General features: G+C 36.8%; 3 protein-coding genes across 4 annotated transcripts in view; all 3 read left to right on the top strand.

Moving 5' to 3' along the window:
• Positions 1 to 9,300, top strand: part of pidd1 (p53-induced death domain protein 1) — a 14,951-nt gene extending 5,651 nt beyond the window's left edge. Inside the window, exons 11-17 of the mRNA XM_065277491.2 lie at positions 1,744 to 1,879; positions 1,960 to 2,110; positions 2,194 to 2,317; positions 2,398 to 2,513; positions 2,777 to 2,884; positions 5,102 to 5,280; positions 7,564 to 9,300. Coding sequence (XP_065133563.1) covers positions 1,744 to 1,879; positions 1,960 to 2,110; positions 2,194 to 2,317; positions 2,398 to 2,513; positions 2,777 to 2,884; positions 5,102 to 5,280; positions 7,564 to 7,792 — 1,043 coding nt within the window. The 3' untranslated portion in view covers positions 7,793 to 9,300. The remainder of the gene's footprint in view (positions 1 to 1,743; positions 1,880 to 1,959; positions 2,111 to 2,193; positions 2,318 to 2,397; positions 2,514 to 2,776; positions 2,885 to 5,101; positions 5,281 to 7,563) is intronic.
• An 8,471-nt stretch (positions 9,301 to 17,771) lies between these two features.
• slc25a22a (solute carrier family 25 member 22a) lies at positions 17,772 to 42,544 on the top strand. 2 transcript variants are annotated; one of them, XM_065277493.1, is made up of 12 exons: positions 17,772 to 17,901; positions 24,065 to 24,120; positions 30,821 to 30,921; positions 31,039 to 31,164; positions 32,716 to 32,771; positions 32,980 to 33,070; positions 33,732 to 33,789; positions 35,517 to 35,577; positions 37,482 to 37,629; positions 37,864 to 38,018; positions 38,777 to 38,852; positions 38,949 to 42,544. In XM_065277493.1, the coding sequence occupies exons 3-12, from the start codon at positions 30,902 to 30,904 to the stop codon at positions 39,100 to 39,102; spliced, it is 945 nt and encodes a 314-aa protein (XP_065133565.1). In that variant the 5' UTR covers positions 17,772 to 17,901; positions 24,065 to 24,120; positions 30,821 to 30,901; the 3' UTR covers positions 39,103 to 42,544. The 2 variants fall into 2 exon arrangements, with proteins under 2 accessions (XP_065133565.1, XP_065133564.1); XM_065277492.1 differs by having other exon boundaries at positions 30,818 to 30,921.
• A 15,766-nt stretch (positions 42,545 to 58,310) lies between these two features.
• LOC135768256 (synaptotagmin-7-like) lies at positions 58,311 to 133,091 on the top strand. Its single transcript, XM_065277489.1, has 4 exons — positions 58,311 to 59,175; positions 116,769 to 116,872; positions 131,222 to 131,301; positions 132,328 to 133,091. Exons 1-4 carry the CDS (start codon positions 59,139 to 59,141, stop codon positions 132,464 to 132,466), a joined length of 360 nt encoding a protein of 119 aa, XP_065133561.1. The 5' UTR covers positions 58,311 to 59,138; the 3' UTR covers positions 132,467 to 133,091.
• Positions 133,092 to 144,179: the final 11,088 nt, after the last annotated feature.

The following is a 144,179-nucleotide window of genomic DNA, read 5'->3' as shown; positions in this document are numbered from 1 at the left end:
GTTTTCTTAAAAAAAAGCGATGGAATATGCGGGATATTAATGCAATTTTATGCAATGAAATTGTGGGAACTTTCCAAAAATGCAGGAACTTGCAAAAACTGCATGAACTTGAAAAAACTGTTTGCAGCTTTTGCAGCTTTTCATTGAAGTTCACGGCGCGTAATTACATCACTTCCTTACATTCCCATGTGTGAAGTAAATGCAACATTTTTCTACTTTTTGCTAAGATATATATGACTTTTTGCTATGAAAATCCGGGGATTATGAAATCATGCAAGCCCCGCAAATTCCTTTCCATCAGGAGTTCTCAAGAACAATTTTCTCATCCTCCGCAACAATTTTCAATCATTGTTTAGGACCTCAAGGAACTAACATTTTCAAAAATAATTAGTTCGAAGAGACATAATTGACTGTGACACTCAAGATGGCTATCAGGTAAGCAGTTCTTATTTTTTCTCTCCAGATAAAAGTTGAAATTTTGTTTGTTAGAGTACCTAGACAACTTTTTAGTTATCATAACCGAAACATGAGTTTGTAAGTGCATATATTTAATGTAATGTCAGGTTGCGGTAATGATAATTTTTTTTATATATTGATAATCTAAAAAATGTAAATAATTCTATAGGAAATATTTTTTAAATCCTCTAAAAGATGGGTTTAGAAATCTGCAATTTATGCCGTGAAAGTGCGGCGTATTAAAAAAATTCGGCCCCCGCATGGTTTATTCTCACGAAATCCAGATTTAAGAGGTGTCCAGCATCAGTTTTTTTTAAAAAGCCCTTGAAGACAATTTTTTTGCACGTATAAGATTAAGGTCTGGACTTACTATAACCATTATTTTTAGAGGATTTAAAAAATATTTCCTATAGAATTATTTACATTTTTTAGATTATTATTATCAAAAATTATCATTACCGCAACATGATATTACAATAAATATATGCATTTACAAACTCATGTTTCGGTAATGAGAACTAAAAAGTTGTCTAGGCACTATGACAAACAAAATTTCAACTTTTATCTGGAGAGAAAAAATAAGAACTACTTACCTGGTAGCCATCTTGAGTGTCACAGTCAATTGTGTCCCTTCCAACAATTTTTAGTTCATTGAGGGCTTAAACAATGATTGAAAATTGTTGCGGAGATGAGAAAAATTTTCTTGGACACATTTATGTCCCTTATTATTGTCTCCACATTTACCAATGACCACCAAACACCACATGTTTCTTTACTGTAAATGTTTAAAGTATAAGATGCACTGAAGCTTTTTATTTTTTAGATTTTTTAATTATAAATATTTCCATGTCAAAGAACCCAAATCCAGTCATGGACACGTTGCGGTAATGAAAATTTCCCCCTCAAATGCGGAAAAAACAACAAAATTGCTTTGTATGATGTCATTTAAAATCATGTGCAAAATAGTACTGTTTGTAACTGTATGCTTCTTATTTTGATAGCATTTACTTTTTTTATCAAAATGTTTCATGACACCTCATAAGTCTAATTTCGCGAGAATCACCTGCATACATATGCGGACTTTGGCTCTTTATGCATTGAATCATGCAATCGCATAATCACGTTTTTCTGGAAGGACTAATGTCACACATGAAAATCTGATGAAATATTAATCAAGACCATTAGTTAACTGGAAATGCAAGTTGAACGCAATGCATTGTGGGATACAGTGTTGTACGCAGTTTGCCCAGCATTCTTAAAATCAAGCATTTATGTTTGTATGTTCAGGACACATGGTGGACATGTCCCGTCTGCACCTGATGCACGGCGACCCCGCGGCTCACACCTGGACTGACATCACCTCACAGGTGTCCCTCCACGTCACCCACATCTACGCCATCTTCTCCATCACACACTTTTCATGGTAAGAGTCTGCCCGCACACATGCACGCATACCCAAACTCAAACCTGTACAATCTGTCACGTGTGTGCGTGTGTGTTTAGGTATTGGTTGTGGTACACCACTCACCGATGCGTTAGTGGGGTCGTAAGGAAGATGTATCATCGGTTAAAACAGTTCCGGGTTCGATTCCTGGTGCAACAGAGGAAAACCGACCCAGCTCAGGTTCTGCTGCAGTGCTTACCTGCTGATAAGGTGAAGTGTGTGATGTCTGATCACCAGCATCACCAAACATAAACTTTAAAGCAGTGTTATGACTGCATTTTGTGTTTGTACAGGCTGAAAGCAGGTTGCTGTCTCTCTCTGAGCAATATGAAGGTCCTCAGCCATCTGAGTTGTGTATCCTGCTGGAGGGTGAGCAGTTTTTCGCCGGCTTTGAGAGGGGCATAGACGTCAACGCAGGTGGGCACACGCATACACCGTTACGGTCATCCTGTTGTTAAATACTGTTGTATTTACCACATTTTAATTAATGTTTCAAGATCGTCCTGACTGTAGAGATGGAAGGCTCTCGTTTACATTTTACTCTCATCTGAAGAACATTAAAGAGGTCCACGTGTCCCCGACCGCCTCACAGCAAGGCACCGTGAGAGGGCAGGTGAGATTGGTGTTTAAACTTCTTTGTACATAAACATCGCTCAACACTTTACCTAAATGTACAAAATTTTACTGTGTCATGGTCCCTAACCTGAACAGCCATGTAGTAGTCCAGTCATTTAAAAATGTCCCTTACTTTTGTCCATTTCAGCTATGAAACAGATTTTGCATTGGTCATTTATGATCATATGATATTAATACAGGTGCACACAGGTTTAAAGGTGTAACTTTATCTCTTCTATATAACGTTGTGTGTTTCTACAGGTCTCATTTTACAGGGGTGAAGTGCCCACTGACCTTCCGGAGGAAGTTGCTTGTAAGAGAAAGGGGCATGACAACCAATGGATGGCCACACTTCCTCTTCGACTTCCTGTAAGATATCCTGGAACCCATTACACGCCTGTTTGAAACCCTAGAAGCTGTTAGCTATACAGTTGGCATCATATTATGAAAGGAATCATTTCTCGTATGCTTTACGGATAATAAAATCCCAGAATGCACTGCGATTAGATGTACAGATATATGTTACATTTTTTATGCAATATTTTATTCAGAAGTATTAAAGGATTACTCCACTTTCATCAAAAAAATCCAGAAAATTTACTCACCCCCATTTTTTCTTTCTTCAGTGGGAAACAAATTAAGTTTTTGAGGAAAACATTCCAGGATTTTCCTCCATATAGTGGAAAGTTTATAGTTTCAATGCAGCTTTAAAGGTCTCTAAATGATCCCAACCCAGACATAAGGTTCTTATTTAGCGAAACATTCACCATATTAAACCACAACTTCTCCTCTTGCACTAACCATGTGATGTGCCAGCGGTACCTAAAGTATTACGTAATCAGATAAAAACGCACACTTGTGAACCATTCACACTGGAGCGGTAGTTTCGCATACGTCATGCGTGACCTTTCGACGTGATTACGTAATACGCAAGGTCATGCTAGCGTATCGCAAGGCTAGTGCTTGACGAGAAGTTGTGGTTTAAAAGTACGTTTTTTGGCATTTTATGTGGCTTTCACATAGGACGCGGTGTGGGCTGCGAGGGCGGTTTGTTGTTGCGCCGAGGAAAGCGTAGCTTGCGCTCACACCGTGGTCAAAGTTCAAAATAGTTTAACTTTTGCTCTGCGCTCTGTGACGATTACCCATGCGACCAATAGAAACGGGGCATCCAAACAAGCACCAAAATCAAAATGGATGAAAAGCTTATACTCGGAATTCCCGGAGCTTTATAGTACAAGTTTACGCTCATACAGAGACATCGGAAGGAAAGCCGTGTCATGGAAACACGTAGCAATTCAAGTTGGCATGTCAGGTGTGTTTTAAGTAAAGTAGCCAGCTTAAAAGTTACACCAAAGAGTTTTTTTTACCTTAAAATAACATTTTCAAAAATGTCGAAACTTTCACATTAGCTTTGCAGCCCTCTGTCGGCCAAAACCGCATTAAAGAAGTTTACAACCGTCGGGCCGCGGTCCTGTAGTTCGAGTGAAAACTACAAAAACGTGCTTTACGGCAAGTTTCAATCCAATCAGAGACAGCTTTGCTACAGTAGGCTAAATTATTTACGACAGTGGTAATGGACAATTCCGCTTCCAACCTGTAGGGGGAGCTAAGAGCAAAAATGCGTTGGTGTTGCTTAAAAGAGTAACTAAACCCTAAACCAACTTTTTTTAGTTAATGATCTTTAAGAATGGGGCTTTATTAGTGCTGTTCATTGATTTTAGTCAGTTTTTTGACATTTGGATATAAAGTGTTTCCATACTACAATATATGGTGTGAAAACATCTGAGTGCTGCCCTCTTCAGGTTGAACGGTGGCTACTGCAGTTGAATTTTCCTATTGGATGTTAGGTCCAAAAAATGACTCGTGATGTAAGCAGGTTCAAGATCACTACGCCCTTGTTACGATCTCACCACACACTTAGTTCGTCCCCTCTATCTCCTTGGGATCTGCCCACTTTTCTTGCATTGTTCAAATATTGCCAGTAGGTGGAGTCAGGCTCTGACCAGGGGTTTAGTTACCCTTTAAAGTTACGTGAATTGGTGACGGGCAACATCAGCGTCTGTATTCCTAATCCCCTATTTAACCCACATATAAACACTGTAGTAATTTATTGAAAACCTGCCTACTTTGGTCTGGGCAGCAGAGCGCAAATCGCTTGGCTGCGCTGAACCCAGCGGCGAGGGCAGCGCAGACCGTGTCCTATGTGAAAGCCGCATTATGCCTCGTTGGGATCGTTTAGAGGCCTTTGAAGCTGCATTAAAAATGCAGACCGTTGAAATTTTTTTTAGAAAAATCCTGGAATGTTTTCCTCAAAAAACTTAATTTCTTCTTGATTGAACAAAGTAAGACATAAACATCTTAGATGACTTGCGGGCGAATAAATTATCAGGATTCTTTTTATGAAAGTGGAGGATTCCTTTAATAAAAATGGGAATCATTTTAACTGATTTTGGTCTTTTAATAGAAGCGTTTTAGTTTTTGGAACGGAGCCCAAGATAAAAAATACAGACTTATTAGAAAGTCAATGACAGACATCTGAGAGCTTTTTTGTATTGTATGTACACACACACACACACACACACACAGGGTTCAGACTCTGAAGGGAACATCTACGGCGAGCTGAATCTGGGTGACCCGGAGAGCGGCTATCTGACACAAACCAACCTGCTGTCCATCTCCTTACGCATCAATCAAGATTGGCAGAACATTGGCATAAATCTGGGCATCAACTACGACCAGCTGCAGAGGATACGAAACGACCACAGGTGAGCAGTAGATTAGAACCACCAACATTCACCAGCAGATGGTGCTGTTTATAAAACATGAACACTTTAGTCATGCAGGACAGGTTATAGACCTTGATATAAATCACAAAAAGCTGTAGTATTGTGAATATGGGCAAGCAACATTGGTGTGATCCTGTTTACAATCCTTTGCATTGACTTTGTATGTAATCTTGCCCAAATCATTGATCTGAGATATGATCTGAATCAGAGAGATGATACAGCAGCCCGGTTTCCATTACAGATTTTCTCAAAACTTTAGCTATATTTTCATATGTCAATAAAAAGTATTGCTAAATGATGTTGTTTCTATTAACTGATGTTTTGCACCTACAACATATATTTTTCTTGCATGATAAGTCGTTTCAAAAAATGATGGAGATGGATGTTAAATCGCAGCCACACCACTAACCATTATTTTTAATCAAAGGAGACGTAGGTGTTATCCAAGCATTCGTGGCAGGCCATGGTGGCCATGTTTGAGGTTTTTCTGGGAGGAACTTTTGATTCAGAGGTTTTGGAGGAACAGAACAACCTTTGTTGAGTTGTGCAATGTAGTAGTGCCTCTTTTAGCACCTGCTGCATCGTGCCCAAGGGAGACAAACAAACACATAGCTGTTTATAAACTGCCTACAGAGTACAGGGTAGTTGGTGAGACATTTGGGGATTTTGCATGACCACTATCCACACATTTTAAAGAATGATCTCCATTGCAGTTTTACGAAATATCCCTTAGATAAACAACATCATGCTTTCATAAAACTTTTTGCGATATATATGGGAGTGTTTGCGTAATTGGCGTGTTTTTCCATTCAGTGTATTTTTAATTTCGCACAATTTGACAGGTAAAGGAAACGCAGCTAGTAATGTTAAGAGAGACAGAATGTAACGTGATTCACGAGAATGTTGTGTGTTTGTTTTGATCTCATTCCCATCACTAAAACCATCTGTGACACACTGCAGGACGTACATACATTTGGCACACGCATTCACACACACACACACACACACACACACACACACACACACACACACACACACACACACACACACACACACACACACACACACACAAAACCTTTGTCCTTTCCAACAATCTGTTCATCTTTTTGTCTTTACATTCCAACAAATCTCTAAGATAGCTTTTTAAGCAACTAATTATCTTAATTTAGTTGAATGTGCATCATTGAAAATATAGCAGAAATAGTTTAATATATAGCATGACATAATTGAATACATCATGAAATATTGCATTTAATAAAATAGGGCTGTCAAAAGATTCCTCGCAATTAATCGCATACAAAATAAAAGTTTGTTTTGCATAATATATTTATGAGTATTTTGTGTAATTATATAAATACACACACACACACACACACGTATACATTTAAGAAAAATGTTATTTGTGTATATATTTTTTATATTTAATATAAAATATATAAAAAATACACACACACACACACACACACGCACACACACACACACACACACACTAAAAAACTGTAATTTTACAGAATTTTACTGTTTTATTTTACAGATTTTCCACATTTTTTTAAATACAGTTATCAATCGTAAAATTACTGCAAATTTACATACCCACTGTAAAACCACATGAAAAACACGTCAATGTGCATATATGTAAATGTTTCTTAAATACATACATGCATGTGTGTGTGTTTATTTATATATACAAAATAATTATTCACACAGTGCACACATATATATTATGCAAAAACAAACTGTTATTTTGTATGCGAGTAATCGTGATCAATCTTTTGACAGCCCTATAATAAAATATTTGTGAGTATTATTATAGCACAAAACGTCTTAATTTATTTCTAATGTTTATAGTTAATAGTTAACAATTATTTGTAAATTAAATTAAAATAAATGTATAAATGTATTTTTCAGTTTTACATTCATAATTATATGCCTTATTTATTTATGTCCACATTTAATACTATTTTTATTGATGGCAACACTTTTGTACACTTAATTAACTATTATAAATTTAATTATTTTATTATATTTTTCCATTTGTTTTTTTCCATTTTATCCCTACAAAATTTTTTTGCCACATTGCACAAACGATCTGTGTAAAATAAAAATATCCTAAAATTCCATTAAAAAGCAAAAATAAATGTTGATAGCAACAATATTGAAGATTCTTAGGATCGGACTTTCTTAAAAGCAAGGTTGTGTGTGTATTGTCTGAGAGGTGAAATTTTGACTTTACTCCAAAGATCTCTGTTTATTTCTTGTCAGGGACAACTTTGGTGCCCAGGTGTTGGCGATGCTGTTTCATTGGGCGAGAGGGCAACAGGGGGCGGGGCCTGGAGCAGTCCAACGGCTGATGAAGGCACTTGCGGACAGCGGTAGGCAGGACTTAGCTGACGAAGTGGACGATATAGTGACTCTGGGGAAAAGGAAGTATGAAGAATCACTTAGGAGAGTCGGACTGGAGACTGCAGTTACAGAAACTCAGTCCAGCTGACGCACACACACACACACACACACACACATTTAAACTCAATCTATGAGACCATTAGGATGATACTGCACTTCTGCTGAGATCAGCTGCCATGACTTATAACATAAAATCTCACCAGCATCAGTGGAAATGAACACAGTGACACGTAGACGTGAAGTGCCAGATCTCATAGGACATAGTTACTGTGAGTTAGAGCAGCTGTCTGTCTGAATGTTGTCTTTTTATTATATGCCTGTCTCACTTTCATACCTCTCGAGGATCTGTGGTGTCCAGCAGATGTGTTTTGTTTGTATTAAGAAAATGTAATATGTGCCAAATGAGCCATGAATATGTTAAATGTCTTTTTTGTGTTTTAAACATGAGACAATCAAAATGAATCAGTCTTTTATACTGATTTATATCTGTGAGAATCTTACGGAATCTGTCAAGTTTCACACCAAAATTTAAAAAGGAAAGGTTAAGTATAAAATATTATATATATTACAAACACAATTGAATAGAAAATAATTACATATAAATTTTACTGTGTTTATTTATACATGCAAAATGTAATGTAATGTAATTTATTATTATTGATTTTGGAGTTCATTTTTTTCAGCAGATATGGTAATGTACCACACTGTGAATCAGCAAAGTTGAATCAAAATCATTAAATTATTAAATCAGTGATGCGTAATCATCTTTATGCATAATTCACCCAAAAATAAAAAGTGCCAAATTCAAATAGTCATTATTGTTGAATCTCATTGGTTCTTGCATGTCTTGTGACAAAACATGCATAGTCACGAGACACGAAATAAGATCAAAATATTAATTTGGATGATTTTTTTTGATTGCAACACTTTTGTATACTGTATTAACTATTGTTTATTTTAATTATTTTAATATTTTTTCCATTTGTTTTTCTCCATTTTATCCCTCACACTGAAATGGCAAAACACAATTTTTTTATCCATATTGCGCAAACGACTGATCTGTATACAAAACAAATAGCCAAGAATAGGCTTATTTATAGTAACCATTGTTTTTTAACAATTGGTGTATTTTGAATTGCCCAAAATTACATAGAAAATCATTACATATTAATTTTACTGTGTTTATTTATACATGCAAAATGTAATTTTATTTTATTTTATTTATTATCTTTGATTTTGGAGTAAATAGGTTTTCGGCAGATATCGTAATGATCACCCCTGTACAACACTGTGAATCAGCAAAATTTAATCAAAATCATTAAATTATTAAATCAGTGATGCGTAATCTCTCATGACTGCTGGGTGATCGATGGCTGTGTGATCTGTGTGTGTGTGTGTTGTTTACCTGTGGTGCCGGTTCCTCGTGTGTTCACTAACTCCGCCCCCTTGTTTTGGTAATTGTTCACCGGTGGTGTCTCGTTTACCTTTTCCTTTATATTGCACGTAGTCCTGTCCTTCGTTGCGCACTCATTGTTTTATCACAGTCCTGCTGCCCTGCCTTGTCTTGTCAGTCGCTCTCTGTCTTCTCCTCTGTTACCCCAGGTTTGGTTTCGGCGTTCGGGGACTCATCTTCACCTAGTGATGGGAGAAACGAAACTTTTCGAAGCTTCGAATCAATTGAACCAATTGCTTCGAAAATTGATTCAGTTTTTCGAAGCAGTTCGAAACCCACACACGCTGGCGACCCCTGCTGGTCAAAATAGTGTATAAGCAGATGTGTCCAAACATTTTACACTTTTTTTTTACAAAATAATAGCAAGATTTTTATTAAAATATGTTTAAAAAATTATTTAACTTAATTAAGACATAGTTAAAAGTGTATTATGTGTTTTTAGTTTTATTTAGGGCAAACAAATTAATAAAACGAACTACCCTTTTAATTATGCACATTTTTGTCATTAAATCTGTCTATAAACAAAAAGTAGACAACATGGTAGTGTTATTAGTCAGAAGGATGGATGTTTTATGAACTTTCATAATAAAACTGACCCGAGTTCACCTAAACTTATTAGACACTGGTCATGTGATCAACTCCCCCTAGTGGTGAACCATCGGATTTTCGAAACGTTTCGAAACAGTTATGACGTAATGAAGCCTCGTTTGCTAAAATCACGTGACTTGGGCCAGTTTGAAACAAGCTCCGAACCACTGTTTCGAAACAAAAGATTCGTAAATGTTTCGAAGCCTCATGAAGCAGTGCTTCGAAAACGACCATCACTATCTTCACCCGGACCGCTCGCTTGTGGAGTATTGGAGTATATTGACTTTGTTTGTCTCTCGATACAGCTGGTTCGCTTCGCTTCTAGGCGGTATACCAGCTGTCTCCCTCTCCCTCCGGTTTGCTTCATCACCCGTGAGTGGAGTACACCCATTTTACCTTTGTGGATTATATTGACTCTTACATCTGTTGTTTCTCGGAACCGCTGGTTCGCTTCGTTTTTAGGCGGTGACCAGTGGTTTCCGGGTGGTCCTTTTACATCTGGATTACACAATGGATTACCCGTCTGAGAACTTGGACTTCCATCTTCCATCTCCGCCTGCCATCCACCTTCAGGGCGGCGTGTTCATCCCTCTGTTGCGTGTGGTGACGGGGCTGGCGTTCTCGATGGAGCGCGTGGGTGGCTCTCTCTGTTCCTTTGGATCTGTACTGGATTATTGTGTCAACGGGCGTACGCTGTGTGTGGATCTACCAGGGACTTTGCTCTTTTGTTCTATTTTTCTAAATAAACTATTTAACTTGCACTTGACTCTGAGTCCGTTTTCCTGACAGATGAGTGCGCCACTAATGGAGTCAGCAAGTTTAGAAAGTCTGGAGGTGCAGACCGCCCTTCACCAGCAGGGGGCGGCCATCGACCAACATTCGTCGTTATTGTCTGCTGCTGCCAGAGATTTCAGCATCCTGTCTGAGCAACTGAAAGAACTCAGCAATCGCTTGGACCAAGTGACTCCTCACCATGAAGCCCCAACCTCATCCGGAGGAGCCGTTTCGATTGAACGGGAGCCACACACGGCTACACCCCCCACCTACAATGGCGATCCCAACACCTGCAGATCCTTTTTACAGCAGTGCTCTCTCGTCTTCGCGCTCCAGCCCCGTCAATTTTCTTCATCCACTTCCAAGGTGGCCTATGTCCTGACATTACTCACTGGAGGGGCGAGAGACTGGGGTATGGCCGCCTGGGGGGCTAAAGCTCCTTTTACTTTTTCATTTGAGGCTCTCGAGGAGGAGATGTTAAAATTGTTTGACCGCTCACTCAAGGGAGACATGGCAGCGGCTGAGTTGGTGACATTACGGCAACGTAATGACTCTGTGACAGATTTTGCCATACAATTTAAGACGCTCGCTATTTGCTGCAACTGGAATGACGCGGCATTAAGAGCACAGTTCCTCGAGGGTCTCACGCCAGGTATTCAAGACGAGATTGCACTGAGGGAGCCACCCACGTCCCTGGAAGCTGCCATCGATCTGGCTCTGAGGGTCGAGTCTCGCCATCGGCAGAGAGATCTGCGTCGCTCATTTCGCCAGCTGATGTCGGAACCAGGGGAGATCGCTTCAGAGACGCCCTCCGAGGAGCCTATGCAGCTGGGCAAGTTCCGGATTTCTGCTGGAGAGAGAAATCGTTGGCTGTCTAATGGCCTCTGTTTGTATTGTGGCAAGCCGGGGCATCTGGCGGCCACCTGTTCCGGTAAAAGCTCACGCCCGCCGATGAACCTGGGAGTCTCGGTGGGCACATCGTCATTTAAATCTCCCGTAAGCAGCACCACACTACCTGTCATTATTAACTCTTTCCCGTCACAGGCGTTGCTGGATTCCGGTGCGGAGGCGTGTCTTTTGGATGCTGGGTTGGCCAAGTCCTGGGGTATTCCATTCATCCCTCTCTCCTCTCCTTTGTCTGCCTGGACATTGAAGGGCCAGCATATGGCTGTGATCACGCACCGCACACCCCCTGTGAGTTTGTTTGTTTCTGGCAATCATCGTGAGGAGATTGAATTTTACATCTTAGAGGATTCACAATCGGCAGTCATTTTAGGTCATGACTGGCTATCCAAACATAATCCTCACGTTGATTGGCAGAACAATGTTGTGTTATCTTGGAAGTCTTCGTGTTATGTTTCTTGTCTTGGTCCTGCTCCTTCTCTTGTCTCTTGTTCTGTCTCGCAGGTTCCGGCTATCGATCTCTCAGGGGTCCCGGCGGAGTACTCGGATCTGTATCAGGTTTTCAGTAAGTCCCGGGCTACTTCTCTGCCTCCTCATCGGTCGTATGATTGCGAGATCAAACTACTTCCCAACACTTCTCCGCCTAAGGGTCGTATATTTTCCCTAGCTAAACCAGAAAGAGAGGCTATGGATAAATACATTAATGACGCTCTTAAAGCCGGTCTCATTCGCCGCTCCTCGTCTCTAGCTGGTGCTGGATTTTTCTTTGTAAAGAAGAAAGACGGGTCTCTTCGTCCGTGCATTGATTATCGAGGGCTGAATGACATTACTGTTAAGAATAAGTACCCCTTGCCATTAATGTCATCAGCATTCGAGTTATTACAGGGAGCGCGCGTATTTACCAAGCTAGATCTGCGTAACGCTTATCACTTGGTACGTATTAGAGAGGGCAATGAGTGGAAGACAGCCTTTAACACACCCTCAGGACACTGGGAATACTCCGTTCTGCCGTTCGGTCTTTGTAACGCTCCAGCTGTCTTCCAGACCATGGTCAATGAAGTGCTGGGTGACATGATTAACAGATTTGTCTTTGTGTATCTCGATGACATTCTCATCTTTTCTCCCTCCATGCAGATACACACTCAGCACGTTCGCATGGTTTTACAACGGCTATTAGAGAATCAGCTATTCGTTAAGGCGGAGAAGTGCGAGTTCCACAGGAAGTCGGTTTCGTTTCTGGGTTTTGTCATTGCCGAGGGAGAAATTCGTCCCGATCCCGCTAAGGTCAAGACGGTTGCCGATTGGCCAGTACCTGACACTCGGAAGGAGCTTCAGCGATTTCTGGGGTTCGCCAATTTTTATCAGCGTTTCATCAGAAATTTTGGTCAGATCGCTAAGCCTCTTACTGCTCTCACTTCACCTAATGTATGTTTCCGTTGGAATAGAGAGGCTCAGGAGGCCTTTGTGTTAAAATCCCGGTTCATCTCTGCGCCTGTCATCTCTATTCCCGATCCGGCTAAACAATTTATAGTGGAAGTGGATGCATCTGATGTCGGGGTAGGCGCCGTTTTATCACAGCGATCGTCTATTGATGGGAAAGTACATCCGTGTGCTTTTTTCTCTCACCAGTTAAACCCAGCAGAACGTAATTACGACATAGGGAATCGGGAGCTGTTGGCGGTTAGACTCGCTTTGGGTGAATGGCGTCACTGGTTGGAGGGAACCTCGGAGCCCTTTCTGGTCTGGACGGATCATAAGAATCTTGAATATATCCGTTCGGCCAGATGACTAACATCTAGGCAGGCTCGTTGGGCACTCTTCTTTGATCGTTTCAACTTCACCCTCTCGTACCGGCCTGGCTCGAAAAATACCAAACCTGATGCTCTCTCCTGTCTGTTCGAAAAGTCCGATTCGGAGAGGACGGAGACCATTCTCCCGGAGGGGAGGGTGGTCGGCGCCCTTGTATGGGGAATCGAACAGCGGGTGAGAGAGGCCGGCCGGGAGGGGGAAGTTCCGGAGGGGTGTCCAGCGGGTCGCCTATGGGTTCCTGAGCGGTTACGTTCCGATGTCATCCGGTGGGGTCACAAATCCAAATTTGTCGGCCATCCAGGTATTCGGAGAACGTTGGCTGCCGTCCGTCAGCGTTTTTGGTGGCCTTCTATGTCCATTGACGTCAGACAGTTTGTACTAGCCTGTTCGGTTTGTGCTCGTAATAAAGCATCTAATTTACCACCCGCTGGTCTGCTTAAATCTTTGCCCGTGCCCTCCCGCCCCTGGTCTCATATAGCCCTTGATTTTGTCACTGGCTTACCGGCATCTAATGGTAACACTGTTGTTCTAACTGTGGTGGATCGTTTTTCGAAGGCGGTTCATTTCATTCCCCTGCCCAAGCTACCTTCTGCTAAAGAAATGGCTCAGGTTTTGATTAATCACGTCTTTCGATTACATGGTATTCCGACTGACGTAGTGTCAGATAGGGGTCCTCAGTTCATCTCTCGTTTTTGGCAGGAGTTTTGTAGACAAATTGGCGCCACGGCCAGCTTGTCTTCTGGTTATCACCCGCAGACCAATGGGCAATGCGAACGGGCTAATCAGGATCTCGGTAGAACGCTCCGCTGTCTGTCGTCACAATATCCGAATTCCTGGTGCGATCAGCTCCCGTGGGTTGAGTATTCTCATAATTCTCTTCCCGTTACGTCTACCAATTTATCCCCGTTTGAACTTTCCATCGGTTATCAACCCCCCCTGTTTCCATCACAGGAGCCCGAGGCAGCGGTTCCGTCTGCGTTAGCTTTCGTACGCAGGTGCAGACGCACCTGGAGGAGAGCTAAGACACTGTTATTATCTAATTCCAGACGAACCAAAGCTGCAGCTGATCGTCATCGGCGACCTCCACCCCGTTACGTTTGTGGTCAAAAGGTATGGCTTTCTACCAAGGATCTGTCTCTCCGTGAGCCTTCTCGTAAGCTGGCTCCGAGATTCATTGGGCCATACAGTATTTCTAAGGTCATTAATCCGGTGACGATAAAGCTTAAGTTACCCCTTTCTCTTGGTCGGGTTCACCCTGTTTTTCATGTATCCAAGGTTTAACCTGTGATGTTTGCTCGCTATAACCCCCCTGTCTCTGCCCCTAATCCCCCCGCCCCTCGTCTAGTGGATGGTGCCCCTGTCTACACTGTTAAGAGGTTACTAGACTCCCGCCGCAGGGGCAGAGGATTTCAGTATTTAGTGGATTGGGAAGGATACGGTCCTGATGAGAGGAGCTAGGTTACGGGTCGGGATTTGCTGGATCCTGGGCTGATCGAGGACCTCCGTCGGCGACAGGGTGAGTCTCCCGGTCCGTCTGGTGCCGGTCGTGGAGGGGGGGCTACTGTCATGACTGCTGGGTGATCGATGGCTGTGTGATCTGTGTGTGTGTGTGTGTGTGTTGTTTACCTGTGGTGCCGGTTCCTCGTGTGTTCACTAACTCCGCCCCCTTGTTTTGGTAATTGGTCACCGGTGGTGTCTCGTTTACCTTTTCCTTTATATTGCACGTAGTCCTGTCCTTCGTTGCGCACTCATTGTTTTATCACAGTCCTGCTGCCCTGCCTTGTCTTGTCAGTCGCTCTCTGTCTTCTCCTCTGTTACCCCAGGTTTGGTTTCGGCGTTCGGGGACTCATCTTCACCCGGACCGCTCGCTTGTGGAGTATTGGAGTATATTGACTTTGTTTGTCTCTCGATACAGCTGGTTCGCTTCGCTTCTAGGCGGTATACCAGCTGTCTCCCTCTCCCTCCGGTTTGCTTCATCACCCGTGAGTGGAGTACACCCATTTTACCTTTGTGGATTATATTGACTCTTACATCTGTTGTTTCTCGGAACCGCTGGTTCGCTTCGTTTTTAGGCGGTGACCAGTGGTTTCCGGGTGGTCCTTTTACATCTGGATTACACAGTGGATTACCCGTCTGAGAACTTGGACTTCCATCTTCCATCTCCGCCTGCCATCCACCTTCAGGGCGGCGTGTTCATCCCTCTGTTGCGTGTGGTGACGGGGCTGGCGTTCTCGACGGAGCGCGTGGGTGGCTCTCTCTGTTCCTTTGGATCTGTACTGGATTATTGTGTCAACGGGCGTACGCCGTGTGTGGATCTACCAGGGACTTTGCTCTTTTGTTCTATTTTTCTAAATAAACTATTTAACTTGCACTTGACTCTGAGTCCGTTTTCCTGACATAATCATCTTTATAAATAATTCATCCAAAAATAAAAAGTGCCAAATTCACATTTAGTGTCATTAATGTTGAATATCATTGGTTATTGCATGTCTTCTGTCAAAAAAATTCATAGTCAAGAGACACTTAATAAGGTCAAAATATTAATTTGGATTATTTTTATTGATTGCAACAGTTTTGTATACTTAATTTGCTATTATATAATTTAATTATTTTAATATTTTTCCATTTGCTTTCCTGCATTTTATCCTTCCAACCTGAAATGGCAAAACAAAAAATTGTATCCATATTGCACAAACAACTGATCTGTGTACACTAAAAATAGCCAAGAATAAGCATAATTATAGTAACCATTGTTTTTTAACAATTGGTGTATTTTTTAATTTACCCAAAATTACATAGAAAATAATGACATGTACATTTTACTGTTTATTTATACATGCAAAATGTAATTTTATTTATTATCTTTGATTTTGGAGTGAAATATTTTTGGCAGATATGGTAATGTTCACCCCTGTACCACACTGTGAATCAGCAAAGTTGAATCAAAATTCATCAGACTATTAAATCAGCGATGCTAAATCATCTTTATAAATAATTCATCCAAAAATAAAAACGTAAGTGTTTAATTCAAATATAGTGATTATTGTTGAATCTCATTGGTTCTTGCATGTCTTGTGACATAACATGCATAGTCACGAGACACTATAATGAGGTAAAAATATTAATTTGGATGATTTTTATTGATTGCAACACTTTTGTATACTTAATTAACTAATATATATTTTAATTATTCTATTATTTTTCCATTTGCTTTTCTCCATTTATCCCTCCACACTGAAATGACAAAACAAAAAAATGTATTCATATCGCGCAAATCTGTGATCTGTGTACAATAAAAATAGCCAAGAATAAGCATTTTTATAGTAACCTTTATTTTTTAACAATTGGTGTATTGTTGATTTACCCAAAATTACATAGAAAATAGGGCTTGGAAAAGATTAATTGCGATTAATCACATACAAAATAAAAGTGATGTTTGGCATAATATATGAGTGTGTTCTGTGTGTAATTATTATGTACATATAAATACACACACATATTCATGTATGTATTTAAGAAACATTTACATGTGTATATATATTTATTTATATTTTTATATATTCTATATTATATATAAATAAAAAATAATCTGACATGTATTTGTTTGTGGTTAAATACACAATAATTACACACAGTACACACATGCATATTATGCAAAAAATAACTTTTATTTTGTATGCGATTAATCGCGATTAATCTTTTCCCAGCCCTAAAAATAATTATATATTAATTTTACTGTTTATTTATATATGCGAAATGTCATTTAATTTACTATCTTTGATTTTAGAATTAAATGTTCTCAGCAGATATCGTAATATTCACCCCAGTACAACACTATGATTTAATGATTATATCAAATCAAAATCATTAAATCAGTGATGCTAAATCATCTTTATGCATAATTCATCCAAAAATAAAAATGTAAGTGTTAAATTTACTAATGTTTAATCTCATTGGTTCTTGCATGTCTTGTGACAAAACATGCAAATAAAAACTAGTCACGATACACTAAATAAGATTTGAATAAGAAAAATTTTGAATAAAAAAGATTTTGAATAAGAAAATGTTAATTGGGCTACTTTAATGTTGGATGTATGTGCCTTCTAATAAGCTTCACCATTGTGAGTTCCACTTACACAGAAATCTGATATATTTAACTCCCATATGGCAATATATCAAAAATGTATACATTAAAATGAATAAAATGTATACATTCCTCAAAATATCTTCCTTTGTGTTCATCATAACAAAAAAAATGTATACATGTTTTTAACACATGAGAGGGAGTAAATGATGACAGGATTTTCATTTTTGGGTGAACTACCCCTTTAAGGACAGCAAACTCCAACATCTTACAGTTTTGCATAAAATTTACCTCAGCTCAAGGACACCGTGACGTCACCGCGATGACATCAGCATGAGCTCACCTTCGTTTTGACAGTAGCGCGCAGTTACGGAAATGCGCCAGCAGGGGGCGACACAAACGCTCTCCTCCCTGCTCCTCCCGTACGTGTCGCTCCCTCCCTCCCTCCCTCCCTCCCTCTCCTCCGCAGACACACGAACGGGAGTAACACCGGCAGTTTGAACTATTGTCACGCTGTCACCGGAGGAGCAACGTCACATGAAGCCGAAATAAACCTCTATAACGGGAAAAAAATCTGCGGAGTCCGGTATGTAGTTCACGTTATGATTTATCACGCGCACCATCATCTGTAGAGATTATGCATATTCGTAGCGTCGCGTAAACGCTCCAAATAGAAAAATGATATTCGAATTGAACAGTTTCTGTATGAAACATGCGGTACGTGAGGAAAATAAGCAAAAATAATTGGACTGTATTGAATGTAATGCAGTGGATCGTTTCCCGTTATGTGGAAAGACATGATTTACCATCGCTGCGTGACGCAAGAAGGCGTCTAAAACGCAAAGGGTCACTGGGATCGTACGCGAAAGACGCGCACGCCACAAAACTTGAACGTAAAGGTTAAAATCAACCGCTTTGTGGATGCTTGTTGTAACATTTATGTTTGCTTTGTGGGTTTTGCATCGTATTGTGCGCGTGTAAAACTGGCAGCTTCATATATGCTTAAAAAAAGAGAGCGTTTGACGCGACGCGTCGCTTGCAGCGTTTATTATAGCAAGTTTGGGTCGCTAGCGTACAGTGTGTTCCTCGCTCAAACATCTGTTTTTCATTATAAAACGGCGCGCGCTTCGTTCACCGATTTGCGTATTTTTGGTGTGTTTGCATTTGACCCCCGCGGGATTAACAGATCCTTGTACGCGTATCTGCCGTGAGAGGAGGCTTTAACACCCACTGTAGGCTACTGTTTAAGTAGGTACGGATCTAGATGCGAGGATGCAGAGGACAACATCAGGTCGCAGTGGCGTGCGCGTTCTCGTTGCGTCGTGCGCGCCCTCATAGAGATTCTCATAGAATAGGATTCACTTCACACTGCAGATGAATTATGTCACGAGAGAGCATCAGGGACCTCTTGTACAGATTTCCTCACTGCTGATGTGTTTATCTGTATGTTTTGGGAGATTTTCTTCACGTGATTCAATTATTAATCTACTATGGCCTTGGATTACAGAACACCGGCCCTTACAAACAAATACTAAATGGCCTACTATTAGCTTTTATTTTGTGTGAATATTATAATATGGATTTTTTTAGTGCCAATGCCCATACCGATTTTTGTTTCATCAGCCTTAGTTGATGACCGATACAGGCTGCCGATTTTCTTAAGCCGATATTTGGAGCCGACACTGCTTTTGCTCACTCAATTTACATCATAAAAATGACACGATGATGCCAAATGTTACAAGTCTCAATTTAAAAAAGTAACATTTATTAAACTTAAAAAAAAACTATACAAATAGTAAAAACAGGTGAGGGTGCAGCCTATGGAACCATGAACTGCACTCTCCACAATGACGAGGAACTATCAGCAAAGGATATTGATTTCTAGCACTTTACTACTACAAATATATATACGGTATAGATGAGAAATAAAAACCCGCTTTGTCCAGCTATGATCAGCTGTTAGGCCGAGTTTTCGATGTTGTCATATAAAGATTGGTTGTTTTTAGTCACATGACCTGTAATCGCTTGCGGCTTCCATCACTCTGTCTGTAAATAATGCCGAAAAAAATCGGCGAACACAGCAGCCACATATCGGCTGATGCCGATACACATAAAACTATCTGCATTATGCATTATTTTTTGATAAACGCACACCTGACCTGTCAAATGTCTTAAAATAACCACCAGAGTTGGGGTAACAGTGGTATAAGCAGAATAATTGACTCCGGTCCTTTGAATTATATAAGGAAAAATTGACGATGGGCCGTTGAATTATAAGAAAATAATGCACACCCAAGGTGGTAATGCGGCACGAGGCGAAGCGGAGGTGTGCATTATTTTTTAATGATTCAAAGGACCATTTATTCTGCATATACCACGGTTACCGAAAACATTGCTCTGGTGCCTATTTTTAAGACATTTGATAAGTTAGGTGTGCAGTTAACAGAAAAATAATCAACACCCATGGAGCATTTCTCAGCCAATCAGAATAAGGCATACCAGAAATTATTTGGACGTCCGATTATCGTTGAAAATACGTCCCTCCGTCACATCCCGTCATGGTTGAAAAATAGTTCCAAAACGAAAATCCAACTGACGTCTTTGACATCATCTGACCGTGAATCACATGTCTTTTCTGCACGGTCTGTGCACGTTTAAAAATGTCCTCTTCTGGACGTTAATACATAAAACCTGTGAATAAAAATTTGAATACACGCAACCTTAGACAAATATAGACATATAAAAATGTATACAAGCGTATATAAATGCATTTTAGGACACGTTGTGCATTTGTGCCGTCCAGGCGTGACTAATTTTGGACACGGAGACGACGTTGATTTCGGACCAATTACAACATTTGTGCCGTCCTGCGGCGCCCCCTTTTGGCCAGGGAGATGACGTTGCCGTCTGACCTATGTTTGCTGGGATTCATCAGACCCGTGGTATATCTGAAAATAATGCACACTCTGCTTTACATCAAGCCGCATGACCACCTTGGGTGTGCATTATTTTCTAATAATTCACCGGCCCGTCGTCATTTATTCTTACTTAGCAGTTTTACAGATTTTACAAATAAATGAGTAAATGTTGAACTTCACATAAACTAAGATGAATAAATGCTATAGAAATATTGTTCATTGATAGTTCATGTTAGCTCATGCATTAACAAATACAACCTTATTGTAAAATGTTACTGACAAATCTTTTAAAATATGCTTTTCTTGTCTCTGGTCTTCAGACTGAGTTTAATAATTCCTAACAGGACAAAGGTGAAAGATAATGCCTGACAGATAACAGTCATCTTGTACTGTAGGTCAGTTAAATAAGACAAATCTTATACTTAAAATAATAGTTAAATTTAATATTTTACTAATACAGATATTAATCACAGGCTTGACTGGTTGGTTTTATAAGGATTTTGACCACTTTTTGCTGATCAAGCTGCTTGTGCTGGCCAGCTGTGGCTGCAAGACATTTCAACAAGGATGTTGTATGAATTTTTGAAATAATTAATTTCACTAAAGTCCTGTGAGAGTACACCGGTTAACTAATTAACCAGAACACATCAAGAGCTTGTTAAGCTGATCTTGCTGATATTTATCTTACTCGTCTCATTTAATACCGAGTAAATGTCTCTGTGCTTTACTGTAAATCTCTCAGTCATTACTGTAAACCCATTGACTGCTGAAGACTTTCTGTCTCTCCGTCTGTCTTTATGGTATCGGCCTTGGACTTTGTGAAATCCTTATTGATCAATTACTAATCTGAACCGTTTCTCTCAATGACACAGATGTGCAGCGTATACTCATTCATTTTCACGCATGTAAAGATTAAAGAGTTGAAGGGAGATTACAATTAGGATTAAATCTGGAAGTACAGATAAATTCTTTTGGGTTTGAAGCACCATACTACATCACACACCGAAACGGCAGGTTTGCAGAGAAATAAGAGACTAAAGAAGAGAAGATGAAGCAATACTGCATATGTTAAGGACCACTAGTTTAAAACTGTTGCCCAATTAAGCTGAAACCTTGTGGACCAACAACAGCTTGACTACCATGTAACAAAACCACCTTAACCACAAAAATCCAAGAAAAATACTCTCTCTGTCTCTCTCTCTCACCTTTGACCAAACCCCACCCTTCACTCTCTGACCCTGAAAACAGATCTTTGTACAGTACCAACACCACATGTGTTTAACATATGAAGATTAATGCATCTCTGTGTTGCTCTAGATCGATCAAACCATTTATGGACTAAACACTATACTGTTCAAGTGTTATCTGGTAACTCAACACAAAAATTAAAGGGTCCATATAAAACAAAATCCACCTTTAAAAAGTTGTTTGGACATAAATGTGTGTTGGCAGTGTGTGAACACAACCACCCTACAATAAAAAAATCCTTTTAAATAACCATTTAGCCAAAGCAGTCTAAAGAAATGCTGTTTTGATTCTCTTAGCAATGTGATGTCACACTGATAAAGCCCCGCCCACGGACAGTTCTGTATTACCAGTTTCTGCCCTTAGCAAGTTACGTGGTCCACTGTTTTCACAAAATCAAATCTATTTGAACTAAAAGTGCTTACTTTCTCTATTTTTAAGGGAGTGCAACTAATCTGCATTTAAAGGTACACACACGAAAAAAAGTGCGTGTTTGCTCGCACCCAAATAAGGGTGTTTTGGGCATGCTTTAATAAATTATATTTGGGGTATTTTGAGCTGAAACTTCACAGACAGATTCTGGGCACACCTGAGACTTAGTTTACATCTTGTGAAAATGGTCATATATGTGACCTTTAATGTATTAATCATATAAATGTAATGTAATGTGTTCTTAAATCAATCAGTGACTTTTATTTATATTACATTGATCTAAACTAAGAGCTGACATGGTTTTGTTTTAAAAAGTATTTCTAAATGTTTTTTTTTTTAAGTCAAAGAAGTTCATCATATACAGTCAGGCGAAGAAGAATTTCTACCTATGGCCCGGCACAAATATAGACAAACGTGTGCAGACTCTCTCCATCTCTCTCTTTCAATTCCATTTTTTAATTTAACCCATTAACTGAGCGGGACACCTGAGTTTACTTCAATATTTTGCATTTAAATTTAATCTATCACGAAAAAACTTGACGTTAGAAGGGTCTAAGAATGTGGTTTTCATATTTTAAAACATTTTTGCAGTAGTAATAATTCAGCAACAGTAATTTATTAATTTGTGACAAGAGTATACAGCAAACCATTGACACCTAGTGGACATTGTTGGTAAAACCAGTTAAGGTCTAATGCTGCATTCACACCAGCCACGGTAAAGGCGTCAAGTGCGAGTGATTTCAATGTTAAGTCAATGTGTTGACGCGTGTCTGGAGGTCTTGTGGCGCGAATGAGGTGTTTAGCGCGGCACGGTAGACGCGATTTCACCTCATTCGCGCATCTAGTTCGCGCACATGGGGCGAATTGAGCATCTGGTGTGAAAACTGTGCTTTTTGTGCATTTTCCATCTGAACTTTGGCGGATTTTCGCACCGCGTTAACCAAATTAGGAGCCTAATTTTATATCACCTTTACACCCCCCACTCAAAAAGGGACGAACCAGTTAAGGGTTTAAGGTACTTTATTGACATTATTGCTTACAATATTTCCAAAGCATTAAACAATAAACAAGACATATACAATAACACAATAACAACAACTAACGCTAAGACAGAATTAAAATAAGGTCTCTCTCTCTCTCTCTCTCTCTCTGTTCTAACCAGCTGTGTCTGTTCTCAGGTTGACTTCACCTACTTTCTCTCCTCCTCCCTCTTCATCTTTTCCTCCTCTGTGCGCCTCCTCTTCCTCACACCAGCTGTCGCTCATTAGTTCGCTCTTCCCTCTCCTTCATTCTCTTTCTCTCTCTGTTGTTAACCTTTACATTTTAATAAGTGCAATTTTTATTGGCCCCTCTTTGTAATCAGATTTGTAATCAGGTTGCTGAATATGGTAATACCATGTTTTTGGATAGTATGTCATTTTCATAATTTACATTAAACTAACATGGCATTACCATCTGAAACCATGATTGTACCGTTGTACCGCTGTGTGTTTGTATGATTAATATCTTACTATTCAGTGGGTCAGTAGTTGTGTGCATAAAGATATTAATGTTTTACATACATTAGTCATTACTGAACACATTTTCTAAGATCTTGGACAACGCTGCAGTGTGTTTTTAATATCTTCTGTAACTGATGCTGAAATATTTGGCACCCATTAAAAGGATTTTTTAATCTCGGGTCTGTTTCCATGGCAACAATCTCAGTGGTCTCTGTTGTATAGCGATATATTCTGAAAGATGAAATGCTTTGGAAGGAGTTGATACTGTATGTATAGTACGCACACTGATATGCATGGATTAAACAACAATTTTAATTACACTGAACTCTTTTTATTAGTTTTTTGCATATAAATAATAACTTGATAAATGTAGTTTCACTATCTTAACTAGTAACGCACACTAATTCATTATGGTGGTTTTGTGAATAGTTTGTCATGTTGTAGTGGTCCATAAAACTTCAAAGGTTTCAGTGAGGGTCAGAGGTCGGCAGCTATTCATTATCTGATTCAAAGTCACACACATAGCCCTGGTGCATGCTGGGTAATGGTTCAAGGTTTGCTTTAGTAAAACCGCTCATTCATTCACTGATTCTCGTCAATGGGTTTTCTGCCTTTTAACTTTAAAGCGACTCATTTGTTTTTCTCTTTCCAGGTGTGACGATCATTTAAACTGCTTGTACCTGCTGGCTGGAGAACATTTCATATCTGGTAGGATACGTTATATCTGTTTTTTATTTATTTTAGTTCCCCGTAGTCAATGATTTTATTACTTAATACTCATCTTTGATTATCATATTAGCAAATGTAAAAGTTTTTCCTGTGACAATAGTTTCTTCATGCTTTAAAAACAGTCTTAATGTAACACTGCACCCTTGCCTCATTTAGTATACGCATAGGTCTGTGAATATGCAAATTAGTCCCCGCCTCTACCCAAGAGTTCAGGGCATATTTATGAATATACAAATTAGTCCCGCCTCTACTTAATTACACAGTTCGGAAAATAGATTTGAATATGTAAATTAGTCCCCACCTCCACTCTTTCGCATGACCTTTGACCATAGATATATCTGTAAATAGATGCTACATTTAACAGTTTCTGACACATAACGGCTAAGTTCGGTTTCACATAATATATACGTGAACTGTGCTTTTGCAGCCTTACATTTCTTTTCTACAGCTGATGTTAACAGGTTAAAGCATTTATTGCAGTTCCAGTCGTTTCAGTACCAAGTCTATGAAAATACTCAGCAATTTGTCTTAAAGCATATTAAAAACACCACAAAAACTTCAGGTTTCCCGTGGGTCATGGAATATCATGGAATTTTAAAAAGTCTATTCCAGACATTGAAAGTCAGGGAATTTTATATATATATTTTTTTTTGACCAAGTCATGAAATCTCATACATTTTGTTTGTTATTAGTTGTAATCTGCTTGTTAAGTTGTGACATAAGGAATGCCGTTTCCAGGTCCAAGCCTTCACTGATTATAAGTGAAACTACAATTTAAACAGCCGTTTATTGGCAGCGTTGGGGGGTAACGCATTACAAGTAACGTGCATTACGTAATAATATAAATTTTCTGAAGTAACGAGTAAAGTAACGCATTACTTCATAAATGTACGCAGTAATATTTGAGTTACTTTTTAAAAAAAATAATGCGAGTTACTTTTCAGTTTAATTAATTCGAAAAAAATAATTAATAAAAAAAATAATGTACTGAATTCAACTGAATGTAGTCACGTTTGAGGAAAACAGAGATGACAGGCCATTTCCTCAACACTGTTTATTTGCATTGTTTATTCAATTTGCGCATTTAATTAGACATATGTCATGGAAATTCAGCTTTTTAGTAAGGGAAAAGTCTGGGAATTTGACATTCTGCTTGAAAGTACATTAAAGGTGCAGTGTGTAAATTGTAGTGGCATCTAGTGGTGAGGTTGCAAATTGCAACCATCAACTCAGTTTGCAGCTCACCCTTCGCTTTTAAAATGCATAGAGAAGCTACGGTAGCCGCCACAGGACAAACATATCACCGCTGAAGATAACTTAGTAAAAAAGTTTGCTTGTTAGGAGCTTCTGTAAAAAAACATGGCGGCACAAAATGGCGACTTCCATATAAGGGGACCCTCTGTGTATGTAGATAAAAACGTCTCATTCTAAGGTAATAAAAACATAACGGTTCATTATGAAACGTCTTAATATAGTTATGTATATTATTTTGCATTTTTGTCAAGAGATCCTTCTAAAAATTACACACTGCACCTTTAAGAGAGTTTGACAGTCAGACAGACAGATTTCTTGTCACGATACACAGCAAGATTAATTTAGAAATGCTCAGACTGCTGTGTGGTGGTCGATCACAAGTTCAACCACAAGTACCACAAACCTAATGTTCCTCTATAGACTGAAACTGAAAGAGGAATGTTTATGAGGATCTCTCACAGGAAGATTTTATTGCTCAGAAGTTGCTTACAAGACTTTAAGGAATTCTGGTTGTCTTTAATTAAAGATTCATGGTCAGATGTTTCTGTTTACAGTACAAATAGACACAAATAAGACAAGTGTTGACATGTAGTAAGAGTAATGTGGATATCATAGCTTAGATATTTAATGGCTAATGATCATGTGACCCTAGACCTGAGTCATAAGGGTCACTTTTTAAAATTAAGGTTTATACATCACATGAAAGCTGAATAAATGAGATTTTAAATTGATGTATGGTTAGAATAGGACAATTGTCATGATCCCATCTTCATGTCACAGTTTTTTAGCTTTTTGTGACAGGCCCATGTGTTTTGTGTGAAAGCATGTGGCGTTGGTTTGTGTTTAATCGGGCCATGTGCTTTCCTTGTCTCATCTCCGGACTCCGCCCCCTCGTCTCTTTGTAAATTATCCTTTTATGTTTCATTCATGTCACTTGTTACCCTCTTGGTTTGCTCCCTTATTTAATGCCCTTATGTTTGCTGTCCGGTGCTGGTTCGTATTGATGCAATCCCGTGTCTATGTGAATTCTGTGAAAAGGTTAAAGTAGTCAAGAAATGACATCACTATGTATTTATTTTCTAACTACTTCAATGAAACATTCGAACAAAGTCGTTTGTGTCAACACATAAAAACATACAAATAAAAAGTTGTTTTTGTGAAGGCATAGCTGATTTACAGTTACAAGTTAGTAATGTTTGTGGTCACAGTTTCAATCGCGGAAACTTTGTTCGGTTCTTTTTGAGTCTGACGTGCAATTTCGGCTGTGCGTCCTGCGTCCTATGCCCAAAACTAAAGTTTGATTCAGTTCGATTTGTGAACCGGCTCGACCGGTTACTTCCTGAGATTCTTCCTTGAACGATTCGTTCAAGAACCTAACATCACTAGTCTTTTGTCAAGTTTAGTGTTTTGGTTTATCTTGCCTGTCACGGTTGTTACTTTGTTTTACACCATTGTGGGTCTTTGTTTTGTATCCCTTTATCCCCCAAATAAACCTTGTTGTGTACACCTAAGCCTGCATCTGGGTCCCGTCTCTCTCTCCTTTGGAGATCATGACAACAATATTTGACCGAGATACAACTATTTGGAATTTGATGGTGCAAAAACACACCTTTAACTCATTCCCAGCCAGCGTTTAAAAAAAAAATTGCCAGCCAGTGCCAGCATTTTTTTTTTCACAAAAGTTAAATCCCTTCCAGAAAATGTTCTTCTTTAAATATATAAACATACAATATATCAAATTAAAGAAAAGACCCTCTGCTTTCAAACAAACAACAAAAAAAATGTTTCGTCCCACATTCATTTTTTCTCTTTTATCACATCTCAAATATTGGTAGGTTTCTTCAAAAGTACCTAATTTTGATCAAAAAGCTGAGATAATTCCATTTTTGTGAAGGACTTTCGATAGAGATCAAATATAGAGTGATTATCAAAACATACACAGAGTTTAAACTGTTTGAACTGAGGGGTTGCTTACGGGTTTTATAAGTTGGGTAACAGCGCCCACCTGGTGGATAATAGCGGAAATATGGATTGCTGTAAAAATCGTCATTGGCAGGGAAGCATTTTCTTTTAATATGGATTGAGTTAACTCGTCAACGGCATGGAAAAAGTTAAAGTCGTCCAGATGAAGTCTTTAGCAACATATATTACTAATGATAAATAATTTTTTGACAATTTTTTGGTAGGAAATATATCTTTATGTAACATAATGTTTACTTAATATCTTATGATTTAAAAAAAGTGCGTCATTTTGACCCATACGATGTACAGTGACTTATGACTTTTGTGGTCCAGGGTCACATATTTTAATAAATTCAGATCTTTCAATTGCAGATCAAGAAATATCATGTGTTATAAGACTTCAGCTGAAATCTCCATTTAATCTCACAGATGTCTTGGAGGATTAGTTGAGATCTAATTTCTGAAACCTTCCACAAAAAGTCATTGAGTAAATAAATAAACATGGCTTAAAGTGCATTAGATCTCTGTCTTGGAGAAAGGGTTGAGAAATTAAAGGGAGCGTCGTAATGATTTTCTGTCTTATGGGTTGGTGGGTTTACAGTTTTCTTTTATGGCTGTGGCTTGACCTCATCCGTGTCTTACAGAGATCTTTGTGTAAGACTCTTAATGGTTGTGATTTAGTGTTAACTGATAGCAGCTTCATTTTGTCAGACAAAACAGGCCTGATATTTACACAGTTCGAGAAGCAAATTGTAATGGAAAATCAGCAGGATAGAAGAGAATAACAAAAATATTAAAGCTTCATGCTGGTTTAGTTCAACTGGTGGAACACCATAACCATCTTGCTGTAGCTATTGCTGGTTGACTGAGGATGTTACTGGTTATGAAATGTCCCCCGGTGGTGTTTTAATATGCTTTAAGACAAACCATGTGCAAATTCGTCATTTAATAGCACTTTTGAGTATTTTCTCCATAAATTTAGAAACCACGATTTGAAATCGCCTCAGTTTCCTACGTCAAAACATACAACAAATCCGTCCACACTAAAAAAATGTACTGCAAACGCGCTACTATCAGCTAAGTGTCTGGAACTGCCAAATGTAGCATCTATGTACATATATATCTATGCTCCGAGCTGGTTTGTTTGTGTAGAGGCGGGGATTCATTTGCATATTCATGGTCTGCGTATACTAAATGAGGAAAGAGTGTAGAGTTACATTTAAGCTATTTTAAAGCATGAAAAAACCTTTTCATTTGCTGTTTTGATGCTAAAAGGTAAGTTTTATGCATGGTATAAAAAAAATAATCGACTAATAGGGGATTTTAAATATACTGCTGTGCAGCCCAAAACAATTGAATTAAATAAAGTTTGAGATAAGGAGGTCATCCTATAAAAATACTGAGATTAAGTTCACGACTCCAAATGTACTGGCGGTTGTAGAGTCTGTTCCTCAAGGTTACAAGGTATCTTTTTGTTATCTTGAAAATACTAGAAAAAGCAGAAGCATGTTACAAAAACGACCATAACTTAAATATATGTGTTGTTGTGTCAGCACGGAGTAATTCAAATAAGAGCATTTATGTTTTATTCATATTCTACAAACTTTTTAAGATCAAAAATGTGTGAATTGTCAAGCTCAGGTGCTTAATATCACACTCACAGGAGTCTCTTTCAGTTTACTGTGTTTTGTTGACATGGCATAAATTGTCACTTATATTATACTTTTAGCCTCGTTTAATGAACAGGAGTCCAGAGAAAGACGAAAAATACCTTTCAAAAATTTACAAACACTTACTGTGCACTTCATTATTGAATTGTTTTTATTTATTTGTAAAAAATAACATTAACCTCCTCCCCTTCTCGAAATGACTCCTCTTCCAGAAGGGCGTGAGACTCGTTTTTGCGCAGGAAAAGATCACAGTGATTAGCAATTAGCAACATGGCCCAACTTCCAACGATTCATCAACGTAACAAGTCCCACCCTAAATTTTTCCCATTTCAGAAGCCGTTCACACGGAAATACGACTCACAATACAGGAAAGAAGACAATCAGTACTTCTGTTTCTTGGTCCGTGTAAAATAATTTTAGAGAATAGTTTATAAATGTTAGAAATGTTTTGCTGAAACATGAATTATGTAATGTGAATTGTGGAGTTACACCGTTAAACAGTTGTTCCACATTTCTAAGTGGAGGATTATTTGGGCGGGGCTAAAACGGTGGCTCGATGATGCACTGGAGCCACCGAGCATTGCCCCGCCCCTTACACAATCTCAAGCATTAATTTAGGTTGTTGCGTTATTTGAGAGACATCTGCAGCTTTTCCGCAAGTGGGCGTGGTTTAAGCGCAAACAGCAGACACACTCTCAGCGTTTTCCAAGATTTTGATAACTTATTTTTTGTGGCATTTATTTTTATCATTCAAATTTGGCTAGGAGGATAATTACACATTTTCTGTGGTGTCACAAACTGAAAACACACACTACACAGACTATAAAGGGATAGTTCTGTGTGCTTTACCATCAAAATATCTTTTTTTTGTTCATCAGAAAAAAGAAATTCATACAGGTTTAAAACAACATGAGGATGAAAAAATGATGACATAAGGAAACTTTTTTAATCGTATGAAACGTTTCAGTCAAGTCAGTGTTTCTAAACGTTTGAACATGACTGTAAATGTGGAAACACAGCAGAGATTTGTAGTCAGCAGAAATCACAGGAACAGGAAACGTGTCAGTGGAGGGCTGATGGAGAGATGGGCGGGGCTAAAGCCAGAGAGAAAGAGAGAGAGCTGATTGGCTGAATGGAGGGGAGGAGAGAGAGAGAGAGAGAGAGAGACTGTTACTGTCTTCAGGTCATTTCAAATTCCACATGCGAAAAACACATACAGACAATCTGTCTCTTATTATACCCCAAAACACATTCAGACCCCCCCCTTTCTCTCTCTCTCTCTCTCTCTCTCTCTCTCTCTCTCTCTCTCTCTCTCTCTCTCTCTCTCTCTCTCTCTCTCTCTCTCTCTCTCTCTCTCTCTCTCTCTCTCTCTCTCTCTCTCTCTCTCTCTCTCTCCCCTCTCTCCTCTCTCTCTCTCTCTCTCTCTCTCTCTCTCTCTCTCTCTCTCAGTGTGTTTACAATAAAACTCAATTACTGTAGATTTGGGGCCAGTTTACCTCGTATTGAATGTCTGTTTTACTCAGAAATGCAGATAATAAAATGTATCGCGGTTAAATACAATTGACTTCAGTTCTGCAGAAGGATCTTGAGTAAATGTGTTTGTACAGTTCATGTAAATGTGCTGTATGAGGTGTGAATCAGTAGGTGTGATCCTAAGGATCTATTTTAAACCTTGAGTCAAATAAACAGATATGGGAGATCCAGCATGAAGAATTTCTAGAGACAAATATGAAGATCTCGCACCTTCTGATCCCAACTCTCTCATTCTCTTTCTGTGTATGTTTGTGTAGCAGAGGCGGGTGAAGATCCCAAATCCAAGTCTGGGAGAAATCAACACACAAGCACACACTGAAGAACTTCAGGGATTCAGATAAATGGCTGACAAACAAATCAGGTTCATTTGTTAAAATCACATTGATTTTAATTGCTTGTTGACTCGCGTTACACTATAAACTGTTATTGGCTATTTAATGTCTTAATGCTTCTCATCACCTCTCATTCTCCGATTCAGTTTGCCTGCCAAGCTAATAAACGGAGGCGTGGCGGGACTGATCGGCGTTACCTGCGTGTTTCCCATCGATCTGGCCAAGACTCGACTTCAGAACCAGCAGAATGGATCACGACTATATACCAGCATGTGAGTGTAAACACAGATCTGTTTAAATTAGGGATGCCACCGAAAATTCCTGTGCTTGATACGATACAAAATGTCTGTGCCGGTTAGGGGTTGGACAAGCAATTCAAACGACTAAAATGGTTGTGAATTGCAAAGGCGGTATTTTATAATTTTGATACAATGCAAACATTTTGTGCCGATACGCATAAAAAATTCCTGTACATATACCAATACAAAATTTCTTTGTCAAAACAGATTCTTTGCTGGTGCCCATACAGAAGTGCGCTGATACAACACAAAATGTTTGTGCCGATATGGATACAAAATTTCTGTTCATATACCAATACAAAATTTCTTTGTCAATATCAATTTCTTTGCTGGTACTGATACAAAATTGTGCTGATACGGCACTAGATATTTGTGCCGATATTGATACCAAATTCCTGTCCATATACTGCAACAAAAAAATCTTTGTCAATATTGATTTCTTTGCTGGTACTGATACAAAATTGTGCTGATACGGCACTAGATATTTGTGCCGATATCGATACCAAATTCCTGTCCATATACTGCAACAAAAAAACCTTTGTCAATATTGATTTCTTTGCTGGTACCGGCACAAAATTGTGCCGATACCGATACAAATATTTCTTTGCATTTACCGATTAAAAATTCCAGTTCATATACCGATAAAATATTTCTTTGTCGATACAGATTCTTTGCTGGTGCCAATACAGAAGTACGCTGATACAACAAAAAAAAAAATTTGCCGATATGGATACAAAATTCCTGTTCATATACCAATACAAAATTTCTTTGTCAATACCAATTTCTTTGCTGATACTGATACAAAATTGTGCTGATACGACACTAAATATTTGTGCCGATACCGATACCAAATTCCTGTCCATATACTGCAACAAAAATTCTTTGTCAATACCGATTTCTTTGCTGGTACTGTTACAAAATTGTGCCGATACGGATACAAAATTCCTGTGGATATACCGATATATCGTTTCTTTGTCGATACAGATTCTTTGCTGGTACCGCAACAAAATTTGTGCCAATACTGATACAAAAAATTCCTTTCCATATGCCGATACAAAATTCCTGTTTATATAACAATACAAAATTTCTTTGTCAATACCGATTTCTTTGCTGGTAGCGTTAAAAAATTGTGCCGATACAAAATTCCTGTGCATAATACTGATACAAAATGTATTTGTCGATACAGATTGTTTGCTGGTACCGATACAAAAGTGCAAAAATGTTGTGGATACAAAATTTCTGTTCATATACCGATACAAAATTGTCAATACCGATTTCTTTGCTGGTACGGATACAAAATTGTGCTGATACGACACAAAATTCCTGCGCAGATACCGATATAAAAGTCAATTTTTGCCCCTTTTTATTGCCAGGATTTATTCTCGCCTGAATGTCGGCTGTTTTTGAACAATCAACCAACGTGCGATAGTATTTGCCAACACCGATTATTGGCCGATATATCGTTGCATCCCAAATGTTTAAATCATATTGCAAATTAAGTTGATATGTGTTTGTGTGTCGCAGGTCAGACTGCCTTATTAAGACCATTCGGTCGGAGGGATATTTTGGAATGTACAGAGGTAAGTGCATAGATTTTAGAGAAGAAATTATTTGTAAATGACGCAAGCATGCCTCATGTACCACAACTCATTAAGCCTATGTTAGAGCACACGTTTAACAATAGGCCATTTTATTTTTTAAAAAGAAAATCTAAAGCTGCTTGCAAATTAGCATGAATACATCATAAGTTTTGTAAGTTTGATAATTCATATTTCGTTTCTTTCTCAGGTGCTGCGGTGAATTTAACCCTCGTCACTCCGGAAAAAGCCATCAAGCTGGCGGCGAATGATTTCTTCAGATTTCACCTCTCTAAGGACGGGTGAGTGACATGCAAACAGTCGTATTACGAGCATGAATCAGTATAAACATGATGAGTCATTTATTCAGGCGATGCTGACACATCATCTTGTTGGTTTCATTCCCGTTCACAGACACACACGCTTCATATTTACCACTTCTGTGTGAAATATGTCGGGTTACAGTAACATTCTGGTTAAAGGTGTAACCATTAAAATATACAGTACCATGATGTTATGGTGGCTAATATCATAATGGTAATTACATTGAAAGTACCTTAATTTAAGTAACATGGTATCAAGTATTATTTTGACAGTCCTAACATGGTATCTTAAGGATTGTACCACAAAAATATGCTATTTTTTAAGGGATATTTCAAAATGCCTTACCACGGTACAGCCACATACCTACACTGTCAATCATCTCATTCAATTCAGCACATGGTACTGTATTACATTGCGTTACACGACAGTCATTAATATTAAATAGGAGCTCGTGCACAAAGACAATACCCACAATGCCCTGCTCGGATGTCTCCAAGATTCCCCGACCACCTGCGTCTCCATGACGACCGAACCCAGTGAATTATTGACCACGGCTGCCCAGTCATAGTGTGAATTATTAACCGCCCTCAGTGTTTGTGTTTGTGATCATGAGAAACCGAGCTGTCGTTCTCTCTTTAGACAGAAACTCACTCTGCTGCGAGAGATGCTGGCCGGTTGTGGCGCGGGTACGTGTCAGGTCAGTATATACGTCAAACTTTGTATATTTTTTCCTTTGAAGGCCACAAGTGTACTTTACCCAAATACACAAGTGTAGGTGACGCACAATGACCTGCGTACCTTGACACATTTCAAAACACGACGACGCATGAAATCACTGTGATTGTGTATTTAGCGTGCACAGTACACAGTAGACTATGTATATGCGCGCACACACACACACTACTGGAATAGATCTGATATTTGAGCATCCATTATTAGCTTTTATTTATTGTCATCACTATTATTTCCTTCACTTATGCACACGCACAAATGTAGACTTGAATACACACACAGACAGATAATTGTCTTTAATGGCCTGGGAGACAAAACAGAAATGCATTAACCGTACAAACACACACAGCCATTAAACATTCACATTATACACACCTGAATACATCCGCCATAAACACATTCGGAAATGTTTTTAAAGATCAACCCGGTTGTGACTTTAAAAATACAGTTACTGAATAATTTCTGGTTTATTTCTATAACAGCTATTTTATTGTAGTGCCAAAAATAAAATAAAAAATAAAGCATTGTTTTCTTTAAATCATTTATTTTAGCAAAGCAATACAGTTTATTAACCAGCTTTATGAACTGAAATATTTCATGCAATGCAAAAAAATTATTTTCAAGAAAGTATAGTATGGTATTTTTGTCTTGTTTTCAGTAAAAATTCTTAAATGAAGATGCTTTTTCTTGATGAGCAAACGACCCAAGAAAATAAGTCTAGTTTTTAGACCAAAATATCAAATTTAAGTGGTTTTGTGCATAAAACAAGTAAAAAAAATCTGCCAATGGGGTAAACAAATTTTTTTTGAATTTAGTGTTTTTCTTGAATTTTTTTGCTTACCCCATTGGCAGATTTTTTTTGCTTGTTTTATGCCCAAAATCACTTAAATTGGATATTTTTTGTCTAAAAACTAGACTTATTTTCTTAAGTCATTTTGCTCATCAATACATCTTAATTTAAGAATTTTTAGATATTTTTACTGAAAACAAGACAAAAATACTAAGATTTTTTTTTCTTAAAAATAATTTTTTGCAGTGAATGTTATAAATGATTTACTGCACTGCAAAAAATGACTTTCTTACTTAGTATTTCTGTCTTGTTTTCAGTAAAATATCTAAAAATCTTTAAATTAAGATGTATTTTCTTGATGAGCAAAATGACCTAGAAAAAAGTCTAGTTTTTAGACAAAAAAAACCCTTTAAGTAAATTAGTGCTTAAAACAAGCAAAACAATCTACCAATGGAATAAGATTTTTTTTCTAAAAATAAGTTTACTTTTTAATTCAAGATTTTTTTTCTTATTCCATTGGCAGATTTTTTTTGCAAATTCACTTAAATTATATATTTTTTGTCTAAAAACTAGACTTATTTTCTTAGGTCATGTTGCTCATCAATCATCATCTTAATTCAAGAATTTTTAGATATTTTTACTGAAAACAAGACAAAAATACTAGGTAAGCAAGTCATTTTTTGCAGTGTACAGCTAGACGAAGGATAAAACCAGCATGTAATGATCTAAGAGGTTTTTTTTAAAACCAGTTTAACCAGTTAAAACCACAACTCAGTCAGATTGAAGTCTAACAGCAGCTGTAAGGGTCAAAACTTTGATGTATGAGTTAATCACGTGCGTGGCCCTTTAAATCTGCTTGTACGTTTCCTAAATCTTGCCCGTTTCCTTATTTTGCATTGTAGGTCATTGTTACAACGCCAATGGAGATGCTGAAGATTCAGCTGCAAGATGCTGGAAGGATTGGTAAGAATCTAGACCAGGGTTACCCCCAAACTGGTTCGCGAGGGAATTGGAGGATGTTCATTGGTTGATGAAAAACATCTAATTAATTACTAACAAATAAATCACAAGATGCAAATCAATTATTTTAAAATAAAATACTAAAAAATTATTTTAAATATTTATTTATTTATTTTAAAATAATTCTAAAAGATACATTTTATTTGTTTAATCTGCATGTCATGTGACCATTACACATCCCCAAAAATTACCAGATAAAGGTACACTGTAAGAAATAATATGCTGGATTTACTTAAAAATATAGTGCATAATTTTTGCATCCATAATTGCATAAATTGCTTAAAATTCAATGTAATATTTACTTATGCAAAAATGATGAACTATGATGCAAAAAATTAAAGGCTGGATTTACTTAAAAATATTATTTTTAAAAATATTATTTTTAAGTAAATTCAGCCTTTAATTGTAAATTCAGCCGTAAATTTTTTTTCAGTATAATAATAAAATACTACTGATATAAAAACGTAAAATGAATAAAAATAAATAAAGTTAAATATACAAATGTGCTATTAAATTATTGAAATATTTACTTAAAACCTCAGGGGGTACTTCAAGTAAATAATGTATGTAAAGGTCTGACAAAAAAGTTTGAAAACCCTGATCTAGACATTTCTGAAGAGGAAGAAAATGATAAGCGTGTCATTGTTAAACATCGCCCCCTTGTGGCCACACTGATGCTTTCACTATAATTCAGTTCAATTTATTTCTATAGCACATTTAAAAAAGGCCACAGGCCAACAAAAGGACCGCACTGATATAAAAAGCAGATAAATACACAATAAAAACATAGGAGAGTGAAGCACAAAAGTCTATTAATAATATCTTTTAAGAAAAATCAAAACAATAATAGTCAATCTAATAAAAGGCAGCTCGGAAAAGATGTGTTTTGAGACACGATTTGAACTCCAACAAGGAGGAATCCGATCTAATATAAAGTGGGAGCCTATTCCATACAGTTGGACCTCGATTTCCACCTGTTTTTAGACGGGTACAGGGAATTTTAAGGAGTTTTGATTCCAATCTGAGACTTCTGGAAGGAAAGTATGTAGGAGATCAGACAGATAGGAGTGTGCCAGGTTATTTAGAGATTTATACACCAGTGGGAGCTTTTTAAACTCAATCCTAAAAGTTATAGGAAGCCAACAAAGGGATTTAAGAAAAAAAGTGACATGGTCAAATTTCCTCTTTCCCGTCAGAAATCAAGCCGCAGCATTTTGAGCGATCTGTATACGAGCCGTTTGGGATTGTGGAATGCCGAAATATTCATTTTTATTTAAAGAGGACATTTTACACGACTTTTGTAGGATGTCAAATAAATCATTTGTGTCCCCAGAGTACATATCTGAAGTTTTAGCTCAAAATATCATATAGATGATAAATAATTATAAAATGTTAAAATTGCCACTTTGTAGTTGTGAGCAAAAACGTGCCATGTTTGGGTGTGTCATTTAACATGCAAATGAGCTGATCTCTGCACTAAGTGTCAGTGCCGTGGTTGGATAGTGCAGTTTAAGGGGCGGAATTATCCCCTTATGACATCACAAGGGGAGCCAAATTTCAATGACCTATTTTTTCACGTGCTTGCAGAGAATGGTTTACCAAACTAAGTTACTGGGTTGATCTTTTCCACATTTTCTAGGTTGATAGAAGCACTGGGGACCCAAATATAGCAGTTAAACATGAAAAAAGTCAGATTTACATGATATGTCCCCTTTAAATTATTTTTTATGTGAAAAAAGTCACAGAATGACATCACATAAAATGATTGTTTTTAAACATGAGTGAACACAAGCGATTATGTAATTCTCACAGCATTGATGTTGTTTTTGTAATGTGATTGCGTGTAGCGGCTCAGAGGAAGCTCATGCCTCAGGCTGTGACCCCTGGCGGTCCCGTCGAGTTGAAGTCCCAAACTGCTATGCAACTCACCCGAGATTTACTGAAGGAAAAAGGCATCGCCGGTCTCTACAAAGGCCTGGGAGCCACACTGCTCAGGTATGGAAACACAGTTAAAGTGATTTTGCCTGAAACCAAAATACATAAATCCTACTAATCATCTTAAATCAAAGAAAGAACAACAGGTTGATAAGATTTGTACACAAGCCTTTAAACCAAAACATTGACCCTAAACCTAATCTTACAATCTGATTGGATATTAGAAATGTTAGGACCAACAATGGTGAAATCACTGAACTTTGACTGATTAAAAGCTTGCCTCTCTTTTTTCAGGGACGTCCCGTTTTCCATGATTTATTTTCCTTTATTTGCCAATCTGAATAATTTGGGGAAAAAAGAAGTTGATGGACCCGCCCCTTTCTACGTATCTTTCATATCCGGCTGCATCGCAGGAAGCACGGCTGCGGTCGCCGTCAACCCTGTAGATGGTAAATCTGTGCATTTGCTTTTTTATTAACACACCGTTCCAAAACTCTTAATAGGCCATTTTACTCACCCTAAAGCCATCCTAGGTATATATGACTTTTTTCTTTAGCCAAACACATCTCGGATTATTTTTTAAAATATTTTGGCTCTTCCTAGCGTTATAATGGCATTGAATAGAGGCCATTGTTGGCAAATGTTAAAGGGACACTTCACTTTTTTTTAAAATAGGCTAATTTTCCAGCTCTCCTAGAGTTAAACATTTGATTTTTACCGTTTTGTAATCCATTCAGCTGATCTCCGGGTCTGGCGCTAGCACTTTTAGCATAGCTTAGCACAATCTATTGAATCTGATTAGACCATTAGAATCACGCTAAAAAAATAACCAAAGAGTTTTGATATTTTTCTTATTTAAAACTTGACTCTTCTGTAGTTACATCGTGTACTAAGACAGACAGAAAATTAAAAGTTGTGATTTTCTAGGCAGATATGGCTATGAACTATACTCTCATTCTGGCATAATAATCAGGATTTTGCTGCCGCAACATGGCTGCAGCAGGCGTAGTGATATTACGCACTGCCCGAAAATATTCCCCTGCTATTGAAAGTAACTTGATTATTACACCAGAATCTTAAAAAAAAAAAAAAGTGGAGTGTCCCTTTAACAATCCCAGAATGCACTGTGTTCCATTCCACCATGCATTTAATTTAATGATGCATTTAATACATTTTATTTAAACATATATCTGTATGTTTGTTTCAGTGATAAAGACCAGGTTACAATCACTAACTCGAGGTAGTCAAGAGGACACTTACAGCGGGGTGATGGACTGTATCAGGTGATAAGCGATGACCTCATGACTTTCACCCTAGCTTGTGTAAGATATAATAATGTATTTCTGGTTGTATTCATTCTTTTTTCCATCTGATCACAGTAAGATATTACGCAACGAAGGTCCCACCGCTTTCCTGAAGGGGGCGTACTGTCGCGCTCTCGTCATAGCTCCTCTGTTTGGCATCGCGCAGGTGGTTTACTTCTTGGGTGTGGGAGAATTGGTCCTGAGTTATCTGCCCAAACGAAACAACTAACCAATCATCTCCCCGAGACCCATCATGCATCGCAGCAGTCAGATCTTTCCCCCGCCCTTTTCCTTGCCCGTGTGTGTGACCGCAGGATCAAAACGTAACGTGGACCACTTTAAGCGATTTTAATTGTTTTATTGTTGTGGCGATGTGTATTTTTATCTGAATGTGGTGAGATTGTGTTCGCCAAGCTGCCTGTTTCGTATCCGCCGATCTCGCGCTGAGACAAAGTGACTTTGATCGTAGATATATAAAATAATTTTACGATCTTTTAATCAAACGAAAAGTCGAGCCATCGTCCGATCACTGGGGCTTTATGTCACAACGTTTAACATTTAAATGATTGACGATCATGATGAAATATCAACCTGCCGTGAAAGCGTTTTTAATTTGGTGTAACCGGAGGGCATGTCATGTTCTCTGGGAAGTTGATTAGTTTGCCCGTGTATTAGCTTGTTGTGTTTGTTATCCAACACTGAATGCCATTCCTCTGGGCTAGGAACAACCTTGAGGTGAAAGTTTCAGATATCCTATGACTAAGGTCAGAACTATGTTCATCTGTATTTCTAGGGCGAATTTCAATCGGAAGTGACCGTCCCTATGCCCTATTTCCTTCGAAGATCAAAGCTCTTGATGTTTAAACTGTGCAGGAAGTTGCGCAATTGCCGTTAAAAATACATTTGGTGAATAGAGCAATGAAAACAACGGCATTTTCTTTTTATCTGGAGCGACGGTTTATGAGGCATCCCCTTGCCGAAGTTCCCCTTCAAGGGCACAAAAATGCAGTTTGGAATTCGCCTTCTGTCTGTATGCAGTCTGGGTCGACTGTTAGTTCCCCTTCGCATGAAAGGTTAATTGGATTAATTTCATGAAAACGCAGAGCAAAATGGTGTCAGTAAATGTGAAATGTGAATTCGATTTGAAAGCATCTCTCAAACGAAATCTCCGTTCACACCAGCCGCGATAGAGGCGTCAAGCGCGAGTGATTTCAATGTTAAGTCAATGTAAAGACGCATTCAACGCATGTAAATTTCTGCACGTCTGGACGTCTCCCGAATAAAGCATTTAGCGCAGCGCGGATGAGTCGTTTAGCACGGTGCGTAGATGCAATTACGCCTCATTTGCATGTCTAGTTCGCGCGAATTAAGCGTTGCTGTGGGAAACGCTCGAGTTGAAAACTTTGAACTTTATCGTAAAAACGTGCATTTAGCGCGGTGCGATAGACGCGATTACGCCTCATTTGCACGTCTAGTTTACGCGAATTGAGCGTTGGCGCTTGGATACGCGCGAGATGAAAAATTTGAACTTTGGTGGAAAAAACGCCGCGTTAACCAGTCAGGAGCTTGCTCTAGTAGTGACGTGATTACAGGAAGGGAGCGGAGTCGCAGAAGCCCCTCCCATTATGCGAATTTCCGCATGAATGTCTCGATGACTAGAATTTCATGCGTGGCTTTCACTCGCAAATGAAGCGAGTACACTCAAAATGTTCATGTAGATGCGAATTTGACACCTCAAACGCGTCTGGTGTGAACCCACAGTAAGTGGAAAACCCTTCCAACGCGGAGCTAAAGAATAGTGTTTCGTTCACTGTTTTTGTTCAGACAGGCAGCAAAAATTTATTTATTTTTATTATTTGTCTTAATTACTTTAATGAACAGCAAAAAATGCATTAAACACGATTTCCGACTTTTACAAACGCAAAGTATAGTGAATCACATTTGTAGGTGATCAGAAATTTTTGGAAATGTGTCGAAATAATTGGATTCGAGGTCATTATTGTGCACTTAAAACGTTATGTGATGTATTTAGCAATGTTTGCTATGCGGCAAATCGCTAAGAATCACCTAATTAATATTCATAAGCAAACTCAGATCATTCCTATACCCCTCCTCTAACCCTGCCCACAGGCCATTATTTATTCCTTAAGATCTAATATTATTCTAATGTGAAAACTATTGCAATGCTTAATGCAGATATGGGATGGCTCTTAGCCCGTTATTATAAAGAATAGCTACATTATCTCAAAACAAGATTCACAAAAGCCAAAGTGAAGTGTATTGATTGTAAGGAGTTGGACATGAATATTAATGCATTGGCTGTTTTCATTATTTTACTAAGTTGTTTTTAAGCTCGAATTAAGTAATCATTCCAAATTTGCGAAAAGCTGAAAAGCACACGCTAATAAAGTGATGTCCCAGACTTTAAAGTGAAGTTATATTTATTGCTAATCCTTCTCATATAGATGTATACACACGGATATAGTATATCTCACTATATATTTGTATAGAAAGTTTTATTAGTGTCTAATCGTGCGTGTGATCATTGTTGATTACTGTAATGTACATATTCAGATTATATGTGATTATTTTGTCTGTTTTTTTTGTTTGTTTTGTATGTGATGGCTTATTTGCACACCCCACATCGTTTGCCGGCCCCGTTCCTTTTACGGTTTACATTTTTACATTTTGGTCGCCGAAAGAATGCACTACCAAATGAATCGAACAAAACCCGTTTACTTTCGTCTTTTTTTGTGGCATCATCGCACATGCGTTTGGTTCGATCCTTACATGTTTAAACAGGCCTATTGTGGGAACCCTCTTACATTATGTGCTTTCACAACAGCCCACATCGGTTACAGTGAGATAAGGTTGCCTATGTGTGTTGTAAAGAGAGCTATTGGCTCAGACTCACAAATTTGTCTCGCATTGTGAGTCTGTTTTATACTGCCGAATGCTTCCTGACCAAATCCCAACTTATAATACCTCTATACCATGAGCTTAACCTTTTCTTTCCCTACAATTCCTGGCATTAGTAAAGTAACTCAGTGTAATATTGGCCATGTTATGCACTGTATGCACTACAAAACATAGAGAGATGATGATCGCATTTATGTGTCACATTATGTTTAGCACTGGATTTGCATAATAAACCAGTTTAAAACCAGTTAAAGCAGATATGTAGTGACACCTGTATCGCCACGGAGTTCACAACAGTCAGTAGCTATATTTCCATCCAAAGTTACGTATTAAACTTATGCGCAAAATTGGAATATCGTATAAAACATTTAGCAAATAAAACATCATTTTTACTGCACTAAATATCATTAACTCTTTCCCTGCCATTCACGAGTTATCTCGTCAATTAAAAGAAAACGCTTCCCTGCCAATTATGAGTTTTTACAACAATCCATATTTCCGCTATTATCCACTAGAAGGCGCCCTTACCCAACTTATAAAACACTTAAGCATCCACTGATCAAAAAACAGTAAAACTCTGTGTATGTTTTGAGGATCGTTCTAAATCTGATCTCTAATAAAAGTCCTATAAAAAAACGCAATTATTTCAGATTTTTGTTCACAATTTGGTATTTTTTAAGAAACTTACCCATATTTGATAGGTGAATAAAAGAGAACTAATGAAGATAGGATGAATATTAATATATGTTTACTAGGGGTGTAACGGTTCGTGTATTCGAACCGGACCGTTTCGGTTCAGGGCTTTCGGCACGGTGCGCACGTGCACCGAAAGTATTTTGTGTGCGCCTGTGCGGAACATAATACGTGCGTTTCCGCACGAACATATTAAGTGGCGGAAGTCTCCGCGTTCAGCGCAAGTCTTCTGTCAAACATATAACATAATTCGGCCCGCAGAAAGATTTTTATTTACTTAGTTGTATATCCGTTTGATTATTGATGTAAACGTTTACGTGTCGTATCTAAAAGCGCATGTTAAACGCGTGTCAACGCGCTGCTTTGTTCTTTCAAAAGTGCGTGAGAGGATGCACGTCTTTCGTTGCTACGCATTCATGAGACGCGCTTTCTGTGACAGCAAGAATAAGGAATGCGTGATCAGATTTTTCATCTGCACCTCACGTCAATCATATCATTGTCACAATGCGATCAGCTGGTCGGGACAGAGAAGAGCTGTAACCCGGGCTTACTCAGCTGTTACTCAGCTGCGGAGGGGTTCGTAAGTAAAGTCACAGCTTACATTGATGACACAAGCAAAGATTAGGAGAAACGTGCAAAAGATCAAAGATGGCTATGTATGCAGCTCACTAATCTCAAAATGAGTGTATAATAAGTATATCATCATGTTGCTTGCTATGCAGTTACACATAGAGCAGTAATATTATTTTTATACAGAGATGGTACATAGCCAATTCAATTCTGTGAGTTAAACAATCCAAAATAAATCAAAACAGAAAATTTTTAGTGGCAAAAATGTAGGCTAATAGTTCATAAATGTATTCAGGAATTGAATTTGTTAGTTCAAGGTTTTAGTAGAAAAAGTTTAAGAGAAGGTTAAGATAAGAGTTACCTTCTGTTATAAAATAATGTAAAAAAGAACTTTGCAGTAGTATTTTATTTATTATTTTTTCATTTTATATATATTTTATACTTTAATAAAGTGTTTAAAAAAGTGTAAACAAATTGTAAAAAAAAGTTTAAAGTAATAAACAACCTGCAGTTTAATGTTTGCATTTCTCCCTTACTGTACCGAAAATGAACCGAACCGTGGCTTCAAAACCGGGGTTCGCACCGAACCGTGATTTTTGCGTACCGTAACACCCCTAATGTTTACAGAAGAAAATTCTGGACGGCATTAAACTTTTGCGAAAATCACAAAAAATGCTGGCGCTGACTGGCAACTTCTTTTAAAAACGCTGGCGGGAAAAGAATTAAGAAAAACATGCAAAGCCTTCTGGAAGATAATTTTACCAAACTACTTAGACAACAGACTTTGTATTTTCATTTCAAAACGTCCTAAACCGCATTTCAGATGCAATGAGATTGGTCCACTGGTTAGTCCGGTTTAGTGCCGTCAAACAAAAATTAATTGCATACAAAATAAAAGTTTGTGTAATTATAATATGTGTGTGTGTCCTGTCTGTGAGCATTATGTATATATAAATACCCACACATACATGTATACATTTAAGAAAATTTGTATTTATATATATATATTTTTATTTATATATATATAATATAAAATATATAAATAGTGCTGGGCAATGATTAATCGTGATTAATCGCATGCAAAATAAAATTAATTTTTTGCATAAGATATGAGTGTGTGCTGTGCATAATTATTATGTATATATAAATACACACACATACATGTATTTATTTAAGAAACATTTACATGTGTATATATATTTATTTATTTTATCAATTATTTATATATATATATATATATATATATATATATATATATATATATATATATATATATATATATATATAAATAAAAAAAGTTCTAAAATGGATATATGTATGTGTTTAAATATACATAATTATTACACACAGCACAGACACACATATATTATGCAAAAATTCACTTTTATTTTGTATGCGATTAATCGCGATTAATCTTTGCCCAGCACTAATACAAAAATATAAATAAATATATATAAATATATAAATAAAAAGTTCTAAAATGGATATATGTATGTGTTTAAATATACATAATTATTACACACAGCACAGACACACATATATTATGCAAAAATGCACTTTTATTTTGTATGTGATTAATCGCGATTAATCTTTGCCCAGCACTAATACAAAAATATAAATAAATATATATACACATGTAAATGTTTCTTAAATACATACACGAATACGTGTGTATTTACATAATTCTTACACACAGTACACACACATATATTATGCAAACACAAACTTTTATTTTGTATGCGATTAATTGCGATTAATCGTTTGACAGCCCTAGTCCATCCATCACAATTATTCAACACTCATTTTTCAAATTAATTTGCCTCTTTTTTAATGCGATATCTAAAAAAATGGATGGAAACATAGCTAGCGTATCTTACAAGATTTTCTTACAGGAGAAAGCCATTATAATGTGCTTTAATTCCAAACAATCAGGGTTTTCGGTATTTGCACCCCCCCTCCCCAAGGTTAAGACCGGTGCTGCGTCTTTGATTTTCTAATGTGGCTATCGTCTGCAGTTAAATATGAGAATAACTAACTAATGATCATTAACTGGAGGTTCAGAAGATTACATGGTGCTGTTTTACAAGTGAACATCTCTAGTGAAGATTCATCATGACTAAAATGCTCTTATTTATTTATGAAGGTCATACGTCGGACTTTACAAGATCGTACTTGACATAAACCGTCTGACTGCTTACCTCACATATCGATGTTTAAATGACATTTATATGAAATGTGGCGTTAGATCGGAGCTTCATGCCAAATTCGAAAGATCCAATGACTTTCCGACCCTAATGGCCTATTTTGCCTTGTTTTTATTTCATCAGCTGTTTGTGTTGATGTTTTATCCTGAACATTCCCAATGCTGAAATGTCTTGAGATAATGTTTGCATTACTGTGATGATTATTGTCTGTAATTTTTTGTGTTATGTGATGATTTAGTTTTTATTTTCAATCATGTTTTATCAGCTGTGAAGTGATGTGTTTTGTGATGGCTCATGTATTGTGCGTGCGGGGGTCAATCAACTGTATGGATTTGTGTGTTTGATGGTATTGTGCGCTTAGTTTTTTTGGTCGTTTATGTAACACAAGTTAAACTTACTCTCTCTCTTTCTTTCTTTTTCCACCATCTGTCCTTTCTTTTTCTACTTGAAGAGAGCAGGTGGTGCAAAACACCAAAAATAGACAAATACAACAAGCACAAAAGATATCTGGCACAAATGCAATATTAACACGCACCCACAAAAAACCCTTTGATATCGTACGATATACTAGCCTATATACTAAAAAACAGATATTATAAACAACGTATCAACGATTTTTTTTGACAAAGCAGAGAATGTATCTTTGAATCATTATAACCAATGTTGATTGATAAGATTTAGTATCAAATTAGATGTTAGATATTTGTGATTTCACTCTTTATATATAATAAGGGGCATATAGGTATATTTAGAAAGACCAGCGCATATTTATGCAATAATTAGAAATTATATCCAAAAATAAATGGATGAATTTAAACACTTTGAAAACACGATCATGTCACATTTTATCCTAAATGAACAGAAAACTACATTTTAGGGCAAATGATTAAATTCTAAAATTAAATTAAATTCTCACCACAATTGGTAAATTATTCGCAAAATATATATTTAATTTTTTAAGGCCCATTATGCAAATCAAATTATTTTCTTTTAGGATAAAATCTGAGCGACATGTTTCCACCTAAATTCTTCACGTGCTTTTGTTTACTGACCCATTAAGCCGAAAAGTGCAATAACACAACTTTAACTACACAATACACGAATATGTGCACAATGCAGCCCTACTGGAAGTGAATCTGTATGTCAAGGCAGCGTGAATGTGTATATGTGTGTGTTGATATACAAACATCACATGTGTGAGACTGAAATATAGCAACGGTTTTGGTCATTGTGGCAATGACACAGTGATAAAGTTGCATTTCTTGTCACAGATTGTTGTTCAATAAAATAACTTTGTTCATAATGATCTGATCTGCCTCTAATGATTTTGTTTAACCTGATGCAATTATTTTTGCAAAAAAATGTTTGGTACACGTGTCATTTTTTATTGATTGATTGAAAATAATCCATGCATGCAAATGATATGATGAAATACTCACATACAAAAACACAAAGGCAAAATCTAACTATTTTCTACTGAATATTTGCTTTATTTACATTACAAAAGCCCTTCTCAAGGTCATTATAATCTGTGCAGTAATGGGAAGCGGACACTAGATGTCACTGTGGTGCTGATATCAATAATTCACTGCCTGTAATGAAAAATAAATGATTTTATCCAGTGTGAGCATTGCTACTCCTAATACGACCCATTCTTACATTATAAAACCAACAAGAGTCAGCCAAATCTACATTTACATTTTTATTTTTTAGTTAAATATAGGTGGCTACAAATACATCTTCAAACTGTATTTTTTCTGTCAAAACCACACTGGAAATATAACCTCAGTCAGTCTGTGTGTGTATTGAAATTCAATGTAAGTTCAGGGTTAGGTTTCAAATCGACTGCGGTAAAATATGATCCATTCATCTTCAGTGTTTACTACGGTGACCTCATTCGCTACATTCACAGCCTGCAGGTCACGTTTACTATTTATTTTTGTGTGACCGCAAAATACACAAAGCTTGTGAGTCGAATGCACTGTAGATACACAAAACAGTTTAGGTACAGCTGAATGTATGAAATATTACACAAACTGAATAAAATCTCTCAAAGAAATAGATCAACTATTAATGAAAATTCCCATGTCATTTTTTTTTAGGGTGAGAGACAAATACAAAAATGTCATTTAAAGGTGAACTTTCACTTTATAAAAACAGAAACATACATCATCATTAACTAAGGTTGATCTTTGACAGCTGCAGGTCAAGAACGCACACGTCATGACCTGTTCATGATAATAATTAGTTTAAAGCGCAGCTGCATGCATGTGAGCATATATTAAACATATATTCAGGGTAAACATCCACCCTAAACTATTATTAGCTCATCCATTCAGCCAGAGAGAGAGACTTTTGACTTTTAAAACACCTTTTTATTTGACATTATAACATTAAACAAAAAAGGTGTTTAATATTAACTACATCTTTTCCATAACTACCAAGGAAAAATTAATTCTCCATCTCTCACCAAAGAAACCAAAACTGTGCTTAAGCACCACTTCATTTCAAAACTTAACATATCATCATTCATTTTATAATATTCATATTCTAATTTTATTCTAGATTTTACCAAAGCTTTAAACAAGGCTAATATATTTGCACTTCTTCCTTCATTTTCAATTTTATATGCCTTCCAAATGGATAATTTTGCTTGACCAATCAAAAAATTTGAGAGAGTACAACGTTCTCTTTGAGAACGTAAATATTTACACCCAAAAATAAACAGTGTTTTTGAAAAAGTCCAGCCAAGATTTGTTAAAATATCCTCTAAGAAACTAAAGAGAGTACACAGTCTTTGACATTCACAAAAGGTGTGAAACACTGTTTCTGGTACATTACAATACACACAAACTGGCAATATATCAGGATTACATTTAGACAAAAAAGTTTTTGTTGGCATTGCACAATGCAAAATACGCCACTGAAGGTCTCCTGACCGCTTAGGTAATGGACTTTTATAAAACAACCGCCAAGATGGTGACTGTTCGTTAGATACAGATAAGAACATTCTCCATTTTGTGTCTTTCTTCCCTATTAGTTGTTTAGAAAATATCATTTTAACGCATGCATTATACAATTGTCGTTTATTTACTTCTAAAAATGATTCATGTTCTAACTCCCGAAGGGAAAGAAGCTGTCTTTCATCTTTATCCTCTTGATAATTCTGTAAAGTGATAAACACCTCAGGAAAGAGGCATTGTTTTAACCCAATAGAGAAAAATCTTTCAATAAACTGTTTAAGCAACACTGGAAAGGATTCTTTCAGCCTATTCAAGATTTTCCCTACAATTCTCTCGGATTTTCCTCCAACTTGCCTACAAATTCCTTGCACTGAAATCCATTTTCTTTCTTCTAAATCAATTAAATCTTCCACTTTTGAAATTCCTGCTGAAATAAAATTCTTAATTTCAGTATCTGACATATTATCTTTTTGGCAAAACCAGGAATTATAAAAAAGTGGTTCGTCAAGACCAAAGTGTTCTTCTCGATCTGTTTTAAATTGATTCCAGACACTTAAAACATTCTTATAGAATCCAGTAAAGGATGCATTTTTAAACATTTCATTTGACATCAGAAATAATTGTCTATCAAGTCCTCTTCCGCCAGTATTCCGTAAAATGGCTAAAGCGAACATAATCCATGGCTGGGGGTTTTGATCATAAAGCAGTCTTTGAGCTATTTGTAATCTCATTGCTTTAACTTTTGAGATTAAATGGATAAGGCTTTGACCGCCCTCAAATACTGGCAAACTTAAAACTCCTGAATTCAGCCAGTGATATCCTCCCCAAAAGAAATCCACAAAGTGTTTCTGGAGTAGTTGTAAAAGGTCTGTTGGAGGGTCTAAAATGGACAGACGATGCCACAACTTAGAAGCGGCCAAATTATTTATTACTAATACCCTTCCTCTGTAGGACAGTTGAGGTTGAATCCACTTCCATTTCTGAAGTTTCCCCAACACCTTTTCTGCTATTCCATCCCAGTTCTTTGTCATATATTGCTCAGTACCAAAGAAAACTCCAAGAATTTTAAAACCATCTGTTTTCCACTGACACATTCGAGGAAGATGAGGTGGACTTTCTTCTTGCCATTGACCGAGAAGTAATGCATTAGTTTTATTCCAGTTAACCTGTGCAGAAGATGCTTTCTGAAACAAATCCAAACTCGTGTTCAAGTGATCAATATCTTCTTGTGATCTTATGATCACTGTGATATCATCTGCGTAAGCTGTAAGGCTTACGTTGGTTACTTCTGAGATATCAGGATTAAGAACTGAAATGCCATGTAAATTCCTCCTCAAGAATATCAACAAGGGTTCTATGGACAATGTATACAAAAGTCCAGAAAGACTGCAGCCTTGTCTAACTCCTCTGCATACTGGAAAAGTTCTTGTTAAAACTCCATTAATCTTCAACATACTGTACACATCAGTATATAGTAGCTGAATTTGAGAGATGAATTTCTCTCCAAACCCAAAAGCAGTCAAAGTTTTAAAGAGGTAGTGATGGTCGACTCTATCGAATGCCTTTTCCTGGTCAAGTGACAGAAGTCCAACATCAAGCTTGTATATCTCAGTCCACTGTATTAGATCACGCACTAGAGAAAGGTTATCAAAGATGGAGCGTTTTGGGACACAGTATGATTGATCTTCATGGACTATGGTTGCCAAGCATTCTTTAAGGCGATTCGTTAATGCCTTCGAGAGAATTTTGTAGTCTGTATTTAAAAGTGAAACTGGGCGCCAGTTCTTTAAAGAAGATAAATCGCCCTTTTTGGGTAATAGAGTTATTACAGCTCTTCTGCAGCTAAGAGGCAAAACTTTCAATTTTTCACTTTCATTAAATACAGAATATAGATCTGGTCCAATAAGTGACCAAAAAGCTTTGTAAAATTCAGATGTTAGACCATCTAATCCTGGGGATCGTCCAGCAGATTGTTGTTCACAAGCTGTGCTCAATTCTCCAAACGAAAGCGAAAGTTCTAGTTTTTCCTTTTTATCATCATTTAATTTAGGAACATCATTAAGAATGTGTTCCACAGCTTTAGGATCACAAAACTGAGCGCTATAAAGCTTTTCATAAAAAGTCAAGGCTTGTGAAATAATCTCCTTTTTATCTGTTGTTTCTCTCCCATCAGGTAGTTTAAGATGATCGATTGATTTTCTCTCTCGAAATTTCTTTTCCAAAGCAAAAAAGAATGCTGTGGAAGTGTCCATATTATGAAGTTGAGTGATTCTTGCTCGAACTATTGCTCCTTGGTCTCTTTCTTCATACAAATTTTTTAAGAGAAATTTATTATGTTCAAGTAAATCTTCACTTTTTTCATCTTTCCCACTTATGGAGCCACTCAGCTTTAAAATTTCTTCTTCCAAAAGTTGTATCTTCTTTTTAGTTTCATTTGTATTATTTTTTGTATACTGTTGGCAGAAAGTCTTAATCTGGGTTTTTCCGATGTCCCACCACTGGCTTAGGGATTTAAACTGTGACATTCTCTCTCTCCACGCTCTCCAGAAAATAGTAAAAGAGTGCTCAAAAGTGTGATCTTTTAACAGTCTATTATTAAAATGCCAGTAAGATTTATTATACGTGTTTAATGTTGTGACTGTGACAGATATATAGTGATGGTCAGATAGGGGAGTGGGACTAATACTGCTATTAAGAAAACGCTGTTTTTTAGATTTTTGAACATAAATTCTATCTAACCTAGCTCCAGATGTCATTTTTGAACCCATCTTTAACCATGAATATTGTTTTTCTTTAGGAAAGGATTCTCTCCACACATCAACAAGTGCATGATATATTAGAACATTTTTAAGCACTTCTGATGATTTTGGATGAGGCTCATCATGATTCCTGTCAACTGTGTAGTCTATAGTACAATTAAAATCACCAGCTACAACTATTACTCTATCTTGAGGAATTCCATTTATCACTTCTTGTAATTTACTAAAGTATTCAATTCTGTCAGATCCAACGTTAGGGGCATAAACATTAATGAATGAAAAAAATAAACCTTGCAATACAATATCTACTTGTTGCATTCTACCAGGTATAATATCTATCATATTTAAAAACTTTCCTTGTAGATTAGCAGATATCAGGATAGCTACACCGGCACTAACATTTGAACCGTGGCTGAGAAAAACTTGGCCTTTCCACTCACTAAGCCATTCTATCTGGTTATAGTTATCGGTGTGCGTTTCCTGCAAAAAAGTTACACCTGTCTTCTTTAAAGTTAAAAAATTAAAGAGAGCAAACCTTTTCCCTGCACTACGGCATCCGTTAACATTTAGAGATCCAATGCTTAAGGATGCCATAACTATTAAAAGGGAGATTTTAATGCTGCTGAGTAACATATTGCAAGCCTTATACATTTATCCTAACCCATTAAACTTTTTTATTGCTACGTTGAGTCATCTTTTTTACTTTAGTAATTATTTTCCTAAGACGATATCGTTTCTGTCTATTGAATTCTTCCAGGGTTGCATTTGTCATTATATATTTAGAAGAGGCAAGAAAGCTTTTCAAGTCTGGAAAAAACATTTCAATCTGGGGATTTCTGGTTCCTTTGGTTTTGTCAAGGAAAACACTTATTTGCTTTACAGAATATAATCTGGAGTTTGTATCACTCATTTCTAAAGATCCTGCTTGAGAATCAGTGTCTTCCATGTCAAAAAAACTCTCTTCACTTTCACATTCATTTTCTGAATCATTTTCTGACTGAATAGTAGCATCTGTACTTACACTTGACCACTGACTACATTTCTCTTCTTCAGTTTCATTTCCCTTTGTCACATCACTTTCATCTGTGTTTTTCTGCACTAAGCACGTATTTTCCTTACTTTTAGACTGAGAACGTGCATTTTCTGATTGACTTGCATCAGAAATGTCAGCTCTCTGTTCTGGTTGTTTATCGTTGTTTACGTTTTCCTCTCGGTTTTGTGGTTCTGCGTTTGTCTCTCTGCGCGTATTAGAGCTGCCCTCTTCTGCATTGTTAGCAGCAGATCTTGGGCACGTCTGCCTAACATGACCATGTTCACCACACACAAAACACCGCATTTGTTCCGAGCTGATAAAGATTGTATAATCTTTACCTTCAATTGATATTTTTATCGCTAGGTCAAGCAGGTCATGTTGTGCGTTCGGAATTAAATACGTGAATCGTCGGAAAGACATGATATGCTTTATGTCGGGATTTTTGAGCCCTAAAGGGATCATCCTGATCGGCGCAGTTACTTTACCGTAACGTTCAAGTATTCCTTTCAAGGTTTCATCTTTTATGAATGGCGGTACATTAGAAAGAACTACTTTTTTGGAGGGACTTGACAACGGCAGTAGTTGTAAAAACATATTGTTTACCTCAAGCCCTGTCTCGATTAATTCATCAACCATATCAACCTCAGTAAGAAAAACAACAAGTGCTTTGTTCATCCTAGCAGCTGACTTAATATTTAAACCACCAACCTTCTGACTGACGGCTACTAGTACGTCTTCAATGTTCATGTTCTCCTCTGGCATGCACTTGAATCCGTGTTTGAGAGTTAGACGCGAAAATGCGTCGTTTGACTCCATTCTTGCTCGCAACCCTGCGCTAAGCGCAGTCTGCGTGTTAATACTTTAACAGTCTTTACGTTAAATCAGTATAAACAATGAAAGTTTGAAAGAGAAAGGAAACAAAGTTTCACACGCGTGCTCCAGCAACACTCTTCCCGCTACCCACAATCCTCAGACAGAGAGAGAGAGAGAGAGAGAGAGAGTGGTAATGTGTATATAGGCCACTAAATCAATGGGAATCAAGTTTTCTTAGTGCAGAAGACAGAGATATTTATAGAGAGACAATGAGGCAGATGTGATGGACTGCCTTTAAAGATCAGTCCTAGAAACCAAACACATAAACACCATTATTACATTTACTTGTGTGTATGTATAAAACATTTATATTTTCTTAGTTTTTGGTACCCTGTCAGATGATTTTTTTCAAAAATGGTCTCAAGCTGTCACTGGGGCAGCACTCTTTAAAATGGTCCTAATATGTTTGGTATCAATATGTACCTCTGAGGAACTAATTTGTGACCCTGGACCAAAAAAACAGTCATAAGTGGCATGGGTAAACTATCTACCGCAATTACCCAACAACCGTGCTGTGCGTGTTGTGGCTTCACAAATGCTTTGCTGCATACCTCGGTTATAGCGAGTGGTTATTTCAGTCAAAGTTGCTCTTCTATCAGCTTGAATCAGTCGGCCCTTTCTCCTCTGACCTCTAGCATCAACAACGCATTTTCGCCCACAGGACTGCCGCATACTGGATGTTTTTCCATTTTCACACAATTCTTTGTAAACCCTAGAAATGGTTGTGCGTAGAAATCCCAGTAACTGAGCAGATTGTGAAATACTCAGATCAGCCCATCTTGCACAAACAACCATGATGCGCTCAAAATAGCTTAAATCACCTTTCTTTCCCATTCAGACATTCAATTTGGAGTTCAAGAGATTGTCTTGACTAGGACCACACCCCTAAATGCATTGAAGCAACTGCCATGTGATTGGTTGATTAGATAAGTGCATTAATGTGAAATTGAACAAGTGTTCCTAATAATCCTTTAGGTGAGTGTATTTAGTAATATGAGTTGATAAAGAGTTCATTTGTACAACTTTAAAGGTGATTTTCTCAAGATTTAGATTTTTTTGCATGCTCAAATTCCAGATTTTAAAATAGTTTATGGATATAATAATGTAATTGATCATTATAATCCATAAATTATAATTATAATCCATTGTAATCTCTTTTTCAAAAATTGCCCCTTTTGTGGCCCAGGGTCACAGTTATATATACTGTATGTTGATTTGCCAAACGAATGCATTTTTTATTTTTCTTATGTTTAAAATAATTCTTTGTACGAATCATTGTTGTTGAATCATTATTTGTAAATTTGTGCTGTACGCACATTTTACAAACATATTTGTGCGTATGCATGCTTAGTGAATGAGACACAATTTTTCACCATTTGTTTGACAGCATATACACCTTTTATTCATTGATAACAAGTTTGGGTATAATCTGATGACATCTTGGAGCAAATGTCACGATGTTCGTTTGAATAGTGACCTACAGATAGAGTTCACCATAATGTACTCAAACAAAGAATTGTTTTACTTTTTTAACAATATAACGTTGTTTTTAGTAATGAAACAGGTGCACTTTAATATACAGTACAGGCCAAAAGTTTGGACACACTCACTCGTTCTTTATTTATACATTATTCCATATAACATAATAATAATAAACTCATCCAAACTATGGCATAACACAAATGCAACTTTGGAAATTATGTTGGTGACTTAAAGCATCCAAAATAAACCAAAACTTTTATTTTTTGAAGTGCAGTCACCCTTTGCCTAGAAATTGTTGAACCTAGGGATGCTTAACAATTAATCGCGATTAATCGTTAGCAGGATTAAAGTTTTTGTTTACATCATATATGTGTGTGAACTGTGTATAATAACTTTGTATAAATAAAATGTACACACATGCATGTATATGTTTTAGAAATGTTTACATTTGTATATTTATGTATAATTTATATTATATATAAATACTTAATATATACATTTTTTTTTCTTAAAATTACACATGAATGTGTTCATATTTATATATATACATATTTATTATACACAGTTTACACACATATGTGATGTAAACAAAAACTTTTATTCTGCTAACGATTAATCACGATTAATTGTTTAGCGTCCCTAGTTGAACCGTATGCGTTTTTTTAAGAAGCTTCTTACATTTTTAATGAAGGATGAATTATATATATAGAAGGAGTTCATATATAATCCATGCTCTTATTGGCTGCTTTTTCTTCAATATTCAGTGTAAGTCATCTATTTCAAAAATAATATTTTAAAATAAAATTAATCTGTTACTACAAAAGTAATTTTAAGCATTTAACCATACAGCTTTAGCTTAAATGATTTTTAAGATCATAGTTAACATTTTAGTCAAGTGTGTCCAAACTTTTGGCCTGTAGCCTACAGTATGTTTAGAAATGTCATTGCAAGGTGTCTTTAAATAAAGCCGAGTCAAACATGCATTTTAATCTAGGACTAGGGCAAGCCTTGTCCGAAAAACCACCACATAGTGCGTAACTTTGGTGCAAAGGCATACAGAACAATTCAGTGATGATATGAGTGCTAAAGATCACTTTAGCGAGCACCCACACTAAACACCCACCCTAACACACTGTAGGTGTCTTTACACAGAGAAGATCCCCTCACAGCTTTCTCATGTAATTCCATAATAACCTTTGATTTATAAGATGATCATCTACAGCACAACAAAGGTACCAGACGCATTACAGCACCATGCAAAATTACCGTAATGAGTCTCGTGTATAACACCTCCAATTCCAAGTCATTAACGGCCAGACGCTTCACACGGGCATCATTATAATACATATTGCATGTAAAAACCTGCCACTTCATATTGCTTAATAACGTTACGTAAAAATATACAGACTCGACACTCACTTGATAGCATAAATGCTTTGCCTGGGGGTACAATTAAATTCCCATTGTACACAATAAACCATTAATCTTCATACTGAGTTTTTCTGACTTAGGTCTGTGTGTAAGTGTCACAGATTCCTAATGCACTTCATATAAACGCTGACTTTGGCAGGAGATAATGAATGGAGGAGAATAATGAATTGTGGGTAATTACTGGGAGGAGGCGTGGCTTCCTCCACACATACACCTGCTGAAAGATGCCGAGTTTACATTACAATACACAACAGTTACAGCACAGTACATTCATAATGTCATGTCCTTCTTTATTAAATAATATTTATTGAACAATAAAGGTGTTGATGTGTGATTTTACTTGAAACTGGATTTGTTCTTTATTGTAAATATTGTGTTTTAAATTAAATAACTACTTAAAAACAGTACAGTAATTTATCATCAAGACTATGAATGACGCACACACTTTTTCGTGTATGTGCACAAATGACAATGTCATACTAAAAGCAGCACAAAGCCATCCAGACACAGTTCATCGAGCATCAAGTCACCCTTATGGCAGTTTGTTAAAGACGTAACAGATAATGGTAAAGGTTATATAAGAGTTTATTATCTACTGTACATCCCGCTGTGTTCGGATAGTAAATCTTTCCTCGGCCTGGCCAGTACCCTATATAAATAAATCCTGTTTGCCTAAATCGAAACTCACGAACCATATGTGAGACAAATTAAATGCGTTTAATTTGACTAAACAAACCGCTGGCATCAATCTCTGACCTTTACATTGGTACCCAGAGACGTTATATATCTGAACAACCACAGGACTGCCAACTAAATGACGCCAGCTGGTGTTTGGGGACGTTTGGACGGTCATTAAGTTAAAATAATGAACAACGTAATATGTTTAGTATAAAATGAGCATCTCTATTTAATAAGTCATCATTTGATTGAACAGCATCTCTGCTGGGTGTCATTAGCTTTACATTAAAGCCCACAAGGTTACACATATCTATGACTACAACTAAATTAAGATGCACCAATATTAAACATTTACCTTTACAGTGCATTACATAAAATACAAAGGGAATGCACATGGATAGAGTCCTCGACCAATAGCAGTTTGGGCAGGTGTGCAATGCAACAGGACACCTGACTTGAAAAGTCGTACAGTTTTGTTTAATAATACAAAATAAGAATTAGTGAATACGCATTCAGAACAAAATAATGAAGATTTTTTTAAATGTCAGTATATTATGACGTCAACACAGCAAGCGTCTCCATCCTATAGATGGTTTTAGCAGTAACACCATAAAAAAATGGCTTTCGTGAAACAAATGTAACTTCTGGTAAACAACAAGTACATTACCTTAGTTCATATATCATAGCTAACGTTACTGTGTAAAATGTGTACGATATAATGTATACAATATTAACTACAAATCGGCTGCCAAACCTCCACATGGTGATTCATGATTGCCTTCTCCCCTCGAAACAAAAACATTTGTTATTTTCAACAAGGTATTTGTTACAGAGATCAGTTTAGCCACTAGTCAGACCATTAAAGGGGTCATAACGTGAAAAACCAACTTTTTTCATGTTTAAGTGCTATAATTGGGGCCCCACACTGCAAAAATAATTTTTCAAGAAAAAAATTCTTAGTATTTTTGTCTTGTTTTCAGTAAACATATCTTAAAATTCTTAAATGAAGGTGCTTTTTCTTGATGAGCAAAACGACCCAGGAAAATAAGTCTAGTTTTTAGACCAAAAATATTAAATTTAAGTTATTTTCTGCATAAAACAAGCAACAAAAAAATCTGCCAATTGGGTTAGCACATTTTTCTTGAATTTAGTGTTTAAGAAAAATGTTCAAGATTTTTTGCTTACCCCATTGGCAGATTTTTTTCGCTTCTTTTATGCACAAAATCACTTTAATTTGATATTTTTTGTCTAAAAACTAGACTTATTTTCTTGGGACATTTTGCTCATCAAGAAAAAGCATATTATTTAAGAATGTTTAGATATTTTTACTGAAAACAAGACAAAATAAGTAAGATTTTTTTTTCTTGAAAATCATTTTTTACAGTGTGGGAACACCACAGATTTATTTTACATCTTTAAAAAATCTCATTTTATGACTCTTTTAATAAACAAACAGAGACCGGAAGTTAAGTTCCTTCCACGGCCACAACGCACGTGCGTCCGATGAAACCGTCAAGAACAGGTAGGCTATGATTTTCAATACGTATCACTTTAAATTTCGTCTCTTCTTCACAAAAAGCTTTCTTACTGTACTGTAAATATAGCACACGTGTCGAATTAATACTTTTATGATCCCATTTTTCACAATCGTGAGCCCAATTTCATTGGACGTTTTACTGTACAGATAACATTATGTCAGGATAAAAAATTTACAAATAAAAAATGATATGGTTTCGGACTGACATTACGGTGAGTTAATGATGACACAACAGTAAAGTTTGGCCGTCTTTGTCTCTTAACTGCAGGTGTATTGTTGTTGTAATGGCGCAATTACACCGCTAGACGCCGCCACATTGACATGCAATTCATCAGTTTTTTAGAGGCGTGAGCGGCGTGCGCAATGAGTCCGTGGGACGGGGAGATGCTGTTTATTGTAGGTCTTCATTCGCTCTTTCTTCTCTAGTTACTTTCCTCTTCACGATACCCACCGCTACCTGTGCGTGAGAACCGGGTCGATAAGGCGGGGCAGGTGCAACCCGCTGAGAACACGGACTCCTTCCCCATCGGGATAGTGACCGACCAACCCCACCTGCGGAGTCTCATCTGCGCCACGGGTGCACAAATAGAATGTTATGCAACAAGCACACCTTCAGCTAGTGTGTCACTTACTCGAGTGGGTACCAGGTGCATCTTCAAGACTCAAAGGAGAGAAACAATCTTGTTTTAAAGGCACACATCCACGACGCTCTCTCCCAAGAGCAAATCTGTCACTGTGCAAGCCACACAAGCATGCATGGTGAATTTATAAGTTTTATTTGGCATGAATGTTTTGCATTGTCAAAGCATGTTATATGTGCATGCATACAGTATACACACCATAACAGCTCCAGTGCTTTCTATACCCCAGCCCACCCACCCCACCCGTGGGGCAATGTCTCAAAGCACGTCACCGCGCGGTTGCGCGCGCGTGTGTGTGTGTGTGGAGGGAGAGAAAGTAGATGTGCAGACAACCTGCTCGCGCGTAATTCTAGTAGGACTCTCCGCCGAGCAACGACATAATAAACACTTACGGAACCGCAAGAGTTTACCCGGCGGAGTAACAATAACCACTGAGATCACGTCAGCCTATCCAACCAGGAGAACATCATCAGTTTGCAGCCATGTATCTGAACAGGGAGGAGGGCTACTACAGCAAAGGTGAGTGATTTATTTCTTTTTACAAAAAACTTGTTGGAGTATCTTCGTATGGAGAGGTGCTGGCACGCGCTGGCTGGTCCGGCGGGGTGGCACGAGAGGGTTTTGGGATGGTGTAGTTGGCACGATCAAACAGTTGTTTGCTGTCACGGGGTCATCGCCCCCTTGCCCCCCGTGCTTTATACATAGGCACGCGCTGACTGTTTTACATTGTTACGCGCTCCTTGCATTGCCAACGGGCATTCGCGTGGCAATGCTGCGTTGTTGCACATTTGATAGGAGAAAAAAAAACTTTGATTTGAGGTCCCGTGCACTTGCATTGAAGGTCTTTGTTATTGCATAATGAAAAGCATCGCTTCAGAAGTACTTGTTGTGCCCGATGCGCGCTTCTTTGATGCATTTGTCCTTGATATACCCTGACACCGAGAGGCTTGATAAAGGACATATGACTAAATCACAAGGTCATAGCATTTCAAATCGTGGCTAGACACTGCGTCTCTTCTCAGTTACGCGCAACATCACCGCGACATTATAGCAATCCTCGCGCATCCTTATGATATTACGTGGGCGCCTTGCTGGTGGCTGTTATTTATGTTATTTCTCCCACGTGTTTCCGAAGCGTGATTCCCCGTAAATTCACGGGGCGTCCACTATAATTTTCTCCGGTGTCCCTCCCACGGTAAATGAATAGCTCCGGGGCTCCGGACGGACGGGAGGTGATTGGAATTACGAGCGCAAAAGCGTTCGGGCTGTGCCAGCAACACCTGCTGCTAAACATAAAGAAAAGACATAAAGAAAAATGCCTCAAATGTTTGAGGAGGGGTAATGGCAGTGTGGATGTAACAGGCGTGAATACGACTGTGTGGGTTTGAATAGAGAAGGCGGTCACGGATGAGTCCCCAACTATAGCCTAATACGAGACCAATTTTGGAAACCGAATCGTCTCGGAATTTTAAAGAAAGGCTTTAATATTTTCTTTGCCAAACTTTGATATGCAAAACACGAGTTTATTTATCCCAATGAATACATATTGAGCCTGTCAATCTTTGTATCAGTTAATGTGACGTTTAGCCAGAGTTTAACTATTTGCAGATGTTTAGAAAAATTTTAAGGTCGTTTTCCTGTTTACCAGGTTCACAAGTCTGGGCTTACCTTTATAGCTGTTAGTAAAGCTCTTGTAGTAGGTGTGTGTTTGCGGAGAGTTTAAGTGACGTCAAATTTCGCCGTTGAGTGGCTCTGAACTCTTCGCGCCTTTCAAGGTGGAGGCGGGAAGCGCGAGTTCGATCTTAAACTGAAGGGATTTCTCTGTAATGTTTACAGTTATTTAATCGAATGGTCGTTATTTTTACGAGTTAATTGAGGTAAATGAGGTAAGTTTCTGCTAGTACGGTCACATGGATGAACGCAACTGTGCGTTCATTAATTGTGTTTGATTAAAACCCCATAAGTGTTATATAACAGGCCATTAATGAGGGAAATAACTCATTTTGAGTCGGGAGAATCGAACAACGAACAGACTGTATACACAAGGCACAATCTGGAATCGTGTCAAAAACATATTTTGACTTCCATTCTTGTTACTCAACATTTAGTTACTTAATAAGGAGATCAAATGCAAACCACTCTATTTCTAAATGGCATGAGTCCAGGTTTAAGTGGATTTTTTAAGCAAATGTATTTGATGAACATATAATAGCCTAGGTATCATTATCTCCTTTTTGACTGATGTGGCGTTTAGCGGCTTTTACATTTGAGCTCATATGACCTCATAAAGAGATACATGTAAGGTTGATTTGATTTTCATAGAAGCTTTGAACAAAGCAGAAGTCTTGCAGGTATTAAATGTCTTCTGTTAACCCTGAGGAAAATGTTATTGCACAGTGGTTGCTCTTTCATAGCTCAGGAGATTTCTTAGATGTTCTTAGATGTGTATCAACGTTGTCTCAGATGTTTTTCCTAAAATAGCATGGAGCTGTAAAATTAAAGGATTAGTCCATTTTCTAAAAAAAAATCCAGATAATTTACTCACCACCATGTCATCCAAAATGTTGATGTCTTTCTTTGTTCAGTCTAGAAGAAATTATGTTTTTTGAGGTCGCGCTGGCGCGTCACGCGACTGGAGGAAGACGAGAGTTGTGGTTTAAAAGTGCATATTTTGAATTTTTCTTGCCAATAATGACAATCGTTTCACTAGACAAGACCCTTATGCCTCGTTTGGGATCATTTAGAGTCCTTTGAAACTGCAATTTTAAACTGAATTGAAACTGTTAAGTGTTGGGGTCCATTAAAGTCCATTAAAATTAGAAAAATCCTGGAATGTTTTCCTCAAAAAAAAAAAAAAAACATAATTTCTTCTCGACTGAACAAAGAAAGACAGCAACATTTTGGATCACATGGTAATGAGTAAATTATCTGGACTTTTTAAATGGACTAATTCTTTAATTTAAAGTTTATAATTGTTATATTGCGTAAATTTGATGAGAAATATTTAAGTTTATATTAAAATCTTTTATAATATTGACTTAGACTTGGCAAATCGTGAGCTTAGTTTATGACATTTTTGATATCTCATCTATTAAAAGTCTAGAAGAGACATTTGTGAGAATCCTGGATCTTTTTCTCAGAAGAAATATCCGAGACACCAAATATTCATTTATTTTCAATTTAATCTCATTGATGTTTAGGAGTAATAATTGAGATATTACAAAAATCTTATCTGTGACACTTCTTATAGGAATGAAGCTTCTGCTAAGCAAGCTTAAATTCATGCGTGTTTGTTTTTAGAAATGTGTCAGACTATTTATAATAACACAATTCGAGTGTACATTGCAATCTCAGCACTGTCACTATGAGCCCTAAAGGGGACATTAATGTGAACTGCTATGGCCATGTTTTTTTAGGTCATTTACTGTCATAGTGAAGCAACAGTTCAAACAAATCTGGAAGAGTATTTTATTTAAAGTCGACCTGTTTAAAGGTAGTTAAATCTTTCGCCCCCTTGAGTATTTTTTATGATTGTTTCTGCAAAAACACTTGCTTAATATCTACAATGTACTCGCTTGCCAGGCATTTACAGCAGCGGTTATGTAGGCTACTTGTGCATATATATTTATGGCTTGTGGCTTTTTGGGCCATAATTTTTTTTCTTATTTAACATTTACAGTAGCATTGTACATTGACCGCCCTCATGGATGATAGTATGCGTGTGTGTGTTTGTGTAAATATGATAAATGTGTTACAGGGGCACAAAAGGAGGGATATAATGTTTAGAAATGATTGACACTTCATGTATTATTCATGCAATCCTGTTGATCTGAAAGAGGGAGAGACACACAGGCAAAGGGAAAAAAATGACAAAATGTCACTAGCTGTACTGTACCTCCATAGACAGATCTCGCTGAATGTCTGCACTTACATGTAAAAATACTAACAAGTTACGGATCCATGCAGATTTATAACAGATAGTCAGGTTGGCCCTGGGGGGATTAGGACGAATCTAAGGGCCCATGCACTTTTGGGGCCCCCAGAGATTATTTTTAATGACTAGAGTCACTAGCTGCGTCCCAATTCGCCTACTTACTGTATACTATGCCTTAAGGAAAACACGACTGTTTTTCAATATTTTACTTTGTTCTTACCTCAACTTAGATGAATTAATACATACCTATCTTTTTTCAATGCATGCACTTAAACTTTATACAGCACTTGTTTAGCATTTAGCCTAGCCCCATTCATTACTATGGCTCCAAACAAAAGTTTTATTTTGTGCCATCATACTTACTCATGTAACATGAAAGTTTTTGGTGGCTTCTAAATTCATCGCTGTTTGGAGCCATAGGAATGAATGGGGCTAGGCTAAATGCTAACACATTCACGACGCACTGTATAAAGATTAAGTGCACGCATTGAATAAAGATAGGTATGTATTAATTTATCTAAGTTGAGGTAAGAACATAGTAAAATATTGAAAAACGGTGGTGTTTTCCTTTAATAGTATGAGATAGTCCATAGATATTAAAAATTTTAGTTTTAGGAATCTGCTCGATATGTATTTGTACAGTCTCTCTCTCGCTTTCTCTCTCTCTCTCTATTGTAGGTTACTCTGAATAATTATTCCCATTCAATTTTCAGTCTGACCTTCGAGGTTGATGCTGGAAATTAATTTGTTCATGTCAAAGATTTGTTCAAAACCCGTTCACAACTTGAAACACTACTGATAGATGGACATAATTATGTCTGTACATCATCCAGTGAACTGCTTGGCCATTATCTGCCCTGGGATTTGTTGCTTTTAGCCTTAAGAGGTATAAAACCTTCTAAAAACCTTTAAAAGGCTTGACCGAAGATGGCCGCAGAGCCCTTTGAGAGACGTCCTTTGACCCGTCGTTCCTTAGAAAATTACTCACAGTACCTGAACTCAGACAACATGGGATAGTAATTGGAAACCAGTACCCAGCTTTTATAGGAGGGATAAGTGAGAGGGTGAATTGATTTTAAGCTGTGTACGATCCAGCTCGCTGTTATAAGAAAAAGGAAATTGATTCTGAATTTGAGCCTCTTCATCTTAATAAATATTAGATAGCAAATTTGGCAGCTAATGAATACGCCCACATGTTTTCGAGTTTGAGTGCCTCCTTACGATTCTTTGGAAATTATTTTTTGCATTCCCTTCGCAGGCCAGTCTCATTCTTTGTACACGATTGGTTTTATTGGCAAATGGAAGTGTGGACATGACCTTGAATGAAGTGCAAAACAGCCTCGATGTTCATTGTCATGGTTGAATTTAACTGAAAAATGCGCCTTAACAATCATCCTCAATGGTACTCAAAACAAATTGAGTGACCTTAATATTGAAAAGGTTACGTTTAAGAATTCCAATTGTTTCTTTCCTTTGCAGTTGTCGTGATGGCAGCAACATTGGTTGTAACAGTAAAATAAGTAATAAGTATTCTGTTTTGAAGGACATTTTCTTACTTAAAGTCGCCCTGTGGTAAAAAGTCTGTGTGCTGTTTTTCAAATGCTTTAAGCAGGGTTCCCATGGGTCCTTGAAATCCTTAAAAGTTTGTGAATCTGGGGGAAATAATTCAAGGCCCTGGGAAATTTTTGAAAATAAACATACATAGATACAGGTCATTGAAAGCGCTTGAATCTTTTTTATCGAAAAAGTTTTCTGGAAAAAAAATCCATATTATTCCCTGTGTAGTGTAGGATGATATCATAAAAATTCTTATTAACAGTGCTTAACTGTTCACTTTAAATGCTTATATCTTCTGTATACAAATGTTGATTCAAACCAAAATGTTTTTTGCATAGTTGTGTTTGACACATGAAAACATCTTGGGTTACTTGTGTAACTGTTGTTTCCTGAGAAGGGAACGGGACGCTGCGTCTCCCTTGCCATACTTCCTGCGTCCCTGTAACACCGTGTTTGGGAATATTTCAGATAGCGATATACTTCCTGGCTCCCACGTCACCCTGTCTTTGTCAATAAACCTCACCATTGGTTGAATTTGATATACACATTCAGACACACTTACCCATGGAAGCGTCCCTAAAGTGTCACCGCAGTGACGCAGCGCGAGTTCCCTCGAAAGGGAACTGTAACAATGTATCTTAAAAGGTAACATAATGTAACCTTGCTCTCACTTGAAATGTGTCCCCACCATAGGCTGTAAAAAAAAGATGGACGACACGAAGTCGCCTCCCACCAATGTAATGAATTGAAGCCAAAAATGTTCGACAACGGTCGCCGCCATGTTACGTAAAAAACGTCAATTTGGAGCTGAGGCATGCGCAGAAGGAATCGTCCGTGGAGCCAGAGGCGGAGCCTTGGTATCAAATTCCGCCCAAACGCCCGCGCGACCAATTCAACCACGCCAATCATAACGCCACGCCCCATTTCTATTGCATCAAATTACAAGCTAAAATGAAACTTACCACAATAATGAAGACTTGAAAATATATCAGGGTGATAACAACTACTTGAAAGGACCAAAACCATCTTTCGGAAACTTTTATTGGAAGTGTAAATATTTTTTTTATTTAGAGCAGAGTCCCATTCGTTTGAATTGAGGGGGCGGGGTTTATGACTTGTACTGCAGCCAGCCACCAGGGGGCGATCAAAGAGCCAGAGGCTTCACTTTTCAAGGCTTATGAGGCACACCCGGTCCCCACATTTAGTCCTTGAATTTGAGAGTAATGGACCTGGAAAGTCCTTGTAAGGTCCTTGAATTTGAAGTTAACTAAGGTGTGGGAACCCTGTTTAAGAGAAACCATGTGCAATTTTTATTATTCAACAACTTTGCTTAGTATTTTCTCCATAAAATTAGAAAGATTTTCAAAGACACCAATGTAACCAGGCACATCAACACGGTTGAACGAGTGAATCAGGCATATGTGACGTGCCGTTGGGTTCATCCTACCTAAGCCGGCAAATTTAAAATGTTTTGTGTTTTTCCGTTAATAAATATTCTTTGCAAAGAAATTGTTTTTGTGGCCTTCCTCATTTGTCATGGCTTGAGCCGGTCGTGACAAATATAGGGGCTCGTCCGGTATTTGAACCCAGGACCTCGCGCAAAAAATATTTATTTTATTTATTAACGAAAAAAATTCACAAAACATTTTAAATAAGGAAAAATTCCTTAGGAAAACATAATATTGTAAAATAAAACTACATGCTTAACGCAACCACAAATTTCCAAAGTAACCATAACTGAACTAATACATACCAAGGTAAATGGGAAAACAAACGTAGAACGAAAAAAAAAACCAAGGGCCAAAAAAGGGTAACTTACAACATCACACAGATTTTAATGATGATCAACATGTGTTAAAAATTACCATAATAGTGAAGACCCATTCCACTGCCGCTAAGGTAGGATGAACCCAACGGCACGTCACACAATTCTATGGATACCAAATAGACTCGACGCTAAAACGATTGCAGCACTGCTGCTTCAGCTCTACTTCTGTGACGTGAGCACACACTGCCCATGAATGCATTGTGAATACAACCTTAGAAGTTATGTGTCTGAAACTGCCGAATGTAGCATCTATGTACATATATATCTATGATCCAAGCTGGTGTAGTTGAGTGGAGGCAAAGGCTAATTCACATATTCATGTCTATGGTCCAAGCTTGTACAACTGAGTAAAGGCGGGGACTTATTTGCATATTCACAGACTAATTTATACAAAATGAGGCAAGGGTGTAGAGTTACATGCAAGCTATTTTAAAGGTGGGTTACGTGATTTTTGAAAAACACTTGGAGTCGGGCTGACTACCAAAACACACTTGTAGCCAATCAGCAGTAAGGGGCGTGTCTACTAACCAACATCGTTGGCTTGGTTGCGTATGTGTGGGGTGGATCTATCAAAAGAAGGTCCAGATTCTATTGGGGTAGGGGTGTGTTTGTTTAGGTGATTTCAAATGTCACCATTGGCTTTCAGAGATCATGCACCCCACCTTTAAATCATGAAGAGATTACTGTCACAGAAAAAAACTTACATATGATGCTCAAAAGTGGATTTAAAAAAAAAATTATTGACTACAGGGGGACTTTAATTTTAGATTTTTTTAAACCATCAACACAAGTCTGGATTAATGAAACGATTGTTAATAACACCTCACTATCAGATCCAGCGCTCAGATGAGAGATTAGAAGGCTGTCAATCATATTGATTAATGCTAATTTCAACCTCGGGGTCAGACTGAATCAAAACAGTGGCACAATGCCTCAGTCAACAATGACAATTTTTTTCCAGATGAACTGTGTGAAATCATATCTTCTGAGGCAGTATTTATCATTTGACAAATCCATGGCACTAGTGGGCATTAATGTAATTTGCAGCAATGTAACGGTCATTAAAATGATTAGCATGGAAAGGGACAAGATGGAAATTGAGAATAGGAGAGAGAGAGAGAGCTCTGACTTTACCGTACATCACATATACTAAAACTGTGAGGTACAGTACAGTATATACTAAACAACGAGGACTGTGACTGTGTCATATGGTAGAGATTTTGTGTGCTTGTTATGAACATAAAGTTGTTAATAGAGAATTTACCTGATGCGCTGTCAGTGTGTGTGCCGATTAAATGTATTGTTGTGAAGTTGTTTATATTCGGATGTCAGACTTGTCATAGTTTTGTAATTAAGGAATAATTGTATCTCTTGCTCCGTCAAGTTTAGATTAAAACGAGAACATCAAATGATCTTATTTAAAAAAGGCATTACTTAGGCTGGTTATTTAATATATAATCAAATTCTGGGAAAAATACGGTACTGTGATGACTCATACGGTTATATCCTGTAAGTATTAAGGTCATTAGGCAAAGTGCAGATTGTTATTTTGTGGTTGTTCAAATGTTAGTCTTACAGCCAACATCCTACATCTCGCTGTCATGTGCAGGAGAATGGGTGTGTCCTGTTTTTGTTTGGTTGAAATGCAGATGGTGTTATTGAGAGGGAGTGATTGCGAGTCCTCGCTAATGCTTGACTTTGTTTGGATGGGTGAAATTTAAATGGATGCCTGATGGAAAGGGTTGGGCATGGTCAAGTGAGGAAAGACTTTGCTTGTGTAAGAGAGAGAGAGAGAAAGAGATCATAGTCCATTTTCATTAGCGGAAAAATATTCCTTCTAAATGACAAGTACAAATGGCATTATGAAATCTTAAAGTGCACCTATTTCATTGTTAAAAAACAACGTTATTTTGTGTATTTGGTTTAATACATTGTGTTTGTGTGGTTTATGGTTAAAAAAACGCATTATTTTCCACATACCGTAAATTTTTGTAGCTCTAGATTAGGGGTGGCACGGTTCACAAAGGCCACGGTTCGATTCATATCACGGTTTTAGGGTCACGGTTTTCAGTTCTTTGCGGTTCTTGTTTACGTTTTTTTTCTTTTAATTGTTATCACTCCAGAAATTTACTTCAGCATATAATATATAGCTTAATTATTCACAATTTAGGATGCAGTAAATTGTTATATCATGTAATCATGCATGAATTTGACACATTATTCATTTCTAAAGGAAAGCTAGTTGAGATTTTGATACAGCAAGAGAGAAGACATTGATGACTTTTCATTTACTTGGCAAATAAAGGAGAATGTGTATTGCTATGTCTACAGGAACTTATGTGCCTTTTTAGCACACAAATATTGAACTTTTATGATTAAATTGAAGAATTAACTTGCATTTATCAAACTGCCACCTTTAGTGTAGCTTTAAGCCTTGTTTATACTCGACGCAACCACACGAACACAAGGGTGTGCACGGCAAAAATGACGTCAACGCGGAGTGGGCGGTAGTGCATGTTTTGAGTGCGCGAGACACCATTTCACTTGGCGGTGTGCACGCAAATTTTGTAACTTTGCGCAACCCAAGAAACACGAGTTCCAGGCGAATCTAGCCGAGCATGATGTCAAGCCAGCACCCCAGTGCGTCAAGTATAAACACCTCCCCAAACGGAGGCTCACGCTGTGGAGCCAGACGAAAGTATACAAGGCTTCAGGTAACATACGGGCATGATGCTACATTGCGCATGCGTCGCTGGATTTACGCTGGAACGATAACTAATAAACACTTACACACCAAAGGAAATGTAAAATCATGAATCTCCCAATTCTGATTTTATGATTAATTTCCATTAAACGTTTTAGTTTCGTACTGTATGTTAAGTATTGGCAGTGTTGGTGAATTCAGACTTTACAGTTTTTATGGGAATGTTTGGTCTTTACTCGGGCTGTCACAATGATTAAATAATCGTCTTATCGCGATTGTTTGACCTCATCGTGATGATTTCAGATGACCGCAATGATTGCACATCTCTTAAAACACAAGGGGGAGCTGCAGTGCCTGTATAAACGAGACAGTATCAGATTACTATTAAATATGTGTTATGTGTATTAAAATTTACTGACAGATTTAATTTAATTAATCACAACACTACTGAAAATTATTTCATAAACAAAGAAAAAAATTATGAGAATTAAATGTCAAAGCAATAAAATAGACAATTAATCGTCATAATCGACACAGTTTATTAAGCAATTAACCGTAAGCCAAATGTCATAATCGTAAGTCTTTACCACAGCTCAGGCCCTGTTTACACGAGAACGTGAAAACGTAAAAATGTTTTATCGGATGTCCCTTTCGTATACACGGCGACTGCGTTTTTTGGGGCTTAAAAACGCAAAAAAGTTAAACCACCCTCCAAAGTGGAAATTTTAAAAACACTCTACCGTTGTGTTCCCGTCTAAAGGGTAAAAACGCAAACATGTCGGACCATCGTCAGACCTTCAAGTTGCCATAGCAGCTCTGATAAATATACAAGAGTCTTTCCAGCAGTTGTACGAAATATTCACGGCTAGTATTACTGATCAGAGAAGGTGCATTAATTACCTTAATTAATTAATTGTTGATGCGCCAATTTGTCGGAGGTAAACCAGACGCACACAGGTGCGTGGACTTGGTGTTGTTGTGTGTCAGTGCCACCTAGCCGCCTGGAGTGCATACTACATCGAATATCACACATTTTTGCATCACCATATGCACGCAGATTTCCCCCAAAAAACGCTCGTATAAACGTGGAATAAAAAGTGATAATGCAACCCACGTTTGTGTTTTCTCTTCAGTGGTAAAGCATTGCTTGCAGTGCAAAATGTTGTGGGTTTGATCCCAGGGAACACACATGCTGATAAAATGTAGCCTATACCTTGTAATGCACTGTAGTTGTTTTGAATAAAAGCATCTGCCAAATGCAAAATGTACATGTAATGTAGGCAGAAACACGCACACTATACTGCTAGTATCACCATAGGAGCTAAATATAGGCATTGTGTGAGGTCACCTGAAATAGCCGTCGAGTAGATTTTAGGTCATATTCTTTCTGGGTCCGTCTCACAGAGGAATAATAAATCAGCAAGAAAAATCAAAATAATGCATCTAAGCATTGTGGCGTGAGATGGTTTTCCCTGTGGTCTTCCTAATTCAATATTGACGTAGTTCCTCTTGTTCAGTGTTATTAGGATGACCTCTTGATTTTGCTCCAAGACTAAAAGCATCATTTTGGCATAAACCCTCCATTTGAGAGCGAGTGTATTAATTCAGTCTAAAAGTGGCATCGCAGCACTTAAGAGGAGTAGACTTGAGTTGGATCCAGACATGTTTGTCATTCAGGGAGTGGTGGAAGTCAGTACAACCTTCTCTTCTCTCATCTCCTCTCTTCTCATCTCGTCTTTTTCTCCTCGTCTTGTTTTTCTTCAGTTTTTTTATTCTTTTCATCTCATCTTTTCTCTTCTGGCTATTTCTCATTTATCTTATCTTGTCTCTTCTTGTTTGACCTTTTATCACTTTTGTTTCTTTTCTTCTCATCTTATCTCATAATGTCTCATCTCTTCTGCTCTGTTTTTTGTCTCATCTTTTCTCCCCTTTTCTCATTTATCTCACCTTGTCTCTTCTTTTCTCTTTTGAGCTTTTGTCTCTTTTCATCTGGCCATGTCTCGTCTCTTCTCTTCTCTTCTCTTCTCTTTTTAGCTTTTGTCTCTTTTCATCTGGCCATGTCTCGTCTCTTCTCTTCTCTTCTCTTCTCTTCTCTTCTCTTCTCTTCTCTTCTCTTCTCTTCTCTTCTCTTCTCTTCTCTTCTTGTTTAATCTTTTGTCTCTTCTCATCTGGCCTTGTCTCTTTTTGTCTTGTGTCGTCTCTTTTCATCTCCTTTTCTCTTCTCTTCTCATCTGGCCTTGTTTCTCTTTGTCTCATCTCTTCTCCTCTCTGTATTTTCCCCTTTCCCTTTTCTGATTGTATCTTATAATCTTGTCTCTTCATTTTGGCCCTTGTGTCTCTTTTCTCATTTAATCTTGTGACTTCTCTTGTGCTATTTCTCATTTATCTCATCTTGTCTCTTCTTGTTTGATCTTTCATCACTTCTTGTCTCTTTTCTTCTCATCTAATCTCACATTGTCTCATCTCTTCTCCTCTCTGTCTTGTCTCATCTCACTTTTTCCCCTTCCCTTTTCTGATTGTACTTTATCATCTTGTCTCTTCATTTTTGCCCTTGCATCTCTTCTCATTTAATCTTGTCTCTTCTTGTCGCTCTTTTCTTCTTTTTCTACTTTTTCATCTCATCTTTTCTCTTCTGACTATTTCTCATTTATCTCATCTTGTTTCTACTTGTTTGATCTTTCATGATTTCTCGTCTCATTTCTTCTCATCTTCTCTCTTCATGTCTCGTCATCTCTTCTGCTCTATTTGTCTCATCTTTTCTCCCCTTTTCTCTTTGATCTCGCCTTGTCTCTTCATGTCTTACTTTTAATCTGTTATTGTCTTTTCTCTTCAGTTTTTTTCCTTTTTGTTATGTCTCATCTCTCCCCTTGCCTTTCCCATTTATCTCTTTTCTCCTTTGGAAAGTATATTTCCAGACTTACAGATATTTTGTAAGTTGGATGGATTATTATGGCAGTGTGTGAAATAGCGGCCTGAAGTAAAACTTTAGTCAAGGTCATGTAGAGGAGAGCAGGTGTATATGTGTGTGTGTAAGCATGCGTGAGAAAAGGAACAGTAAGGAGAGAGTGAGTGAGACAGGTTTGTAAACTAAGAGATGAGAAAAGGTTTACTGATGATGATGTTGACAGAGAGAGAGAGAGAAAGAGAGAGAGAGAGAGATGAAAGGCTAGAGCTTCATGATAGTGATGATGAGAGTTAAACCCCAACATATAGCCAATGTGTGTGTCTGCTGCTTTAATGCATGCAGTTTGTTATGCAACCATCTCCTGGTTTAACACAAGCAGCTTTACATCCTCTCCTCCTGTTTCACTTCTTCTCATGTTCTCCTCTATTTATTTCCTCTTCTCCTGTTCACATCACTGTTTTATCATCTCCTTTCCTCTTGTTATCTCTTCTTCACTCCACGTGTTTTCTCATCTTTTCTCCTCGTTTTTTTCCACTCTTCTTCTGTTTTTTCTTTACTTGTTCTCCCAACTGCTTCTGTTTTCTCTGCTCCTCTTGGTATCCCTTCTCCTCTCTACTCCTCCTCTTGTTCTATCTGATTGTTTCCCCTCTCCTTCTATTTTGTTCTTTTTTTCTGTTCTCACCATTCCTTTTGTTTTCTCCTCTCTTTGTTTTCTCCTTTCTTCATTTCCTCCTCTCTCCTCTTATCATCTCCTCTCATTTCTTTCTCTCTCCACTTATTGTCTCCTCTCATTTCTTTCTCCTCTTATTATCTCCTCTCATTCCTTTCCCTCGCCTCTTTATCTCCTTTTATTCCTTTCTCTCTCCTCTCCTAACATTATCTCCTCTTATTCCTTTCTCTCTCTTCTCCTCTCATTATCTCCTCTTATTTCTTTCTCTCTCCTTTTATTATCTCCTCTCATTTCTTTCTCTCTCCTCTCGTCTTATCATCACCTCTCTTTTTTGTCTCTCTCCTCTTATTATCTCCTCTCATTCCTTTCTTTCTTCTCTTATTATCTCATTCCTTTCTCTCTCCTCTTAGTATTTTCTGTCATGCCTTTCTCCTCTCCTCTTATCATCTCCTCTCATTTTTGTCTCTCTCCTCTTATTGTTTGCTCTCATTTCTTTCTTTCTCCTCTCCCCTTTTATTATCTCCTCTCATTTCTTTCTCCTCTCCCCTTTTATTATCTCCTCTCATTTTTGTCTCTCTCCTCTTATTGTTTGGTCTCATTTCTTTCTTTCTCCTCTCCCCTTTTATTATCTCCTCTCATTTCTTTCTTTCTCCTCTCCCCTTTTATTATCTCCTCTCATTTTTGTCTCTCTCCTCTCATTATCTCCTCTTATTCCTTTCTCTCTCCTCTAATCTCCTCTTATTCCTTTCCTTCTTCTCTTATTATCTCATTATTTTCTCTCTCCTCTCCTCTTATAATTTCCTCTTATTCCTTTCTTTCTTCTTATATAATCTCATCTCATTCCTTTCTCTCTCATCTCCTCTTATAATCTCCACTCATTCCTTTCTTTCTTCTCTTATAATATCATCTCTTTTCTTTCTCTCTCCTCTTATTATTTCCTCTAATTTCTTTCCTTCTCCTATCCCCTTTTATTATATCCTCTCATTTCTTTCTTTCTTTCTCCTCTCCCCTTTTATTTTCTTCTCTCATTTTCTTCTCTCTCCTCTCATTATCTCCTTTTATTCCTTTCTCTCTCTTCTCCTCTTATAATCTCCTCCTATTCCTTTATTTCTTCTCTTATTATCTCATTCCTTTCTCTCTCCTCTCCTCTCCTCTCCTCTCCTCTCCTCTCCTCTCCTCTCCTCTCCTCTCCTCTCCTCTCCTCTTATAATCTCCTCTTATTCCTTTCTTTCTTCTCTTATTATCTCATCTTATTCCTTTTTCTCTCATCTCCTATCATTATCTCCTCTTATTCCTTTATTTCTCCTCTCCTCTTATAATCTCCTCTCATTCCTTTTCTTCTCTTATTATCTCATCTCTTTTCTTTCTCTCTCCTCTTATTATCTCCTCTCATTTCTTTCTTTCTCCTCTTATTATCTCCTTTCATTTCTTTCTCTCTCCTTTCATTTCTTTCTCTCTCCTCTCCTCTCATCTCCTCTTGTTATCTCCTCTCCACTCCATTCTTTTGTTTGAACGTAAATGCAGATGTGGAACTATGGGAAGAGTCTAAGGAGAGAGTAAATTGGCAGTAAAAGATACAGAACCATGAGGTGTTTAAAAAAAGATCAGAATACCAAACAGACAGGAGAGCAGCCAAAACACTTACAGGTACATAATGATGATGGAGGTATGATGCCACAAACACACAACACATTGTGTGTGTATATGTGTGTTAAGGTTTGTCATGTTTTGAACGGTGCTTTTGAGGAGCTGTGAAAGGAAAAACTGGGAAAAATCTTTTAATCACTCTCCTCTCTGGAGAACAGACGGCCTCTCTGGAGACCTGAAGACAGAAATTGTGTGTGTGTGACTGTTCATGTCTGATATTTTTGTGTGTTATTGTCTGAGAGACAAATGAGGGACTGAATAGGTTGTGCTTTTGTATGTCTGTAGGTTGAATGACGGATGCGAGTTAAATGTGTGAGCCAAGGTGTTTTTGTATGTGTGTATGTGTACAGTATATGTGTGTGTGTGCGTGTGTTTATTTTTAGCCCTTGCTATGCAAGAGCTTTATATATAATGCATCTATGTGCTATAGCAGGGGTTGAACTTCATCTTCTGTGGTCTGAGTGTAGCTGAAGGCTAATAAACAAATAAACAACCCCCCCAACAAAATAATGCAAATCATATACATTGTGTATGCACCAGGCCAGCCTATAGTAATAGAAGTAATAGCAAAGCAAATGATGCTGCACATTCATCCTGGAAATTCATCAGTCTGACATTCGTTTAAAAAGGTTATTAGAAGGTATGCATTTGTGTGTGTCTGTCTGTGTGTGTCTGTGTCTGAGTGTGTGTTAAAATCTGGCAGTGTGTTAAGATGGACTGAACAAGTGCAATCTCTTTAGAGTCTGCTCTTCATATATATCTATCTATCTATCTGTCTGTCTATCTATCTATCTATCTATCTATCTATCTATCTATCTATCTATCTATCTATCTATCTGTCTGTCTGTCTGTCTGTCTGTCTGTCTGTCTGTCTGTCTGTCTGTCTGTCTGTCTGTCTGTCTGTCTGTCTGTCTGTCTGTCTGTCTGTCTGTCTGTCTGTCTGTCTGATAACAGTTTATCTATCTGTCCGTCCATCCGTTTATCTGTCTATCTCATAACAGTTTATTAATCTTTCTGTCTGTCTGTCTGTCTTTTTGTATGTCTGTCTGTCTGTATGTCTTTATATCTATTTCATAACAGTTTATCTATCTATCTGTCTGTCCGTCCATCTGTCTATCTGTCTTTCTCATAACAGTTTATTTATCTGTCTGTCTGTCTGTCTGTCTCATAACACTTTATCTATCTGTCTGTATGTCTTTATATCTATTTCATAACAGTTTATCTGTCTTTCTGTCTGTCTGTCTGTTTGTCTATCTATCTCATAACAGTTTATCTATGTCTGTCTGTCTGTATGTCTGTCTGTCTGTATGTTTTTATATCTATTTCATAACAGTTTATCTATCTGTCTGTCCGTCCATCCGTCTATCTGTCTATCTCATAACAGTTTATTTATCTATCTGTCTTTCTGTCTGTCTGTCTGTCTCTATCTGTCTGTCTGTCTGTCTCATAAAAGTTTATCTGTCTGTATGTCTGTCTGTCTGTATGTCTTTATATCTATTTCATTAAAGGTGCCATTTGTAATAATTGAGGTAAAAGATTTTTAAAAATTAGTTACACGCATCAAAAGAATGAGAAGAAATAAGGGCAAAGATGTCATTAAAAAAATGACAAGGTATAGTGCTGCAGAAATATCAATCTGAATTAGCATGCTAAATTACTAGCTACAGCCCGACTGGTGTTGTAATACCAGTTTCGACCATGGGAGGCGGTATGCGGGCCACGCACATAACCGCCAGCCAAACTGCAATACACGAATAAGTGGGAGTACAGCCCTCTACTAGTACCGCTGCGTCCGAAAACTAAGGCAGCTGACTTGTTGATTTAAGATTTATGAATGCAGCTCAGAGAAATGCAATTCGGACAGCCATGGATTCGGACATGCCTTGATGCCTTCCTGCCTTGCAATAGGGGTTTCGGACGTATTTCAGTTCAGGGAAGAGAGCGGAAGAATGGCTAAAGCAAGAGACATTTACCACTACCACAAACATTTGCTGCAGGGAACAACGCGCTCGGAATCACAAATAAAATATGATAAATAAAGTAACCGAACCAGAGTAAATACTGGCACTGCTTTTCATCGCTGGAGACAACTAATGAACATGAAAGAAATGAGGTTCGACTCCGAAATGACAACTTTTCTTTTCGATTGGTAAGTAAGATGCTGTTAGTATTTCGCTAGAAGTTCACTTATAATAGGCATTGCCATAACCTATGCTCAGCTTGTACATGAACTACGGCTTTGTGCAGTAAATGTGGCTCCATCTGAAAGCAGCTGATGGCGATTCACTTTTAATCAAGAAACCGGCTTCACTGACGAGAAGCGCAATGACTATCGCATGCAAATTATTGCGCATCCTTAGCTGTTAACGTTTAATAGTTAGCTCTACCCACGGATCCGATCCGGTTTTCACCCGTTATCTACCAAGCTGATGCTAAAATGTAACATTAGCTAAGAAGCTTGAAATGTCTTCGATTATAATGAACACCATATGGACGCACGAAACGTAGCGGAAAACATTGCAATTTTAATGAGACAGAATGTTTTTTTTTGTGACTAATGATAACTTAGTTGCTAATGTAAATCAAACTTGATATATGCTGCTGAATTTGCAGCTGCTAAATTAAAATAGACCAACTCACTTTTCTGGAGGTATACTGCCCCAGTCTGTTTGGCGTGTGGAGTATGAATTGATTTTTTTTTGGGCGGACATGTTAAATGGTCCCTTTAACAGTTTATCTGTCTTTCTGTCTGTCTGTCTGTCTATCTATCTCATAACAGTTTATTTATCTGTCTGTCTGTCTGTCTGTCTGTCTGTCTGTCTGTCTGTCTGTCTGTCTGTCTATCTCATAACAGTTTATTTATCTGTCTGTCTGTCTGTCTGTCTGTCTGTCTGTCTGTCTGTCTATCTATCTCATAACAGTTTATTTATCTATCTGTCTGTCTGTTTCTCTGTCTGTCCATTCGTCCATCTGTCTATCTATCTCATAACAGTTTGTCTGTCTGTCTGTCTCTATCTGTCTGTCTGTCTCTATCTGTCTGTCTGTCTCTATCTGTCTGTCTGTCTCATAACAGTTTATCTGTCTGTCTGTCTAATTCTATCTGTCTGTCTGTCTGTCTTATAACATTTTGTCTGTCTGTCGGTCTGTCTGTCTCATAACAGTTTGTCTGTCCGTCTGTCTGTCTGTCTCATAACTGACTGTCTGTCTGTCTGTCTGTCTATCTATCTATCTATCTATCTATCTATCTATCTATCTATCTATCTATCTATCTATCTATCTATCTATCTATCTATCACATAACAGTTTATTTATCTATCTGTCTGTCTGTCTGTCTGTCCGTTTTATAACATTTTGTCTGTCTGTCTGTCTGTCGGTCTGTCTGTCTCATAACAGTTTATCTGTCTGTCTGTCTCATAACAGTCTGTATGTCTGTCTGTCTGTCTCATAACTGTCTGTCTGTCTGTCTGTCTGTCTGTCTGTCTTATAACTGTATGTCTGTCTGTCTCTCTCCTAACTGACTGTCTGTCTGTCTGTCTGTCTGTCTATCTTATAACAGTTTGTTTATCTACCTATCTGTCTGTCAGTCTGTCTGTCCATTCGTCCATCTGTCTATCTATCTCATAATAGTTTGTCTGTCTCTATCTATCTGTCTGTCTGTCTGTCTGTCTGTCTGTCTAATTCTATCTATCTATCTGTCTGTCTGTCTGTCTGTCTGTCTGTCTGTCTGTCTGTCTGTCTGTCTGTCTGTCTGTCTGTCTGTCTGTCTGTCTGTCTGTCTCATAACAGTTTGTCTGTCTGTCTATCTATCTCATAACAGTTTATCTATCTATCTGTCAATTAATCCATCTATCTATCTATCTATCTATCTATCTATCTATCTATCTATCTATCTATCTATCTATCTATCTATCTATCTATCTATCTATCTATCTATCTATCTATCTATCTATCTATCTATCTATCACATAACAGTTTATTTATCTATCTGTCTGTCTGTCTGTCTGTCCGTTTTATAACATTTTGTCTGTCTGTCTGTCTGTCGGTCTGTCTGTCTCATAACAGTTTATCTGTCTGTCTGTCTCATAACAGTCTGTATGTCTGTCTGTCTGTCTCATAACTGTCTGTCTGTCTGTCTGTCTGTCTGTCTGTCTTATAACTGTATGTCTGTCTGTCTCTCTCCTAACTGACTGTCTGTCTGTCTGTCTGTCTGTCTATCTTATAACAGTTTGTTTATCTACCTATCTGTCTGTCAGTCTGTCTGTCCATTCGTCCATCTGTCTATCTATCTCATAATAGTTTGTCTGTCTCTATCTATCTGTCTGTCTGTCTGTCTGTCTGTCTGTCTAATTCTATCTATCTATCTGTCTGTCTGTCTGTCTGTCTGTCTGTCTGTCTGTCTGTCTGTCTGTCTGTCTGTCTGTCTGTCTGTCTGTCTGTCTGTCTGTCTCATAACAGTTTGTCTGTCTGTCTATCTATCTCATAACAGTTTATCTATCTATCTGTCAATTAATCCATCTATCTATCTATCTATCTATCTATCTATCTATCTATCTATCTATCTATCTATCTATCTATCTATCTATCTATCTATCTCATAACAGTTTATCTGTTGGTCTGTCCGTCTATCTCATAACAGTTTATCTATCTATCTGTCCATTGGTCCGTCCGTCCGTTCATCTATCTGTCTATCTATGACTATCTATGTCTGTCTGTCTGTCTCTCTCTATTTGTCTGTCTGTCTGTATATCTGTCTGTCTATCTCATAACAGTTTGAGAGAGGGACAAAAGAAGGCCATTAGACTCTTTAAACAACAGGACAGAGTCATTTCTCTTTGTCCTTTGCATCCGCCTCAGCGATCACCTGTTCAATGTTTATCAATAAGAATCATTTGAAGGCATTGTTAAATATTCACGAGTTCAATGAATATTCAGTGAGATCAGATGCATAATGAGCAGCAGGTGGAAGAAGGAACACCACCAACATCCAAAATCCATCACTCTCCATTTTCCTCTCTGAGTAACTTATTACAGTTTCATTTAGATTTGTTTGTTTTTTGTCGTGGCTGAACAGTTCAGCTCACACGTGCTGCTTTTCATAGGATCTTGCACTCGACTCATTTTTCTGGGTCGGATACTCACAAGCTCATACCTGTAGTCTGTTGGATAATGTCTTTCACAGGAGTCTATTTATAGATCTTCAGATGCAATAATGAATCCTAACGCTTCAAATACGTTTTGTGAATAGACTCAGTTAGCAAGTGATAATGATTTTTAGCACCCCCGCTGATATAACCGAGAGTGCTTATTTGTTTATTTACTTATTTAGTCAGCTATTCTCATTAGGAGAGTATAACCGTCACATTTATCGAACACAGGTTAGATGGATCGGAAAGTACAATAGGGCTGGTTGGGACACTTTTTACTCAAGTGAATATTTGTCAGTGCAATTTTTTGGCACTTTTTCACATCCTTTCACATCCATATTATTTTGTCCAAGAGAATAAAATAAATACATTTTTACATCTATGCATTTGGCAGACTCTTTGATCCAAAGTTCATTAAACCTATACATCTTATCAGTATGCGTGTTCAAACCCATGACCTTTGGGATGCTCTTGCAATGCTCCACCAATGTCATGAGCGTAAATAAAAGTAAAACATTTAAAACATAATTCAAAATGTTAAAAAATAAATAGTTTAAAGAATATAATTTACACGTATGTTTGAAATCAACATAGAAAACATTTGTGAAAGCGAACAAACATTTGTATTATTATACATCTGATTTAAAAAGCTTATGGTTACTCAGATGTGGCCCTGCCTCTCTCAGATATGCGTTTTAAAGATTATAGATATTTGGACTAAGATAACCATGTGGTTTGAACAGGTTCTGACTGTATTGATTTAATTGAAAATCTTTAAATTATTCTAAAAGTTGTCAGTTATCGATTCAGGGGGCATGCGGACCCTCTTATGCACTCTGTTGCCCCCTGGCGGCCAGAAGTAAAAGCAAAAAGTGATGATGTGATTGAGCGACAGCTGACATGTGAAATGTGGAGGAGTGAAACTATGAGTGTACACACACACACACACACACACACACACACACACACACACAGTCACGCATGATCGCACAGATGCGCACCATACAAAAACATTTCTACATGCTGAACACTTGGCAGGATTGTATTTGTTTGCACACTGTGTATGCACACGCTGTTATCATATCCCATAATTAAAGGGAAAGATAAATAGTCTCACACAGATGTGGGCACTGATAGCAAAAACCGGCAGAAGTACGGCCAAACAGACCGATTCCCACACACACACACACACACACACACACACACACATTTGCATGCCGCTGTTTGTTCCTTCTCCTGATCCTCCACCAGTTGGGCAGCTCTGTTCTTGATCTTCTGTATCCATGTTTGGCACTAAAGGAGGTCTGTAATACCTGGAGAGATTTCTGCTGTTTCATTTCAATAGCAGTCGGACCACAGGCGGTGTTTGTGCTCGTTTCTCATGGGTGTTCTGTTCCTGTTTTTGAAGCCAATCACCTGAGCTGCGAATGCCATGTGACTTATTACCGTAGAGCTTTGGGAAAATTACATTGATGATGCTGATTAGCTTGTGGCAACATAACGTTCACAGTGTCCTGAATCCCTCAGCTGTTATCCTGTGTTGTGATATCAAGAAAAGAAAAACATGAGCCCTCCAAAAATACGTTAGATTCGGTTCAGTTAGGATTTTATTTCTGTCAGATTCAGATCAAAATCAACTCAGATTCAGTTCACAATCAGTTCGGATTTAATTCAGATTAGATTCAGATACATATCTAATTTTCTAAGATTACGGTAAGTACTGATTTAATTCAGGATAGATTCAGATAAAATTCATATTAAATTTAAATCAGATTCAGTCCTGATTCAGTTTACAGCAAGGTCAGATCAAATTCAAGTCTGATTCAGTACTGATTCAGTTCACAATCATTTCAGATTTTATTCAGGATAGATTCGGATACAATTTATATTAATCTCTAATTCAGTCCTGATTCAGTTCACAGCCAGGTCATATTTAATTCTGTATAGATTCAGATAAGATTCACATTCAACTCTGATTCAGTTCTCAATCAGTTCATATTTAATTCAGGTCAGATTCAGATCAAATTCACATTCAACTCGGATTCAGTTCATAATGCGTTTGGATTTAATTCAGGTCAGATTCAGATAAAATTCACAATCAACTTAGATTTCATATTAAATCAGTTCACAGTCAATTCAGATTTTATTCAGAATAAATTCAGATACAATTCACATTCCATTTGGATTCAGTACTGATTCAGTTCACAATCAGTTCATATTTAATTCAGGTCAGATTTAGATAAAATTCACATTCAACACTGATTCAGTAATGATTCAGTTCACAAAGATTAAATTCAGATACATATAAAAATTTTTTAGATTCAGTACTGATTCAGATGACATTAGATTCAGGGCGCACTCACATTATCCAAACCAAACCAAACCATGCTCCAGCGCGATTGTCACCCCTCCCTACTCTCCCAGGTGCATGCACTCACACTGTACTTCTTATCGATCCGAGTCCGGGCGCGCTTTCGTCATTAAGATGCGATTGTTTTGAAAAAAACAGGAAGTAAAGCGCTCTCTTAACACTGGAACCCACCGTAATGAAAAGTCTGTGTTTTTTATTCTGAGTCATTTGGTGCGCGATTACAGACAGCCCTCTTACATGTCATCATATTGCTTAGTTGATCTGTCACGTGTGCAGCTCGGACATTCACGTTACCCCGCTGCTCGCAGCAAAAGGTTTTTACGTAGGCAGATGAACGTGAGTGGGCGCGCAACTGACGTTTTCACCTTTTGAATCGCGCTCAGGCACGATTGCGCTCACACCACAGCCTTCCGCGCCTGAGCCCAAGTGAACCGCGCTCCGGCCCACCTCTGCAACCCGGCCGCGGCGTGATTAACCAATCCGCGCCCGGGCACGGAACAGAGCGATCACACTAGTCAAACAAACCAGGCTTTGGGGGTCAAACGCGCCCGAGCGCGGTTTGGTTTGGATAGTGTGAGTGCGCCCTCAGACTCAGTTCATAATCTGTTTAGATTTAATTCAGGTCAGATAAATTAACATTCAACACTGATTCAGTAATGATTCAGTTCACAATCAGTTCAGATTTAATTCAGATACATTTCACATTTTCTCAGATTCAGTACTAATTCAGATGACATTCGATTCAGATTCAGTTCATAATCTGTTTAGATTTAATTCAGGTCAGATTCAGATATAATTCACATTCAACTCTGATTCAGTAATTATTCAGTTCACAATCAGTTCAGATTTAATTCGGATACATTTCACATTCTTTCAGATTCAGCACTGATTCAGATGACATTAGATTCCGATTCAGTTCATAATCGGTTTAGATTTAATTCAGGTCAGATTCAGATAAATTACCATTCAACACTGATTCAGTACTGATTCATTTCACAATCAGTTCAGATTTAATTCAGATACATTTCACATTTTCTCAGATTCAGAACTGATTCAGATAACATTCAATTCAGGTTCAGTTCATAATCTGTTTAGATTTAATTCACATCTGATCACATTGTAAAGGTTAAATATAACTGCATGAGAACATCTGATTAAATACAATTCACATTTAACTCTGATTCAGTACTGATTCAGTTTACAATCAGTTCAGATTTAATTCTGTATAGATTCAGATCAAATTTACATTCAACTCTGATTCAGTACTGATTTAGTTTCACAATCAGTTCATATTTAATTCAGGTCAGATTCAGATCAAATTCATATTGAACTCCGATTTAGTCCTGCTTCAGTTCACATCCAGGTAATATTTAATTCTGTATAGATTCAGATCAAATTCACATTCAATTCTGATTCAGTACTGATTCAGTTCAGATTTAATTCTGTATAGATTCAGATCAAATTTACATTCAACTCTGATTCAGTACTGATTTAGTTCACAATCAGTTCATATTTTATTCAGGTCAGATTCAGATCAAATTCATAATGAACTCCGATTCAGTCCTGCTTCAGTTCACATCCAGGTGATACATGTATTTAATTCTGTATAGATTCAGATCAAATTCACATTCAACTCGGATTCAGTACTTATTCAGTGATTTAATTCATGTTAGATTCTGACTTAATTCACTTTTAGCTCATTCATCTGTGATGTATGTTTAAACAGGTGTGGCGAATTAATCCTCTGAATTGATACTGATCTCCGCAGTGTTCAATGTCATTTGTGCAAACACTTCCTGTTCAGTACTTCCTGTTTTTCTGTGATGGAAAAAGGGCGTGACACGTGTTCTCAGTTGGGTTCTCTTTCACAAAGGTCCTGTTGTGGAGATTTATATCAGATAACACACCCTTACTGCTGAGTATATTTGTTCAAGGCCATTATGCCATACACTCTTAATTCTAAGTTCAAAAGGATGTTTACCTTTGACCCAGAATTCTCGTCATGTTAAACCTGCACGTAGCCATGCGTACCTGACAAATATCATGGTGGATAATGTGAGACAGATGTGACGCTAATGCTAAACATAAGTCCAGGGATTATGCAATTACCTCTTATTATTTCTGTCTTGATCATTGTTTTTTGTCCCTTTAGTAGCTTTATAGAAATAAGAGAGAAATTATAGAGAAATTGTACAGCACAGTGGGGTCCACAAGATCGCTAAGGTTAAATTTACTGTAATACATGCATTTTTTATTACAAACTATTTTATAACCATTTCAAAAGTTGAATTATGCTAATAACATAATTGAAGTTAAATTTTCTGGAATGTGTCCCTTTGCTTTAATAAAGTATGCGCTTGAGTTGGCATTAACCTGAAAATGATGATTCATGTTTTAATTTGAACATCTTGTGTGACCTTTTCTACAAAGACGTTAGCATGGTAAATGTCACAAAATTGCTTTAGTAAAATGCAAAATCATAACTATTCTGTATTTTTCATTTTTTTAAATTCTTGTTTATATGCAGGCTTTATCAAACACAGTTATTTGCGATTGTAATAATGTTGCCTCTGTTTTTATGGATTTCAACTGATTTTATACAAAAATAAAAATAAACAAATTTTATACATATGTATAAATGTGTGTTTGCGCGCATGCTTGTGTGTGCATGTAAAATATCGTAAAATACTTCAAGGAATTAAGTATTACGTTATTATCATTAATATGAAAGCTAAGATAGTAGCATATTTAAATTACAATGCACTAAATTATTTATCCGTATTTTATGCCTTTTACACGATTCCTCTTTTTTTGTTGTCTTGTTTGATTTCTAAGACTCTTGTGTGTGTGAGTGAGGGTCTGTCATAGAGAAATGAGACCGTGTGATACTTTCTCCACATCTCCTATAATAAAAGGAGCACCAAGATTACATAACCAGTACACACACACACACGCACGCACACGCACGCACGCACGCACGCACACACACACACACACACACACACACAGTGCAATTGCAATGCTAATAATATGGGTGTAAGTGTGTGTTCAAGCTTACAGATCCAATAATGAACTTTTGTCTGATGATGTGCTTTGGCATCACTTTAAGTCTCTATTGTCATGTGGGTCAATGACGTGACATAATTATTTTGTGTCCGTATGGTTCAATTAAATGTTAAAGGGTTAAAATTTCAAAATACATTTGCAGATTACTTGCAGACCAAGTCTAAAATTTCTGGTTTTATTTCATTTTGAAAGAATATTTGGGGGATAATTGCAAAAATGTCAATGTGGTGGTCTTTGTCAATTCGTGTAAATAGTCTTTTTTAATTCAAATATATAAATAAATTCATACACTGCAAAAAATGATTTTCAAGAAAAACATTCTTAGTATTTTTGTCTTGTTTTCTGTAAAAATATCTAAAAATTCTTAAATAAATAAGATGCTTTTTCTTGATGAGCCAAACGACCCAAGAAAATAAGTCTAATTTTTAGACCAAAAATATCAAATTTAAGTGATTTTTTGCATAAAACAAGCACATTTTTATTTTATTTTTCTTGAATTTAGTGTTAAAGAAAATTTTTCAAGATTTTTTGCTTACCCCATTGGCAGATTGGTTTTTTTTTTTGCTTGTTTTATACATAAAATCACTTAAATTTGATATTTTTGGTCTAAAAACTAGACTTATTTTCTTGGGTCGTTTTGCTCATAAAGAAAAAGCATCTTAATTTAAGAATTTTTAGATATTTTTACTGAAAACAAGACAAAATTACTAAGAATTTTTTTCTTGAAAATCAGTTTTTGCAGTGTGTCTGGACAAATATTACAAAAATTCATAAAAATTTACATTTAGAAATAACTAATAAAATGTATTTTCGTCTGATTAATTAAAAAAAAAAAATTTTATGATTACGCTAACATGCCATCAAGGTGCATAAAATATTTAATATTTCTCAATCTTTGCGGTTACACCATTTGACATTTTCAGGTCCATTCAGTCTTAACGTTCATAAAAACACTGCAAATGTAATTTTTTATTGCATAAAATTAACATAAATACACCATAATACCTGATGCATGCTTTTATAAGAAGTTTTTTTAAAAAGATTATTGAGTTTATCATCTTGCCAAATCGTTTTTGTCACTGACCCATGTATGTGATGTCAAAAGTCAAAGAGCATCCATCTGTCCTTTATTATCCACCATCTTTTTATAAGAACACATTCATCCCGATGATTTAAAGAGCAACTATTGTCCGATTCACGATTTCACATTTTCTTTGGTGTGTAAGTGTGTATTGGTACATGTTAACGATATGCAAAAGGTACAAATCTCAAAGTTTTTTTCAATATTTTTATTTATTGCACCCTCAAATTCCAGATTCCTTATTACGGTTTTTGTGGTTCTGAGTCATAAATGTAAAAAAAACTTTTAAAGTCTTAACCAACATGAACAGTTTGAGAGCTATTTGATTAACATTTATTTGACTAGCACTAACACATGGATTATTTCATTGTGGTAGAATTTAAAAAAAAGTCTCGTATTGATTTCAGGTTTTGAATGGCATTTCAATGTTGCCAATAAGCAAAAGTCTTCATTCGTGTTTTTGTAAATCTCATTGCCGTCTATAAGAAATAACAGAGAGTTGATTTGTGACTTTTGTTTCGTGTGAGTATACGGCATGATAAAGGGAGCGAGGTTTACTGTGACAGATGGACAGAGTCAGAAAGACAGCAAAGCTTATGAATATTTCAGCACTCGTGGTGTTAATTTATGGACACACAGAAATCATCGGATTAGACTTCTGATCTGACCGTTCACAGTCCTCTTGAGACCAAAACCACATACAGTACACAAAGGTTCACACACACACTGACACACAAATACACACAGTCAGTAATTACCTGTATTGACAAACCAAGTCTAGTTGAGATCAACACTGGAAGGTCACAAGATGAAATGTAACGTGTTGAATATTACACAACCTACTGACCTTTGAATCACAGATATGTGGTATATGTGGCTTACAGTAATCTGAGAAATGGTAATACATGCAACATGCATCTGTGTGTATGTATTTTACATATGTGACCTTGGACCACAATACCAGGGTCAATTTTTTAAAATTAAGATTTATACATCACAAATAAGCCTTCCACTGATGTATGGTTTGTTAGGAATGAACAATATTTGATTTATTTGAAAATCTGGAATCTAAGAAAATCACATTTAAAATTGTACAAATATACCTTAGCAACACATATTACTACAGTAATATAATGATAAATAAATTAATGGTAGGAAATGTACAAAATATCTTGTTGGAACATGATCTTTACTATAGGGATGCTTCGATCGATCGGCATCATCGAATTAAATGACTCGATTGGTACTCGCTTAATTTGCTGATCTCATGAACCGATCTTTCTGTTTACTTTTGAATGCGGCCACAATTGGAGACCATTTTTAAGCAAGGCGAGTGATTTTTTACAACCGGTTGCTCATGTGCGACCTGCAAATTTGATTATCTTTTTCTGCCTTTACAGAGATGTGTATTTTTTATGAGGACGAAAAATTTCTTAGTATTTTTGTCTTGTTTTCAGTAAAAAATCTAAGAATTCTAAGATGCTTTTTCTTGATGAGCAAAATGACCCAAGAAAATAAGTCTAGTTTTTACACCAAAAATATCAAATTTAAGTGATTTTGTGCAAAAACAAGCAAAAAATTCTGCCAATGGGGTAAGCAAAAAAAATCTTAATTCAAGAAAAATTTGCTTACCCCATTGGCAGATTTTTTTTGCTTGTTTTATGCACAAAATCACTTAAATTTGATATTTTTGTTCTAAAAACTAGACTTATTTTCTTGGGTTGTTTTGCTCATCAAGAAAAAGCCTCTTAATTTAAGAATTTTTAGATATTTTTACTGAAAACAAGACAAAAATACTAAGATTTTTTTTTTCTTGAAAATAATTTTTTGCAGTGTATATGCACTGCAAAAATTACTTTCTTAGTATTTTTGCCTTGTTTTCAGTAAAAATATCTAAATATTTTTAAATTAAGATGTATTTTCTTGATGAGCATAATGACCTAGGAAAATAAGTCTAGTTGTTAGACCAAAAACATCAAATTTAAGTGATTTTGTGCATAAAACAAGCAAAATATTCTGCCAATGGGGTAAGCAAAAAATCTTAAAAAAAATTTCTTAAACACTAAATTCAAGAAAAATTTGCTTACCCCATTGAAAGATTTTTTTTTGCTTGTTTTATGCACAAAATCACTTAAATTTGGTATTTTTGTTCAAAAAACTAGACTTTTTTTCTTGGGTTGTTTTGCTCATCAAGAAAAAGCCTCTTAATTAAAGAATTTGTAGATATTTTTACTGAAAACAAGACAAAAATACTAGGATTTTTTTTCTTGAAAATCATTTTTTGCAGTGCACTGCAAAAAAATTACTTTCTTAGTATTTTTGCCTTGTTTTCAGTAAAAATATCTAAATATTTTTAAATTAAGATGTATTTTCTTGATGAGAAAAATGACCTTGGAAAATAAGTCTAATTTTTAGACAAAAAATATCAAATTTAAGTGATTTTGTGCATAAAACAAGCAAAAAATTCTGCCAATGGGGTAAGCAAAAAAATCTTAAAACATTTTTCTTAAACACTAAATTCAAGAAAAATTCAAGAAAAATTTGCTTACACCAGTGGCAGATTTTTTAACCTGTTTTATGCACAAAATCACTTAAATTTGATATTTTTGTTCTAAAAACTAGACTTATTTTCTTGGGTTGTTTTGCTCATCAAGAAAAAGCATCTTAATGTAAGAATTTGTAGATATTTTTACTGAAAACAAGACAAAAATACTAAGAATTTTTTTTTCTTGAAAATCATTTTTTGCAGTGTATATGCACTGCAAAAATTACTTTTTTCCTTAGTATTTTTGCCTTGTTTTTAGTAAAAATATCTAAATATTTTTAAACTAAGATGTATTTTATTGATGAGCAAAATGACCTAGGAAAATAAGTCTAGTTTTTAGACAAAAATATCACATTTAAGCGAATTCAAGCAAAAAATCTGCCAATGGAATAAGAAAAAAAGTAAACTTATTTCAAGAAACTTTTTCTTATTTCATTGACAGATTTTTTTGCTTGTTTTATGCACAAATTCACTTAAATTGTATATATTTTTTTGTTTAAAAACTAGACTTATTTTCCTAGGTCGTTTTGCTCATCAAGGAAATACATCTAAATTTAAGAATTTTTAGATATTTTAACTAAAAACAAGACAAAAATACTAATTAAGAAAGTCATTTTTGGCAGTGTGTGTATCCATGTATGTGTTCCTATATGGCCGTATTTCTGATAGGGTTGTTCTGTCAGGTTGTCATTGTCAAGCTTTGCTATTACATAACCGCTCATATTTAGGCTATATTTAGGGATCAGATGTGTAGCCAGAAAACACGTTGATACAGAGAAAAAAAGAGATGGTTGGATGTCTGGTGGTTAGCAGGTGGCTTCTGTCCTTCTAAAGCAGCTCTGATCTTCAGCACTTATCATCTGTTCACTTTCCAGCAGATAGACGCCTCTTACAGCATCCCTCACACCTAATGCTTCTCGCTCAGCTCCAGATCAAGTGAGAGAGAGAGAGAGAGAGAGAGAGAGAGAGAGAGAGAGAGAGAGAGAGAGAGAGAGAGAGACAGATTGGGCACTTCAGGGATAGAAGTGACACATATGGGCGAGTTAAGAAGCAAGGGATAAATCTAAACGGAGGGATGGGGAGAAAGTGAGATTATCTCTCTCTCTTTCTTTCCCAGTTTAAGATGGTTTGGTATGAACTCTGCACAGCAGAGGTTCATTTATATCTGCTAGCATGACCTTGAGCACAGGAAGAGAGAGTTTCTCATCAGATGTGAAGCACACTTCATTCAGGAAAATTCCCAAATCCTGTGTTTAAACCGCACTGCACCTGCGACCACCACCGGCTGCCAGGCAAACCTCTTTTTTTTTGTTTTTTTCATCACTTGAGCATCTCTCCGTTGACTTCATCAGCATCCATGTTGCTCTCCTTTCTTGTCAGGCTCTTTATTTCATTACTTGTAAATTCCTTCAAAATGTAAATGTTGTTTATCAATGCTTTTCTCCAACACACATAATACATGAGATATAATATCATAACATCCGTGTTGGCGTGGTGCGCTCTCTCTCTTTGGCTCATGTGGCATTATTTCCCTCAGAAGCCCCCTGCCTTCGGCTACGTCTCCGTGCCCAGGCTGTACCGTCCTGAATACAGAAGAATTTTATCTGATCCAGATAGCAGCCAAACAGCTCTCTGCTGTGCCGCACATTCAGTATAGCGCCTCTCTCTCTCTCTTTCTCTTGCTCGCTCGCTCACTCAGAGAGCCCCTTTGAAGTACTGGAAAGGTCAAGACACGAACAAATCATTCTCAGCCTGATGTTTAGAGCCATTGTCTTGCTGTGACCCGGTAAAGCCAGTCGGCTCAGAGGACAAGCACCTCAGAGAGTCCTCCATCTTTGTCTGTCTGGGCGCCTGCCTGTGTTGGAGATGTACACAAGGTGCCCTGCTGTTTGCCTGGCAGGCAGATCATCCTTACAGGCTTACTATGGGCATCTTCCACTAACGGAAGGAATATTACTTGAAAACTTCAAACATGACTAACAACGTTGGGTAAACTACTTGAAATTCGATGTTTGTAACAAAACGGGAAACTTTTTATGCATCATACAATGCATGTTTTTGTGTCATCACTGTTCTGTAAAAACAACATAAATGCAAATCTGTGACGTCATGCACATGCATTTGGCATGTTCAGTTTCAGACATGCATGAATACTTCACAACCATAACAACGTTGGCGGCCTACAGGATTGTGTTTATGCTACTCAAACAACTTTAGTTTATTAACGCTTTAAAATTTGCAGCTTTAGAGTCCAGGGTCACTTGTAATAATAAACCAACCTCATGTTCATCTAAACAAAGTTGTGCAATCATTTGGCGATCTCGATTGTTTGTTTTTATCATGCTGTGAAGAATGTGTATGTGTGTAGTATTCCTTTACAAAGTAACATCGCCATCTACTGGCCTGGCATGCATAATACAGCATTTTTAGTAATTTTCGCAAATGCAGATTTGTGTAAATGCAGATATTTTTGATAACGTTGTTATACACTCACCTAAAGGATTATTAGGAACACCTGTTCAATTTCTCATTAATGCCATTATCTAATCAACCAATCACATGGCAGTTGCTTCAATGCATTTAGGGGTGTGGTCCTGGTCAAGACAATCTCCTGAACTCCAAACTAAATGTCAGAATGGGAAAGAAAGATGATTTAAGCAATTTTGAGCATTGGTGCCAGACAGGCCGGTCTGAGTATTTCACAATCTGCTCAGTTACTGGGATTTTCACGCACAACCATTTCTAGGGTTTACAAAGAATTGTGTGAAAAGGGAAAAACATCCAGTATGCGGCAGTCCTGTGTGCGAAAATGCCTTGTTGATGCTAGAGGTCAGAGGAGAATGGGGGGATGTTTTCTTGGCACACTTTAGGCCCCTTAGTTCCAATTGGGCATCATTTAAATGCCACGGCCTACCTGAGCATTGTTTCTGACCATGTCCATCCCTTTATGACCACCATGTACACATCCTCTGATGGCTACTTCCAGCAGGATAATGCACCATGTCACAAAGCTCGAATCATTTTAAATTGGTTTCTTGAACATGACAATGAGTTCCCTGTACTAAAATGGCCCCCACAGTCTCCAGAACTCAACCTAATAGAGCATATTTGGGATGTGGTGCAACGGGAGTTTCGTACCCTGGATGTGCATCTCAGAAATCAACTGCAAGATGCTATCCTATCAATATGGGCCAACATTTCTAAAGAATGCTTTCAGCAGCTTGTTGAATCAATGACACGTAGAATTAAGGCAGTTCTGAAGGCGAAAGAAGGTCCAACACAGTATTAGTATAGTGTTCCTAATAATCCTTTAGTTGAGTGTATAAACATAGATAGATAGTCTTAATTTCGAAAGCACTTAAAAGTTTTTTTTTATTTTGGCGAATGTAAAAGTTAAATTCCTTTACTATATAGACCATTTTATCGGATGCACTTGCGGTGACGCGCTAAGCATCTGGTCAGAACTTTACTTCCGGTTTCTGTTTGTTTAATGATCTGACTAGTTGCTGAAACTGAACTCTTAAACAAGTACCTTGTCGAAAATAACAAATATTTTGGTTTCCGGATAATCTATGTGTTGTTTATTTTTCTTGTTATATAAATAAACTACTTTATTTATTCTTAGTGGGGATTACCGGAAGTTATGTGTTGACCACGAAAGTCGCTTGTTTATGTTGTTACTGCCGAAACCGTCTATACGAAACTTATTTTGTATTTAATCTTAACGCAGTACTAGATCATTGTCTTTTTACTGGACTTAGTTATTGTCAGTGCTATGAAACGAATTAATTAAGTCAGAGAAATGTTGTTTCTGCATGATGCTTATAAATATCAGTGGTATCGTCTCGTGTTTTAATATTCACATCACCGTAAATAAGTCAGCAAGTGTCCTGAATCCCTGATGTATAGTGAGCCAGTGTACTTACCGATATACTAGCTAGGTTAATTTCAACAGCGTGTGCCCTTTCAAGGAAGGGGACGTGTGCAAACAGACGCTCCAGATAAAAAGAAAATGATTGTTTTCATTTCTCTATTCGCCAAGTGTATTTTAATCAGCCACGGTGTGAGACACAATGACCGCAACTCCCTCAAAAGTTTACACATCAAGACCTCTGATCTTTTAAGGAAATTGGGATGATTACTTCACCCAGTTCACGAACTAGGGAGCTAGGGAACTTATTGAGACACGGAAAGTCTTTAAAACAAGTGTTTGTTCAGCTTAAAGCGTCTATAACATACGCTGTTTCTGCGTATCCTACAATATCTGACGTGATTGCTGGCTTTAAAATCTTGGCGGTTCTGTAAAATTTGAAGAAATGTGAGATTAGGACACTGAGTTCGATTTTTTCTCAATTAAATTCAGCTAAAGCTTTTAGCATTACACAACATCACTTTCATGAGCTCTTTCATGAAAATGATGTGTGATTTTCCTCTGCCCTTGTGGCGGAGCATCAGCTCTACATTTACATTTATGCATTTGGCAGAAACATCTGTTTTCTCTGATGCAGTGTAAACTTTAGCTTGTGGCCGCCTGCTTTCTCTTTTTTCTCTCTTTTCTTCACGGAGCAGAGCATTTAGCATTCAGTTGACTTGAGCTGTCCAAATTGTTGCTTTAAGATGTCTATTTATACTATATGAAGGGAGTTTGGCCTGTAAAATGCAATAGACTGTGCTTATGTGTGATTTAGAGACACTAAAATGAGGCAACTTTAAAGTCGAGCTTTAGTTCTGTGAGAATCAGTGACGTGATCAACGTAAAGCAACAGTTCACATAAACATTACATTTCAGGCTTTATATACGCTATCTGTGCTTCAAACCCACAGGACTCCTTACACAAAATGTTTAGCAGAATATTTATATTTTACAATAAATATAAACTGTGCCAAATGGATGCCAAGCTTATATAGGGAACTTTTTCTTTTTCATATGCTAGCTTTGTTTGAGGAACCTACTGAAATAGTCTCATTTATTAACATGATTAAATTAAGAGTATAGTTAATGCTTTAGCTAACAATAAACACTATAGAGTGGTTTCCCAGACAGAGATTAGCATCTCTGCGTATGTCAGTGCAAGTTGTTTTTAGTTTGGACCGCTCTTACATTTATTTTAGTCTAGGACTAGTCTAATCCCTGTCCGGGAAACCGCTCCCATAAATTATTATAGCATTTATTCAACTTTGTTAATGTTAGTTAATGCAAATTTGCATCGTTTAAATGCCACTGCCTACCTGAGCATTGTTTCTGACCATGTCTATCCCTTTATGACCACCATGTACCCATCCTCTGATGGCTACTTCCAGCAGGATAATGCACCATGTCACAAAGCTCGAATCATTTCAAATTGGTTTCCTGAACATAACAATGAGTTCACTGTACTAAAATGGCCCCCACAGTCACCAGATCTCAACCCAATAGAGCATCTTTGGGATTGAACTTTTAATTTAAGAAAATATTACAAAATGTCTGGGTTGTTTTTGACCCATGTTGGATAAATAATAGACAGAACACACTGCTGGGTTAAAATTGACCCAATGCTGGGTTATTATAACTCATGGTTGCCTAACAACAACCCAACATTGGGTCATTTTTAACCCAGCATGTGTTTTGTCCAATTTTTTTCCAAAATGGGTCAAAAATAACCCAGACATTGTTAAAGTGTAGTAAATGGTAAATTAACATGCCCCTAGTGAAAAGAGCCTGACCAGCTAAAAAAAGTGTCCAAAACCCATCTAAAACCAGCCTGCTGCACTAGCTAAAACCAGGCTTGAAGACTGCTGGTTTTAGGTGGTGTAGCAGGCTGGTTTAGGGGGTTTTGTCCACTTTTTTAGCTGGTCAGGCTGGAAGACCAGCTTAACCACTTTTGCCAGGCTGGGGAGACCATCTTAAACCAGTTAACAGCCAACCAAGCTGACCATGCTCCAGCCTGGTCAAGCTGGTTGGTCAGCTGGTCTTCTTTGTTGGGGTACTAGGATTAAAGGGGCCATGGCATGAAAATGTTAGCATTGCCACTTTGTAGGTTTGATAAAAAAAATAGGTCATTGAAATTTGGCTCTCCTTATGATGTCATAAGGAGCTCTTATTATAATAATACCACCCCCTTAATCTGCACTATCCAACCACAGCGCTGCCATTTAGTGCAGAGAGAAAGATAGAGAGAAAAAATATTTTTTAGTGTTTGAATTGCATCAAACCACCATCATTGTGATTCAGTGTTTGCACTTCATCCGCTCATTTGCATTTTAAAGGACACACCCAAAACGAAACATTTTGGCTCACACGTACAAAGTGGCAATGCTAACATTTTCATGCCATGGCCCCTTTAATAAATGCTGTAGTATTGGTCATTGTTACTTCATGTAAAATATGCATTAAATAATGTTAACAAATAAGAAACATAGCTTTTACAGTAAAGTAGCTCTTGTATCATATTCACATATGTCAGCTAAAACTTTCATGCTTTAGTTGGGTGACTTTATTATTTCTGTATGAGAAAAGTTGTTGAAATACGAGTAATAATGTTACTTATCTTTACTCGCCAGCTCTTGACTCTGAGTGACATTTCATGGGTAGACATTGAGGTTAAGTATGTGAGTTTACTGTAAAGCTGTGCGTTTTATAGTGGAAAGTGAAGCGGTTTTACAATTGACCTGTCTTCTCATGGTGAATAATCTGAAGTGAAGGCTCTTTAAATGACTCTGTTTGAAGGGCATGACAAACATTATTCAATGAGAGATGGCTTAGAAATCCTTAGTTGAAAATGAAACAACCGTGCATTCGTACAGTGATTTTCACTTTTTTCAACGTTAATGTTGATGGTAATTGAACATATTGTAAAGCTGTTTCTGTTTTTCAGCCGTATGTAATGAACGACAAAAGCCATATGTTCACATTTGATTAGAAATTTTAATGAAATTAATTTGTTTATGCTGTAAGAGTTGTGCAAATCATCTATTGATGGACTTTAGAAATGGTTGAGAGGTCTTCAGTGGTCCTCAGCGTTAAATCCTGATGTTCTGGGATCTTAACCAGAATGCCAAACCCGCAAAGCCTTCTTTGGGCAACCAGATTCACCAGATGATAATGAAATGCTGCTAGACAGCAATGCTAAGGACAATGGAGAAAATGCTAAAAACTCCTACGTCTCAAATTTTCAGGATGACATACTTTTATAGGCAAAACCTAGTCTGGCTATGGCTAACATTTAATTTTCTCGTATTTGAGGCGTGGTTTACGAATGCCCAGGGCCGTTTATTGGGTGCTACGAATGTCTATAAAATGCGTCTGAACGTAGCTCATAGCCAGTCGGTGTGTCGCATAGACATCGTCGTCGTCATCGTCTTGCTGCCCCCTCCCTTCAGTGATTGGTTCCCTATTTCCAGGGAAAATTTGGGCCATGGTTTCCATGCTAGACTTGCAGTGTGAATAAATTTGTGCACAAGGCAGCATGGGGAAAGGCAAAACCCAGAAGTGACTTAGCATTGTAGCACTTCCAGTATCATCGTCGTAAACACAGTAAATGTGTGTTTTGAATGGTGTTTTGGTTAAACTCCTTCAATAAGATCTTGGGTTAACATAAAACAAATATATTTTCAGGTTTTATTTTACAACATACAACACACCAGTAATCATGACTCGTAACTTTTTATACCCATATGGCAAAAAAAAAAAAAATATATATATATATAAATAACTGGGAGTAGATCGATCTAGTACGAGTTTACGAGTGGAAATTCACGGGTTTGACTGCCATTTCAGTGCACTTTCATGGGTAGAAGGTTGGAATAACGTACTCCCAGTTCAGTGTCGTGAGTCGTGATTTTGAAGTCGTTATTTACGGGCTCAAATACCTGCCTGGAACTCAGCATATGTTTACAAAAATGTATTTTTCATCAATATATTTTTTGGCCATTTTTTGTATATTTTTAAATATATTTTAAAAATAAATATATGTAAAAGCATTTATATTCACGTAACATTGGAAGAAAAACTTGCTACAGGTTTGAAAAGATTACAATTTAAAATATTTTTAACTGCAAAAATCTACTTATAATTTTAGATGTTATACTTAAATTGTATACATTTTATACAAACTTTTATATTTTGTTAACTATATTTGTTAACAAAATGTGTTAATTTTGTTAAATTTTTAACTTTTATATTTAAATTTTTTTGCTGTATGGTTATTTGTTGCCCCTGATATACATTTTGAAATAATATATAAAGTTTAAAACTAAACATATTTAATTAAGCTTTTCTTTCTACAAAATCTATTTCTCATATATTTAAAACATATTTTTGGCCGAAGAAATATTTTTTTTTGCCCACAAAGTTTTTTTAACACAAGCTGGGAATCAAACTCCGGTCGCCGAAAGTGAGAAAGCCCCACATGTCGGAGCGCTGCCCACTACAGCATTGGCTCCGACTGGGACTACAGACTTTGTCAAGACTTCCAAACAACCTCAGTCGTAAAGAGCTCAAAAACAATGCAACATTGACACAATTCCCAACAAACATTCATCCACAGTGTATTTGCTTATCAGGGAACATGTTAATTAATGTGTTTAATAAAGTTTGAAAGATTTTTTGGAAGCTCGGTTGTGACGTTGATGTCGAGAGACCGTGTTAGTCCGCTTGGAGTCTGAGGTTAGCTTTACATTTCTAGTTAACGCATTAAGACCTTAACATTGATAACAGTTGTGTTCACAGTTTTGTAAAGAGGATCTTGTTGGATAAAACATGTAAGTGTCATAAGCTTTTGGTAAACACAGAGCTTATTTTTTACAATAATCCAAAAAGTCTGTGGGAAAAATTTATGGGCTTTTTACGAAGGAATCGGGGTTGGCCTTCAAAAATACGTCACCCCCTACGGCACTCTAGGATACAAAAAATACATAAAAAAGCTAAATTATCTGAGCTTAACTATCCACATATTTTTCTGGACAAAGTTAACATACCCCAGCTGAATCTGAGAAGTAAACCAGCACTAAACAACTAAATTAACTAAATTGTATACTCTGAATGCGTTTAATTTTCACTCATTTTTTTTAGATTTATTGTTCACAGAAAAATGACCCCTCTTCATTGTTTTGCGATGAAATAATGAATATTCTGCTAGGGTCCCTACTCTCACCAGCTTGCCTTTATGTATTTCCCATTATTACTTTCTGGGAAAAAGGTAAATTTAACCACCAAGAAAAACATTTGTTCTCCTTAATGCAGATCTGTTCTGAAACTCTATGAGACAAGTGAGATTACTGGGGTCTGAAAAATCAAGTCATTAAACTTCCACAAGGTGATGTTTTTCCAAGTGACACAGATTATTCAACAATAATAAATGTAGGTCAAGATGTGATTTTCATCCATTGGGAAGTAATTGGAAGCACTGCTGGTGCTCACTTTTGATTGGGTGTTGTGACTTGGATGTGGAGGCTGAAGGTCACATTCACCCTAGAGAGCTTATTATAATTCTTCAGCTTCAGATTGACAAGTTTTTTATATTTCTACCGCAACCTTTATTACCGCTGTCCTTTTACTGTATGATCAATAGCCCCGACCCTAAACTCTTGCCACAGTGTTGTTTTTTTACAGTCTACACAAAATGTTTAAACATGGAGCAGAATTAAGTATTGTTTTACCCTTTTGCAAAAGTCTCAATTTGATGTCATTACTATATTTAGGAGAGATATTTGTATTATTTGTTTGGTGTTTTAAGGATGCTGATGGGGCCTACTCTTATTTAAGTGCAGGTTCCTCAAATAGCCCGATGTAATAGAAATGCCTTGAGAAAAATATTATAAACACATGCATGAGACTGCAATAGTGATGTCCGGAGACGAGGTTAGACGCAGACACACAGCTGACCAATTACACCAAATGTCAGGGTTAAAGAAAACCCGGCACTGGAGCAAGAACCTTCATTTGTTCTTGAGAAAATGTCAAACTCTGATGGTGAGCACTGAGGAGCGAGCACCTAAGTGTGCCCTAATATACAGAGTTCCCATGGGTTCTTGAAATCCTTGAAAGTTTGTGAATCTGGGGAAAAAAATTCAAGGCCTTGGGAAGTTTTTGAAAATATACATACAAAGATACAGGTCATTGAAAGTGCTTGAATATATTTTATGCAAGAAGTTGTCTGGAAAAAATCCATATTATTCCCTGTGTAGTGTAGGATAATATCATAAAAATTCTAGACTTTTTAAGCACACGTGCTAAACTGTTCGCTTTAAATGCTTATATGTTCTATATGCGAATGTTGATTCCTACCAAAATGCTTTTTTGCATAGTTGTGTTTGTCACATGAAAACGTCTCTGGTTACGTATGTAACTGTTGTTCCCTGAGAAGGGAACGAGACGCTGTGTCTCCCTTGCCATACTTCCTGTGTCCCTGTAACGCCGTCTTTGGCAATATTTCAGATAGCGATATACTTCCTGGCTCCCGCGTCACCCTGTCTTTATAGTTAAGCCTCACCATTGGTTGAATTTTATATACACATTCAGACACACTTACCCCTGGAGGCGTCCCCAAAGTGTCACCGCAGTGACGCAGCGCAAGTTCCCTCGAAAGGGAACTGTAACAATGTATCTCAAAAGGTAACACGATGTAATCTTGCTCTCACTTGAATTTGAGGGTATTGGACCTGGAAAGTCCTTGAAAGGTCCTTGAATTTGAAGTTACCTAAGGTGTGGGAACCCTGAATATCCCACTTATATATTTGATTGGTCAATTGTAGCTCAATCGTGCTATTAAATATTTTTTATGTTGACCATTGAACTGTTTAGTTAACTTAGATTGCCGCTGTTTTCCCATTCAGTATTTAATGTTAATTTATTTATTTATTTGGTACGTTGCTGTTAATGTGTTGAATAATGTACAGTCCGCCGGTCATTTATTCTGCGTTGTCTCAGGGTTTTCACCTACAATAATTATAGTTATTTTTGGACATACTTGCAGTCAGGTTATTTTAGTTCTGTAAATTCATTTGTTTTGTCCTGTAAATTTGTTGTTGTAAAGTTGTATTTAGTTATATAAGTGACATCAACTTTTTTAGATTCACCAGCAACAATCAGGCACTAAGAAAATCAAAGAGCAAGAAAGCGAGAGAGCCAGAAGGCAGCGTATGATGAGGCCGACTGCCTGCTGAGATTCAGACACACTTATATGACACACATGCAGGTGTGCAGGCGACCTGTGAACAGATGATGGATTGGATGTTGTGTCTGCAGTCGACGGTTTTACGGGGTGTTTTATGGACTTCAGGGGCGGCCGGGACTCTGCCTCAATCGATGCTGTGTCTCAGGGCAGGGATGCAGGTACTATACCTCCCTTCTGGAGCCTGTCGGGTTATACTGTATGTGTGAACTTATGATAAAACATGCTTTACATGGCACTATAATTCAATGAGAGAGAGAGAAAGAGAGAGAGAGAGAGAGGGCACCAGGTGCTGATTAATCATCAGTAATTTGTTTACGGCGAGTGGATTCTGTCTGGTTTAGAGTGTGTATGGTTTATGTGTATGGAATCTAGGACATGAACCTAGAAATGTCTCGGTTTGTGGAGCAAATGACTTTTGAAGCCAAATGGGCTGCTGTCCCCGCTGGAAATCCAGCTATAACCGGCTTATGCAGGTACATGGTTTTATATGGTTTCCAGCTGGCCCAAACGGTTCATTAGCTGGTCCAAGCTCTTTTTTGGTAGTTAGCCGGATTAGTGACTTTTCATTAAAGCTCTAATACAATTTTTTTGTTAAAAATAAACAAAAATCAGCTATTGAAAAAGTACATAAACAATCCAACACAATCTCATGGCAATTCGTACGTATTTTGTGTAGTTTACTTGACAATCGGGGCAATTTCGCATTAAATACCCTGCTGAAAAAACCAATAAAACCATTACAGAAAGTGGTTAATAATAATGGTTTTATTGGGAATTTTATTGGTTCTAATGGAATATGGCCCAAAACACACTACAGTGTAGTGGTTTTAATGGTAAAAGCTAATGGTTCCTATTGGTATTTTAATGGAAACCATTAGAATTTTCTGTAATGGTTTTATTGTTTTTTTTTTAGCAGGGTATTGAGAACGTATCGCCTGCGACATGTATGCGATATGGGCCAGCTTGTCAGTGAACTACGGCTTTGTGTAGTAAATGCCATTCCATCTGAATAGCAGGTGATGGCGATTTACTAATAATCAAGGAACCGGCTTTACTGATGAGATGCGCATGATATTGCATGCAAATTATAGTGCATCCCTTGTTTTATTATTGTATTTTTTTATAAAGGCAAAAGTTATAGATTGCAGCTTTAAACCTTTTAAAACTTTTAGTTAATATGTTAATTATGACATGATTTCTGTTTTCTTATTTAGTAAAACAGGGACGGTATGATGTAGGTTAGGTATAATTGAGATGTCAGAAACGGTTTTCTGTCCTGAGAGAGCCGACAATGACATTTGTTTGTGATGTGTTTGGTTGTGTGTATTTGGGATCCACAGAGTCACTTGAGTCCTGTCAGAATAAACCAGAACCTTCTTTACAAACTCCTGCCCCGCAGGCGATTTATGCTAAATATCTTATGTGCTCGTATCTGGGCATAAGGACAGATTTTACTGCAGTTTGTGTTCCAGGGGTCTTATTTCAGCTTTTTGTTCTCTGAAGGTCACATTAAACCTTTTTTTTACCGTTCACTTTACTAATTGTTGTCTGGTAAAAAGATAGTGGATGTAACAGGATTGTGCACTCCTATTACTATGAATAAGGGACAGTACAACGCTCAATATAATCGCTCAGGCGAGGGAAGTCCTACTTTCCAGTTAAAAGAACCAATCATCAATCTATAAAGACGATTGTAGATGATTCTCTGGGGGAGGAGCTCTGTCCAGAGTTGTGTGCAAGCGAAAACCTTATGATAATGTGATGCCAACACGGAAGTGACTTAAACTGCAATTCATCGACTGACCACTAGAGGCTGCAAAAGGAAATCAATCCCCATAGACTCCCATGTTAAAATGCCCAACTTTACAGCAGAAATAAATGTGTTTATAGCCTGGTACAAAAAGTGTTTTTGGCCACTGCTGTCAGTACCGTTGAGCTAGGTGGGCGTAGTTTCAGACACTTCAGCTTCACCCACGTCCCACCTCTTTACCCATTTTCGGTTATAATAATAATAATAATAATTCATTTAATTTATATAGCACTTTTCATGGACTCAAATCGCTTTACAAGGGAATAGATTTTGGAGTTTGAGGAAGTTGTGTTGCATCCAGGTTTTAAAAGCCGACAGACAAAAGTTTATGTGGGAGAGGGGAGGATTGTGTGGGGTTATGGTGCTGAGGTAGATCTGTGTGTCATCAGCATATCAGTGGAAGTCCAGGTTGCAGTGACGGAGTAGGGGGAGGATGTTGATTGTGAAGAGGAGGGGGCCGAATACGGAGCCTTGGGGAACACCTTGAATGACTGAGGCATTGGCAGAAGTGTGGTTATCTACAAAAGATGTGCGCTGATGTGATGCCAAGATAGCGATGGCAGGCCACGCCAACTATTGGTAACAAAAAAAGCGTTTCACCTATGGGTGACGCCACGGAAACTTCGTCCATATTTTGTACAGTTTATGGTTGTGTGAGGTGCTTGACAACATAGCTTAAATGACCTAGAAAAATGATGGTATATGGTATGATTAGATATATGTTTAACATGATTTTAGAGATATCTGAGACTTTAGTCTTGCATAACTGAAAAAAGCCTGTGCTAGACAAAGACACTGTTGTCTGCAACGTTTTCAAAAATGTCTAAAGCTGGACATTGGACATTTTAACCTATTAACTAGTTAAACTGTGTTTGAGAAGAGTTCAAAATGTTCCTCTAGCTCAGTTTGTAGAGCATTTGTCATGCGTTCGATTCTTAGATATACTTATAAAATATAAAGCTTATAATACACTTCCAATGCTTTGGATAAAAGCATCAGCCAAACGTATAAATGTAAAGAGTCTCGTAAATGAAGACACACCCATGTATGTGTGTTTTCTGTAACAGCATTATAAACTCTTTATCTTCTTGTTGAACTTCTGTAAGTCTCTTGCTGTTTCCCTCTCTGTCGTCTTTCTCTCATCCCCGCGGGGCAGGAGAGTCGGCCGGAGAGTTTATCTGTTACTTTATATCTCTGTGGCTTTATCAAGAAACAACAGAGCGAGACGGAGAGCGAGTGAGAGAGAAACTACTGTACAGCGGTAGATGACGGTAAATTATTAAATGAACAGAAAATAGAGACGAGAGCAGAGGGTAAAGAGAGGGATGAACTGATAAACACAGAGGATTAGTGAACGGTGAAGAAATAACAGACAGAGAGAGAGAGAGAGAGCATGAGTGGGCGAGTCAGGCTGTAACAGATGACCATGAGTTAAACATGAGAAGTTATGAAGATAACAGAAGGAGAAAAACATCTGACCTTTAAACGATCAGTAATCATGGCACTAATGGATAAACTGATTATTGAAGCATCCTTTACACTGACAGCCATCCACAATGACAAATTCACATTGAGCGTTTGGGGAATGAATGACTGACTGTATCTCTGTGTTTATTTTTCTATCTGTGTAACTGTATGTGTCTTTCTGTCTATCTTTCTTGCTGTATGTCTGTCTGTCAGTATCTTTATCTATCTGTATGTCAGTGGCGGCCGGTGACTTCTTTTTCAAAGGGTGCTCGATGCGAAGTTCGTCACAACATGTATGTAGCCCTTAATGTGAGTGGTTCGTAATTTCACAATATGTGTTCAGCGCGTCAAGTTATCCTATCTGCATCACGTGTCTTGTCAAAATTAGTGCATTCTGCAGACGCGTCTAAAGGTTTATTATTAAAGAGACGCTTGTGTTTGCCAGATACTCGTATAACCTCATGCGTAATCAGAGTTTACTGTTAAGGGAGTGTCTTGCATGTATTTTGTGAACGTGAGCGTTTCTTTTATCATAAACGGGTTTGACGTGTGTGCAGCAGGCACTTATTTTGATAAAACACGTGATGCACATGGTTCACATGACACAACAAACACATATTTTGGAAACACGAGCAACACACGACACTCCGAACACATATTTTTAATTTGCTCCCATCGAAAAGGGCAGTCACAAGCCGCCACTGCTGTGTGTGTCTGTCTGTCTATCTGTATTTTTATCTATCTGTATGTGTCTGTCTGTCTTTCTGTATGTGTAACTGTATGTGTCTGTCTGTTTATCTATCTTTATCTATCTGTATGTGTCTGTCTGTCTTTCTGTATGTGTAACTGTATGTGTCTATCTGTTTATCTATCTTTATCTATCCGTTTGTGTCGGTCTTTCTGTATGTGTAACTGTACAGTATGTGTTTGTATTTCTTGTCTGTCTTTCTGTTTATTTATCTTTATCTATCTGTATGTGTCTGTCTGTCTGTCTGTGTAACTGTATGTGTCTGTCTGTTTATATTTCTTGTCTGTTTGTCTGTCTATATTTCTTGCTGTCTGTCTGTTTATCTATCTTTATCTAGCTGTATGTGTCTGTCTGTCTATATTTCTTGCTGTCTGTCTGTCTGTTTGTTTATCTATCTTTATCTATCTGTATGTGTCTGTCTGTCTGTCTGTCTGTCTGTCTGTATGTGTAACTGTATGTGTCTGTCTGTCTATCTATCTTTATCTAGCTGTATGTGTCTGTCTGTCTATATTTCTTGCTGTCTGTTTGTCTGCCTGTTTATCTATTTATCTTTCTGTATGTGTCTGTCTGTCTGTCTGTGTAACTGTATGTGTCTGCCTGTTTATATTTCTTGTCTGTTTGTCTGTCTATATTTCTTGCTGTCTGTCTGTTTATCTATATTTATCTAGCTGTATGTGTCTGTCTGTCTATATTTCTTGCTGTCTGTCTGTCTGTTTGTTTATCTATCTTTATCTATCTGTATGTGTCTGTCTGTCTGTCTGTCTGTCTGTCTGTCTGTATGTGTAACTGTATGTGTCTGTCTGTCTATCTATCTTTATCTAGCTGTATGTGTCTGTCTGTCTATATTTCTTGCTGTCTGTTTGTCTGCCTGTTTATCTATTTATCTTTATCTATCTGTATGTGTCTGTCTGTATTTGTAACTGTTTGTGTCTGTCTGTCTGTCTGTTTATCTATCTTTATCTATCTGTTTGTGTCGGTCTTTCTGTATGTGTAACTGTATGTGTCTGTCTGTTTATATTTCTTGTCTGTCTGTCTGTCTGTCTGTCTGTCTGTCTGTCTGTCTGTCTGTCTGTCTATATTTCTTGTTGTCTCTCTGTTTATCTATCTTTATCTAGCTGTATGTGTCTGTTTGTATTTCTTGTCTGTCTTTCTGTTTATTTATCTTTATCTATCTGTATGCGTCTGTCTGTCTGTCTGTCTGTCTGTGTAACTGTATGTGTCTGTCTGTTTATATTTCTTGTCTGTCTGTCTGTCTGTCTGTGTAACTGTATGTGTCTTATATTTCTTGTCTGTCTGTCTGTCTGTCTGTCTGTGTAACTGTATGTGTGTGTCTGTTTATATTTCTTGCTGTCTGTCTGTTTATCTATCTTTATCTAGCTGTATGTGTCTGTCTGTCTATATTTCTTGCTGTCTGTTTGTCTGCCTGTTTATCTATTTATCTTTATCTATCTGTTTGTGTCTGTCTGTCTGTCTGTGTAACTGTATGTGTCTGTCTGTTTATATTTCTTGTCTGTCTGTCTGTCTGTCTGTCTGTGTAACTGTATGTGTCTTATATTTCTTGTCTGTCTGTCTGTCTGTCTGTGTAACTGTATGTGTGTGTCTGTTTATATTTCTTGCTGTCTGTCTGTTTATCTATCTTTATCTAGCTGTATGTGTCTGTCTGTCTATATTTCTTGCTGTCTGTTTGTCTGCCTGTTTATCTATTTATCTTTATCTTTCTGTATGTGTCTGTCTGTCTGTCTGTATTTGTAACTGTTTGTGTCTGTCTGTCTGTTTATCTATCTTTATCTATCTGTTTGTGTCGGTCTTTCTGTATGTGTAACTGTATGTGTCTGTCTGTTTATATTTCTTGTCTGTCTGTCTGTCTGTCTGTCTGTCTGTCTGTCTGTCTGTCTATATTTCTTGCTGTCTCTCTGTTTATCTATCTTTATCTAGCTGTATGTGTCTGTTTGTATTTCTTGTCTGTCTTTCTGTTTATTTATCTTTATCTATCTGTATGCATCTGTCTGTCTGTCTGTGTAACTGTATGTGTCTGTCTGTTTATATTTCTTGTCTGTCTGTCTGTCTGTCTGTCTGTGTAACTGTATGTGTCTTATATTTCTTGTCTGTCTGTCTATCTGTCTGTCTGTGTAACTGTATGTGTGTGTCTGTTTATATTTCTTGTCTGTCTGTCTGTCTGTCTATATTTCTTGCTGTCTGTCTGTTTATCTATCTTTATCTAGCTGTATCTGTCTGTCTGTCTGTCTATATTTCTTGCTGTCTGTCTGTCTGTCTGTCTGTCTGTTTATCTATCTTTATCTTTCTGTATGTGTCTGTCTGTCTGTCTGTCTTGTCTGTCTGTATGTGTAACTGTATGTGTGTGTCTGTTTGTCTGTCTGTTTATCTATCTTTATCTAGCTGTATGTGTCTGTCTGTCTATATTTATTGCTGTCTGTCTGTCTGTTTATCTATCTGTATGTGTTTGTCTGTCTGTATGTGTAACTGTATGCGTCTGTCTGTCTGTCTGTGTAACTGTGTCTGTCTGTCTGTCTGTTTATCTATCTTTATCTGTATGTGTGTGTCTGTCTGTGTGTATGTGTAACTGTATGTGCGTGTCTGTCTGTGTGTATGTGTAACTGTATGTGTCTGTCTATATTTCTTGCTGTCTGTCTGCCTGCCTGCCTGCCTGTCTGTTTATCTTTATACTATAGATGTATGTGTGCATCTGTCTGTATGTGTTTGTATGTCTGTCTATATTTCTGTTTTTCTGTCTGTCTGTCTGTCTGTCTGTCTGTCTGTTGTTTATCTATCTTTATCTAGATGTATGTATGTGTCTGTCAGTCTGTATGTATGTGTATCTGTATGTCTATATTTCTTTCTGTCTGTCTATTTATCTTTATCAAGATGTATGGGTGTCTCTGTCTGTCTGTATGTATGTATCTGCCTATATTTATTTCTGTCTTTATGTTTGTTTGTCTGTCTGTTTATCTATCTTTATCTAGATGTCTGTCTGTCTGTATGTGTAACTGTATGTGTCTGTCTGTCTGTAGGTGTTTTCTGTCTGTCAGTGTAACTGTATTTGTATACCTGTCTGTTTCTCTGCCTTTCTATCTGTATGTGTCTGTCTGTCTGTGTCTGTCTGTCTTTTTGTCTGTATTTATCCGTCTGTACATGTGTATCTCTATCTGTGTAGCTGTATGCGTTTATGTGTCTTTCTGTTTTTTTCTATGTCTATATGTCTGTCTATCTGATTTTTTGTCTGTATGTGTGTAGCTCTCTGTCTATCTGTTTGTCTATCTCTCTCTCTCTCTCTCTCTCTCTGTATATATTTCAGTATGTCTGTATATTTATCTGTCGTTCTGTGTGTCTCTAGCCACTTCACACAGAGATTTTGAAAATGCACTGATAATGTGTCCGGGATTGTTTGATTTGGGTTCATTCACACAGATTTTCTGTGCGTCCGTTCACACACATCCCATAAGGGCCTGTAAAGAAACATGTGAGATCAGGATATGACGTGTAATGTACGTGTTGAAATTGATAAGTATCACAACAGCATCAGGAAATCTGTTCAGAAGTGACATCATCTAGCACGGTAATGGATGCGATTGTTTCGGTTTAATAGTCTGATCATCTTATCTATGAGATTTGGTTCCCATCTGACGTTTTACTGAGAAGTCCAGAGAGATGGAGACAGCGAGATTGTATTATTACATGACAAAAGTGCAAGAATGAATGACACTGACCCAAACCCACATGTGAACCATCATCACTAATCTCAAACCGCACACATGGGACGTCAGGTTCATGTGACTTACAGAGGAAAAGATTAAATTATGGTATCCATGACAACAAGCCTGTAGAACCGAGCAGTAGCATCGTGGTCCAGAACAGCCACAGGAGAAATTCAGTTCGAAGGGGCCGAAACTAATAAGGTATTATGACTGTTAAAGTGTTCAATCATCTTAGATGTAATTAATATTTCATTCAGCCTGCAGCAGGGGTCTAATAATTTGATTTTGGTGCCTTAATTTAAGATAATGCTCGGTAATAAAGATCACAATATTAAACTGGTCAGAGATGTGGTTATGTAACGCTGCCATCTTTGTCAAACACACACAAATTTTGTTGAAGTCCTGGAGCGAAACTTCGGGTCGCTCGCGGACCCCGCAGCAGAATTTCAGCGTTCCGACTCAGTGCGTCGCCGTGGCGATTTGTTCATCAGATGCCGCTGTCACACATAGTAAAGACCAAAGTATGCAAATTTAATAGAAATGACATCACGTTGTGTCATCATCATCATATTGGAGAATAAGTCGAGCCTTTTTTGGCTGCTGTTGTGTACGTGTAGTTGTGTGGATAACCAAGAATTATTTTACTTTTCTTCTTTATACTTTTATTATTGATTTATTTTTGGCCGCCTTGTTGACAGTCAAGTGCAGGACATAAGTGAAGAGTAATGCATGTTGCATTTGAATTCCCATCTGCATAAAAGCTACAGAGTTTAATGAGTCAGATGAGTATTTTAAAAAGCTTTGAATGTTTAAGGAGAACGACACGAGTAGGTTACATAAAAGCCCTGGATATTTGAGCGCAGGATGTGTTTGGTTACTGGAGATCCATTCAGGAGAGCTTTCAGACTTCAGATGGAGAGTTCACCTTCTTGTACGCATTTATTTCTCCTTTTCTCTCAAAGCGCAATCTGGTCCATTATCAAATCCTGAAGTGAATGAGCACAGCAAATTGTAATATCATATGACACACAGATGACAGAGAAAGCCAGAAATGGAGTTAGAACTGACAAAACGATTTTAAAGTGGTCTCAAAATATTTTTTAACATAATTTATATATTTTTTCATGTGGTCCACTTGTACAAATAACCAAATGTTTTGAAAATAATAGAGGAGTTCAAATGCAAAACCCTCTAAGTGCATCTGACATGTTTTCTTGTAAATGAGCAGTTTTTTTATTAGGCTCTTACGTTTCAGTAATTTCACTTTAATGCCAATTGTTTATTTTTTTAACAAACAAATCACTTCCTAATCAGAAATTAGCCTAACCTTTACAGTGTTAGTAATTTTTGTGCTGCTATTTAAATAAAGGAAGAACGAAAAATAAATGAACAGAGTTTAACGATAGTGCTGGGCAAAGATTAATTGCGATTAATCGCATACAAAATAAAAGTGATTTTTAGCATAATACACAATATATATATATATATATATATATATATATATATATATATATTAGGGCCGGGACTCGATTAAAAAAATTAATCTAATTAATTAGAGGCTTTGTAATTAATTAATCTAAATTAATCGCATTTTAATCACATATAAATATTTGACCTGAGAACATTAAGAAGTAATTTTTTTACATGGATTTTTAGTATACACTCTTAGAAATGATGTGTTAATTTTATACACATCATTGTGCGGTAAGCTTTTAACACATTATGTGTAATTTTAAGACATTATGTGTCATTTTGTGTTGATTTTGTGTTCAAGTATAAAACATGTTGTGTTAAAAGTAACACAAAATGTGTTGTTTCAATAATAACACAGAGATGGGTGGATTCCAGGATGACGCAGTTTGTTGTCCCAGAATCAACACTAATGTGTTGTTTTGACTGTCTGTGTTCCGGTACCTATTTGCGCGGATCCCCCACCTCACGTATAAAAACAACAAAACATAATATACTATATAGCCTATATTAAAATTAAAATATAAAAAATATATTATGCACATTTTTAAGTTGCACATCGTTTATAGTTTTCTTAAGTGGGATTCAGATGTGAAAAGCGCTGCGTAATGTACGCGCTTTTAGTCTTACCATTGAAACTTAACAAAATTAAAAAATAAGAGGTGATATATAGCTTTAGCCTACATAAATGCTTGTTTCTTTAATGTTGCAAGATCCTCTTCAGGTTTTCTTGCTGTTATGTTTATAATAGTTCATTGTTCAGAGTTCATATTGATGATCTTATAGTCCATTTAAAAATGTTCTTACAAACTGACTCTATTCGTCAGAAAAACACCATTTAACTTTTTTCCTTTACCTGCCGTCGCTATTCTCTGTGCGTGTCCTCCGTCAAAGTAGCCTATTAAAATTAATATGAAGTTGATTTTTGAAAGTCTTAAGCACACCGCAAATCAAACGTGCTGCTATATGCTCTAAATGCGCGTGTAAATGTAATTTCTGGGGACTGCCAAGCTGATTTTTAAGTGATATAGGCTACTCATTGCATGTTTTGGCATTCGGTAGCATATGCATCAATGAGATGCACGGTGTTGCTTTTAATGTTCTTTTTAATTTATATTCACAAAACCTAACAACAAAACATTGTTTATAATTAGTAGACAAATTATTTGAAACGAAATTCATTTTAAAGTAGCAAACAAAACTTAAATTAAACTCGCAATAAGCTAATTAAATTGAAACAAAACAACATTACAACAATATTTAAACCCAGCAATACTCAAACATTAACATATAACAGACATTAGGATACATGTTAAAATAATCTGTAGTTTGTTGGTAGATGTTTATTGGGCAAAACCTCCGTTGCAAACCTCCATTTACCAGAATAAATAATTTTTACTTTGAAACTGATGCGTTGTCCCGTTAAAATCAGCTGTTCGTTTAGGTTCCGTCTACTTTTATTTAAACTGCAGCACAACTCCGGAGTTCTCGAACTAAAACAGGGTCTGCAGCATTTACGAATGACTCCGTTAATAAGTGCGATTAAAATGCGTTAAAATGTTTAACGCGTTATTTTTTGTGTAATTAATTAATCTTAATTAACGCGTTAAAGTCCCGGCCCTAATATATATTAAAGAAACATTGAGAAACATGTGTATATATATTTTTTTGTATTTTTATATATTTTATATTATATTTATATTTACATTTTTCAAAAATTTTATATAAATAAACAAATTCTGAAATGTATATATGCATGTGTGAGTGTTTAAATATACATAATAATTACACACAGCGCACACACATATTTTATACAAAAATTAACTTTTATTTTGTATGCGATTAATCGCGATTAATCTTTTCCCAGCACTAGAACTATAATAAATAAAGAACGTGGTAACATACTTTCAATATCAAGTTTAATGCAAATCAATGATCCGCCTTTTTGTGAACTCAAAAGCAGATATATCCAACACAAAAGTAATCTTTATGACTGCTGGGACATATTGACATCTTGTGAAGCAAGTTAATCTGTTTTTGCAAGAATTTAAATGTTATTTTAATGTTTGGTGGCAGTTGCAAACCAGGTACTCAGCGCCACGCCACCACCTATAGACCGGGAGTGTAAAGTGCACTTCCTGCTTGGCAGACTCTGCATTAACGCTTATAATGTTGAAAAGAAAACAAACGAATATTAGAATCTCAAAATTAAAAAAAAATCGAATGCCAACCCACCGAACGAATATTCGAATAATCGAATATTCTGACCCAGCCCTAATAGAGATGCAACTAGAAATATTGCAAATAATAACAAATTAGAATGTAAAACTTAAGAAAGTGAAGCACTTATTATGGGGCGCTGCGATCCATGTAACCACCACATTCGGGTTGTATTCAGGTCCAAGTACTCACAAGCGACTCACAAGTTTGAATGTGATCCACTGTCGCTTTGCACACCATTGTTCATGTAATACACACCTTTCGTACACTTAGAGGACACAAGTGCACAAAGTCGATGTGGCGTTTAGCAGATTCTGATAACAAAGCGGTATTTCCGAATTCGGTCAATATCATTATCTCATTTTTGATGGCGGTGGCGTTGAGCTGCTTTTGCATATAAGCTCCTCAATTGTTAACACCATTTATTCATTCATTACCCTCTCTTTGGCACATAGGCCAAAAATATAAAATGATGAATATGACATGTTTTTGAATGCATCAACATATATATATCTAGATATCATGTTGTATACTATGATGCAAGAAAAATTTCAGACCCGTCTGACAATAAATTGATATATCATATATCATGTTTGATTTACATACATGCATGGATGTATATGTTTTGAGAATTAAACAGGTTTTGATGTTGCTGTCCCACCGAGATGGTTTAACAATTGGTAAACCTCTTAAAATGTGAAATTAAACAGAGCTGGGATAGGAAAAAGGACCATAACATCTGGAGCTCAAACTATACTGCCAGTAAATGATAAAGAGTCAGTAAGTGTGTGTGACTTTAATGCACTTGAGATGTAGTCATCGTCTCGTATCACTGATAAGAGTACTACAATCACAATATCTCTATGACATAAAGAAGAAATGCTGCCACAAGAAAACTTTTGGCTTGGATGTTCTTCAGTAGCTCAAATGAGTTTACTAAATATATTTGTCTCATTTCAAAAACTTCGAAAATAAGAATAGACACAATGTTGTTGACATAAAGTAAAAATATAGACTGTAACAGGAATGTGGAAAGCACAGCTTAGATGCTTTAATCTGATGAGAAATGATTGAGTTCATATTTTTTACTTTTAGTATTAGGGTGCATTCACACCAGCCGCGGTAGAGGCGGCGAAAACGCGTTGTTTGCGCGTAGTTGGACGCTTGAACATTTGAGTTTACTCGCTTCATTCGCGCGTGAAAGCCACGCATGAAATTTTAGTCATTCAAGACATTTACGTGTAAATTCACGTCATGGGAGGGGCTTCTGCGACTCTGCTGAGACTCCACCACTAAGCTCGCTTCCTGTAATCACGTCACTACTACAGCAAGGTCCTGATTGGTTAACGCGGCACGGAAATCTGCCAAAGTTCAGATTTTTCACCTCGCGCATTTCCCGCGGTAACGCTCAATGCCTAATCGCGTCTTTGCATTGACTTAACATGTAAATCACTCGCGCTTGCCGTCTCTACAGCGTCTGCTGTGAACCCTGCATTAGACTTTAGTTTGCTGAGATATCTGAATATCTGTATGCTCTGTTTAATATCATCACAGCGTCTATGACACATTTCACCCCAAAAGCGAAGATAAAAAATTAAAGTTTGCTTTAGGAAAATTGAGACCCAGGAATATTATTGACATTCTTTGTGAAATTCACTCTGTTGCTGTCTGGAAGACACAATAAAATAATAACAAGATCTCGGTTGCGGCACAAATAATTGATTCGATTGTGCTTTGCTATGACAGTTTTTGGATAAGTTGTGAGTCTTCAGGTAATGTAATGACCTCAAAACCTGTAAAACGACTTATTATTGTGTTTTATATGTGGACACTGAACAGCAGGTTTATCTGTAATATTAAAGCGCGACTTAATACATCAAAGATTTGAATCACAAAAGCACGTAGAGGAGCATTATCTTCAGACAGAAAACAATAACCAAACTCCTCCTTATCTCTTCCTCTCTCTATGTCCGTCTGGTTCGGGTAACTGCACACTATTTAGGTGGACAAATATATGGCTTGAGTGCTGTGTTTGTGTCCTTCACAAGGGACGCTTTCTCTTGTTAAGATTTCATCACCTGTATTTCTCTCCAGGCTGGAGTCTCAGACGCACCTTCATCTCCTCTCTCTCCCTTGGGTCAGCAACGATTATACTGACACAAACTCAGATAAGACTCCCATAAAACTGTGTGTGAGACACAAACAAAATACGCACTCAGTGCATCCTGATGATGAAGGTGAAGGTTATTTTTCGATAAAGACCCAAAGCTAGTGTCTTTGAAAGGTGTGATGCAAACTTTTTATCTTTCTTAAAAAGAAACTCTGCATTCAGCAGCACGATTACGGCCAATCCGCGTTTCTAAGGAGATTTTGGACCATGGTTTTTGGACCAATAAGATTTAGCTCTGGGTACTCAGTTATGGAGTATGTGTGAATGTGTTATAGGGATCGGTTTGTTTTTCATTGCATCCAGCTGTGTTGCTTAATGTCGAGTTTGCACAACAGCCTTTATGAGAGTCCAGTCCAGTGTCTGCTGGTTCAGACGTGTGTGACGTCAACAATTCTTTCTTTTTTGTAACATTTGTGTAACATTTTTTAAGTTAAAATACTTCCGAACACGGAAACATTTAATCAGTCAGGTGTGTTAGGGGCGGAGCTATAATCTGTTTGTCCAATCAGTGTCAGAGAACTAATAATTTTTGCAATTTTGTGTGGGTGCACTTTAACTTTATCTATTATTATGAAAAAAGAGTCAGGTCTGCAGCTGAATTGTTTAGGTCTCTCCACTGGTGTGTCATGTTTCATACGGCAAAAAATATATTTTTTAATATATTAAAAAAATACAAAAAATGGCCAAAAAATGTATTTGCTAAAATATCTTTTGAAATGTTTAAAAATATATAATTTTTCACAATTATATTTTGTGGCTATTTTTTGTATATTTTGTAACCAAGGATATATTTAAAATATAAGCATTTAAAATATATATTTAGCCCTCGAATTGGAAGAAAAAAGTTATGTTTATGTTAGAAACTTGTAAACATAACAGGTTTGAAAAGGTTAAAATGAAATATATTTTCAACTTCAAAAATATACTTTATAAAATTAACTTGATATTTTTAAAATATATTTTGGCCAAGAATACATTTCTTGCCGTATGGGTTGTAAAATTAGAAATGTATTTGCTTGCCCTTGAAATTTTAAAATAATATATGTTGATATACACTCACCTAAAGGATTATTAGGAACACCATACTAATACTGTGTTTGACCCCCTTTTCACCTTCAGAACTGCCTTAATTCTACGTGGCATTGATTCAACAAGGTGCTGAAAACATTCTTTAGAAATGTTGGCCCATATTGATAGGATAGCATCTTGCAGTTCATGGAGATTTGTGGGATGCACATCCAGGGCACGAAGCTCCCGTTCCACCACATCCCAAAGATGCTCTATTGGGTTGAGATCTGGTGACTGTGGGGGCCATTGTAGTACAGTGAACTCACTGTCATGTTCAAGAAACCAGTTTGAAATGAGCATTATCCTGCTGGAAAAGCCATCAGAGGATGGGTACATGGTGGTCATAAAGGGATGGACATGGTCAGAAACAATGCCCAGGTAGGCTGTGGCATTTAAACAATGCACAATTTTGGTGAGCTCATGCAAATTGTAGCCTCTTTTTCCTATTTGTAGTGGAGATGAGTGGTACCCGGTTGGGTTTTCTGCTGTTGTAGCCCATCCGCCTCAAGGTTGTGCGTGTTGTGGCTTCACAAATGCTTTGCTGCATACCTCGGTTGTAACGGGTGGTTATTTCAGTCGAAGTTGCTCTTCTATCAGCTTGAATCAGTCGGACAATTCTCCTCTGACAACAAGACATTTTCGCCCACAGGACTGCCGCATACTGGATTTTTTTCCCTTTTCACACCATTCTTTGTAAACCCTAGAAATGGTTGTGCATGAAAATCCCAGTAACTGAGCAGATTGTGAAATACTCAACCATGCCACCATCAAAATGGCTTAAATCACCTTTTTTTCCCATTCTGACATTCAGTTTGGAGTTCAGGAGATTGTCTTGACCAGGACCACACCCCTAGATAATTGCATTAATGAGAAATTGAACAGGTAAAACTAAATATATTTTCAATGTATTTAGCATATATTTAAAACATATTTTTGGCCAGAGAAAGGTATTTTTTGCCATATGGAGTGAACCTGTGTGCATCATGTGTCATGTCAAAATATGTGCTTGCTGCAGACGTATCGAAAAGGTTTTATGATAAAAAAGAAGCTTATGTTCCCAAGACACTCACTTAACACTAAATTTTACATATTTTGACATGACGAGCCACACACATGACTGGCTAAATGCATGTTTTGACAAGCTTCACATTTGTGCCCCACCAAAAAAAAGGCACTGGCCACCAAAAAAAAGGCACTGGCCACCACCGGATAAAGGTGTTGTCTGTGTCAATGTTCTTTAGCTACTCCTCCCCATCTCCCTCTCTCTACACATACATCCATCCAACCATCCCACACCTCCATCAGCAGATGACCCATTCATCATGTGTTGTCAGCACACACTTACATCTGCTTTACATGAGTATAGGATCATACAGTACACTGTGCATGAAGCATGTGTTTGCTGTATAAACTATGATGTGTTACATAAACTTTATCTTGCAATATTAACCTTATGTGAAAAGTTGATTTCCCTACCTTTGCAACAATCTCCACAGCCTTAGACTTCACAGTCTAAAGCTTTGACCTTATTTATGGAAAGTGTCAAGCATGTGGCCGTGAATGCTTTTAGCTACACAGACTTGATTTCATGCACTGTTGCATTTAGAAACACGATTATACTTTGCGTAAGCATATCAGCGCATGCGCTTTGATATCATTTGTTTTGCATTTAAAGGAAAACACCACCGTTTTTCAATATTTTACCTCAACTTAGACGAATTAATACATACATACCTACCTTTTTTTCAGTGCTTGCACTTTTTATCTTTGCACAGCGCCTCGTGAATGTGTTAGCATTTAGCCTAGCCCTATTCATTCCATAGGATTAAAACAGGGATGAATTTAGAAGCCACCAAACACTTCCATGTTTTCCCTATTTAATGACTGTTACATGAGTAGTTACACGAGGAAGTATGGTGGCACAAAATAAAACTTTTGTTTGGAGCCATAGGAATGAAGGGGCTAGGCTAAATGCTAACACATTCACGAAGCACTGTACAAAGATTAAAAGTGCTTGCATTGAAAAAAAAATAGGTATGTATTAATTAATCTAAGTTGAGGTAAGAACATAGTAAAATATTGAAAATTGTGGTGTTTTCCTTTAAGATGATTTTAATGCATGGCCACAGGGGGCACTGTACAGCCAGGTTCTGATGTTACTGACTAGAAATGGTAGCAATCTAAGTTAAACCGTTGACATGTTTATAGTTAAAGTCACCATGAAACAAAAGTATTTCCCTGTGGTGACGTATATCCGAGTGAAATGGCTTATGAAATGAAAAAAGGAAGGGCTGGGCTGATTAGATAGTTTAAAGTTGGGTTGGTTCCTGGACCTCGCCCACCTGTCATACCATATTACCTGAAGTAAAGAGCGATCGTTTCGAGGAGGGAAGGAGATTTGCTTTTTTGATGAAAGATTGTGCACATGATTTTTTTATAAAATAATAAAGTTCACAGATAAGTCATTTGTAAAAAAAAATACCACAATATTCCAAAACAAATGATAGTTTTTCTTTTTTTATTGTGAGTAATGGCACAGACTGGTAACTTTTAGCAAAGAAGCATTAAAACTAAAGTTTATATTTTCAGCCAAACTTTCACTTTCTCTCTCTCTCTTACTTTTTACTACCTTGTTCTGTATTTCTCTCCCTCCCTCTACTTCTTTCATTTCTTAAACAGCTTTTTATCTTTTTTTGCCTTTTCTCATTTGTTCTCCGGTCACATGTATTCCCCCATCGTAAGAAATATTGATCTGTCTTGAGAACTTCATAAACTCTGAGAGTAAATGTCAGATTGCTCCCCTTCAGACGGATATTAACCCCGTGTGTGTGTGTGTTACAGGCTCGATCTCATTGACGGTGCTGTTGGTGTCGTTGGCTGTGACGGTGTGTGGCGTTTGGCTAGTGGCTCTCTGCGGCGTCTGCGGATGGTGTCAACGTAAACTGGTGAGTTTCACACAAACACATAAACGATAGCAACCAAACAGCAACATGCAAACAACCACTCAGAGCACCTTTGCAACCCCATTGCAACTTGCATACAACCAAACAAAGCACTGTAGCCTCAAACCAACATGCAAACCATTACGAGCATCTTAAAAACCTTAACGTAGGTTTTGCATTCGACATTTGAAGTAACATGTCTCAGTTAAAAAATAATGACCTGTTATTTTAACATCACAATCCCTGAGCACATGTATAAATGGCAGCTATGATTGGAAAGACCTTGAGTGACCTCGAAAGGTTTCAATGTAAAAAAGCCACTCTCTAATTTTACTATACAAACACACGGTACCCGCAGTGTAATGTTTACATTCCTGCTCTGTATTGATATTGAATATTGATATTTAATCAGCTTTCCTCCAGCAGAGAAACTGTGAGGGATCTTTAAACTTAAACCTCTCACACAACGCACTGATCCCAGAAAATTGTCATAAAATTACCGGAGTGCCTTCTGTGTGAATCCAAACATGTCCTGGAATTGATCCTGGGATCGCTTCCGGGGTGAGGACCTAGTAACATTTCTGGGATCAGTGCCGAAACATGCCCTGTGTAAACAAAAGCCAGGAACAATGGCTTAAAGGGGTGTGTCGTAGTCAGGATGTGTTTCATCACAATGACATAGTTATCGTTAACTCTTTGAACATGGGCAGAACAACATTTATGATGAGGAATTGTTTTGAATTTTTGTTGGGAATTGTGCCCATGTTGCGTTGTTTTTAAGATCTTAATGCATAATGACGTTTACAGTCCCCGAAAGCCCTTTTAACTCTTTCCTCGCCAACTTTTTGTAAAAAAAACATCTTTTTTTATGAATTTTCATGCCTTCCAGAAAATGTTAGTCTTTAAATATATAAACATACAATATATCAAATGAAAAAAACAGACCCTTTGCTTTCAATATAGGTAGGTTTCTTCAAAAATACAAAATTTTGAGTAAAAACTGAGAAAATTGCGTTTTTGTGAAAGACTTTTAATAGAGATCAGATTCAGAGCGATTATCAAAACATACACGGAGTTTGCCCTAAGGGGACACTTCTGGGTTTTATAAGTTGGATAAGTTGGCCACCTGGTGAATAATAGCGGGAATTCTGATTACCGGAAAACTTTGTGATTGGCAGGCAACTCATTTAACTCATTAATGGCAGGGAAAGAGTTAAAGAAAGGTTAAAGTTTTAAAAAAGTCACAAGTGAGGGTATTACTGGTGTGTTTTATGTCATAAAATAATCGTAACCCAAGATCTTATTTAAAGGGATAGTTCACCCAAAAATGAAAATATTGTCATTAATGACTCACCCTAATGTCTTCTTAGAATTGTCTTCTTTTTCGCGTCTGTTGTGAAGCGCATGCACGAGACTAAAGTCACGTGACTGCAGTGACGCGGATGACATGTTATCCTCAGACATGTTTGCATTTTTTTTCCAACTTACGGCATGCGTCTCCCTTAGACTGTAAACGAAGCCCGGGCGCACAAAAAAACCCACTGGGGTGCACCAGATAACACGTCAGCCATGTCGTACATCATCCGTGTCACTGCAGTCACGTGACTTTAATCTCACGCATGCGCTTCACAACAGACCCGGAAGAGAAGACAATGCTGAATAAAGTCGTAATTTTTGTTATTTTTGATGCTTCAACACATTCTAACTGACCCACTGATGTCACATGGACTACTTTGATGATGTTTTTATGACCTTTCTGGACATGGACAGTATACCGTACATAGATTTTCAATCAAGAGTCAACAAGGTCTCGGACTAAATATAAAACATCTTAAACTGTGTTCCGAAGATGAACGGAGGTCTTACGAGTTTGGAACGACATGAGGGTTTAGTCATTAATGACATTATTTTCATTTTTAGGTGAACTCCCTTTAAGGTGTATAACCAAAAAAAAAACATTGACTTTGGGATTTTTAGTGCTAAAATGCTAACTTGCTTTCATGTTTTGCCTACTAAAATACGTCATCCCTGCATCTGTTGCAAGCAAAGGCAGTCAGTGCTGAGGTCGAATGCATTTCAGGTCAATAAAGCAATAAAATCGGATTGAGCCCACTTTAAAGTCACTCATCGACAGAAGCTTGTGAATAATAAAAGTGAGAGTTCAGTTTTATATTTATTACATTTCACTGAATTAAAACTTAACCATCTTTCTCACATAAGGAGCTATATTTTTCGATCTACTAAACCTCTGAAAGTCAAAAACGAGGAGAAAATTTAAGAGATTGGTTGACCTTCCCTCCTGACATCATACTAGGAACTTGTCATTTCATGTAGGGCCACTAGGGGCAGGACTGTGAGTCGACCCTGTTTATCAGTACACCCGACCTTTGACCTTCATAAGGTGAAGAAAGGGTATTGATGGGAATATGAAAAAATAAGAGGGAGAGTATCTGTAGGTCTGCTGGGTGGATGAGATTTCTGCCCTTATGAAGGAATTGGGTTTCATCTTCTCCCCAGACAGGCCTTTCAGACAGACTAAGATCATTGAGACAGTATGAGATATAGATATATCATCCTCCGCTCATCCAAGGGCAAACAGGACGACAGGGATAGCAAATATTCTGATGTTTCATGTAAATTTTATCTCGCTTTTTTGGTATTTACAGTATCACATCTTTGTATTCCTTTTTCCACCTGCAAGCCATTTCGGCAGGAACACTCAGATATTGCTCGGGTACAGGGTAATGTCGTGTTTTTTTTTAATGTAGGTCTCAGATGTCATCCTTAATGAGACCTCACAAATCCATTTGCTTTTGAAGAAACTATTGAGTTATTAAAGAGATACTCCTATCCATTCATCTGTCCTTGTTGTTGTTGTATAGATGACAGTACATCATGTGTTAAGTCAAGCTGTGAAGGTTTTTTTTAATAAGTACGTGATATGAATGGATTTAAATCGAAAGGTTTTGTGGTTTATAAAGAGCCCTTCATTAAAACAGGAAGCATCGGTAAAGGAAAGAAAAACTGTTCATCAGGCATTTCGTTTCAGCTCTGAATCAATTGCTCATTTAAATTCAGCATAAAAAATTTAAATCATCTCTATTCAGTTAATACACGTTCCTCGTCTTATTGTGCACCATTCATCGGTGCGTGTTACTCCAGAGAAAAACATTTTTATGATCTTTCATGAAATAGTTTGCTCTGCCTCTCGGATGACTTGCAGATGTTATTTTTTGTAGCGTTGTACCACCTGTCATGAGCTGTTTTATAATCAATAAAATCGCTTATCAATGCACATCCCGTTTCATTCGAAAATACGTGCAAACGTTTCGAATGCCGCTGGTGAGATCTGGTGAGTCAGTTCCCCTGCGTAATGACTGGACGTCGTGAGGTCAAGCGGATTGGTATTAAATACTTAATAAAGATTCTGTGTGTGTGCACTGCTATGATAATTACACCCTGTCCTGAGGTGTCCGTTCGGCACTTTTTCGTAATTCATATAACCGAGCAGTTTCTCCAGGCTGTTTTTTTAGCAATGAATGGTGAGAGGGATTATTAAGAAGGACTTAATAATCTTCCTACTGGCTGGGCTCTGTCATTTTGCATGCTATCTGTGATGCCTGTGAGAATTAGGTTTAGTGGATAGAGCATACTCTCAATAATAGTAGCCTGATATTAAATCAGTGAAAGTCTTGACAGAAGGTTGACAAAGGGAAGATCAATACAAGCAAAGACATCAGAACACGATGTTCCGAAAACCACATTTCTCATATTTCTTTTCGCACTTTTTTTTTTTTGCAAGGTCTTAACATTTCAACCACGGAAATGCAATTATTTTTATAAGAGAAATGTGTTAACTACGATGAAAAGACACAGCGGAAGTGCCGGAGCTCATGTGACAGCTGGTACGCTGAGCCGGTCTCAGTTACACTCGATTGACTTTAGTTTGGATCTCTGTGCGCAGGTGCTGCTGTTCACTGAAAATCTGTGCAGCTCGGCATATTACTAAAGTCTGTGTGTTTCAAGAATAGACTCTGATGTGATTTTCTTTGTTTATCATGAGCTAATGTACATGCAAATTTCGAGAGAACTTTAAAAGCAAACAGCAGCCTGAAAATGCAGGAGTCTGATGGAGCGAAGATTAACTCTTTCCCCACCAGCCAGCGCTAGCATTTTTTATGATTTTCACAAAAGTTTAATGCCATCTAATCAAACAATCACATGGCAGTTGCTTTAATGCATTAAGGGGTGTGGTCCTGGTCAAGACAATCTCCTGAACTCCAAACTAGGGCTGGGATAAACGATTATTTTTTAAACGATTAATCTAGCGATTCTTTTTTCGATGCATCGATTAATCTAACGATTCATTTTATCAGTCCGATTCGACTTCGATTCGATTCGATTATCGATTATCTCCCCATTAATTAACTAATAGAAATTTATACATGTTGATTTACATATCTGAATGTAAACATTTCAAAATATGTTGATTGCTCTTGAAATTTCAAAATAAAAAAAGACTATACAAGTGCAAAATAATGCATTCTTAGTCAGAGGTAGCATTTCATAAAGCGTTTGCAGCTCATTCTGTGCTGTTTAGTAACAGTATAAAAATCTCAAGTTCAAATGACTTTATTTTGCATGCATTTATGAGCAAAACCTCTTCAATGTGCCTTTTGATGGTCACACAGTGTAATTTTTATAACTTGATTTGTTTAATCCACATTGTTTTCGTGCTGTTCTAGTCCATGTAATGACAGATATAAACACAATTAAACTTAAGAAGCACATACATTATTAAATCTCTTTCTCATAAGTTTATTAAGATAGATGAGGACTCATTTACTGCTGGACAGAGAGTGAATGAAAACGCAGTCTTCTGGCAACAGTGTGTTTTTACATATTTCATAGCTTTTTGTTAAATTGCTCCGTTTAAAACACACTTGGCATCACATTCATGATTTTATGGTAAAATGAAACTCTTTCGCGTCGATCCACGAGCATTTAAACCATAAACAAAGCATTTTCACTTGAGCGTGAGCAGCGCAGCAGAAATGATCGCAGCACTGTTGCTACAGAGCCGCGAGCTCGCGCTCCTCATGCGGCAGGGTGCATGCTTGTTAACATGGGCGCTGAAAAAACATGCGCCGCTTACGCACTGCTCACACTTGCTGTGAAGCCGGCGTGGACTGGAGCCACTCGCGTTGCTACTACTCAACGGCGCCGTCTTTTTGGGTCTGACGAATCGACGCGCATATTTTGCGTCGACGTATTTTTTGCGTCGACGTCGTCGATTACGTCGACGCGTTGTCCCAGCCCTACTCCAAACTGAATGCCAGAATGGGAAATTTTGAGCGTGGCATGGTTGTTGGTGCCAGACGGGCCGGTCTGAGTATTTCACAATCTGCTCAGTTACTGGGATTTTCACGCACAACCATTTCTAAGGTTTACAAGGAATGGTGTGAAAAGAGAAAAACATTCAGTATGCGGCAGTCCTGTGGGCGAAAATGCCTTGTTGATGCTAGAGGTCAGAGGAGAATGGGCCGACTGATTCAAGCTGATAGAAGAGCAACTTTGACTGAAATAACCACTCGTTACAACCGAAGTATAATAATTAATAATTATAATAATAATTCGTTACATTTATATAGCGCTTTTCCAGTGCTCAAAGCGCTTTACATATGAATGGGGGAATCTCCTCAACCACCACCAATGTGCAGCATCCACCTGGATGATGCGACGGCAGCCATATTGCGCCAGAACGCCCACCACACACCAGCTTATTAGTGGAGAGGAGACCGAGTGATATAGCCAATTAGTATGAGGGGATGATTTGTAGGCCAATGGGCAAGTTTGGCCAGGATGCCGGGGCACACCCCTACTCTTTTACGAAGGATTTTTAATGACCACAGAGAGTCAGGACCTCGGTTTAACGTCTCATCTGAAAGACGGTGCTTGTTGACAGTATAGTGTCCCCGTCACTATAAATCTGTGCGTGGTTGAAGTATGCAGCATAGCATTTGTGAAGCCACAACACGCACAACCTTGAGGCGGATGGGTAACAACAGCAGAAGACCCCACTGGGTACCACTCATCTCCACTACAAATAGGAAAAAGAGGCTACAATTTGCACAAGCTCACCAAAATTGAAGACTTGAAAAATATTGCCTGGTCTGATGAGTCTCGATTTCTGTTGAGACATTCAGATGGTAGAGTCAGAATTTGGCGTAAACAGAATGAGAACATGGATCCATCATGCCTTGTTACCACTGTGCAGGCTGATGGTGGTGGTGTAATGGTGTGGGGGATGTTTTCTTGGCACACTTAAGGCCCCTTAGTGCCAATTGGGCAATGCCTAAATGCCACTGCCTACCTGAGCATTGTTTCTGACAATGTCCATCCCTTCCAGCAGGATAATGCACCATGTCACAAAGCTCGAATCTTGAACATGACAATGAGTTCACTGTACTAAAATGGCCCCCACAGTCACCAGATCTCAACCCAATAGAGCATCTTTGGGATGTGGTGGAACGAGAGCTTCGTGCCCTGGATGTGCATCCCACAAATCTCCATCAACTGCAAGATGCTATCGTTTCAATATGGGCCAACATTGTAAAATCAGCACCTTGTTGAATCAATGCCACGTAGAATTAAGGCAGTTCTGAAGGCAAAAGGGGGTCAAACACAGTATAAGTATGGGTGTTTTAGCTCAAAATACCATATAGATAAAATGTCCACTTTGTAGGGGGAGCAAAAATATGTCCTGTTAAATGCAAATGAGCTGATCTCTGCACTAAATAGCAGTGCAGTGGTTGGAAAGTGCAGATTAAGGGCCGGTATTTCCCCCCTCTGACATCACAGGGGGAGGCAAATTTCAGTGGTCTATTTTTTACATGCTTGCAAGTTACTGGGTTGTTTTTTTTCACATTTTCTAGGTTGATAAGCACTGGGGATCCAATTATCAATTAAATCACTTAAACGTGGAAAAAGTCAGATTTTTATAATATATCCCTTTAAATTGTAGAGATAACTCGTCAATAGCAGTGAAAGAGTTAAGGGGGCGTGTACTCCAAGGCGTTTACCTCGGCGTATGTTTTTAATTGTATCCAATGGAAGCACCTAGCTTTTTAAAAATGCCAGCAGCTGGGTTTTTTTTTCGATCTGATCGCATGTGTTTTTTTCCATGCACAGCGCTGAGCACCCAGAGTTGAAACAACATTTTACTCAGCCATCCAATCACATTGGAGGAGGGGAGGGACAAATGCCACAACAACCAACCGGCACATGGTACAAGGACTGATGAATAAAACAAAAGCAATCAATCAAAGCGCTTTGCTGAAAAAACGCTGGCAAGTGCCAACAGTTGGCATCTGCCCTGCGTTTATACGCTTTGGTGTACACGCCCCCTAAAAGTGCAGTGACTACAGTAGGGCAGCTATGCATCTTTTGCAACTAAATTCATGTGTTGATTATTGTATTGAATATATTATTGAATATTGTGTACAAAGCAAAACTATCTGAGAGAGTTTGAAGGACAGGTTGGAGTGAGATAAATGCAGTTGGAGAGCATAAAAAGAAAAGAGGAGGCATGAAGAAGAATATATGAAGAAATTCACATCAGAGCGCTGCTACAGCCATAGATAGAAGGGGAGAGAGAGAGAGAGAGAGAGAGAGAGAGAGAGAGAGAGAGAGAGAGAGAGAGAGAGAGAGAGAGAGAGAGAGAGAGAGAGAGAGAGAGAGAGAGAGAGTGTGTGTGTCTGTGCGACTGATGTTTTTTCTGATGTCTTTGCCTTTAGCAGTGTGTGTGTTTGAGTGTCTTTGCTCAGAGTCATGCTACTGAATGCACATCTCTCTCTCTCTCTCTCTCTCTCTCTCTTTCTCTCTCGTGCACGTTTCATGTCACACACCACCAATAGCATCTCGTCTTCAATATGAACCCATATGAATGGTTGTTGCTCACGTCTCTTTTGAGCTACATAGCTTTCTCCTCTCTCTCCTCTCTTCATCTTCAGCCCCATGGCATTGTGTCTCACTTTTTCCCTGACTTCTGTTTTAGACCCCGCCTCATCCAGCCCTCTCCCCTTTATTTTGTCTCACGCTTGAAAATTTCATGATACAGCTGAATGATAGATGAGTTTTCTTTGATAGCTTATTCTTGAATGTCAAAAGCAGCGACTACTCTGCTTACCCAGAAACTGCAGCGTGTAAGTACACTATGTGTGTGTGTGTTTGTGTTAAAACGTTTTCAATCTGAGACAGGTGGTGTGATTTGAATGATTAGTGTTTCATGTGTAGATGGGTGGAAAAAGTTTGATTTGCTCATATGCAATCTTAATCGGTATTTTATCTGGTTTCCCAGTAAAAATATTTTTCAAAACAATATGCATTTATATGCATTTGAGTTTTTGCAATGTATAACTAAAGTGAAACAGTTTGTGTACATATATTTGTTAATGTTAATTCTGTAATTATTGTGTTCCTTAAAATGCCATGGTTAAGCACCACATTAAATATACATATGTATTATATATACATATTAGCATAATATAATATTATTATTTAAACTATATAAAGGGTTAAAGAAGGATATGGGATTGCTTTTAGAAATATATTGATCTAGCATAAATGATTCCTTTGGATCATAACAAAATCAAAAAAGCAGTGTGTGTGCGTATGAGTGCATATATAAATGCATGGCACATATCAAGGTCATGCTTTATACATGCTATGACATAACACATATCTGGGTCTGATGGCACGTCATGTATTCCTAAGTCTTGTGTTCATGACTCATGACGAACGTGTTTCTGTTCACATGTTCTGGATAACCTTCTTTAATGGTGTGTTATTGAGATCCGATTGGTGTATTGATTTTGATTTAAGGTGAATCACAGAGTACTATGGTATGACCATCTTATGACATAATGTGTATATATAGTCTAGTATATGGAAGCTTAAATGAGAAGAACGAATCACTTGTTAGTTTTGTAGCATGGCGTACTGTGGATTTAACAGTTATGGTAAGTACTACATGCTGGTTTATATAGAAATCTGCCCCATTTTCTTGTAGCTATTAGTAGTTTATATTATATGTATTATTAATTTTATATAAAACCACATTAAGTTAAATGTGTGTGTGTGTGTGTGTGTGTATTGCGTGCATGTTTTGTGTACTGCTGTCCCCTTTGGCCGACTGACTCATGTGTGTATGGCTCTATGAATCTTGGACTGTCCTTTTTGTTTAAATCAAGTCTCTTAGGGTGTGCGCACACCAAAAACTAATTGAATTATTTATATAAGGATTATTAGGAGCACCATACTAATACTGTGTTTGACCCCCTTTCGCCTTCAGAACTGCCTTCATTGATTCAATAAGGTGCTGAAAGCATTCTTTAGAAATGTTGGCCCATATTGATAGGATAGCATCTTGCAGTTGATGGAGATTTGTGGGATGCACATCCAGGGCACGAAGCTCCCGTTCCACCACATCCCAAAGATGCTCTATTGGTTTGAGATCTGGTTACTGTGGGAGCCGTTTTAGTACAAACTCATTGTCGTGTTCAAGGAACCAATTTGAAATGAGCATTATCCTGCTGGAAATAGCCATCAGAGGATGGGTACATGGGGGTCATAAAGAGAGGGACATGGTCAGAAACAATGCTCAGGTAGGCCGTGGCATATAAACGATGCCCAATTGGCACTAAGGGGCCTTAAGTGTGCCAAGAAAACAACCCACACACCATTACACCACGACCACCAGCCTGCACAGTGGTAACAAGGCATGATGGATCCATGTTCTCATTCTGTTTATGCCAAATTCTGACTCCACCATCTGAATGTCTCAACAGAAATCGAGACTCATCAGACCAGGCAACATTTTTCTAGTTCTCAACCATCCAATTTTGGTGAGCTTGTGCAAATTGTAGCCTCTTTTTCCTATTTGTAGTGGAGATGAGTGTTACCCAGTGGGGTCTTCTGCAGTTGTAGCCCATCTGCCTCAAGGTTGTGCGTGTTGTGTCTTCACAAATGCTTTGTTGCATACTTCGGTGTAGACCTCAGAAATGAGCTTCTCCACAGTGCCATGACTTTGAAAATGTGCATGCATTTGAAGTTCAAAAATATTTAAGTTGGCTGTCAATGGTTTATTGTTCATTATAGTTGGAAAAAACGCTCAGAAAGTGATCCCAACAATACTGTATCGTTCATTGTATCTTTATTTTTATAGTTTTGGTGTGAACTTGCTAATGAAATGACATAATAATAGAAGAACATTAACAAACCATTTGTTGGTAAGGCAAGTTGTTAGATTTTGACATTTAAATATATTATTATTTGAATGCTTTGTTTTCCAAACAAAATGCACCCATAAAGCTTTAGGATTTGATATGCGTATCCATTTTATTTTCTAGTTTGCTTCGATGAGCTGACACCTTAGGCTGATTTGTTCCAGCAGGTCCCGTACTTTTTCACGGGTACATTCAGAAAAACCAAAAAGTGAATGCATATTTTGCCCTTGCTCCAGGAGCTTTGTGTATCCAGGACAATCACCGAGCACAGTTAGGCAGCATGTTTGAAACCCTTTGTTGTGTAGAGAGCTCATGATATCCCATCCTTCAGCTCTCTCTGATACAGCCAGACACACACGCTCAGAGCCAGAGAGAGAGGCAGAAGGCCGGCCCAGATGATAGCCATGGGGAGAAAAGAGATGAGATAGAAGAAGACATTGAGAGCTCTGGGACACATCTCACTGCCAGGAGATTTAAACTACGCTATGGCCGTCTCCACAGTAACCACTTCACACAGATGAGACCTGGATGAGTGGACGACAGGGAGGGTGTGGTTTTGTCCAAGATGATTTTTATTTTCCTCTCTGTTGTGTTCGTCGGTGTTGAGGAATCTCATTTAAAAAAGTTTGCACAAACAAGCGGCATACAAATGCAGGAGTCTGATGGAGCGAAGATTAAAGGTGCAGGTGTGACTACGTCTTTTAAAGTTGCATTATTGCATTTCTCGTAAAATATGCAATTACCTTCTATCAGCGTTGTCATTGAATCCATCCAATTAAACCTAGATCACTTCACTAAAATAAACGTAAAGTCATTGGAGGTGCAGTCATTGTACCTTGGCTTTCGTTTGAAATGTATCACGACACAGAATGCTGGTTGTTGTTTCCTTTAAGGTGTTGTAAAATAAAGCTTATTCAGGTTTTTTTTCTCTGGCCATTAAACTTATCTTCAGGCCTCACATAAACCCTGTGTAAGCATCTTTTTTTGCAGTGTTGCACATCAGATGACATTTGTCTGTATCTCCAACACAATCTCATGATAATTCTGTTATATTAGGTGGCTCATTTGTATTAATTGATACAATAGGCCAGATTTACTAACTAAATGTATCTTTTGGCGTTAAGAAATGACTGCCAGGATTTACTAAAGACACGCAGAGAAATTAACGTTGAACAGACAGTTTTTTTTGTGGCTAACCTTATTGCATATGCATTTGTAGAATTTATGGAGAGTTATTAGAGTATTTACTAATTTACTAGTAAACATGATTTACTACATGTTCATGTCTTTACAGAAGCAGTGTTACTTACATAACCCATTTGGGACTTTTCAACAAAATCCAGCGTTAAACAAACACACACGCAAAACTCTGTTGCTACCCGGGATAAAAAACATATCCATTGTTTCCATTAGGCTGGCTTACTTGGAAAGTTGAACAAGGCTTTCTTCTCCTTACATCCAAAAACACACTTCTTTTGTGTCACTGTTAAGCCTTGATATAAAACAAAGCTATCACGTGAAGTGATGCCTGTGACTTCTACTCGAAGGAACAATGCAAATGTGCATTCTCGCCGTTCTCGCTCTCTCTCTCTGATTGACATGTGGGCATCCTTTTCCGGGGGAAGTGCCCATAAAAGGATTTTGATACGTAACGACTACCCATGGTACATAAGGGGTACCCATGTTTAAAAAAATCTGAAACTTGTAGAGGAGTGAGTTTTTTTACATTTTGCATTTGTTAGCATAAGGATTACAACTCTTAACTCATTCGCCGCCAGCCATTTTTTGAAAAGTTGCCCACCAGCTTTTTTTGTGATTTTCATAAAAGTTTCACAAAATGCCTTCCAAGAAAATTTTCTTCTGAAAATATATAAACATACAAATTTCAAATAAAAGAACAGACGCTGGAAAAAAAACGTTTCATCCTATCTAAAAAAAATTCTGCTTATAAACTCTTAAATAAGGGTATTTTTACTTTAAAAATACACTTTTTTTAAACAAAAAGCTGAAATAATTGCATTTTTGTAAATACATTTTGTTAGAGATCAGATTCAGAATGATTGTCAAAACATACACAGAGTTTAAAATCATTAAATAACGTTTTGGCTTCAGTTTGGGTAAGTGCACTATCTAGTGGATAATTGCGATAATGGATAAACGTAAAAACTTATCAGGAACATGTTTTTTAATGCAAATGTTTACTCTTAATTGAGATAACCAATTAATAACCAGCAAATAGTGGGGAAAGAGTTCAAATGCCTGCTAAGCTTCTTCGCCCAGGTGCCACTTCCACAGGGTAATGCTTCATTCTAATGATTTTTTTCCTGAATAATTGTACATTTTTGTACAATTGAAATTTAATTTATACAAAAGCATGACCTTGTAGGCTACAATAAAAGAGAGAGAGTCATTTTTTTTGTCCTGACGACTCCGGGCCGGATCCACACCCGATCTGTGCCGAAGTCAGCAGCTCTATTGCGGATCCGGCCCGGAGTCGTCTGCTGTCTGGGTTGCATATGGCCACATAGGAGTGCTTTTTACATTGAAGAAAAATGTACTATACATCACAATTTTCTTTATCAACAAGAATACAAAAAGAAGTCAGACTTTAAAAACAATTAATAATTTGGTGTATTAAACATGCAGACACAGGACAAAAAAACGACTCTCTCTCTTTTATTGTAGTCTACAAAAATGTACAATTATTCAGGAAAAAAATCATTAGAATCAAGCACTACCCTGTGGAAGTGGCACCTGGGCGAATGAGCTTAGCAGGCATTTGAACTCTTTCCCCACTATTTGCTGGTTATTGATTGGTTATCTCAATTAAGAGTAAACATTTGCATTAAAAAACATGTTCCTGATAAATGTTTACGTTTATCCATTATCGCAATTATCCACTAGATGGTGCACTTACCCAAACTGAAGCCAAAACGTTATTTAATAATTTTAAACTCTCTGTATGTTTTGATGATCGTTCCGAATCTGATCTCTAACAAAATTTCTTTACAAAAATACAATTATTTCTTGCTTTTTGCTTAAAAAAAGTGTATTTTTGTGACTTTAAAATTTTTGTTTTTACAAACTTTCAGGACTGTACAAAGACACCAGACGACTCCGGGCCGGATCCACACCCGATCTGTGCCGAAGTCAGCAGCTCTATTGCGGATCCGGGCCGGAGTCGTCTGGTGTCTTTGTACAGTCCTGAAAGTTTGTAAAAACAAAAATTTTAAAGTTGCTTTGACAAAGTGTTGCCTGGAGGTTTACAACAGTTTATAGATTAGTTTAAAGGTTATTAGCCTTGTGTAGTTTGAAGAGAAATTAAGTCTTTGTTGAAGCCGATAGCGTAGTGGGCAGTGCCCCAACATATGGTGCAGACGCACTTTTGGCCTTTGCCGATCCCGTGTCCTTCTTTCCATCCTATACTTTCCTGTGCTTTCCTCACATACTCTCTATCTAATAAAGGCAAAAACATGACTTTATAATAATAAGTTGTTGTGTAGTTGGTACAGTACGATGAGAAACCTTAACCACATTTGCATGTGGCCTTTGATTAAGAGACCATAGAATAGATTAAAATAGACGATACTTTAAAAAAGTCTAAAGAATGTCAGGTTATGTAACTCATTATTTGTAACAGCGCTCCTTGTGTTTTTAAGTCTAAAACTGAATTCAGGGCTCTGTCAATGCGTCCTTTTCAAGAGCAGAGAGGCGGACAGCATTGACTTCTATGGAGGGTTTCCACAACACCACCTACTCCACACAAGACACATTCTGTCATTCTGCCTTTCCGTTCACCCACACCATCTCTCCGTCTCTCTTGTAGCCCGTGACGCTGTCGAAAGCTAAATTGGCTATTTCCATGTAAATATGAGGCTTGCGTGTGGTTTAATTACTATGGAGATGACTTAGGACGGACCGTGTGATTTAAGCAATCAGCATCTGGGAGGAGAAGAGGGAAGGAAGGGTAATGGTACAAAAGCTAGAGAAGCCCTGGATCAATGAAGAGCTTGGGAATAACCTTTGCTTTTCTGTTCTTTGCTTTCTCTTTTTATGTTCATCACAGGGGAAGAGGAATAAACCGGGCGTGGAGTCAGTGGGCACTCCTGATTCAGGAAGAGGAAGAGGAGAAAAAAAAGCCATCAAGTAGGTGCAAGGGATTTCATTCATGTTTTCGAAAACATTGTCAAACGCATCAGTCATGACAGTTTTGAATCAATGGAAGTCATAAATGATTACTTTTAAATTCATCGAAGTTTAGATTTGTGGGCCGATGAACTGCATTCATTCAGCAGCCGTGCTGAGCTCTCCGTAGGATTCCAGCTTTATGAATGATGATGAAGTGCGTTTGCATGTGCGTGCGTTTGAGGAGAGCTCAGCAGGATCACGTTTTGATTGTCGATCGTCTTCAGATGTTTTGCATGTTTCTTGTTTATGAGATGCTTGTTCTTGGAGATGTACGTCTTACTTGTATTGTGGTTTGTGATGTTGATGCTGTTGTTTTGGGTTAATGAATATCTATGCTTGCAGGTCTTTGTGTATTTTTATGATGTGTATTTTGTTTGCAGACTACATATGGTATCATTTATTTGTTTTACAAATGAAATAACTTGCATAATAACTTTCTGTAAATACTGTAACTTTTCCAGGTGGTGTTCATCTTCCTTACGCCGTGCCGTGCCAGATAAACCCTCACATTTCTTTTACGCTGTTCTTCACCTGTGTTTACCGTGTTGTTCGCTTTCCGCTCTGACCGTTTTTTATGTTTTATTGCTTTTCTTGTTTAACAAAAAGAATGTTTTGTATTTCTGTTTATGTAAGATTGTGCTGTGTTTGCGTGACTAAAATGTTTTATTTCGCCAAGTATAATCCTCTTTTTCAACAATAATGAATGTATTCCTGCTTTATGGATGTCTTTATTTCCCAGTTTGATCAGAAAGCCTTCCTCTGAAACCACACCGCTTACGAACGTTCCTCATTTTTTCTACCGCCTACTTCCCTTTTCTTGCCCTCCCTTTTATTCGGTGCTCTTTGGAAAGACGAGGGAAGCTCCGGCTGAGGGATCGAAATGGGAACCTACATTATGACCTCTGGATGGATAGATGAATGAAATGAATAGCTGACCTGCTTTTTTCCACTGATGAGTTATGTGTGTCTCTCTGTGGTCTTTAGTGATCTAGACAGAGACTTTTGGAATAACAATGACAACAGTTCAGTACAGCAGCGATGGAGTTCATACCCACCCAAGGAGTTTGTACTAAACATTTCTCCTTATGCCCCTTATGGAGACCCTCGCCTCACACTCAAGTGAGTCTCTGGTCAAGCTGGTAAGAGACACCAACCCCAATCCCAGCCCTACCCCATCTATACTAGTGATGCGCGGGTCGGGTGTTTTTCCAACCCGCGGGTCCTGCATTTATGAAACTATTTGGGCCGCCACAGCCCACCTCGCATCTATTTAACAACCCGCCTGCACCCGTGACTATTAAAAAGACATACTGTTGTAATGTAAGTGAAGACTTTATTTGGTAACACTTTACTTGAAGGGGTGTTCATAAGACTGACATGACACGTGCTATTAACATGAAGGAGATTTTATGCACATTTATGACAACTGTCATTAAGTATCATTTGTTCAATTTTTAATTGCAAAGATGAATTGTTTAAATTGTATTTGTTATGACAACTTGACATAAACCAATACATCATAACTTAATAAATCTGTCATAAACATGACATAGCAAAATAATGATCAAACTTAAGAAAATGCCTAGCTGTATTGGTTAACATTACATTAAAATGTCATTAAAAGTGTTAATACTATGTCAAATAATTTTAAATACCTTAACAAAATGCAATAGACATGTCAAAAGATTATACTTAAATTTATGTATGTGCACAATAGATAAAAACTGACAACTAACAAAACTTTTGATTTTTTTTCTGACGAACAAAACTTTTTTATTTTATTGTATTTTTATTATTTTATTTTATTGTACTGTTTTCATTTAATTTTAAGTGAATCAGTCTCCAAATGCAATAAAGTATAATTTTATCAATTTTTACTATTATTATTGAATGATTGATTTTATTTGTTAAACACATGGAGAAACTTAAAAACATAATGAACTGAAGAATATTTATGACGCTGTTATAAAACTATTTGACAGAGTATTAACACTTAATGACATTTAAATGACAAATTATATTTGTACAACTGTAGCTGAGGTCAAGAAAAATATTCATGATGTTGTATAAAACTATATGAAAGAGTATTAACACTTAATGACATTTTAATGACAAATTTTATTTGTACCACTGTAGTTGAGGTCAAGAAAAATATTAATGACGCTGTTATAAAACTATTTGACAGGGTATTAACACTTAATCACATTTTAATGACAAATTATATTTGTATCACTGTAGTTGAGGTCAAGAAAAATATTCATGACGCTGTTATAAAACTATTTGACAGAGTATTAACACTTAATGACATTTTAATGACAAATTATATTTGTACCACTGTAGTTGAGGTCAAGAAAAATATTCATGACGCTGTTATAAAACTATTTGACAGAGTATTAACACTTAATGACATTTTAATGACAAATTATATTTGTACCACTGTAGTTGAGGTCAAGAAAAATATTCATGACGCTGTTATAAAACTATTTGACAGAGTATTAACACTTAATGACATTTTAATGACAAATTATATTTGTACCACTGTAGTTGAGGTCAAGAAAAATATTCATGACGCTGTTATAAAACTATATGACAGAGTATTAACACTTAATGACATCTTAATGACAAACTCAATTTGTACCACTGTAGTTGAGGTCAAGAAAAATATTCATGATGTTGTATAAAACTATATGAAAGAGTATTAACACTTAATGACATTTTAATGACAAATTATATTTGTACCACTGTAGTTGAGGTCAAGAAAAATATTTATGGTGCTGTTATAAAACTATATGACAGAGTATTAACACTTAATGACATTTTAATGACAAATTATATTTGTACCACTGTAGTTGAGGTCAAGAAAAATATTCATGACGCTGTTATAAAACTATTTGACAGAGTATTAACACTTAATGACATTTTAATGACAAATTATATTTGTACCACTGTAGTTGAGGTCAAGAAAAATATTCATGACGCTGTTATAAAACTATTTGACAGAGTATTAACACTTAATGACATTTTAATGACAAATTATATTTGTACCACTGTAGTTGAGGTCAAGAAAAATATTCATGACGCTGTTATAAAACTATTTGACAGAGTATTAACACTTAATGACATTTTAATGACAAATTATATTTGTACCACTGTAGTTGAGGTCAAGAAAAATATTCATGACGCTGTTATAAAACTATTTGACAGAGTATTAACACTTAATGACATCTTAATGACAAACTCAATTTGTACCACTGTAGTTGAGGTCAAGAAAAATATTCATGATGTTGTATAAAACTATATGAAAGAGTATTAACACTTAATGACATTTTAATGACAAATTATATTTGTACCACTGTAGTTGAGGTCAAGAAAAATATTTATGGTGCTGTTATAAAACTATATGACAGAGTATTAACACTTAATGACATTTTAATGACAAATTATATTTGTACCACTGTAGTTGAGGTCAAGAAAAATATTCATGACGCTGTTATAAAACTATTTGACAGAGTATTAACACTTAATGACATTTTAATGACAAATTATATTTGTACCACTGTAGTTGAGGTCAAGAAAAATATTCATGACGCTGTTATAAAACTATTTGACAGAGTATTAACACTTAATGACATTTTAATGACAAATTATATTTGTACCACTGTAGTTGAGGTCAAGAAAAATATTCATGACGCTGTTATAAAACTATTTGACAGAGTATTAACACTTAATGACATTTTAATGACAAATTATATTTGTATCACTGTAGTTGAGGTCAAGAAAAATATTCATGACGCTGTTATAAAACTATTTGACAGAGTATTAACACTTAATGACATTTTAATGACAAATTATATTTGTACCACTGTAGTTGAGGTCAAGAAAAATATTCATGACGCTGTTATAAAACTATTTGACAGAGTATTAACACTTAATGACATTTTAATGACAAATTATATTTGTACCACTGTAGTTGAGGTCAAGAAAAATATTCATGACGCTGTTATAAAACTATTTGACAGAGTATTAACACTTAATGACATTTTAATGACAAATTATATTTGTACCACTGTAGTTGAGGTCAAGAAAAATATTCATGACGCTGTTATAAAACTATTTGACAGAGTATTAACACTTAATGACATTTTAATGACAAATTATATTTGTACCACTGTAGTTGAGGTCAAGAAAAATATTCATGACGCTGTTATAAAACTATTTGACAGAGTATTAACACTTAATGACATTTTAATGACAAATTATATTTGTACCACTGTAGTTGAGGTCAAGAAAAATATTCATGACGCTGTTATAAAACTATATGACAGAGTATTAACACTTAATGACATTTTAATGACAAATTATATTTGTACCACTGTAGTTGAGGTCAAGAAAAATATTCATGACGCTGTTATAAAACTATTTGACAGAGTATTAACACTTAATGACATTTTAATGACAAATTATATTTGTACCACTGTAGTTGAGGTCAAGAAAAATATTCATGACGCTGTTATAAAACTATTTGACAGAGTATTAACACTTAATGACATTTTAATGACAAATTATATTTGTACCACTGTAGTTGAGGTCAAGAAAAATATTCATGACGCTGTTATAAAACTATTTGACAGAGTATTAACACTTAATGACATTTTAATGACAAATTATATTTGTACCACTGTAGTTGAGGTCAAGAAAAATATTCATGACGCTGTTATAAAACTATTTGACAGAGTATTAACACTTAATGACATCTTAATGACAAACTCAATTTGTACCACTGTAGTTGAGGTCAAGAAAAATATTCATGATGTTGTATAAAACTATATGAAAGAGTATTAACACTTAATGACATTTTAATGACAAATTATATTTGTACCACTGTAGTTGAGGTCAAGAAAAATATTTATGGTGCTGTTATAAAACTATATGACAGAGTATTAACACTTAATGACATTTTAATGACAAATTATATTTGTACCACTGTAGTTGAGGTCAAGAAAAATATTCATGACGCTGTTATAAAACTATTTGACAGAGTATTAACACTTAATGACATTTTAATGACAAATTATATTTGTACCACTGTAGTTGAGGTCAAGAAAAATATTCATGACGCTGTTATAAAACTATTTGACAGAGTATTAACACTTAATGACATTTTAATGACAAATTATATTTGTACCACTGTAGTTGAGGTCAAGAAAAATATTCATGACGCTGTTATAAAACTATTTGACAGAGTATTAACACTTAATGACATCTTAATGACAAACTCAATTTGTACCACTGTAGTCGAGGTCAAGAAAAATATTCATGATGTTGTATAAAACTATATGAAAGAGTATTAACACTTAATGACATTTTAATGACAAATTATATTTGTACCACTGTAGTTGAGGTCAAGAAAAATATTTATGGTGCTGTTATAAAACTATATGACAGAGTATTAACACTTAATGACATTTTAATGACAAATTATATTTGTACCACTGTAGTTGAGGTCAAGAAAAATATTCATGACGCTGTTATAAAACTATTTGACAGAGTATTAACACTTAATGACATTTTAATGACAAATTATATTTGTACCACTGTAGTTGAGGTCAAGAAAAATATTCATGACGCTGTTATAAAACTATTTGACAGAGTATTAACACTTAATGACATTTTAATGACAAATTATATTTGTACCACTGTAGTTGAGGTCAAGAAAAATATTCATGACGCTGTTATAAAACTATTTGACAGAGTATTAACACTTAATGACATTTTAATGACAAATTATATTTGTACCACTGTAGTTGAGGTCAAGAAAAATATTCATGACGCTGTTATAAAACTATTTGACAGAGTATTAACACTTAATGACATTTTAATGACAAATTATATTTGTACCACTGTAGTTGAGGTCAAGAAAAATATTCATGACGCTGTTATAAAACTATTTGACAGAGTATTAACACTTAATGACATTTTAATGACAAATTATATTTGTACCACTGTAGTTGAGGTCAAGAAAAATATTTATGGTGCTGTTATAAAACTATATGACAGAGTATTAACACTTAATGACATTTTAATGACAAATTATATTTGTACCACTGTAGTTGAGGTCAAGAAAAATATTCATGACGCTGTTATAAAACTATTTGACAGAGTATTAACACTTAATGACATTTTAATGACAAATTATATTTGTACCACTGTAGTTGAGGTCAAGAAAAATATTCATGACGCTGTTATAAAACTATTTGACAGAGTATTAACACTTAATGACATTTTAATGACAAATTATATTTGTACCACTGTAGTTGAGGTCAAGAAAAATATTCATGACGCTGTTATAAAACTATTTGACAGAGTATTAACACTTAATGACATTTTAATTACAAATTATATTTGTCCCACTGTAGTTGAGGTCAAGAAAAATATTCATGACGCTGTTATAAAACTATTTGACAGAGTATTAACACTTAATGACATTTTAATGACAAATTATATTTGTACCACTGTAGTTGAGGTCAAGAAAAATATTCATGACACTGTTATAAAACTATATGACAGAGTATTAACACTTAATGACATTTTAATGACAAATTATATTTGTCCCACTGTAGTTGAGGTCAAGAAAAATATTCATGACACTGTTATAAAACTATTTGACAGAGTATTAACACTTAATGACATCTTAATGACAAACTCAATTTGTACCACTGTAGTTGAGGTCAAGAAAAATATTCATGAAGCTGTTATAAAACTATTTGACAGAGTATTAACACTTAATGACATTTTAATGACAAATTATATTTGTACCACTGTTGTTGAGGTCAAGAAAAATATTCATGAAGCTGTTATAAAACTATTTGACAGAGTATTAACACTTAATGACATTTTAATGACAAACTCAATTTGTACCACTGTAGTTGAGGTCAAGAAAAATATTCATGAAGCTGTTATAAAACTATTTGACAGAGTATTAACACTTAATGACATTTTAATGACAAACTCAATTTGTACCACTGTAGTTGAGGTCAAGAAAAATATTCATGAAGCTGTTATAAAACTATTTGACAGAGTATTAACACTTAATGACATTTTAATGACAAATTATATTTGTACCACTGTTGTTGAGGTCAAGAAAAATATTCATGACGCTGTTATAAAACTATTTGACAGAGTATTAACACTTAATGACATTTTAATTACAAATTATATTTGTCCCACTGTAGTTGAGGTCAAGAAAAATATTCATGAAGCTGTTATAAATCTATTTGACAGAGTATTAACACTTAATGACATTTTAATGACAAATTATATTTGTCCCACTGAAGTTGAGGTCAAGAAAAATATTCATGACACTGTTATAAAACTATTTGACAGAGTATTAACACTTAATGACATTTTAATGACAAATTATATTTGTACCACTGTAGTTGAGGTCAAGAAAAATATTCATGAAGCTGTTATAAAACTATTTGACAGAGTATTAACACTTAATGACATTTTAATGACAAACTCAATTTGTCCCACTGTAGTTGAGGTCAAGAAAAATATTCATGATGCTATTATAAAACTATTTGACAGAGTATTAACACTTAATGACATTTTAATGACAAATTATATTTGTACCACTGTAGTTGAGGTCAAGAAAAATATTCATGAAGCTGTTATAAAACTATTTGACAGAGTATTAACACTTAATGACATTTTAATGACAAATTATATTTGTACCACTGTTGTTGAGGTCAAGAAAAATATTCATGACGCTGTTATAAAACTATTTGACAGAGTATTAACACTTAATGACATTTTAATGACAAATTATATTTGTACCACTGTTGTTGAGGTCAAGAAAAATATTCATGACGCTGTTATAAAACTATTTGACAGAGTATTAACACTTAATGACATTTTAATGACAAATTATATTTGTCCCACTGTAGTTGAGGTCAAGAAAAATATTCATGAAGCTGTTATAAATCTATTTGACAGAGTATTAACACTTAATGACATTTTAATGACAAATTATATTTGTCCCACTGTAGTTGAGGTCAAGAAAAATATTCATGACACTGTTATAAAACTATATGACAGAGTATTAACACTTAATGACATTTTAATGACAAACTCAATTTGTCCCACTGTAGTTGAGGTCAAGAAAAATATTCATGAAGCTGTTATAAATCTATTTGACAGAGTATTAACACTTAATGACATTTTAATGACAAATTATATTTGTACCACTGTTGTTGAGGTCAAGAAAAATATTCATGACACTGTTATAAAACTATTTGACAGAGTATTAACACTTAATGACATTTTAATGACAAATTATATTTGTACCACTGTAGTTGAGGTCAAGAAAAATATTCATGAAGCTGTTATAAAACTATATGACAGAGTATTAACACTTAATGACATTTTAATGACAAACTCAATTTGTACCACTGTAGTTGAGGTCAAGAAAAATATTCATGAAGCTGTTATAAAACTATTTGACAGAGTATTAACACTTAATGACATTTTAATGACAAACTCAATTTGTACCACTGTAGTTGAGGTCAAGAAAAATATTCATGAAGCTGTTATAAAACTATTTGACAGAGTATTAACACTTAATGACATTTTAATGACAAATTATATTTGTACCACTGTAGTTGAGGTCAAGAAAAATATTCATGAAGCTGTTATAAAACTATTTGACAGAGTATTAACACTTAATGACATTTTAATGACAAATTATATTTGTACCACTGTAGTTGAGGTCAAGAAAAATATTCATGAAGCTGTTATAAATCTATTTGACAGAGTATTAACACTTAATGACATTTTAATGACAAATTATATTTGTACCACTGTTGTTGAGGTCAAGAAAAATATTCATGACGCTGTTATAAAACTATTTGACAGAGTATTAACACTTAATGACATTTTAATTACAAATTATATTTGTCCCACTGTAGTTGAGGTCAAGAAAAATATTCATGACACTGTTATAAAACTATATGACAGAGTATTAACACTTAATGACATTTTAATGACAAATTATATTTGTACCACTGTTGTTGAGGTCAAGAAAAATATTCATGACGCTGTTATAAAACTATTTAAAAGAGTATTAACACTTAATGACATCTTAATGACAAACTCAATTTGTACCACTGTAGTTGAGGTCAAGAAAAATATTCATGACACTGTTATAAAACTATTTGACAGAGTATTAACACTTAATGACATTTTAATGACAAATTATATTTGTACCACTGTTGTTGAGGTCAAGAAAAATATTCATGACGCTGTTATAAAACTATTTGACAGAGTATTAACACTTAATGACATTTTAATGACAAATTATATTTGTACCACTGTTGTTGAGGTCAAGAAAAATATTCATGACGCTGTTATAAAACTATTTGACAGAGTATTAACACTTAATGACATTTTAATGACAAATTATATTTGTACCACTGTAGTTGAGGTCAAGAAAAATATTCATGAAGCTGTTATAAATCTATTTGACAGAGTATTAACACTTAATGACATTTTAATGACAAATTATATTTGTACCACTGTTGTTGAGGTCAAGAAAAATATTCATGACGCTGTTATAAAACTATTTGACAGAGTATTAACACTTAATGACATTTTAATTACAAATTATATTTGTCCCACTGTAGTTGAGGTCAAGAAAAATATTCATGACACTGTTATAAAACTATATGACAGAGTATTAACACTTAATGACATTTTAATGACAAATTATATTTGTACCACTGTAGTTGAGGTCAAGAAAAATATTCATGAAGCTGTTATAAATCTATTTGACAGAGTATTAACACTTAATGACATTTTAATGACAAACTCAATTTGTCCCACTGTAGTTGAGGTCAAGAAAAATATTCATGAAGCTGTTATAAATCTATTTGACAGAGTATTAACACTTAATGACATTTTAATGACAAATTATATTTGTACCACTGTTGTTGAGGTCAAGAAAAATATTCATGACGCTGTTATAAAACTATTTAAAAGAGTATTAACACTTAATGACATCTTAATGACAAACTCAATTTGTACCACTGTAGTTGAGGTCAAGAAAAATATTCATGACACTGTTATAAAACTATTTGACAGAGTATTAACACTTAATGACATTTTAATGACAAATTATATTTGTACCACTGTAGTTGAGGTCAAGAAAAATATTCATGAAGCTGTTATAAATCTATTTGACAGAGTATTAACACTTAATGACATCTTAATGACAAACTCAATTTGTACCACTGTAGTTGAGGTCAAGAAAAATATTCATGAGACTGTTATTAAACTATTTGACAGAATATTAACACTTAATGACATTTTAATGACAAATTATATTTGTCTATATGGAGCTATAGGGAATTGCATGCAACATACTAGGTTTTTTATTTGGTTTTTAATGACCCGCCCCGCAAATAAACTGACAATTTCTTTTCCCGGAGCCCGCGGGTTATGAGACGACCCGCGCATCACTAATCTATACCTATACCAACACATCCCATACACAAGCTGACATCCAACCCTTTGCAAAACACCCCATAAACCCATCCTTACCAAACATCCAATACTTACAGCCTCATCCAAGCTTTCAAACACATCCCTTGAACAAGCTCATCCATCTTTACAAACCCTATTCATATCCTTATCAAACCATATCCATTATACCCATTTTTAACTAACTCTTAACATACAGTACCCATATTTAAGTTGTATTCTGATTCTTTCTGGTTCACCCCAGCTTTTTTCTTTTTTTACCCTTGCATGCTATCTCATGCATGCAACCCTTATTAAAATCTAACTTTGACCTAACCCCATATCATCCTATACTTAACCGTACATTATGTCAATCCATATCTTTGCTTACCCCATCTAAGCTGTTACCTAACTTCACCGCATATCAACCCAAACCTAACCATATCCCATTAAAACCATTATTCCTGGCAGGGCTGTAGTGATGAGGAGGCTGAGGCGCTGTAAGCTAATATACTTGACCAGATAATGTAAACTGGATGTGATTTTGGTCAGTGATGTATGGTATCTTAACTTTTGTACAGTAAGACTTTTCAGCATATACAAACAATTTAATCTAGCCTAATATAAACTTGTGTGAATGAAAGTGACTTTGTCAATGTATACAGATGTCATTGGGTTAATAAAAAAGATGACAGGCACAATAGGATGCTAAACATCCCTCAATCCCCACAGCCCTGCCTGCCTCTTCCTTGCATCCTTTAACCCTTTCCCCTCCCTGCCCCTCCCATGGGGTGTTACCATGGAGACGGACAACCCTCCTGCTTCAGTGTCCAGCGAACAACTAACATCAACAATAACTTTAAAAGAAACAAAAGCAAAAATCTTCAATGCCGTCTGTTATTGCTAACCCTCATTTTGGTACGTTCCTGTTGAGGGTTGACCGTTACAGTCAGATAGTGGTGTGGTAACCCCCGTTTCTGTATGTTTGACATTTTGTTATATAATGTGCTGTTTTGCCTTTGTGCTATTTAGGGCTGCACAATTTGGTCAATTATATGATGCATTGTGATTTGATTTAAAAGTCTTATATTTTTGCTTGGATATTAAACAAAGCAGGAAGCAAAGTCAAGTCTTTAGGGAAGTCACGCCACTATGCAGCTATCTTTACAAGGCGTCCAGTTATTTCAGTCATGCAAGACTAGAGTCCTATCTACTTTAATGGGCAAGACAACATATTTCTGACCAACAATCAAACCTGACATCAACTGTATCAAAACTTTTTTCTTAAGCTCAAATTGCACTAAAAACTTTATTCCAGTCATTTCAGCTACTGTGCATGCGTACATGTTGGCGAGTGCCTCAGCGACTCTGTATAGAGCCCCTCCTCTAGAAAAATTATTGATTGATGATTGGTTCTTTTAATTGGAAGCCAGGACTTCCACGCCAGAGTGGCCATAGAGTGCCGCGGGGATGATGGATTTTCTTAGGCCAACCCAGACGTTAGCGGGACACGGGTTCCCTCGCCAAAAATTCCATTAATTATTCCCATAGTCTCTTGGATTATTGCAAGAAATAAGCTCTGTGTTTAACAGATAAACACAGCTTTTATGAATTTTGAAGTCTAAATGCGAAGAAAATAGAAATTAAAAGCTACCCTTATGCAGGGTTCACACAAGACACGGTAGAGGCGGCAAGCGCAAGTGATTTACATGTTAAGTCTATGCAAAGACGCGAATAGGCATTCTGCGGCGGTTAAGGCACGGCGTGAATGGCGCATTTCGTGCGAATTGAGCGTTGCCGCGGGAAACGCCCGAGTTGAAAAATTGGAACTTTGGTGGATTTCTGTGCCGCGTTAACCAATCAGGACCTTGCTGTAGTAGTGACGTGATTACAGGAAGCGAGCGGTGTCACATGAGCCCCTCCCATGATGCAAATTTTCGCGTGAATGTCTCGAATGACTAGAATTTCACGCGCAGCTTTCACGTGCAAATGAAGCGAGTAAACTCAAAATGTTCAATCGTCCAACTAAAAATAGCGTCGCATTTTAATTTCTATTTTTGCCGCCTCTTCCGTGCCTCTATGCACCATTAGGCTACAAGCGAACCACACCACAGTCTCTCGACATCAACGTCATCACCAAACTTTATTAAACACATTTATAAACATGTTCCCTCATAAGGAAATACTCTATGGATGAATCTTTGTCGGGAATTTTGTCAATGTTGCATTGTTTTTGGAAATTTGGAATATACGTGATGACGTTTAACTCATTCCCCGCTAGCCATTTTTTTGAAAATTTACACAAGAGTTTCACAAAATTT

The sequence above is a fragment of the Paramisgurnus dabryanus genome, chromosome 23 (genome assembly GCF_030506205.2).
Source record: "Paramisgurnus dabryanus chromosome 23, PD_genome_1.1, whole genome shotgun sequence".
Lineage (NCBI taxonomy): Eukaryota > Metazoa > Chordata > Actinopteri > Cypriniformes > Cobitidae > Paramisgurnus > Paramisgurnus dabryanus.
The sequence above is the reverse complement of the archived record's forward strand: the minus strand, read 5'-3'. Positions and strand labels throughout refer to the sequence as shown.

Bases quoted from the DNA above. Each gene is read 5' to 3' on its own strand.
- LOC135768256 (XM_065277489.1), top strand. From the start codon at position 59,139: ATGTATCTGAACAGGGAGGAGGGCTACTACAGCAAAG. The intron at 59,176-116,768 runs GTGAGTGATTTA...TGTGTGTTACAG, and splicing joins GGAGGGCTACTACAGCAAAG to GCTCGATCTCATTGACGGTG. The intron at 116,873-131,221 runs GTGAGTTTCACA...TGTTCATCACAG, and splicing joins GATGGTGTCAACGTAAACTG to GGGAAGAGGAATAAACCGGG.
- slc25a22a (XM_065277493.1), top strand. From the start codon at position 30,902: ATGGCTGACAAACAAATCAG. The intron at 31,165-32,715 runs GTGAGTGTAAAC...TGTGTGTCGCAG, and splicing joins TCACGACTATATACCAGCAT to GTCAGACTGCCTTATTAAGA. The intron at 32,772-32,979 runs GTAAGTGCATAG...TTTCTTTCTCAG, and splicing joins ATATTTTGGAATGTACAGAG to GTGCTGCGGTGAATTTAACC.